Below are 115,981 nucleotides of genomic sequence, written 5' to 3'. Positions count from 1 at the left end.
TAAAAGTATTAGTTGAGACAAATCCAGGTGTATGCTATATTTAAAGTAAAAGTATTAGTTAAGACAAATCCAGGTCTATGCTATATTTAAAGTAAAAGTATTAGCTAAAACAATTCCAGGCCTACACTATAATTATAGTAAAATTATTAGTTGAGACAAATCCAGGTCTATGCTATATTTAAAGTAAAAGTTGAGACAAATCCAGGTCTATACTATAATTATAGTAAAAGTATTAGTTAACTTGAAGACAAATCCATAATTATAGTAAAAGTATTAGTTGACTCAAATCCAGGTCTGTATTATAATTATAGTAAAGTTTTTGTTAAGACAAATCCAGGTCTGTACTATAATTATAGTAAAAGGATTGGTTGAAACAAATCCAGGTCTATGTTAGTGCATATTAAAGTATATACGTAACATACAACCATGTATTTATTTATTAAAAATAAGTACAATTATCTACCTTTCATAACCTTTTAGATTTCATCACTTGAATATAAGATTTTATTGTCTATATACATACTTTTTGGATAAGGTGGATCTTTGTTGATTAGCTTTTTGTTTATGCCAAAGTATGTTTTTTTGTGTGTGTTTTAAACTCTTTAAAGGATACCTTTATATTGATATTATCTATTGCAATTCTACAGTTTACACTTGGACAGATTATTTAATTTTAAAAATTTGAACAGTTTGACGTGCCTAATAAGCTTTTTACATGCAAACTTATAATTCTCTTCATTGAATTTTAGCTTAGCAGGAAATATATATTGTCAATAAAACTGGAATCTCTCATTATCTATCTGAAATATTTTTTGGTTGACCATAGGCGCTTCCCATCTAATTTTGTAAATGACGAATAATAAGTCTAATATAATGTCTATAAATATACGTTTACCCTCTATACTATAATATTGATTTTATGGTCAAGAGGGTACAAGTCTATATATACAGATATGGACTTATCATTCGTCATTTATAAAATTAGATGGAGGGGGCGCCTATGGGGTTGATCAATGGTTATCGTAGCTAAAAACGTGTTTTTCTGAAGAATAAAAAATACTGTTCTATCATGGGGTGAAATTTCGATAAACCTTTAGTAATGAAATGCATTAAAGACACTCGGACAATTTTTACTTAAATTATATAGGAATTATTTTTAACTCCTTGAAACTTACTTTATCTTGTTGCCCCGTCCAAGTGATATTTTATCAACAGATGTGCTGAGGAAAACACATTATACATAGGTCTATCCCGATTTTTGTCAATATTCATTTGGAGTTCAAACAAAGATTTAAAAAGCAAATTGAGATAGTTCAAGACCTCATAAGTTAATAAAAATAAAATCTAGGCTTAAAATTGAAAAATGCCATCGAGACACATATAACGCCAGACGTCGAAAAAAACGGCAAAAATCCTTTGCAGTCAAGATAACTCGCCATATTATTCGGGCTTAATTGGAATAAAACGCACTGTTTCGTTTGCCTTCTGATAAAACGACTTTTTCATTAAGATTTTCATAGTATTTGATATAATCCTCTATGCAAACACGAGGTTTTAAAGTCTCTCCACTTCCATTGAAAAATTCAGGAATTCGATACATGTACCTTGCGTTTTAAGACACACCTTATGTGGGTTTTTTTTCTTATTCTAAAAATTCTTACACCTTTGTAAGAGGATCAATATCACTTTTTACTCTTCTTATATTTTGAATAATTAAGCGCACTTGACTTCATTAAATAAATACACCATATTGATTCTGCACACCTAATTAAAATAGAGTAAAGGTTTCAGCGTAAAAGTGAAAGTACGCGTAGTTGCTTTCAATCAGTAAGGACTGTTGTAATTTATGGTTGCATTGTTAACACAAGGAGAAGGGCATTTATGTGTCAATAAATACTTGATGACCATAAAACAGACCGGGAACAGATTGCTTTTTTCTATGGCTTTGAGTATTTCACAAACCCAGAATTCGAACGGACATAATACTTATAAATATGTGTGTAGATCTATCGGGGTGGCATATAATGGAGAGAGAGAGACCGAGAGAGAGAGAGAGAGAGAGAGAGAGATAGAGATTGTTTAAAAGTTATTTTGATTGTAAGCAGCATTAGACACATTCAATTTACCTCTTACATTCTACAAATTTTTCCAGTAATAAGTTTAGTTGTATTTCATACATAATAGCCAATAAATAGTATACGTACAAATATATCTCTCCTAAAAATAAATAAGTATCTCCACAAAGTCCTTGTGTCTTTGAAAACACGTTTTAAAGCTTCTATAATAGTAGGCATTTCGTTATAAGAAAGTTTGAGCACAATAAGTACAAATGTACCAGCATACTTACTCGGACAAGGCTAAATCCTTTGAAAAAATACTTTTAAAAGAAACCCACACAATTGCTAAGTCCTGTCCAACCTCGAGCAGTGGAATTCTTAGTTTTCACCTTTTCGCCGAAGTCTGTCGAAATCGGGGTGAATTTTTTATTTGTACCACGTAAGACAATGCGGTTTGGTCTGAGGTTGCCAGGGCACTGCAATTCAGGTAAACCCACAGCTAGCCGATCTTTTCGGGTCTTCCTAAATAAAATAATTGGTTGATATTTTTCAACAATTTAAAGGACTTTAATTTATTGAAGTTAAGTATTAGTACGACCTTCTGCCATCCATGAAAGTGTTGTGATTTTAAAAGCCAATGAATGACATTCCTTCCGAGTCAGTTTCACGTAACTTTTTTTAAAGATTACCCCTAAACACAAGTCTAGTCTATTGAATTCTTGATAGTTAATTCATTCTCATTTATATCTTTCATCTTTGTGTAGATAAAGAAGAAGAAGGTATCTACCCTTTGAGGAATCTACTGCAATTATAGTGTCTGGTTTAACAAATTGGTTGTCGCTTGAAATAACCAAAAACGAATCGAAAATTTACTCGCTCGAATTACTTTTATATAAATTAAAACGAATAAATTTTTTTTCAATTGTTGTGTTGAGAAATGACTGTTTTAAAAAAGGTTATCTCAACCAAACAATATTTTTTTTTACGGAAAAATATCAATCATGGTATGTTTGAGACAATAATTTACATATGATAAATATGGATGTATACTTACAATTACACCTGTTGGTCGAACAGTAAATCAAAGACTGCAGAATCTCAGGTGAAGTTTTGTGCAAGATCATGTATAACTCTAATCTCCTAAATTGCACAAAATTCATTTATCTCCTGACAATAAATATCTTTTTGACACCGTGTCTGTATCGATACCGTCTCCTGCTCGTTGGTATCGGGGGTTTTCTGCTATTTTTATGTCCGCTTCTTAATGCGTTCCACAACAACCGTACGCTAAATAGGATTTCGGCGAGATGCAGGGGGAAATATCGCTATGCAACAAAAACAGATAAATGTTTCCCGAAACAATCAATTGTTATGACCTCACTAAGAGGGTATTGTCTTTTATACTCATAGAAAATGGGCCATCGGTATTTGTCAGCGCAGCTAAATTTCCGTTAAAATCACAACCGATCGTTGTTTCGACTTTTACTAGGTCTACTACTATAAGCTTTTCATTATGAGGATGGGTTCGATGAAATCGTTACATACGAAGAACAATTATAGAAATGTTACGTTTTTGTTTGAGAACAAATGGGACAGAAATTCAATGTATAGATTGAGGTACAAGTATTCTCCAAATAGACACGGTCATCGATTGATGATTGTGTGACTCCATTCCTGTGTAAAGTAGGTAAATTTTGATTCTTTTAAAAAAAAAGATATTCTGAATTCTAAATGGGCTCCAACAAAACAATCGTGATTGACAATGTACGTCAAGTTTAGCAAAACTATGAAATACAGAAAAATGGGCATTGTTAGATGTCGACAAACACAAATACTGTATCAAAAGACACCAATAGACACCAATATCAAATTAAAGACACTAACACCAAATACGCCAATATCAAAAGACACTAACACCAAAATACGCCAATATCAAAAGACACTAACACCAAAATACACCAATATTAAAAGACACTAACACCAAATTATGCCAATATTAAAAGACACTAACACCAAAATACGCCAATATTAAAAGACACTAACACCAAAATACGCCAATATTAAAAGACACTAACACCAAATTACGCCAATATTAAAAGACACTAACACCAAAATACGCCAATATTAAAAGACACTAACACCAAAATACGCCAATATTAAAAGACACTATCAGCAAAACAAAAAACAAAAACACGGATATAAAAAATATCAACACACAAATATCAATATGGACACCAATATCAAAAGGATCACCTATATCTCTCCCCATATATTTTTACTTCGAAGAATAGAATGAAGTTATAAAAACGTTATGGACATTATTTTTGATTTTTTTTTTTTTTGGCACGTATCTTGAAATCTGATCTCATATACAGAAAATATGTTATTTGTTCATTTACATACTGAATGTAGATTGCGAAAATGAATTCGATAAGTTTAAATGTATGATGCGGGTACCGGTGTTATTTATGAATCGCTTATCGTAGATAGGAGTGTAGAACTTGAATGCTTGTAGATGCATGTGTGTAAGAGATACTAGTGTGACATTTCATCATTAGATCTACCTATACTGTGTCCTCGTTATTTTTTTTCTTGATTTTTCTATTCTGATTAGATCGATTTGTTTCAGTTTTGTGATATCGGGTATCGCCCCTTTCGAATACTATTCCTGATCATGCCACACGTCTGGTTGTTTAAAAAAGACTGAATAGCCAACAATTTCATATTGGAAAAATATCTAGAATAATGGAGGCTGGCTGGACAATAACAAAAATAATCATAGCCAGTGATCTACCCAAAACAGGGTTTATTTAGCTATAAACTATTTGTAAATAAAGAAGAAAATCCATTTTTTTTTACATGTACATGTACCTTTTCATGTACATGTAAGTTTTTTTTTCTATTTTTTTATACATAGAGCTCTTTTTCTAAAGGAGATCAATATAGTCTAAAATTGATCAAGACCATCGAGTCCTCTTAATTAAAAGGAATTAATAAGGAATCATTCTTTGGGTGTTATAATGTGACAAAATACGGTCGGGGCGTGATCAAATCCAATAAACCCCGAAAGGCTTTATGATTATTTTTATCACGCTCGACCGTACGTGTTCGATCAATAAATTTGGGAACCTTATGAATACCAATGACACTGATTCATTAACAAAATTGTCCATATTTGTTTAAAAAAATATTAGCTCGATTTATTTAACTCTGTACTCTTCCTAACTTTACCCTGTATTTGTATATTTGTAAAATAATATTTTTGTTTTTTGTACCTCATGTACCATTGATATGGTTTGAGCGAAATAAATATTCGGTTATAGAAATTAATTCAATGAATTATTCCTTGATACTTATATTTATATAATTTTCAGCAATTGATCTATTTAAAATAATTAAATTATTGAAACTTTTACGTTATTTTCATTTCGTGTAATTACATGCATGCAGCCCGCTTGCACTCAAACAGTATACCATTAGCGTCCATGATCAAATGTGTTCAACTATACGTTAAAAAATGGATTCGCATTGTTAATATTCTCATAGAAAAAAAAGTACTGGAAAGTGTAATTATTATTAATAACTATATTATTTAACTTTTATTTTAAGTTGTACACACCGGTATATATACAATTCATCTCCCCACTACTGCCCCGAAAAAGGTGTTATCTGTTTTGGTCAAATTCTTAGGGGGTGTAGATAGCTTTGAAATAAGAGAGAATTGAAAACAAGTACATAATACATATATATTTTATGTGTAAAAATTAAGTATTATTTTTTTTTATTAAATGTTCAATTAGCAGTTCATCGCGGTGGATATGAGATGTACGTGAGCATATCATCAAACAATGGTCAGCCATGACATATTTCCTGATGTTAATAAATAGTGCCCACTTCAGACGAACAGGAAAAGTCATGTTTTTGTATTGACATATAAATTCACGCACCCGAATACCTTTAACATACAAAATATTACTTAATATTATAATGTACACGATCAAATTATTTTTAATTCCAATGAATCAGTAGCAACCCCCTGCTGAGAAATTCAATTACGGAAGACTTGCTAATTTACAAGTCATTAATTTATGATGATGATTCTTATGATATTCTCTCTCTCTCTCTCTCTCTCTCTCTCTCTCTCTCTCTCTCTCTCTGTGAAAAGATATGCGCTGTGCGAGTAAAGAGAGGTAACTGTGCATCCTGTGATCATGATCGGCCTCAAACTATTAAATGTCTGCATGAAATGTCGATCGAGACAATTTTTTAGAAATTTTCAACGAAATTTCTCTCTCTCTCTCTCTCTCTCTCTCTCTCTCTCTCTCTCTCTCTCTCTCTCTCTCTCTCTCTCTCTCTCTCTCTCTCTCTCTCAGAGCTCTCTGTAAAGTAAAGTTAAAAAGTATATACCGAAGAAATTATTCGAAGAACAAGCTTTATGATTTGCGACATTAACACTCGTTAGTCTAACTAATAACTAATCAAGATACGATTTTATAACCTGTTTATGAAGGTTTTTACAATGTAACACAGTACCTATATTGTGCACTTTTATAGTTAACCCCCCGTGGATTTAGACAGCTTTCCACCAATTTTGAACATCATCGTCATTAATTTGGCTTCTCCCTGGTCGATAGACAACGTCCCTGCGGGGAGCGGATATCGGAGGTCTCCCTAATTTATAACTGTGTATCTACCGCGCTTCACTCTTTTACGAAACCCGTTGCTAAATTACACATTAAATTCGCGCCGCACTTCAGTTACTTTTGTCTCCAGAGTCGTTTGCTTTATGGCTCCGATTTCCTTTTTATTATGTGTAAATTTGATGGCTTTGGATTGGAGGATGTGCATTGAAGGCCAAGGGAAACATCTGAATGAAATTTCAGACGTGAAAAATTAAGCACCTTTCCGTAACAATTTTCCCCTTGAGAGAAAGAGAACTTGCCATTTTTCTTGTGACACTTCAAAGCGTAATTAAATTAATGCAGCTTTTGAGAGGAACCGTCATTTGCAGTATTTGTGTTAGTATATTGACATGCTAAATAAAGATACGGAGGGAAAAATAAACATCATGCCGCTCAGACAAAGGGACCAGAAGTTTTTATTTGCCCAGTATTGTAATGCCTTCCCATCCGTTTAATTCAACGGTTTTCTCATCACACAAAAATTACCGCTACCTGAGAAAAAATCCGATTTGCATAACAATAACCGTATCGACACTAACTGTCGATAGAGCGGTGTGTGCGCGTGCGCATTGGAGCTTATCTAAATGAAAGGCGCTTATTACAAACACAATAACAGTCCGTGGAAACGTGTTTACTGGAGTGTCCACAGCCACACCAACACGCCGACTGTTACCAATGCATAGCATGCCTCGGACATTCTTGCTCCGTCGAGAGGAAAACACAACAGAACGAGACGAAAATTGTCATCCAGAAGACAGACAGTGGTCTCTGACAAGCACAGCTCCAGCGGCAGGTGCTGCCAAAAATCCCACTAACAGTCGCAGAGTTCTGGGTGAGTACAGTTCATTTACTGTTAAAGATCAGTCGGTTCCGCAAAGAGAAAAAAGTAGCAATTACCCCCCCCCCCCTTCCCCTTCTTTTTCCAATCTTGTTCTTTTAATTTCTAATGTTTAAATGATTGTATCAGAATACATTATTTTCTGACGAAATGTTTCTGCTGGTACGGTTTTAATTAGCTTTAGCCGTTATCTTCGATAAGCGCTGGGTTGAGTTCATTATATGTTGCTTGTATTTGCTGGTAGCTGCACAAGTTGATGAGGGTTTGAACTGAGACAACGGGGTCAGAGTATGTGACTGGACAAACTTGTGCCAGTTTTTCTGGTTAAACACGTTTTCCCCGGGGGACCTGTGTTTACAAATCCTTATCGATATTTCGTCAAATTCCATTTTTTATCAATCAGCACAAAACACATGTCTTTTCCCGTACTAATGAAATTTGATTTTTCATATGGGCCTTGGGGGCTACATGCAAACTATTTTTTGATCAGTTAGTTTTAATTTCTCTTCTCTTTAATGAACTGACATGTTTATCTTGCATGACACTTTCATCTGATTGCATAAGTACAAATTTTGATTATCGTGATTCCAGAAATGTCAAAATAAAAAAAAAATTATGGCCGTAAAACATATCTAAAAATAATTTTTAAAAAGGTTTATAGTTCTAACTAAAAACCGCCGTTTCCCATACAATGATTACCTGTGTGTTATTCTGAAGACGTGAATTATTAATTTGATTTATCATTGTCATCAGCAGTCGAAAGCATCTGTCGTGCTATGGCGGTTTTCATCCTAATTAAGATCATCATTTACTGAATGAAACACGGAAACTTATCGATTGCCGTTGCATAGAATCTCTGGAAACATTTTCAAAATTATCCCCTAAAATCAATATCTTTTTTTCTTTCAGACGCGCGTGCTTTCCATTATATGAGCATGTTACCCGATCTTTTGGCTCTGTTAAATTATTAAGTAACGCTTATAATTTTTTAACTACGAGAATCTGATATTATCGACCAGGTATTCAAATTGCCACCCCCCCCCCCCCCCCCATTTTTTAAAAAAAACTTGACTACACGTTATCGAAATGGATGAACGGGGTCTAGAAAATATAAAAGGTGTCAAAATAAATCTACTTTGGCACAATATTGGATTAACAGATAGATATTAACTTAATCTCATGATAAGCAATTCAGTCGGTAAACAGACGGCATATATAGCGTGCGTGCATTCCGTAGAAACGTCTGCAGATAGGCCCCTAAGTCACCATTACTGAAACGATGGTGTTGAATCAGTTGATTATGGCGTATGATAAGACGAAGTCAAGACGACTTAATGGACAAACCCCGCAAATTAAGTCCCATAATATACTATCTTTATTTGGGCCCTTAATTGTGGCAACAGCCATGTTAAAGGAGATAGGTACAGGAGACAACAAACAAATATTGTGTTCCAACAACAAAAACCTTTGGTCCGGTGACATGTCTGTTTTGGTATCAATTAGTTCTGATATTATCTAATGGCGAACCATTTTTCCCGCTAACCACATGTGGATATCGAGAACTCACATTTTCCCCTTCTTTGAGATAGCATTCCCCCTAATGTCTATTTCACACGGTTGTGACAGCTAATAAGAAACGAAAATTACTTTCTTCATTTATTTTTTTTCTTCTCGAAACAGCTTAATCCAATTTTCTTTCACCTCGCGTTTCTTTTGACACCCTCCCTCTGCTTTTCATTTTCTAATGAAAGTAAAATGGGGTTCCATTTCTTCATTTAAGGTAACAGTTGTTCTTTTCAAGAAAAGAAGAGAGTTGTTGGGGTCGAGTTTTGCTCTGTCACCCCTCAATTCTTACAGGTAATTAGTATATCTGCCCATCGCGCTATTACGCCACACTATAACGAAAAGAAACTGCCGCCAACTATTTCCAACGGCTACCCTAAGGAAGCTCTGTTATTTTTCACAACTTTGTATTTTTGTTGGAAATGAAAAAATTGCGTAAGGTTCATTTAGCGGGTTCGATCAACTAGTGAAAGACAGCAGGCGTGGAGCGTGAATTATCTTTCAATATGGGGAATAAACGAAGTGTTAAAACGGGAGAAAAGATCAATAGAGAAAAAGGAAAAATAGAGACATTATTGATTCTTGCAAAAAGGCGCGAAAACGAAATAAAGATAAAAAATGTATGTTTATTTGTGTTCATTTCATGTATAAATATTGACCAAAGTAAAAAAGCACCATTAGTTTTTTTACACTTTGAAAAAATCGCACGGCTTTATGTGTATAATTAATCCGGATGCGATTCCTAGCACTTTCGTTGGTTACTTTCGTTATTCTAAAAAATCACCTTATCAAAGGAGTCTAAAAACAAGATTTCCTTTACGTGATAATGTAGACAACGAAATTGCTTTTAAAGTAATAAACGCACGCGCAGTGGAAATCTTATTTTACATTTTACAAGCCTCGTATGATGATTCTTAACATCGAAAAATCGGAATCGTTGGGGGGGGGGTGATAAAATTCCGGGTGTGTTGATTATTAAACAATAAATATTGAAACATATGCATGAATTAATCAGTATAACTGTGCATCTGTTTCCTCAGTTTATTGCGATCTTAAAACACACATGTGCATATATTGCTCTGATTAATTATTTAATCCGAAACGCTCTATTACTTTTCTGAGTTTTGTTGGATTTAACACAAAGAAAAAAAATATTGCAGTTTTTTTTATTAATCTTTACGGTCGGTGAACATCAATTTTCTCAATAGAGTTGTATTTTATTTGTAATTTAACTAGAGAGGAAATTAATGACTTTATTATACTCAATTTAATGTTGTAAAAACGTTAACGGTACCCAGAAATGATTGACAATCAGGTTTAACGGGTCTTATACCGGTCCCCATGTAACATCAAGACAAAAAGGGTCCCGCGACCGAACGAGCCCCCTGGCTATTATCTTTAACGATTTAATCTATCAATCTATTGTAAAACACATATCAAGCTAATGTAAACCAGTTCACAACTGTTTTTTTAAACAATGAGATTAATCGTATTTATTAGACGTCGTAAATAACGCAGCCCACACCTGAGCCTTAGCGCCCACCCCAGGGGGTTGATTACTGTATATACAAGTTTATGATGGCCTGGTCCTTTATCAGAGCGGGGTAGGGGTGGATGGTCAAGCATTTCAGTCAGACGCACGGGACTAGTCGGTCACAGGCCTAGAACAGCTTAATGTAAGTATAGAAGTACCGTCAGAAAAATGAAAAGTTATACTAAATAATTAATATTCCTTAATATAAGGACAGTATTCCTCTAAAAAAAATTCGCTTTTTTAAAGATAATTTCTTTTTAGCTTGAGTCTTTCATACGTTTTACAAACAAGATTTGTGTTTTTAAATGAAAGTTTTAACACCACTAATAGAGATGTTTCTAGATTTTATAAATTAATTTTACCTTGGACCTGACAGTTATAGATAGTTAGACACGACATGTGGTCACATTTAAATATTTTCTCATGATAATTTTAAGTAATTCTTCTTGAATTATATCATCATCACCACACAGCGCTCTTTATTCTTGGTTCTACTATATTTTATTTGCGATTGAAATACCAGTAAATTGAATTTTGGGGCTGCAAGTTAAAATTCAGGTCTTGTCTTTAAATATTTGTGGACCAATGAAATATTCAACAATTTGTGTATCCTAATCATTACTCGATCGCCAACAGTTTAAGGCATTTCCTTTCCGTTACCTTCCCATTGTTAAATGCTTTAATCAAGTATCTCGATGAATGAAAACACCCGAACCTGTTCACGCAAATTCGGGGTAGAATTAAAAACAGTTAATACACCTGCCCCCGCGCTCAGCTAATCAGAGCTTAGTAGGTCAACTTCTGCTCCTCTCCGGCCCTGTTTTTATTTCCCAACGTTATACCATCTGTACCCCCTCCAAATATGTATCGGAGCAACCTGACAATCAAGATTTAGATAGGCGTAAAACCATGTCGCCGGATTTTCTGGGTGAACGAGGGGTGAAGAACAATTCACACCTGTTACCGGACAGGTAACACTCAGTCAGGGCGAAAAATCGTCAGGTATTTTTCTTTGTATAAAAAAAAACCATTTTAGGAGTAAGGATCAGCTTAAAACTATTGAAAAAAGGTATTTCAGTTCTCCGTGTGAAATCATTGTCATTTCATATTATTTATCAGTTTTTAAACGTCCTGCATTTGTGTACACCAAATGCTATTTCACTTCTCGTACAGACTTATTAGTTGTAATAAAATACACGTATAATAAATAAGTTGCGTTTTCCGTAGCATTTTTTAAAAATATTTTTTTGTTTAAAACCCTCTTAATTAAATACCGTGCGTCGACTGCTTTTCAACATTTGAACTCAAACGTTGATTACTTATATCGGTAAACTTTATACATGTATAGCCTTTAATCTTTATGTCTTCTTTTTTATTTTTCAGGACATCAGCACTCTAGAGACAATCATTCTGTACACGAAATGAAACCTCTTCAGGAGAGAAAGACTTGCGCGGTGAATTCGTCAGTTGTCGGAGACTCCCAGCAATCTTCGTTGGAAATCCTGGCAACCGCTGCCGCCCAGTGTTCATTTAAGGCTTCTCCAGAAGCTCTTAAAAATATAATGAAGCCAACAGAGGATACCGGTTCTGAAAACGTGATCCCCAGTTACTTACAGCAAAAACTCCCCTCCTTTGCAACGTTGGCTTACAACATGGTTCGAAACATGCATGCAAAACCAATGTCTGCAAATGTTCGACAAGAGAAGAGACCTCACGGTGATGTACGATCCGGGTTCAAATCTACTTCGTTACAGTATAGACTGGCGACTGATCGTGGGAAACTAAGATCACCGAAGAAGTCTCCTAAAAAGAAATCCGCTGTGCACAACCAAATGCATGAAAAGGAAAACGTTTCAACGCCAGCTAATGATGAAAATAGACTTGGGCCGCTTTCTATTAAGTCTACATCAAGTACATCCTCTCCAGCAAAAAAGAACAGTATTTTTAGCGAAGCAGACAACTCAAGAGTCGGATCAGAAATTCTGAAGACAAAGCGCTCAAATGAAAACGTTATTGAGAAATCCACGGAGAACAAAAACTCCAAAAACAGTCCAAATAAAGAACTCAAAGAAGTCGTCGCAAAACCAAAGATATGGAATCCCATGTTTCACGAATACACGCCAAAAAAGCAAATTGCGACCGAAGAAGTTAAAATTAAGTCCGAACCCATTCATAGCAACGTATCCGGAAATACTCCAATCTCAGCGACAGTGCCGGTTCCTCAAAGAACACTTATAAAACACACAGTGGAATCGATGATCAAGAAAGAGGAGGTGTCTGTAGACAGTCCAAAGGTGTATATAGCGGAGGATGTGACAATCAAACGTCTGCTGCCCAAACACGAAGAGGAGCCGTCTGCTAAGAAAATCAAACTCGAAAATAACTCGATTCCCGTTCCACAAACAATTCCAACTTTAACCGAGATGAAAACTCCATCAAAATTTCCAAATATCAAACAAGACTTTTCTTTATATAATATCTCGATGACTCCAACGTCGCTATCACCATACTTACCACGCGGATTTGAACCCTCACCGAAAACTTACGCCAATGCACCACTGCGCCATCTTGTGCCACCAATGCAACATTGTACCTTCTCCCCCTTCAGTCCGTCGTTTGGAAGAGCAGACAACATTTTGACCCCCGAACTCTACAAGTCCCCCGTCCAGGTTCCACGTAAATCCCCCACACAATCTCATCTGGATACACCCCTGAAATCAGGCGCCATACCAGTACCTGTTCTTGCATCTCCATCGATGATCTCGCCTCATATTGCGCCAAAAACCACACTTAACGACGCAGTTGTCAGCGAAGATATCAAACCCCCCCTTCCAAGAGTACTTGCGCCAAAATTTGCAGAGAGCGAAAATCAACCTCTTTCAAAAGAAGTAAGTAATAAAAAATCACGATTTTAATCGATTCTTTATTTTTATTTGCAATTGAATGCCAATTTGAGAACCTCGAAATGCAAATAAATATTGTTTTAGTGAACTTATTTGAGTACCTCTAAACGCAAATTGATATTTTTATTTGAGTATCTCGAAGTGCAAATTTGAAAAAAATTGGCTAGATATATATACGACATTTTTATTGAGTGGTCAGTTTTAAAAAATGACGTTTTTGTTACAGTTGCAACAGTCTTCAATGGTAGAGCTGGTCAATGGCGGCTTTGGAATCAAAAACCCATCTTATCGCGCCCCAAAACCGTCCGACATCACGAATATACAGCAAGGTAAGACGGCAACAGGTTGTGTAAATGTAAACAAACCGTGAAAAGGGACATCCGTGATTCAAACACTCCACAAATAACAGATGTACATTTTCAGAAGCGTGACACAAACATTTGTTTGCCCAGTGCTCCATATTATTTAATAGAATCTTTTAAATCCTTTTCAATAAGGGCTCTCAATTATACCATCTGTTACTTTCCAAGCTTTGATTCAGGATTTAAATAAACTAAAAATTACCTGCGCAGACGGAGGCGGGGATTTTAAACTCATTGTAAATTTAAATGTAATTGAATTTTTCTTCTTCTTTTTTTGCCAGATTCTGAAACCGGAAAAGGGAAATACGCCTGCAAAATCTGTTCTAAAGAATTTGGCTTGCAGCGACTTTTAAACCGCCATCTGAAGTGTCACAGTGACGTCAAAAGATACCTTTGTACATTTTGCGGCAAAGGTTTTAACGACACCTTTGACTTGAAGCGTCACACAAGAATTCACACAGGTAATTAGGGCTATTTTTTGTAAATTTATTAGTATATACAGTAGAGACACTATTGAAAATTGTAAAATGGTGATGTTTTAATTAGTTAATTCAAGGCAGAGGTTATTAAGTCGATCATTTATTTAAAAAAACGTATAGGCGATATGACTTTATTATTAATATCGGTAGTGTAATTGTATGCAAAGGAAACCGCCAGCACTATAACTCTTTGGGAAATATTAGTATCATGATGATTTATTTTCCATTACCATTTTATGATAATTTTCCATACCAGTGAACTTTATGTTTAAATAGTAATTCTTACTTCAAATAGTGCCACCCAACTATGATGAAGTTGTGATATTTAAACTACAAGAGGTGCAATATTTTGCCAAAAAATAATATCAATAAATTTTCAGACATGTTTAGATATCAAGAATATTTGTAGATCAAAATAACCTTTCATAACACCTCATATTTCAAGATCTATATGGAATGATTTTTAAAAAAAGTATATGTAATCGAGCATTTCTTGCTTTGCAAGAACGTCATTATAATACGTTTTTTGTGACTTTTATAATCTTATTTTCCCATTTCTCTTTTTACAGGTGTGAAACCTTACGCGTGTAGCGAGTGCGACAGATCCTTTACACAAAGGTGTTCTCTTGAATCTCACTGTCGCAAAGTCCACAGCATGGACATCAGCTACGCTTACAAACAGCGCAGAAATAAGATTTACGTCTGCGAAGAGTGCGGCCATTCAACGGCTGACGCAAGCAAACACTTCCTGCATCTCCGAGAAAACCACCCAAACAACCCGGCGCTTATGAAGTGTCACGACAGACGACAGTTCAAATTTAATGGCGGGGAAACAACAACGCAACAAAATGTCCACCTGCCGCGGACGTGACAGGGAAAAAAAGACCTTTTATTGACATATGTTGTAACCTTACCCACACGCTTACCCAGTGAAAAACATTTTAATTTATATTGAATGTCATGATTGTCACTTTTCTTTTTTCTTTTGTCTAGTCATACGAGAGGGATTTGTACAGTTTTAGTTTGTACGGTGCTGATTGCATGGTAACGTGACTATAATGAGAGTAGTTGCTTGTTTCATGTTTTGTAGTCATTAAATTATTGAGAAAAATGAAAAAAAAATATGTAATTGTTTTGTGTCCCTAATTGGGTGCGGCTTTCTTTGTGGGTGTTGTTTGAAACAATGAATGTATGTTGGCCACAATTAGCACACTTAGCACGGGAAATACGACATTTAAGGTAGGTTGGCCTATATACAATACAATATACAATTCTTTGCTTTAAGTGCTGTGACCTTCTGGTAAGAGAAATAACTCAATTCGGGACAAAAAGCTACCACAAAATATTACCATGGCTACCAAATGTTGCTCTGTGAAAAGAGCAATGATATGGATTCCTCATAAGGTTCTCCTCACATGAGATATTAATGTTTGGCTTCACATCATATATTATGAATATGGATTTCCGAGTATATTTGATGAAACCAAAGTTTCTTACGTAAAATTGCATGATGTGAGAACTCCTTTCTTGAAATTTTTAAATGAAAAGGCGAGGTACACAAGTTATGAACAGGTATGCATTTTAACTATGATTAAATTATATCTATTTTGGAAAATTATTATCATTAAAATCAAAGAACGGTGCATACAAGGCTTGACAAATCCCGTGAATTTAAAATTTAAGGTCAGACGACACGTTCCTCGAGAATCTTTTTTGTATTTCCTCGTAATAAAGAGTTCCAATAAAAAATATCAATTTTATAATTATTTTAAAAATGATCAAAATTTGATTGGATGTGGTTATGTGTCTAAATGGCCGAATGGTTAGAATTGTGGCCGCTCACTGCCATAAGCGTTCTAGAGGTCGTGAGTTCAAAGCCCCGCCCCGGCCGAGATATTGTTCCAATATTATAGTGAATTTTGCTGTGTTGTATATGTATTTATTTTTATATCAGCAATTCAAGTGTATTTTCAAGAAGATTATATAGAAAATTGCATATTCTAGTATTTTGCAGAAATGCCTGGTAAGGTACCCTAATTTTTTGCAAGAAAGCTTGTCAAAATAGTAGTAAACCATCAACAAATTCCTGGAAAAAGTTATATAAAATTGAGGAACGTGTCATCTGACCTTAAGAACGACAAAAGTTTTATAAGGAACATCGGTACATCTTGCATTCATGTTTGCAATTACATTTTCTTGATTTTTTCAAAGGTATATCCGACAACACTATCCCATGTGAGCTCAAAATTTTTCATATTTTCAAATCAATTTCGGAATTGTGTCATGTTGTAAATTTTGAATTTACCGGATGGCAGTAAATACAAAATTTAAAACATGACAACTTGAACATTTTGTATTTACTGCCACCCGGTAAATTCAAAATTTACAACATGACAACTGTATCTTTTTTTAAATTGTTTTTATCTGGATGGAGTCTAGATTCATTCATTCATTCATTCATTCATTCATTCATTAAGATTGCAATTTTGCACTGTTAACGATGAGGATTAATGTAGAAATGGCCGTATTGCGGAAATTTGAATCCTTTAACTGTATTGTCAACAATACGAAAGAACTTAATTGATTTGCACCATGAAATTCACACTATAACACCTTCCAAAAAACATTCAAGTTCGTCTTCATTGCATTAACGGGGGGGGGGGTCTAACGTCTTTTACGTACACCCTGTTCTTTTGTGTATGATGATTTTATTACATGCAACATCAGTCAGATTACACAACATTTTATCATTAAAAAAGACGTTTGTAGAAGGAGAGGTTGCTTTATTTATTACAGGCGTAAATTTGCTTGATAAGAAAACACAGTTATATTCGTTTCATTTATAGCACTTAACGTCAGAAATTAATTTAATTATAAACATTGTTTTTCCATCTGCATAGCGATGCTATAAATCAAGTCAATGTTCGTAAAAGGAATACTTAATTAACCATTTGAAGAGAAGAGGCTTTGTTAAATAACAAATTGCATAAAAAATACAATGATAACGAAACCCTTGTTTGCAAAAAAAAATGTAGCTATAATGCCTTTATCAAAAGTGTAAGTGTTCACAATATTGCACTTAAAATTAAAAAAAATGAAAGTGGATTTCCTCCAATGAGAGGTCGGAATGGATTTTTTTGATAATTTTTTTCTATTTGGTGAAGATTCCTCTAAACCAGTCTCCAACCGTTCTACCGGCCTCCTCCACGTGTCCTCTGACCTCGGTAAGCAAGGGCGTCAGTCTCTCTGTGGCAAGGCTCCGGAATTCGGAAGCTCTGTTTCCGGTACAGCTCGCTGCAATCTGTCCGACTTCAAACAAAATCCTGCAAAAACCAAAATCACCGTTTCTTTACTCGTTTTTACATGTACATCCATTAGTATTTTTTATACCCATTCATCTTAATAATCATGAGCTGTACTGTAGTATTTGAGCTCTCTAATAAAAAGAATCAAGTTAATCTTGATTAATGTGAAGAATTTATAAAGAAGACTATTTCTTATTTTCTACCGAGTGATTTATAATACGGCAAAGAAGGAGGTAGTTTATATGAATGATCTATTAAGCAAAAGACAATGCATCAGCTTTGTTAGCTGACTGTATATTATAGTATTTACTGTATATAAGAATCGGGTCAGCTACAGGTACATACCTGTGAATTTCTGTGGGCTGTAAGAAGCTCTCAGCTTCATACACTCCCATCAGAGCATCCCTGTTGTCCCAGAAGATGTCACAGAAGCTGATGTTGGCGGCGTTGTGGAGGTAGCACGTGGACACGTGGTCCATCATGGTGGTCTTGACCATCCTACACCTGACGGTGGCCTGTGTGTAGAACTGCTTCAGTGTGGTGATAAGGCAGTTACCTGTTGCATTGATCCATCTTTTCCCCTACAAACAAATATCAAATTTGATGCTTTGACAATAAAATATAGAGAAGAGATTATAAACTGCATATTGTGGCATATATGTATCCCAGCATGACATGTTGTTTTGTTTTTTTAAATATTAATTTTACTCTTAATTTGTAAATGTCTTTTCTTATGAAGTAAAAACGATTATTTTATTATTTTTTTCCTTTATTTCTGCATGAACTTAGCAAAGAATCATGAGGTCATATTTCTGAATTTTTTGCAAGCAAATTGATGAGTTAAAATCTTAAACAACGATGCGTCTAATCTTAGTTTCGAGTAGCATAACCACTCTGTGAGAGAGAGAGAGAGAGAGAGAGAGAGAGAGAGAGAGAGAGAGAGATTAAAACAATGATCAAGTTTGCTGAACTATCTGCAATCTTAGAAACATTAATTGTTTCTGTTCAGGAAGTGATGCTCTTATCGCAACAACACAATAACAAGTGAAGTGCACTTCAAGTACATTAAGCCTCTTGTCCTTTTTCTGGTGTTTCTTGCTGCTGACCCAGAATTACATCACTCAGGCATGATCTTGAAACACTCTTCTTTGCATTCTGAACATAGTTTTTCTTACCACACAAGCAAATGACACCCCCCCCAAAAAAAAAAACCAAACTGAACTTAGATGCAGTTTCTTCTACCACTTTCATAACCCTTCGTACTTATAAAGGTTTCACTTCTGAACTTAACCCTTCGTATTTATAACTTCTGAGCAGTTTCTTCTACCACTCACAGTTATATTATACCCCTTCCTATATACACTGGTTACACTTACTAACTCATTGAACTGGTTGTAGTAGACAGGTTGATAGAATTTCTCACAGTCGTAGGTACTATAATGCTTGTTAAAACCACAGTTCCCGCAAGGATATCTCTGCTCAAAGCAGTCGTAGAAAGCACAGGAGCCTTCTGCCGCTTGCTGCATACACGTGGTGGATATATCTACAAAATTATTAATTCACATCATATTTATTTCTATAAAGTTTGTAATATATTTAATAATCAATCAAAATTTATTTTCAATATTTTTCGATCATATATTCATTAAGGGGTGCTGAGGTACATGTGCACTTTGTTTACATAAGTGTCGTCCTTTCTGAACTTTTTAATTAATTCTATGAAAATTAATGGAATTTGCATGATGACATATTTTAAACATAGCTAGATGCTTCATCGCAGAAAACGTTCCTGATTGTGGACATTCATGAATTTTGAGTTATGTGGCGCCGATGCAAAATATTTCTGTCAAAACTGGGGTTAAATTTTTTGTAGGGATATTAATTTATCATAGTTACAAAACTACCACCTCTTTGTCAAGATGTAAAATTTATCTCACCTTGCACCGGGTTGATAGGGTTCTTAGCTTCACTGCAGGAAGAGAAGAGATCCTTTACGAAGTCCACAACGAAAGCGTTTGACACGGTCACCAAGAGCAGGAACGCTGACAAGACTCCCAAATTCATGTTGACTGTTTATTGAGATCACACGTCCAGTTATAATGCCTCTTTACGACAAAATTTTGACAATATATAGAGAGGGGTCTGACGTCATTAAGGAAAGAACCTCTTGAGTCATCCATGCATATATATTCGGCACATGATGAAAGCAAGGAAGCCCACTTTCGATGTTGACAATTTTAATTAATGCCATGACTCATCTGTATATCAAAACATGTCAAGGGCCCACATAGTCGAATTTTAAGTGACTCTCTCCCCCGTATTGATGCCCTTCATATTCTAATTGCCCTTTCTCTATCACACGAACATTAGGTACATGTAGCATCTTACATAAAGTGAAATACACGTGCATTTCTAAATACATTGCAAGTTTTATAAATTTATATCTTTTGGAACTAAGGTGTCACAAATACCGTGCGTTCTAATGCAAAACCAAATGTACATGTGTCTATTTTAAAATTGCTTGAAGGTTATCAAATTAACCAGCAGATATATTTTAAAATTGTAGACATGGTTTTTTTTCGTTTAAGCTATTACCGTATTTAATAAGTACAAAATCTGATTTTAGATTAATATTTGAGCATTTTCCTATATCTGTACACAAAACTCTTTTTCTAAAGAAGATTAATATAATCGAGAAAATGGCGACGACCATTCAATCTTCTTAAAAGGGGAAGCCACACAGTTCCACTCTATAATATATGCGTGAAGCAAAGCTATACTCGTCGTCGGATACCCACGGGTGATCGCGTCTTTTACTTATCACGTGATAAGTAAAAGACGCGATCACCCGTGGTTATCCGACGATGAGCTATACTGTATTCTGGAAAAATTAAAACAATCAAACTGCTTGGGAGGGGGTGTTAATTTTTCATTTTCCAAAAAAAAAACAAAAACAAAAAACAAAATCAAAAACATCGCCATTTGATATATAGTTTCTGAGGTGTCTTGTAAAATTTTACCTCCCCCAGTTTTAGTACTTGTAAACGTTGTCCTTATTAAAAAAAACCTTTTGATTATTATAGTAACAATTTTGATTTCAACATATAAAATTCTATTAATGAATATTAACATTTTCAACTGGCTTTGTCTGTGATAACATTACGAATCAATTTTGAACCCTAAAACCCAATAACTTCATAAAACACGAGTGACACAAAATGGGCGTGTCTTATAGCATAACCGAAAAACGGAATTGGCTGCGCCGCGTAGTAATACATAGCATGTGCTACATAAGAAAATATTGGTATTAAAATAATGTTGTTTTAAAGTGTACAAATTGGAAATAATATAAATATAAGTAATATGGAATCATTCTTTGAATATTATGAGGTGAATAATTTCGGTCGGTCAAATCTATCATAAAGCCCTTCGGGCATTATTAGATTTGACCACGCCCCGACCGAAATTATCACCTCATAATACTTAAAGAATGATCCCTTATTCCTTAAATAAATGCCAGAATCCTCACATTTCTTCGAAAAAACTAGTTTACGTTGCGGGTTCACAGCCCGATTCATTAAAAAAATAAATGAATGCAGAGGTCTGAACTGTTTAACATTCATCTGCAGCAACTACTTGATATTAGAAACTATAGTATATGTCATTTTAAAAGGTTTGTTAATAAAAATTAGAATGTAAAATCTTGTCTGAAAATATTGTAAAATTTTCATCATTGCTGTAGCGTGCAAGAATATACGTTATGGAGATTATTTTATCCATATTATTCCTGGCCTAGCGATTTCCTCTTAATGTTGAACAACCCTCCGATAAGAGAGATAACTCGCAGTCGACTACCTTAATAATTTAATTTAATTAATAATTTAATTCACGCGTGTCTCAGAAATAAGATTTAAAAACTTGGCACAAGGTATAGCAAAGATTAATTAAGTGAATTGAACTCGTACAGAATCACTTAATGGAGAATGGGTGGGAGGGGTTAGATACTGAAAAAAAGTTGTCAAAGGACTTCTGGAAACATTGAAAAAAGAAGGGCTTTTGGATAACAGAATGCTTGGAACAAAAGGATACATGCATGTATTTAAGGAATAATGAATCATTCTTTGAGTATTATGAGGTAATAACTTCGTTCGTGGCGTGGTCAAATCTAATAAAGCCCGACGCGGCGCAGCCAATACCGTTTTTCGGTTATGCTATAAGACACACTCATTTTGTGTCGCTCATCTTTTATGACATTATTGGGTTTCTTCATGAGCATGTGCAGAAATTTTAATTTTTCTAAACAAGTTTAGCACCAGGATGAAAATTATCGCATACCGTCCGTATTAGTCTCAGAGCAAAATAAAAACAAACTAAAAAAAAAAAAAAAAACACGAGGCTTTAGTGATCTCTCACAGTCTTGTCATTGTAAATCTGTACAAATCCGGCACAGCTTGGATATTTTAAATCGGGCCTAGCGAGAATGGAAGCCTGTTGATTAATTAGCGTTGCACTGTTGGAGAGGTTTAATACGCAGTATACGACAAGAACTGCGTACTCTGATAATGGCATCTTTTTTTTTACGGTGCATTACGAATTGTGTCAATTCCTGTTACTTCACTTGGTCCTCTTCGTTTCTCGCAGCAACTAATTTTTTTAAATATACATATAAAAAATTGAATTATCATGGAGTCCCCCCCCCCAGTTTTTTGGGAGTATGTAAAAAATTGATATGAAAAGAAGGAAATTAGGATTGAAATTGAAGCTGAAATTGAAATACTACGCCAGCCCACTAATTAATCTAATAAAAAGACATTTGTCACTCTTTTCTGTTATTACACTTAATCATTTTGGGTAAAGTGTTGTCTCTAACGTTTTGAAGATAAACTACCTTTAAAAAAAGCAAAAAGAAAAGCCCTCTTTTACAATCTGTCGACCTGTCGATGGGTCTTGCATCATTTACATGTACTTCAATATCTAGAAATTTTTGCAGTGCAACTGAAAATTAAGCAATAGGTAAATTCTACCTGAATTAAAAAACAAAAAAGATTTAATATTCCTGTAGTACTAGCTTAATATACAAAGAGATTAACCGCATATCCAAAAACCATTACCCTTTGCAATCTATAACTCTTTTAGTTCCTGTTAAATGGAAAAACGCATGTGGAATTTTAAACTTTGAATCTAGAACTGCATCCTTTAAAATCGACATAAAACAGGTAAAAAAAACCCAACAGTAAATAGCTTTGAATGATATTCCACTTCTGCACAATCGGCCATTAATCCATTGCTACAGACAATGTGGCACAATGCCAAAACACTTAATACAATTTTCTGGTGATATTCATTGTTATATTTCATTTTAAGTGTGCATTTATGTAAAAAGTTTGTTACATTGTGTATTTCTGGATCAGACTGTCTTTACATGCATGTTTCACCTGCATGCATTTACTAACTTCATGTTTTCCAGCTAGCAGAAATAAGTCAGGTTGTCAAATCAACTTGTGAACAATATTTATTACAGTTTTACACCTATAACAATACTTCATGTATAATTATATATAATATATATTTATAACATTTGAATTTCAACAAAAACAAAAGCTCTGAAAACAAAATGAGCATCTTTAAGGCTTTTCATAGATCACAATTTGACATCAAAACACTTATGATATAATATGGCCCACCTTATATATACCGGTATAATTTTTCAATGTGTACATCTATCAAAAATTAATAAAATTTTCATAAAATTGGTATGTAAGTTTCATAAAATATCTCAATTCAACCCTTAGTAGTAATTTTGCCATAAAAGTTGATAAAAAAACAACAAACTTCTCAATTCATGAAATTGATTTGCTGACTAATATTCAATCTATCAAGATCATGTCAAAATTTTGAGTCATGTGGAACTGTTTTTTTTTTTTTTTACTTCACATATTTCTACACAACATACATAACACATGTAAACAACAAATATACTGTCATATATTTACAAATATGTTTGGAATGAACACTAGCAATTGCAACTGTACACCAAAAGGAGCATACAATGTACAGGTATTATTACATATCTTCGATAGCCAAGGGTTTCTTATCTGCAATGCTCCTCAACAACCGCTCGTGTCAATCAGAAACCCTTGCCTAGCGAAGATTGTACAGGTATAAACTTCAAGCTATTAATATCATGTAATTTCTTGCATACACACACAAGTTACAGATGATTTTTCCTGTCCAAATCATTAATGTGGTTACATAACTCATATGTCTTTTTCAAACCAATGTTTTCAATATGCATTAATAGTGAAAATAATGTTCCCACCACAAGAAATGTGCTTGACCTTTAGAATGTTGAACATTAATATCTGGAATATCATGACATGAATTTGTCGAAAGTAAATGGGACATCACAACCACATGAGTTGATTTTTCTTTTGTATTTAACCCTTGATATTTCAAATATCGATAAAAGGATTATATATCCAAGTTTTATCTTGGCCCCAGTTTAAAAAATGAAGAAAAAAATGATTTTTTAATGAAAATAATAAATGTGTTATAATTAATTGCACTTTGATTCACACCTGTTTATTGTTTAAATGTTTAGAAAAAAAACATGTATTCAGAGATGTTTTAAATGAAATTAAAAAAAAACCCACAAAAATACTTAATTTATAATCCTTCAACCAATGCTGAAATCTATAGATATCTATATTCATATGGAAAATTGAACCTTCATAAAATATTTGCATAAAATCTTCATTAGCCAATGGTTATAAATAACAAAAACTTATATAGGAATGATGTTATCAGCACTTAATGACTGAAACAAATTTTTCAAACTGTTCAATTTCTTTGCTTGAATTTTATTGTCTTTTGCATTTGTATGCTTTAAATCAAATGAAAATTTTATAACAATATAGTGATAACTTAATTTTGTGACTGAAGGAGGCAACCCCGATCAGAAAAACATGGCAGTGCTCAAAGGAAGATGTATTTCTATTTGTGTGTCTATACATGTAAAAACAAATATATTATTTATCATATTAGAACCATTTTAACAATAGCTTGGACTTTAAGTAGTTGTGTCAAACAGCCATGTGACGTAGGCCTGTCTATTTCATTGCTGGCCACTCAGCCATGGCTCTTTGAAATCAACAAGATTCGTCTGGCTTTTGAGGTATGACTATGCAATCTATGCATATTTCGCTTGAAACCGCGTCATTTATTACTTGATTTGACGCAAGGAATAGATAGCTGAAAGTCCAAGGTTTTGTTAAAATGAATCTATTATTTCTTTTGCCAGGAATGTATACGACTAGCTGACCAACAGGTGTGAATATACACGAACATATTACAAATACAGAAGCAATCAAATTTTGTAACTTATTCCCCCAACCGTAATTTTTTTCCTAAAATAAAATAAAAATCTTTGACAAGTTTTTCTTGCTCTGGCACAAATACAAGATATTTAAAAAATGTGCTCACAAACTTTGTGAAGAAAACCCAGAAGTATATGTAATAAAAGATGACGAAAACAATATGCCACTCCCTTGAAAGAAAATATAAAGATCGAGACATATACATGTATATTTCTATGTATATACACATTGGAGGAATAATGTACATTATGATAACTTGAGCCCCAGAAGGTCTAATATTATTAGCAAGTTCATTATCATAATGAAAATTAATATTGTTAAAACAATAGAATTTACTTTTTCTTATGGATTCCATAGACATAGTATTTTTTTTTTGTTATTGTAAAAAGTTTTTTTTTTTTCAAGAGACAGTAAAATCTATAAAATGACAAATCATACTCACTCACTGAGCTATACAGGGTTGGGAGGGGTTGGGGGGGGTTGGCGGTGTTTGAAATTCTACATTATCACATATATTAGACCTCCTACGACAGAAGCTGCCAGAAGCAAAGAGAGCAAAAGTTCACCGCCTGGAGTATTAACACCTGCAGCTGACATTGAATAATTCGATGATCAGGATAAGTTAGAAAAAGCGTAAAAGCTCATATCTCTCGGCAAAACATTTCACAAAATTTAGCAAGATATAATATAAAACCCTTGGTACTTAACGTAATATCCGATTCAAACATATCATGGATTGAAATCTTGATCTCTTGTTCTGCAGTAATCCAGATTAGTACCAGGTAAAATAATCATACACATTATCTAAATGCTCCATCAAATAATACCTCAAAAAGTGATAACTTAAGTAAATCAATATAGATGATGTTGATATGATACATATGTATTGCGCACATTAAACAAAAGAATACCAGCATTCAATGCATACTCCTACAAATAGTTTTATGTGATTCAAGTTTTTATGAGAAATGTTATACACCTTATATTAATATCAATAAAAATGTGACGAATATGTGACAAAAATACACTTTTTTGTTGGAATTAAATCCATAAAAAGCAATGTCATTTTCATAGGAACCATGTGACTTCCATCATATGTAGTCTGCTTTTTAGATACCGTAGCAGTTTCATAGATAATCTTGAAATTCTTTATACCTTTGAAAGAAAAAAAAGAATGATTCTGATGGCTCATCATTTGCCTACTTGCTCATACTGAGACAGCTTTTTCTGCAAATTGACATTTTCCTCCTTAATTTTGTTGACTTCATCTTTCAGAGCATTGTTTTCTTTCTCTAGGAATGCAGCTCTTAATGCGATTTGATTTTCTTTAATGCGACGGGCTTCTCGAGATCTCTTTGCTGCGATGTTGTTTTTAGTTCTCCTCATCCAATATCTTTCATCTTTACAAGCATCAGGCACAAAAACCTTTTTGCATGCAGAAAAATAATAGAGAAAACTATGAATTCTAATCTCTTTTTCCTCCAATGTTATTTGCCCATCAAAAACAATTTCAGCCATTACATAGATGTTAATACAGAAATTCTATACTCAAATTGACAATTTTTTCTTCAAGTACATTTAGTGAAGATTTATTAAGTCTGAAATAAAAGGATCAACAATGTATAATTTGCTATTTCAAACTCAATGTGAGCTAGGTGCAAGCCATAATAGTGATGGATATTTGTACAGTACAATAAACAATAAATCATTAACTCACCTTCCGAGATTTTCTGATAATTGGCTGGGGCTTTAGCTCTTCATCAGAAAATTTACATTTTCTAGGATCAAAGTTTTCTTGTCCTACAAAAGCCAAAATTGAACTCCTTTGATTAAGACATCATCAAAAAAAAAAGAAGTTGTCAAACAAAACAATTACATGTAATGGAATCAATCAATGATTCCAATGATTTAAATCAAAACAACAATAAAATGCCTTCGTAACAAAAACCTATCCTAACCAATAGTATATAATCCCTTCTCCGGATACCTTTTCCGACCAAATCATCTAAATATACTAGCTGATATTGCAAAAAATAATGTGAAGCTTTAGGTTCATAACGTCAGCTGAAATATTGAGAGCCATAGAGTACAAATGACAGCACAATCTGCTTCTTATCCCTCAGTTCAACTGCAATTTCAAATTTAATACCTAAGGTAAATGAGATTGAATTTTGATACAGTTTCAATCAAAAAAAGCATAAATGTCATCAATTTATAGATCTAATATAGAGATAAGACAAAGAGACTGAAACCATTCAATCTTCATTATCAGAAAAGAGATGTGAATTAGCTTTTGTAACAGGACGGAAGAAATAATGACGGACCAACCTGAGATTCATACCCAGGCCTTCTAAAACTCTAGTCAGGTGATCTTATCAAACTTAGCTATCTGGTGCCGGTACTGTAAATTCGTAATTAAATGTAAAGAATTAATATTCGCTTAAAATCGCAAGAAGCCCATCTAACATATTTCAAAATCCTGCTTTTAATTTTCGGACATATGTTAACAAAATGAAGTTATAATAAAATTGCAGCATTCGCAATTTTATGTTCTTGCGTTTTGATGGAAAACTGTTGCGGAATTAAGTACCCCTGTAAAATAAGGAATCTACAGTATCTGAACCTGATTGACCATCATATTCCTTCCCCTTAAATGCATGATCTTTGCCCTCAAAGATCCCCCCAGGCTCTTTCCTTTGGTAGGAGTTAACCTGTTGGTGCCAGGGTTTGGCACTGCACCAAATGTAACAGGATGGGAGAAATAATGATAGACCAGACAGGGATTCGAATCAGGATCCCCTGAATCTCTCAGTCAGGGGCTTTACCAATTGAGCTATACCTAGCGCTGCAGGTATTGAACTGTGAGTCTTGACTGTCATACTTTATAAAACATATGTTTAATAGATTCTTGACTTTATATTTTATATGTAATTATACATTGTACTGACCCTACTATATGGATCATTGCACTATATTAAGGTAGCCTTAGGCCACACAAATATAATTCCTTGTTCGTCAGACATCTAAAAAAAAAAATACGAGCGGGCGAGCGATTAAATCATAAAATCATAATTTCTTGTAGCCAAAATTTTTAGGCGAAAGATTTTTTTCTACTTGTTTCTGATTTATATATTAAAACTACATGTATTTAAAATGCAAAAAATAGAGCAGATCGAAATAGAACAGAAAACAGTGTTGAATTTCTAGGATGCGGGAAATTAATAAATTAAATATTATTTGTATAGTTCAATTTAAAACCCAGCGTGCTGGGTATGACGAACAAGAAATTATATTGATGTGGCCTTAGTAAATACATGAACATATACCATTCACAGCACTTGTTTATATAATGCATGAAGTACATCTTAGTATACTGCGCATCTTAAAATATTGTTTTCTAAAAACAAGGGGAAAAAACTAATGAAATGTTCTTAAACACAGCCCACTAGATTTCAGTAAGTCTGGTATTGATTGAAAGAATTGAAGCTAAGCTAAAGGGAAAAAAGAGCAAACACCAAATACCCAGTGTTCTTCTTTGGCTTCACATCGATCAGATAAATAATTTAATTAATGAGAGAATCACAATCAAAGCATGCAATGAATGCACAGATTTTCTAATCTCAAATCGGAGAAGGAAAAAAAAAGAGAGAGGTTTAGCTGCACGTAAACAGTTCTGTGATTAATTGAAGTGAAGATAATACAAGGAGTGGTTGGAATCCATGAATGAATCTACTCTACATGTTGCGTAATATCATCACTTATAATACATACACTCTCATATTTCACGCTATATATGTGGAAGATTTCATTTCATTCACCAAGCTTCTATAACTTTAAGGAGGATCATATATTTTGAATTACTGGTACAGGTATATTGAAAATATTTACACATTTTAAATTTGCTGATATATATATCAAAACTTATTAAATATAGTCTAAAACAAAATTCAATTATCTCTTCTTTTATAGTTTTATCAAAATTTAATAAATGTAATAATTGCATGCATATTGACTTCTTACATGTACAAGTAGTTACATGAAATAGCAATAATAATCTTTTTTTTAAGCTGCAGGTCTGTAGCAAGCTCCTCTAGTTGCAATAATGTAATTAGACTCTCTCCGAATCTTTTTATCCAATTTTTTCCTCCCCTCCCCCCCCCCCCCCCCCAAAAAAAAATGAACAACCTGCAGCTAAATAATTTTATGCCACATGAGATACAGAAAACATTACTTAACAATTTTGTTTCACCTTACGAAAGATTTAAATTTACCGGTACACAAACCCCAATTTTGTGTATCTAGAAACACAATTTCTCAATATATTGGAGATGGAGGGTTAAAATATTTGATATTTCCTGAAAAAAAATTTTCTTGCAAAAATATCAATTAAAGCCCATGAATGTGTGTGAAATATAATGGTAATCATTATGAATAAATCAATAATATTATGATCTATATCATAAATCAAGTTATCAAAATTCAACATCTTTATTAAGAGAATTAAAAATATATATATATCATATAGATGCCAACTTTGATATATCAGAAAGATAATCATACACACTGAGGTAACTTAAGTTCAGTGGTATTATACCATCAATTACATTAAGATTTTGATCCTTCAACATATCATATGCTCACATTAAGCCCATTATTCTTAAGTATTTTAAAAAGTCCCATTAAAAATGTTATCAGTAATATTACAGCAAGAAAATTTGAATTCTATCTTCATAATCAGACATTTTCCGTTAATTTGAACATTTAATGACTGATATAAAACAAAAAAAAAATTATTCTAATGAAGTTGTTTTAATAGGATTCATCTTTTCGTGAACGACAGTGACCCATTTATCAGATGATCACTTTCTACTGCATTTTCACGCTTTTTTGGTCCGAGAATAAAGTTACGTTATATGCCAATACAATAAAGTACATGTATATATTTATTCAAATTATCCATGTCTTGATGAAAAGAAGTGTTAATACCTACAGGTGCCAAATGTGTGACTTAAATTAACAGGGATAGTCATCAATTTTCAATGTTGCCATGGTAATATTGTTACCTGGAACTGATGCCAATGCCAAGTCACTGGGATTTAACTCGTACTCTCCATTGTGACAAGAACTGGGATGGTCCGGGCTACTTATGGGGGTTACTTGGCCGTTGGGGTGATGGGGGCTTGCCTGACTTATATCTCCCCTTCTAGCACTGTGTCTTGAGTCTGTAAAAGAGATTCAAGAATTTATATGGCACTCCCCCCTTTTCAATCCAATTAACACCATCTTGAATAAGACAGAAACTAGACTATGGATAATATTTTAGATTAATCATACTAGTGTCAGGACTTCATGCTTTACAGGGTAATCAAAACAAGAGGCCCAGGGGCCACATCGCTCACCTGAACAAAAATAGCCATAACTCTGATCAAATCAGCATTACAGTTTCAAAATCAAAATATCTTGACAACTAAGTAAACAAAACTTTTAAAAAAATCTGCCGATTTTTATCCACATATATTTATGGTAAATAAACTCCCGTCTTGTTGTTTTAGTATTTGTGAGAAGATTTTTCTCTATTCCTATATAAAAATCCCCCACCCTTTGTGGCCCCACTTTTCTACAGGGAATCATGGTTTGGTCAAACTTTAATCTGCAAAACCTGTGCTTTCACACAAGTTTTAGCTTTTATGGCTAAATGCTTTTCCAGAAGATTTTTAAAGATTCTTTTATCTATATCTTCAATGTAAAAACTTGATCCCCCCCCCCCTCAACTGTGGCCCAACTCTACCCCGGGGATCATGAGTTGAACAAATTCGAATCTACACTACCTAAGGATGCTTCCATACAAGTTCCAGTTTTTCTGGCATTAGGTTTTTTTAAGAAGATTTTTTTTAAAAAAATTCTAAATATTCCTATGTAAAAAATTGTTTCTCCCATTGTGGCCCCACCCTACCCAAGGGATCATGATTTGAACAAACTGGAATCTACACTACCTGAGGATGCTTCCATATAATTTAAAGCTTTTCAGGCCACCTTGTTTTTGAAAAGAAGATATTTTAAAAATACCAACAAATTTTCAACAAGTGTGACAGCAAACCTGGATTTCTTTTATGCAAACTGTACCCCTTATCCATGTCAACCCTGAATTGATAAACACTTGTACATATCCAGGGAAATAGAGTACCCTATATGCAATATTATGAAAGAAAATAACGAAATTTAATACCTGGTATTTTTTCATAAATTATCAAATATCAAAATCCAAGTAATATGCACATTGATGATATATGCTCAATTGATATGCAAAACAACAACTTCCTATCTTTATCCATACTATAAAGGTACCCTACATGCAATATTTTGCATGAAAATGACTCAGTTCAACAGCTGGTAATTAAATAAAAAATAATCAAAAATCAAAATCCAAGAAATATGCACTCTCTGATCTATGCTCATTTTATCTGCAAAACAAGGAGTTATCCATACAATAGGGGTACCCCTTATGCAATATTCTGTGAGAAAATGATTAAGTTTTACAGCTGGAATTTTTTTCATAAATTACCAAAAATCAAAATCCAAGTAGTATGCACATCTCTGGTATATGTCCAAGATCTGCAAGACAACATCTTTCTATCTTAAAAACTGTAGGAGGAGTTTCCCATACAATAGTGGTACCCTACATGCAATATTCTGCGAGAAAATGACTATTCACTAAGTTCAACAGCAGGTATTTCAATCAAAAATTATTAAAAATCAACATCCAAGTAATATGCACATCTCTCATATATGTACAATTGATCAACAAACTAAAACTACCTATTTTAAAAACTGAAGGAGGAGTTATGCAGCCGCTGCCGCCCCCCACCCCCAGCAAAATTCAAAATTATCTCCCCTTTAAAGAGGGTGTGGCCCTTTATTTGAACAAACTTGATTCCCTTTTATCCAGTGATGCCTTGTCTGAAGTTTGTTTGAAGTCGGCCTAGAGATTCTGGAGAAAAGGATGAAAATGTGAAAAGTTTTTAACAATGACAACGCCAACACACAAAGGACAAATCTTGATCGGAAAAGCTCACGGAGTCTTTCTCTCAGGTGAGCTAAAGAATAGTGGGGTTAATTCTTAATTCAAATAGCTAAGAGAGAGAGAGAGAGGGGAAAAAGAGAGAGAGATTCACATTTATTTACTCCAATTAATACAGATTTTGCTACAACACAATATGTTACACAGTAAACCCTATTAATGCTACAGTCATGCAACAAAATTGAGAAAAATATTGTACACTTAGGATAAACAAAATAAAAGGCTAACTGATCCTCTTACACTGAAAATCAGTGTCTTCTTGTCCTACTTTTTTTTTATTTCTTTTTTTTTTTTTTAGTTTTCCAAAGGTTTCTTTTCAGAATGATAGTGGTTGCTGTTAGAGAAAGATGTTAATACATGACCCAGTAAAAAATCAATAATTAAAGAAACTTGGATCTCCTGCACGCACACAAATGTCTATTCAAGGCACTCTGGCAATCCTAGCGTTAGGCTAAATCTTTGCTAAAGGTCTCACATCATTAATTTAAAAAAAAACTCATTAAATGTAGCTTTAAGTGTTAACACACATACATACATGATGTCTGAATGGATTAAGAACAGGATCTGATGAAAGGTTTTTAATTTGAATACAATGTAGAAAGAAAAGGGTAAAATTCAACTGAAATGCTTTACACAGTTTAGACTATGGGGAATTATAATAAATAACACCATAAACTAAAAGGTCTTTGATAAATATATTCGTATGAATTCATTGGCCTGAGAAAAAAAGAAGAGAAAATTCTAGAACTTTTGGTGACTGTATACATACACACAAGTTGTTTACATATTCATAATGAGAAATGATCATTATTTATTCAATAAGGTATAGATATGCCTGAATGAACAATGAATAATTTTTTCCGTGCATGGTTAATCATATTATAGATGTAACTACCTTAGTACTTAGCTAGGGTAATACTGGAGATAGAAATGAAAGCCTAGAGACCATAGGGCTCTAAAAGTAATGATAGTTTATGTGCATATGTGACACAATAAAGAATTTACAATGTTTATGGTATTTATGCAAACTAGTATACAGAGAGAGAGAGAGAGAGAGAGAGAGAGAGAGAGAGAGAGAGAGAGAGAGAGAGAGCGTGGCATTTAACATTCATGTTCAAGAAAAATATCAATATAAAAACCTACAATTGTCATCATGCAAGCATGTGTACAAAAGAGAGAGAGAGAGAGAGAGAGAGAGAGAGAGAGAGAGAGAGAGAGAGAGAGAGAGAGAGAGAGGCTGACACTCATATGCAAGCAAAGTATCAAAGGTAAAATTCTACAATACCTGCAATAATAGGTTGAGCTGAGGGATCATTACTGCTGCTCTGGTTTGTACTTTGAGATGACACTGAGGAGCCATTAGAGCTCTCTGTACATTTGTATGGGGAGGATGGACTCCTCAGACCCTCACTGCTGTAAAATGTTGGGGCACTGGTTTCATGAACATCTTCGTAAACCTGCCTTGGACTGTTGGGAGAAGTTCTCTTAGGGGGTAGTCCCGGGGATAAGGCTTGAGGGGTGGGTGGAGTTTGTAATTGGATGTAATTCTCAGAGGGGGGACCAGCTATTCAATACAAAAAAAAAAACACACATAAAAATTACTTTTCATAAAACATTCATTATCCATTTATCCATGCTTTATATAAGACAGTTCAACAAGGAGTTTTGTAATTTTTGCCACTAAGCTCTAAATTAACTGACATGAGAGATTAATCATTGTTATGTACATGTTTTGCTATTTATAATTGTTGACATGTTGAAAGTTGTACAATTTTTGTCCCCATTGATTACATAAACATATATAAAGCTTGAAATATTTTTTTACCTTACTGCTAAAACTTTAAAATTGAAACATTAATTAGTGAATAAAATGCTCCCAAAGTCATTTGCTCTAAGTCATGTTTGAGTTCATTTTTAAAATGACTAGTCATCAACATTTTCAAAAGTCAACAAATCAATGGTCTTAAAAGGGTGAATATTAATTGACCAAGCAAAAAAAAAAAGTTCATAGAAAATTCAAAAAGATTAAGTTAATGAATGCATAAAAAATAAATAATTTTACCTAGTTTTGGTTCCTGTGGACTTTGAGCACATTGATTATTGACAGTATTCAATTCTGATGAAGGAATTCCATTTTCAGAGAGAAATTCATCCAAGTCCATATACTGCAAACTGAACTCTCCATTTCCTTGTCCGTCAATCTGGTTGGCATTGTGCCAAAGATTGGTAGGACCAAGGAAGGCAGAGGGAATCCCATATCCAGATGAAACTCCAGTTTTCTTTGAATCCAAATCTGGAATTAAACGATTTAGGCTTTAAATTGCAAAATGGAGAAAAAAAATATTTCCTCGGAAATCAAAAATAAAGTATTAAATTATACATCTATTGAAATTGCGGCATTGTCATGCATATTTGGAAAAAAAGATATTTTTTATGCATAACTTTAATCATATTTCTACATTATGTACACATAGGTTGAGCCAGATATAGTATCCTACCAATCAACTTTTTTCATTGCTATTTTTTTTTTTTAAGTACAAAGTTTTTCCCCAGCAGTTTTATTATAATATGTGGGGAAAAATAATACATATTGTAGTGTAATGACCAACATTAATTCCTTGCATTTAATTTACAGTAATTAAAAATAATAATTGAAACTGCATTGTTTTATATTCATAATAATACTAATGTAACGTTTCAAATTTCAAATAAAACAAGAGAGGAAAAACAATATAAAAGACATCTGAGAGAGAGAGAGAGAGAGAGAGAGAGAGAGAGAGAGAGAGAGAGAGAGAGAGAGAGAGAGAGAAGAGAGATATGTTAACACGTAATTTTATGCTTTTAATACTCACGCCCGTTTAGGATCGGGGGATGTTGCAACTCCGGAATCTCCAATAGATTTTTCAGGGTATACCTTGAGTCCCCAAAAGTGTTATAGGCCATCTCGTGCACCTTTTAAAACACGGGAACAATATCAAAATACATCCGCGCTCATGAATGCTGCCTGACTTGCCATGAATCCTGCTTATCTGTGTCAATAGGTATAAAAATATCTACCAATCAGAGCTCTGCAATATACGTTTACCTTATAGTTTATTGATAAATGCCGAAAAATGTCACGTTGGGCCCAATGTGCGCTGTGTCTATGCCTTACAGTTTTTTTATGGCTGGCTTTTCTTTAATATGTCACACCCCTCCCCCCTCCTCCCTGGCTGCAGCAATTTTCTTTTGGCAATAACAAAACGCATGTTATCTATATACTATTTAAGTGCATATGTTCTAACTTCTATACATGTAGATTGATTGATATGCACGTGCACATGTCCTAGGTAGGGATGTATCCCACACTCGACACATCTCAAATGATATACACGACTGTCAACATGGCAAAATTTGGGATCTAACATTTGTGTCATTTAATTTTTGCCTGTACGTAAGCTTTTTAAAAGGTCCCTGAATTTAGCTGAGCTATATGAATGGCTTGAAGTTATTCAAATTTTAATATGTATTTGCCTCAATAATTTCATAAAATTAATGCAACTATCGATAGCATCAAAAGGGAGCATAGTAATGGCTTTCCTCAAATGACGTTTGCAGCCGCGGATTGACACAGGATCAACCTCCTATCTGGGAGGGGGGGGGGGGGGGGTCCATTATAAGCCGATCATTAAATTGTTTGCAAGGGGTTCCAAAGCCTTGCATATTTAGGTGTAGATCCGGTAAAATTAAAAGATTTTAAAGTCCGATGAGAAATCAATAGGTTCCTGATCCATAATTTTTGGTAATGTAATGTTGTAAATTCAAGAAATTTGAATTTACAGGGGTGGGGTCTGGACCCCCCCCCCCCCCATAGCATGGCATGTGCAACATATTCAATAAATTAATTACATTTTTTAAATACACTTCATGCTTCTTAAGTCATTTGATGAACTGTGTATCGTTTACAATAAAAAATATGCATTTACATTAATATAACACACCCGGTCAGTTCAACCTGTATAAGTCACTGTTAACACTAAACGATAGGGTTTTTTCTTTCTGTATTATCTAGGATCTGACATTTCTTAAATTAATAGGTCTACTTTAAAAAAAGCTAAACCTTGAATTTAGATGGTGAAAAAACTAGACCATTTTCTGCCTGCTCTTGATATATTGTTTGATTCAATGCAACGTTTATGCTAATTACATGTATCCATAACAGTAAAATGGCTTAGAACCACCCTTGTTACGGATCTTATACATGTACTTATCCATTTGGGTGGGTTTATTTTGCCATGTCCTATCGCGCGGTCGACCTATGTTCTTATCCACGCATGCGTTAAGAAGTGTTACAAAACGAATGATTAATGTGACATACCCTCATAAAATAAAAATAAAAATGATAATGATTTTTAAAAAATGAAACATCTGACAAAATCCGGTTCACTTTTTCCTTTTCATGTCGCTAAATTTGAAATTAAAACCAAATTTTAAAGGTGCTTTCCAAGTAATAAAAGTTTATTTGCAAAGAGAAGGAAGAAAACACAAAAATATTTTCCAAAAAATTGAAGGTAAACAAGGTTTACTCAGCTCCTAAAAATCTTAAAGTCAGATGTCGAATGAATTAAAACATTTAAAATTTTTTATAACTTTTGCAGTACGATTTAAAGAGGCCCAGCATCAGCATTTTTTTCATACGTATCAATCTTTAAAAAAAAAAACACAAAAAAAACTGAGGGGAAAGTATAATAGAACAACCTCTTCCCGAAAAAAAAAATCAGTGATAAATATAATAAACCCGCCCCTCCCCACTTTAAAAAAAAAAACCAGCCAAAAAAAAAATACAAAAAACAAACAAACAAACAAAAAAAAACCAAACAAACAAAAAACAAAACATTGATATCTTCGAGAAAATAATTTTTATGATGGGCCAATGTATAAATCTACACCACATTGTACCATTTATATTAGAAAACAAACACACGCTATCTATCTAACGCATGTACTTTAGTACATGCGTTAGATAGATAGCGTGTGTTTATTTATGTTCATGGAGAAATGTGTCATTAAGTCCAGTGATGAGCCTGTCGACGCCGGGTCAGAAATCTAAATGAAATGCTACTACTGACCGCGGTGCGTCAGATCATTATTATGCACTTGATCGCATTTACTTATTAGGAGGAGAATGTTGTAGCGCAGTGTCCTTGGGGTATAAGATGGGGGTGAGGGAAACACAGCTCTCCAGAAGCTGTCTTTCTGCCTCCTCTTTTATACAGGTAAGATAAATTATAACGCTGGCGCGCATTCTCTAAAGTAAAGTTAATAGATTCAGAGGGTTCAACTAATATTTTATTTTCAGAGATCGATTTTTGTAATAGATATTAATGTTGATAAATTTCATTGTAATTAATATTGATATTTATTGTATTAAGTTAATAAAAGAGTAGTCATTTGGAAGCTGTCTTTCTGCCTCCTCTTTTATACAGACTGGGACACGGGCTACTCCCCAGGTAGAGGAGGAGACATTCCGGAAACAGCTTGGCTAGGGCACCCGCCAAGTGTGGGGATGATGGAACACAGATCTCGAGGATCTAAATAAATCAAATATCATAACACTCCATAAAACCCCCTAGTGGACTTAAAAAAAGATAGTATTGGAGGCGTTATGATAACGTACTGAAATCTACACAATCCTGTTCTTAATCAGTTTTTGATCGGTCGAAACCTTCAGCACCCTAAGAAAAAAAATCACCTACCAAATTAAACAACTGTACTTTTTGTTATGTTGAAACGTATATTCAAGAAATGTTAATATTATACTTCATTATCAGACTATAGAATATATTATGATTGTGCAGGTGTTGTGTACATTTGCTTTGAATAGTTTTCAATGACAGTTTTGTAATGTTTACATTTATAATTTACAATTTACAGTGAAGAGATCGTTAGTTGCTCGAACTTGTTCGTAATCCTTTTGTATGTGTTGTATACAATAAAATATGATAATTCAAGAAAAATCACGGACCACACGAAATAAACATGATGATGTCAGACTCGAATTCCTACATAAGACAATTTGGCTATTTTTTTTTAATCTAACGTACTGGTGTACAATAATTTATAAAAACGCCGGGTATGTATTTTTCTGCAATGTCGCTACCTTCATACTGAGTAACCCACATGAATCACCAAAGAAAACATTTTATTGTTTGAAGAACCAAGTAAGCGTCAAACCCTTTTCACTTCATCAAATTTATACTAAATAATTAAGGCTATGAAAATATTTACTCTTGTGCATACACTAAAATATATAAACATGTACATGTATACAGCAAAATATTCATTTTATTAGTTTTCTTGTCTAAGTGTTAATTACGTCACGTAAATAATGTCATTTCATATCATTTTACTTAATACGAGAAATCAAAACAACAAATCTTTGTCGACTTATATTAATACAAATATTTATATAAACTGTTTATAACTTACGTGCATTTGATTTGTCTGCTGTTTCAAAATGACGAATATTCAGCTGTGATGCGTTTTATTTAAACCTGGAAAACGTAACCGTTACCATGGCATCATATTAACGCATCGAGTGACTTTTTATTGTTTATATTCGGAAAATAATACAAGTTCTGAAAAAAGACAATTTACTATGTCAGAACAAAATCATGTGACAAAATCAGCTTTTGTGCCCGTGATCACGATTTGCAATTATTGGTTGTTCATAATAAATGGCATTTAAAAATATAGTGGCAACAGTTATAATTATCATTCATATCGCAGTTATAAAATGTACAAATTAAACTGAATAGGAAAATTTTTCAATCCTTTTTTTAAAAAAGCGTTTTCTCTTCTACTTAATTTTCGTTTTTGTTTTAATCATTATTTCTTTTAGATTTTAATGAGCGGATCATTGCGATTTTCAAATATGAACACTTATGTCCGTTTATAGCGTTACAGTTTCCATCGTCGGATACCCACGGGTGATCGCGTCTTTTACTTATCACCCGGTGATAAGTAAAAGACGCGGTCACCCGGTGATAAGTAAAAGACGCGATCACCCGTGGGTATCCGACGATGTAGAGTTTCATGGATTAAACAAAAATGGGGGGGGGGGGGGTTAAATTAAAATTTATGATATATCCCTTGTTCAAAATTTTTTACAGACTAAATTAATAGAATACAGATGAAGTCTTATTTGATTAGGCCTAATAAGGTTTTACTCCGTGAACTTTTTTTGTGATCGCTTTTATTAAAACACAATTTCCAAATTTTATTGTTTAATGAAAATCCGTTGTTATAGTCACACAATAGAAAAAAAAACTCTTTGTTATCTTGAAAGCGTGAGATATTGTTTTAACAAATCGTAGTTCCATTGTTTGACTAACTGTCGACTTTTTTACAGATTCAGCCAGTTGGAGTATTTGACGTAACACAACGCATGCCGTTGTGTTGGAGATACTTTATGTAAGTAAGTAAGTAAGTAAGTAATTAAGTGATTAACATTTTTCATAGTGACGTGTACATAATTTTAAATGGAATATCAATAGTAATAAGCATAGATTTAACACCCGGCCCTTCGGGCCTATATGCCACTTGAAACACATTATGAATGAAAAAAAGAAAATAACAAAGCGTCAACAGGTAAACAAAGATATGATTGAAAATGAAATATACATACATGTATATAAGTATAAAGATTCCATTGAAACTCGTGAGGTTGCATCCCTTATTTTGATTTAAGAGTTAATACGATACAGTTATGTTAACTTTCTGAACAATAAATATTGTCTGCGTGTAAAAGATGAATACAATGTATTCAATGTATACAAGTATTTCGCAACCTGTCGAGGATAATTTGCAATAAATACGATTAGTGTATGTGCGCCAAAGAAATGGAAAGTCTACAGAAATGAGAGATTTTACAAATATTAAATTTCATCTAATTTAAATATGTGTTAAACATACATGTACGTCTCAACGCATACAAATGTCGGGAGATTACAATGGGAATTTCCCTTCTAAAATTGAAAAATTAATTTTTTTTTGCACTACATGTACTTACTTCTTTTTAATATCCGGAATTGCTGTCAACGCATACGATTTGTCCTCAAACTATTTCCCCCCGTTTTAGCCGTTTTAACCATGACAACTAAGCCACTTTGAAACAAACGGTATCTAACAGCCGCTATTTATTTAAAGCCATATATATATATATATATATATATATATATATATATATATATATATATATATATATATATATATATATATATATATATATATTTATATATATGCCGTATTTAACTCATTTGGAAAACAGACCCAAATTTTGTCAGAAAGATAAGCTGTTTAAAAGAAACCCTTTTTTGGTAATTATTGGTATTTTTAAAGTAATCGGGTTATTAATGTAAGAAGAAAGGAATATTTTCTCAGACATAATCATAAACAATTCACGTGTATGCGTAAAAAATGATTGGAATTTATCCTCTACATTTTCAATACTTTTAAATGCGTTATTCAAAATCAATCTGTAGACAGCAGTTTACAACTCTATTGTAGTAGTATGATGAAAAAATCCATTTCTTACTGAAGGTGCAGTCGATATTTATGTGGATAAAGTACATAATAGTAAAAATTCTCTCACCGGTATAGAATTTTCAAATTTTACAATATTTGACCAAAAAATGTTGATTTTTTTTTGGGGGGGGGGGGGGTAAGAATTATGATAATCCCAGCGGGATTCAAACTCATGACTTACAAATTCGTAGTTAACGCTCTAAGCATTGCGCTACGCTGCATGTAAGGTAACAATTTCGGGAAAGAACATTTATGAAAATATACTCAACTTAATTGTTTATAATATGGAGCTGCCCCATACCACCTTAGAATAACATCCATTAAGTACGACATATTTAGCTTATTAAGTAAGTAAGTAAGTAAGTAATTTATTTATTTATAGTGATATATGTGTGCATTTCCAAGTATAATATCAAAAAACAGTAAGCATAGATATGCCACTTTAAACATATTATTCACATAAAAAAGACAAGGAAATAACACAGCATCAAGCGGTAAACGAAGATATGATTTCAAATGGGATCTTCTAGACACATACATTCCTGGGGCTGGTAACATTAAGGGTACTTAAGTCTAAGACAGTGCTTAAGCAATTAACATAGTGCATGATGATTTAATGCAACTAAATTCTGATCATATGTCTGTCATGTTGACAAACTGGAAGCGCAGATTAAATTCACATTATAAGCAATAAATTACAGCCATAAATTTTACAACATTTGAAAATCTTTCGTCCTCGTTGCTAAAAGTCGGGAATGTCTTCAAACATTTCTTTAGAATTTTCAACTCAAACCTCAACCATGTCTCCTTACAATATTAATATGTATAACTAATTTTTTTTTTAATATATAAATCTTTTGGCTGATAAAAAAAAGAACAGAAAAGAAAAGATAAAGAAACAGGAAAAAGAAATTATTTCATTCCAAAAAACACAATTATTATTACAGATAAAAATTGACAATCGTTTCTATGGTAACCAGGTAAAAAGTAAGAATATTTGATAAAAAAAAGTTTGTTTTTTAAATACCGTAGTTGCAGCTGTTTATAACACATGTATACCGTTCTGTGTTGCCATTCGTGAAGAACTCCCCAAATGTTTTAGTTTAACAAATTAAGAAACTGAATTTTATTTTTGAAAAATGAATTTTTTTTTTTGAATGTCAATATATCTCAGGGACTTGACTATTCTAATTAAGGTACATGTATATAGAGGAATAAGGTAAGTTCATAATTTCTTTTGTTTTTAACCATAACAAAGGTTTCTTTTTTCAATTATATACCGGTATATTCCCTTGCACAGTCGATACTGAACAATGACTGTATAACAAAAATATATAAAAATTTAAAATTATTTTTGAAAAATATTAGGGCCTATGAATTTTCCATTCAAAGATTTCTTCGAATATCTAATTACTTACATTACACTTTTGGGGCACTTTAAATTTCATTGTAGATAGCTCAGTGTTGTGATCGCTTAAATTACAATATTAAGGTAGTAGACAAATTCTCTTTAATTTAATTTTTACTAAATATTTAGTATTTTGTTCTTGGGACATATACTTTAAAAAAATCTTATCTAACACTTTTTGACCTCATTCCTTCAAACCTACAACCTTAATATCATCTCTGCAGAGTGTAAAATGGAATTAATTTGCATTATCAAAATTTTAATTTTAAAAATATAACAAAGATTTGTACTGTTAGCTTAACGAAATTGAACTATATTTAAAATAGTAAATTACAGTACATTCTGATGTAACATAATTATAAGAGTAGTGCTTGTAAATTACCTTTTAATACGAAAATTTGCGGTGGTTTCTAAAATAAAATTGCATAATTCAAATTTTAAATTACCAAAGCCTCGTCATCAAAATGTATCAAAATAATTTGACCATAGGTTTTAGAAGAATTAAGGTTTTCAATATTTGACCGAGGTAAAAATTTGACCGTTTGATTTGATCTTGATATCCAATGTGCTTGAAGTCTGAGCACTAGTGATGATTAAGTAAAAATTTCGGGTCTTTGCCATTACAGAAAAGAAACATCAGTTTCACATTAGTACGCTACAGAAAGAAAAATAATACAAAGATCAATTATACAGCATTGTTCAAAATGTAGGTTTTGAAATATTTTAAAACTAAAATACGCGGTTTCTTGATTTTTCTGCCTAAAGTAAAAGTACGATTTACATTTTTTTTGCTCAAGGATAAAAAATGAACTTTTTCAGTGATTTGTGCTATTGTTATGTGTATTTGAGAAAACTAATTTCAAAGGCGTTTTTTAATACCTAAAATAGCAAATCTACATATGTAGGTATCTAGCACTACAGAGAATTGATTCTCTGAGCATTATGGGGTGATCAAATACAGTCGGGATGATCAAATTCAATTAAGCCCGAAGAACTTTATGATAGATTTGATCACGCCCAACCCACGGGCATCTGACGATATGTAATTTTCTCATAAAAAAAAATACTCCGCTTTCCTAATAATACAATAAGTGTATTATTACACTGTAGGAAAGCGGAGTATTTTTTTTATTATGAGAAAAATATATAACGCCAGATGCCCGTGGCTCGACCATATTTGATCACCTTATTATACATGCATGTAGAATTTAAGACATCGTACGATTTAAAAATAAGTGAGTCAGTAAGTAAGTAAATGATTTATTAAAATGGCGTGTTTTTAAACACTTGGCCCATCGAACCTATATGCCACTTTATAAACATGAATATACAAATAATAATAAGTTTTAATATACACATTGTTCTTTTTATATAAGATAGATTGTCTGCACATAAAAGCTGAACATAAGAATTTTGCAGTTTCTCTAGGAAAGTTGGATAAACAAAAAAATTGTCGTTGATGACATGTATTGGACTAAACGTTACGACATCGATTTGTGGTGACACTGAAAAATGTAAATATCTATAGATCAAAAGGAGCCACAATAGTTTTGCTGCCTTATATTATTTCCTTAGAAAAGAACTTATAGTACGTGTAGGGAATAAGGGTTATATTTTATTGTATTTTAATAAAGTAAATAACAGACCTTGGGAAAATACCAGTTTATGTGTGAACTACGTCTATATACAATGTATTTATAAGTGATCTTCTAAAGGAACATGAGAAGTGAAACTTCACTCTTGTTTCCTCAAGATGTGTGGAAAAATGAGCAATATGAATGTAACATTTAAAACTGAAGATCTAGTTCTTTTATATTAAATGTTGCCATGTTACATACTGGCTACGTTAAATGATTTTGGATATACAGACTGCATGCTTTCTAAAAAAATACAAAAAAAACAGGAAATGCTCAAGATAGACTGGACCGGAAGTTTTACATGTTTGAACCATATTCGAAGGATTTTGGTGATAAATATTAACAAAGGATGAACTTAACTCGTAATGCTCAATAAATGGTTTATGCGTGTCCATACATGAACATTCATATGTTGCTGGTGTTTATTTAATTCCTCGATTAAAATTAAAGGTGTACCTTTTGACTAGCAAACGGCATAATTTATACGAGTCTAAGAGACATTAGTTTGTTAGATGTCCAAAAATCATCATAAACTTTATTTTTTACAATAAAATTTATATCCAATAGTTTAATTGAAAGCGTACTCTTGAAAGTCATACAATAGCATGGTCCTTTGAATAATGAATATAATTTCATTTTATTAATAAAATGATTTCCATCATGCTTTGTCACGCAAGTTGAGAGGAGACGTCCAAACCTTGATACGCCTTATTTCGCAATTTCCTTATAAATCTATGCGACTTTAAACAAGTTGCTGTCCTTAAAAAAAGGACTACAAAACGTGGACCATTTGCATGCGTTTACAACGAAAACGTGAAAGCCTGTAGATTATCAGAGATTCCACCGACTCTAGCCCTCTGCTTTTAACATTGTATTACGTATACATGTATGTATAGCCCTGACTTTTTATCTCAGAATTTAAAGGATTCATACTTCTAAAATAATTTTGATCTATCTATGAATGAAGTTTGCATGTATAGTATCAGGCATTCGGTGAATTCTACTATTTGCGCACACATTACGATTCGCACTACTTTGTTAACTATGCAGTGACAGCTTTGTGTAAATTAAAAATTTCATATTTTGATGCATTTTTCTTGAGATTCAAACTTTTATAGTGACATAATTAAATGCTTAAAACAAATTAATCGGGAAGTTCTCTAGCCTCGACTACGTTAAGTTACATGTGTATTCGGAAAACAACAAAACATTGCAAATTATGCTATTTGATGCATGTTGTAGTTTCGGCATAACATTAACTTATTTCATAATACTGGTAGTTCATATCACATGCCAATCATTTTTTTAAAAGGAATACTTTGTTTCTGTACAGTGAGTGAGTGTTTACCGACAACTTTACAATTACAGCGCCTTTGAACTTATATGTGCATATGGCACGGAATTCCGATCCGATTCAGATAAACGTGTTAGCCTGGTTCCCTGAGCTACCCATTACGCACAGGAACCAGGCTAGCTCCTGCGCAGGCTGAATTTTTCCCATAGCATCCGGTTTAACCTCGCTTATATATTTTCTGCGTGGACCTCAGGGTCCACGCAATAAGCGAATTTACTCGCACGCAAATAAAAGTAGGTCTACATTGTCTTGTGTTTTAAATAGGTTTGACAAAATGTTTTATTATACTTTCATGTTAAATACTGAAATCTGATTGGTTTAGACGCAGATGGTAATCCGTTCTATTACCCTCAGCGTTAGCAACACACTTGGCAACGGGTAAGACAACGAATTGTTACATGGGCGTAAATTATGCGCGTACGGTTCGCCGTATAATTCACTTTATTTCTGTATAAAAAGCAGTAAAATTTTCTTTAAAATGAAGACATTCAGTATAATAAAATAAATAGTCCCTGTTTGGGAGGGTAACTGTTGAAATTGACACCCCTCGAAAACCATTGTCAACCTCCGCTTCGCGTCGGTTGACAATGGATTACTTGGGGTGTCAATTTCAACAGTTATCCTCCCAAACAGGCACTATTTATATAATGCTTTTCAATTGTTGAGGTTTCTGTCACATTAATTAAAATTTAAATTTAATGCCACCCAGTAAATTCAAAATTTACAAGAAAATATTTGTTGTGAAAATCATATCTGTTCACTATAAAAGCGAAATTTATAAGAAAGTACGAAGGGTTGATATTCTTTCCTGCAACTTCTCTGTTGAGTAAGTTTTGTTGAAATTTTTAATTTTGAAAAGTCAAAAGTTTGTCAAAATCAACCCATGAAAAAATACTGGTACATTTGATTGTCAAAATTAAGCCAACGGAAAACTATTGGTAAATATTTCCATGAAATATTTTTCAACATGAAATGAACATTCATTTTAAATGCTCATCTGTATATGACTGGGATAATTACATGTAATATACTGATCCTAATGTTGTAGGATAAATTCATTTTTAGATATCAAATACATCAGAATTCAGTAACCCTCTGAAACTGAACAAGTAAGCAGGAAGAAGGAAGTCTGTGTTATAATCTATTTACTACATAAAATATTGTAAAAAGCAATAATAAATTAAGTATTAATATACAAGATCTAACAGGTGAACTGTACAAACATAATACTGGCATGACAGTGAGATACAAACTATGTTATATACTTCATTCAAACAATGCAAAATTACTCAAAATTTGACAAAATCTTGTTAAATTGTTAAAGTACATTCATAATTTTATATCTATTGGAGAAGGGGAGGACAGAGAGAGAAAGGAGAAGAGAGAGTGAAGATAGAGGCTTTGGTAAATGAGAATCATATCTATTTATTTTCTGCTTACAATTTAAGACCACCCCCCCCCTTTCCCCTTTTTCTCTTAATTTTTTTTTTCAGTGCTGCATACTCATTTTTATATTTTGAATTGAAAAATTTAGAATTATAAACTCCGGAGTTTATTTAAAGCTATACAGATGTGCTTTTCGTTACATTCTGGACCTAATACCAAATATCATTAAGATTCAAGAAATATTCTCATTGTGAAATCACGTGTAAATGTACTGTAATGCGTAGACTGGTTATTAAAACTTTTCTTTGGTTTGGGATTGAATGATTGGTCATGTCCAGATACACAAATCTGTGCAATAAGCTAACACAAAGAATACTGTAGATTCCAAATTTAATGCGAGGAATTAATATCCGCGTTAAATCGCACGAAGCAAATCTTGAGGATTTTAAAATCTCACTTCTATTTTTCGGGCAGATGTAAACTATTTCAAATTAATAATAAAAAATTCGCTGTTCACGATCTTTTATACCACGATATGTTGCATAATGTTGAATTGCGGAATTAAGTACTCGCGTAAAATAAGGAATCTACAGTATTCAACCCAATATTACAATGAAGAACAATGAACACATTGTTACTTGAGTTAATGAAAAAAAAAAAGACATCTTTTCTAGATGTAAACACTTAAATCAACAACAGAATCAGTGTAAATCATCTAGCAATTGAGTGAAAATATCTAATTTGGTAAACAATATCTTTTTCTATATAAACTACCTTAATACTCCTATCAAAAAGGTTTTGGTAAATGTGAATATTTCTACATAATGTAAATTCTGCAAATCCAGGGGGGAAAAAAAAATATATATTCATATATGTACCGGAAAGTTTCAATATTGTTATTTATCAAAATATATTGTTTCTAAAAAACATTTAGAAATGATTCAGTTCTAGCAAGTGAAACTTTTCAGATTTACTTTGAATAGATGTACTATTTTATCTATTTTACAAGAAAATATATCCTTCCAAAGAGTAGTCTTTTTCGTTGTAAAATTGGAATTCAGACTGAAGTTAAAAAACCCAAAAGCAGAGCTTAAAATTCATGAGAGTAGGGGACATATTGTCTGTCAACAGTCATACAAAAACTCTCTATCAAATATCTTTTTAAAAAAAACAACAGTAGTAAATGAGTTTCTTATGTAAAATTGTTGTCTAAAACAAACAATGCAAGGCATGTGAATGATCTATTTTCTACCAGCTCACAAATATTAAATACTAAAGTAAAACTGATTTTTCTATAAAAACAAAAAAAACAACAACCTACACATAAAAAAGTTGAGCTCCAAGCAACAACTGTTGAAAGAAACACAGCAAAGATAACAATAGCTGCAAGCAAACTTGCCAGCTTTTAAATGCTTCTCTTTGTTAGAAATCATGCACATGGCGGACATGAAATCTAGAAAGACTAAAATTAAATGCAATAAGATGGTACATGTTCACTGATATATCAGTTAAACTCAATTACATAAAAATACTGAAACTAAACAAAATGGCATTTGTCAGCACTGCTGCAAATCAAACTAAAACTTGGAAGTCAATAATCAAAATTACAGGGATAAATAAATAAAAAAAAAAATAATTATTCTAGCAAAGTGCTGTCATTTGGAATGTTTAAACTTTTCAACTTTGCATAGAATTGCATACAAACACGTTAGGTTTACATGGATTTCAAATAAGCACCAAAATATGACTGTACTAGCTTTTTCAACAACTACTCCCAAGTCCTCAGTACTTGTCGGTCTTTCTTGTAGTTTTAATCGGGCTCAGTGACATATCAAGGTCGTCGTTGGAATCGAACAGCCTCTTCTTGGGTTCCGGTAAGAAAGAGTCTGAGCGCGATATGTCGCCTGTGGTGGATGTATTGGAGAGGTAGCTGTTGCCTTTGGCACTGGACTCTCGTATCGGATCCAGGGACTTGGAGACCTGGTATGAAGTGTAGGTGGATGTTGGGGGCAGCATGGAGGTGGATGATGATGATGGGGCTGTGGATAAATGAGATGATGAGGAGAAAGTAATGCTTGAGGTGACAGAGGTCTGGGATGATGTCATGTACGAAGAGGAATTGTATCTTCCCTTGTTTGGGTCATCCAGGGTCGAACCACCTGTCAATGATACAGAATTAGGTAAGCTTGCAGATACATAATTTGCTGCGGCATTTGTGTCATAGCTATGTAGATCTCTATCAAAGGCATGCACAGGTCTGTTATCGATATTGTAAGAAGCACCAGCAGTTGAATACTGATCATCGTAAGACGCGAACCTCTGACTGGTGGTATAAGATTCTGAATCTTTATTATTTAAAGGAAAATCGACACTGTTTGATCTAGTGTGAAGTCTGTTTGACAGTGGAAGATCAGAAATGTTTGACTTGTTTCTGGGATTAACCCCGATATCGAAATCAGTGTAAGAATAACTAGCCTTGACTGGCCCCCGTGCACTAACAATACTTGTGGAGTTAGTAAATTTGTTAGTAGAAACAGCATCCAGTGCATCTTGTCTGGGAACAAAAGAGCTGGTGTATTTGTTATTTTCCATAAAAGGCGGAGGGTGAGCGGTGGAAGATGGCTCTGATGGATATGAGGATGAGGAGACAGGATAGGATGGCGGTCTCTGTGCAGTGACTGTGCTTTCAGTGGTGAAAGTTTCAAAACTTGCAGATGGTGCATTACCCTTGGCCCGCTGATAGGAAGCAGAGTTGAGCGCAGAGACAGAGGTACCCATGTCTGACTGAGACCTAGTTCTTACGGGTTTTGGTGGCAGGGACGAGGCTAAAAACCGACTGGATCCAGACCCAGTGTCAGATGAAGAGGACAGACTGGACATACCTTGCCTTTCTCCTAGAGGCTTGTATTTACCAGAAGAATCCAAGCTGGATGAAAACCCTTGCAGACTTAACCTTGGTTTGTAGGTGCTGGTTGGAATGTCTTCTGCTGTTGCAAATTTACTTCCTTGTGTGGAAGATTTGGACGACATGAAAAGGTTGTCAACGGATGGACTGCGACTGAAACCGCTTTGAGACAATGGACGGAGAGTGGACAATTTGGTTGGTGTGGATATGTCATCAGAACTTCCCATTCTATTAGATGTCTGCGGAAGGGAATTTAAAGTCGATGAATAGGTACTAGAGCTATATCTGCTTGATAGGTCACTCTGAACACCAAATCGGTCATTATGGGATAAACTGTCTTTTGATGAGGAATACTGGTCAACGCCAAACTTGTCATTTTCTCCAGGAACTGTATATCTATCACTGACTGAGGACTTGTAGTCACTGGTCTTGGTATCCCAATCTGAGGTTTTCATAGAGTCTATAGCACTGGGCTTGTATGTAGATATACTGGAACCAGAGATGGTCGAGTATCCACCACCAGAAGCAACTGGCAAGTTGGACGGTTCTAAGGTTGATGTTGGAATGTCGGTGTAGGCAGATGAACTGCTGGAATATCTTGTAGAGGGAATCTCTGATCGCAGAGCACTGCTTCTAGGGACATAGTCTTCTGAGGAGGTGTAATACTTTGATGTATATTTGCTGTCGGATTGAGGTCTGCCCGGATCGGATGATTTGGTGTCAGGATACAATGGATCTGACCTGTAAGTGTCTTTCATCCTGTAATCATCCAAATATTCATCATCTTTGTAATTGTCCTTCCTGGAATTGGAGTATGTACTTGGTTGGGTTCCCAAGCTAACTTTCTTTTCAGCTCTGTTCAGTAGCTTCATGCAATCAGTAAAATCCGGGGTAATAGATATATCTAGATCATCCAGCTCGGACTGAATTGCTTCTGTATCATCCAACACATGGTCATAAAGGTCACTTTTCCTGGATTTGGCGGGATAATCCAAGTCAAAACTTTCACTCTTCTGTACGGGGTCAGTGTTGTACCTTCCAGATGTGTACCTGTAGTTGTGGTTGTCGTCTTTAGTGCTTTTAGAGTCCCTGGAATACTTGGATAAGTAAAAGTCATCTTCATCTTCCAGTCTTGTTACTGCTGTCTTCCCTCTTCTGCCATCTTGGTAACTGTCGTCCAGAGACTCAGGCTTTGAAAGACTCAGACTCTCGTCACCATTTGACATACTGGACTTCTTGCCATTCTTTAAAACACCTTTGATGGGGGATGGCGACCTTCCATTAGAACTGTTTCGGTTTCCTTTTAATGGGCTAGGCATCTCCAAGTCAAAAGACACAGTTTCGTTTTTCGGCAAATCAAAAGTGACCCTTTTAGAGTTTTTTCCAGCACCATTTTTTTCATTTCCCTTATAATCATGCAGATCAGAGGAGCTATAAAACTCACCATTCAAGTAATCTCTGTGACTAGATTTATACTCTCTGTCATCCGAGAACAGCTGTCGCTTTGAGGGAAGATCCGCATCCAAACCATGCTGGGAGGACAGTGGTTCCTCGAGGGACCGTTTACTAGACAAAGAAGAGGTCCTCAAGTTCAAGTCCTCGAGGCTGGATTTTCCGGATAGTGTGGAGTGTCTGGATTGGGAGGAGTAGTCGGATTTGGGTTTACTTCTGTAGGTGTCTAGCTCCTCATTCAGCTCCTCAATCAGTTTGTCACTCTTCTCCAGAGCCTTGTTTAGCTGGCCAACCTCTTTCTCGTAAGTCTGGATCTTTGCCTCTAGTGTTGCTACAGTATATCTGCCATACCTGTGAAATAAAATAACATCAAAATGTAAACGAGTGTGTTAATACAGGTATTCAATTATAATATAAGTGCTTTGCAGATGATAGATTTTTGCCCAGATAACTATTTGTATGAATAAATTTTAAAAAAGACATCACTGTAAGTACATGTATTGCAAAAGATATCAGTTTTCTTTCTACGCTAAGTAGACGATTAAATAAAAGAATTTAATTAAAGGAAAATTAATACTAAATTGCACTTTATATCTATCACACAATAATGTATACCCAGCAGAATCTAAGCAATACAATTATTTGCCTGTGATATGGAACACATTGTTAGATTACCTATGAGGAGATCTGTTCCCGATCTCTTGTCGCAGCTTCTGATTCTCCCTATTCAGATTTATGTTCTCATCTTTCAGTGAATTGTTTTCCTATTATAGAAAGAAAACAAACATTCATATTTCTACACGTAAAAAAACCCAACTTTAACAGCAATACATGGATTATTTTTTACACAAATAATTGATAAATATACTTATAAACTTTCTTCCCATTGAAAAAAAAATCTAATACCTGTTTAACTCTACTGAGCTCAGACTTGACTTTTTCATAGATTTTCTGTGCATCCTGCAGCTTCTTATTTAGGACTAGTACCCCGGAGCTGTCAGAATATCTGGACTCCTCTTTTGGTCCCAGTTGTTTCGTCCCACTGTTTTTCTGAACCTGCTGCTGCAACACTTCATTCTCTGTCCTGAGAAGCTGCACCTCTCCAGAGAGTCTTTCAAATTCCTCCTAAAATGTTGGATTTGGACATTCTTGTTGTGCTAATATATACATGTATGTTCATGCTGTTCATTATCTAATATGTATTGTAACACACACTCTGCCTTTTGTAATACAGTCAATACTTACCTCATATTCTTTGAAGAGGAGATCAAATCTTGCTTTTCTTAGCTCTGGATTACTCATTTTATCTTTTTCATCTGGACCATGGCTTAAACCACCTGTGGGATTTACAAATTATTTTTTTTTACTTAATAAAAAACTTTCAGTACAGATTAAATGTAACTACATAAACCAAAAAAATTACAATCAAATCAACTATTATTTCAAAATTGGAGATATGTGGATGTGAACTTGATATCATTTTGCTATATTTACATCTACCATGTATAATTTCCTCTTTTTCTTACGGAAAAATATAGTGAATTCATAGCTCTATAGAAACAGCAAACTGAAATTTACACGCCCCATTTATCGATTGGTCGAAATCTACAGCGGCTGAAAGTGACAGGACTGAAATTGAAACGCCCTGTTTACGATTGGTCTGACTCTACAGCGACCTAAGTAAACTCACGGACTGCACGAAATAATCATGATGATGCCAGACTCAAAGTCTAACAAGAGACGATTTGGCTGTTTCTTTTAGCTTACGTACTTACATGGTATGTACATTAACAGTAATTTAGTGAATTTTACTAACTTTTCATAATCAATTTATTAATTAGTTAAAGAGAGATGTTAATATAAAGAATAAAATGCTTTCCTTGATGATTCATGCGGGTTATGAAGGTAGCGATCATTGCAGGAAAAATTAACATAACCCGCGTTATAACCCGCTACTGCGGGTTATGTATTTTTCCTGCAATGTCGCTACCTTCATATCCCGAATGAATCACCAAAGAAAGCATTTTATTGTTTAAATAATGCAAGTACCTGCAATTTTTTTGACCGGATTTCCAGGAGTAATTGGTGTTCGACATGCAGGACACTGCTTATTTCTCTGTAACCACACATCCATACATCCAGAACAGAACACATGATTGTTTGGACATAACACTGGCTGTTTAACCTAAATATTAAAAACCTACCATATTAACACATTTTTTTTAGCTTAATTCTAACTATCTATCAATTTCCATTTTAAAAATATGATGATAATTTGAAATAATATGATAAAATGAAAGTCCTAAAACACTTCTAACATTATGCTACAGTATATATTGGCATATATCCAAGTGACAAAAAAGTTTTAAAAAAGTTAAAAATTACCATTCCATTATTTAGCTTGATAAGAATAATTGTTTGGTCTTGATTGCATTGAAATTTCAATTGAAATATTTTATATTCATACATTTAAAATTTTCATTTAAAAAAAAATAAAGAAAAATTATAATATGCAGATACTTCTCCGTCTGAGGCCAGTACATCGGTTTACCCAAACGGACTCAAAAGGAACACAAAAGGACCCAAAAGGAATTACTGGGAATGATTTTATAAAGATTTTATATTTATTTCAATAAAAATGTTGCAATTAAGATCTTTTTCTGTGTTTATTTTTCATTGATTTTTAAAATTCATTACAATTATTTTTGGTAATGTAATTAACTAATTACTAATTATATGTTTATCCAATCAAATGATCGTGCATAATTGGGTTGATTATATTTATGTGTATTCATATCTAACGTTATTACTGGCAATATTTATAAAATTTCATTATTAGGAGAATACTTATTCTATCTAAGTTATTTAGAACTTGTGTCTAATCCGTTTGATTTAATCAATAAAATATGTTCAATTCATTCAATTCTAATATTGGCATTTTGATTCCACTTATTTTTATTTTATTTTTTTCCTTTATTTTTCTCTACTATATTCTATTGTTACATTGTACCATCAATGTTTGTCAAATTGACTGTTAAAGGAGAGGGCTCAAATAGGCAGATTGCCTGCTGCCCAATCCTATTATGTGATATTTTTTTACATAATAAAATATTGTTTAAACCAATATTGGCATTGCTTAAAATTGATACATGTAGATAAAAAACTCAGATTATATAAAATGCATGATGAAATTATAATTATCATCGGCATGAATTTATAAAAGTCAGCCTATTTAACTTTATACACAACAATGAAATAGCTCATTAGATATTTAACAGTTCAAATTATCGACTCTGCATAACCCATTAATATCAATTATAATATAATGAGATAATTATATGGATAGCGGAGGGCAACCCAAACACGTGCCATTAATTCTTAAAACAACACGATGATTACCTTGTTGTTTTAATAATTCTAATATTAACAGCTGATTAGTGATATGGCTTCCCCAAATTATTTCAGTCAATTCAATTCGTAATTATTCTAGCATTCATTCATTTAACATTATCTGAATTGTACATAGATTAATGTGTTAATTAACTTAATTCTTAATTCTGTATCTCTTTATAGAGGAAATAAAAGATGAATGAAGATGAATGCTGTAGATCGGCTTTCTGAAGTAGTATAGGAACATATCTTAATTGTTTAGGATTTGGATTAAAATGATTGTTTAATTAATATTAAATGAACTGAACTGAAAAAAAATAATGAATTTTAAAATAAATCATGATGTAAAGAAATTCTAATTTAGCTTTTTCTTTAGTACGTATTGATAGTGAAGCAGATAGTGATATTCATCGCCAATTCAGTTGGCTTCACATACGTTACTACAACTACATACAAAAACAGGAAAATTATAAAGCTATGATTTCCATCTGGACTAAAAGTGGGTAGTGATGAAGAAAAAGCAATAAAAAAAGCTTGGAAAAACTGAGTCTGGGCCTTGGTAGGGCGTCGTTTAAAAACGATAAGAACAGTTTGATCCACATAAGAGTCTGTAGAATGAAATCAAATCAGAAATAATTTCGATGGCTTATAGATGTGCCTTGTAAATATGTTTAGTAGATTGAATTGTCATTTGAATTGTGTTCCTAGTATATTGTCTTGGTTCAAATTTGTATGCTTGGATAAACTGAGTCTGGGCCTTGGTAGCACGTCGTGTAAAAGCGACGAGAACAGTTTGGTCCACATGCAATATTGACCAAGTTCGATTTAACTTTTTATCAAGAAATTCACCTTTTTTTTTTTTTATGACATATAGGCGTACCTTGTAAATATGTTTTAGTGCTAACAGAATTGATGTTCATTACACTCAGCCGTTTATTTGTTTTGCATATAGGAACTTTTTAGTGCTTAATATTGCATATATACGATTGTGCATATTGGAGCTTGTTTTGTCTTGGCAAATAGGTGTGCTTTGTAAATACCTTTCAGTGCTCTTATAATTTATGTTCGTTTGACTTATTTGTTTGTTGGTTTTTTTTTAAAATTATTATCATTATTTTTTTTTGCATGTTGCAAGTGGTTTATGGTGCGTGAATGTATATGTTAGTGCTTGTTTTTACATAATTTCTATTGTACCTAAATTATTTATTTGCTATTCTTTTTTAAAAACCTTTCTTTTAAAATAATGATGTAAACTGTTTATTTTTTTAATAAGAAAAAAAAAGGTTTCTTTTTTACATTTAAAAAAATTAACTACCTCTGTAATGTATTTTTTTTATCTAACAGTTTTTAACAATTTGGAACTTTGGCTTTTTGTTTTTCCAAAAATACTAAATTTTGGCTCTTAAAATGGGTGGCCCCCATGTGGCAAGAGCTAGGCAACGTTATCAAATTAAGTATGTTTTAATGAATAAAACATGCTTAGATAGCGGCTATCTAACACCCTACACTTCAGAACAATTTTTTAAACAACTCTCCCCCAAATAGACAATATTTAATACATTTATATTGTAAATTATGGCATTTAATGAACATTAAAAGTTCCTTTTGGGTCCTTTTGTGTTCCCTTTGGGTCCTTTTGGGTAAATCGATGCACCCTCTGAGGCCTGTTCATGCAATGTTCACCAGAACAGGTGCTTGCACAAGCTTGCCAAAATATGTGCTATAGTTCATGGGAAATGTGGTTAGCTCTTGTGAGTGTCAACTCTGAGGAAATTGCCATAATTATATCATACATAATAAAAGAGGAAGAAAATATCTTACAGTAAAAACAGAAATGGAAAACAAAATGTTTTATGCTTGCTGTTAGAAATGTTTGAATCTTATTACTTTTACTAAAAAGGGTTTCTTTTAGATTAAAAGAAAAATAATAGACAAACAAAGTAACTCAATTAAATCAGAAGCCGATGTACAATTGACCAAAAAATGATGCCCGGTAAGGTATATATTCTATGTACTTGTTTGATAGGTAAGGGTATGTAGTTTTTAAAAATAGATTTTTTTCCCACCAAGTCACTATGGGGAAGTAACTCTAGCGCTGCAAATCACGCACGGTAAAATACTACTTTTCTTTGACGAAAACATGTGTAATCATTAATAATATTTACCAAATAAAAATTGCCAACATATTTTAATAAAAATAATGTTTTGAAATAAATTGTTTACCTTTATCAATATCTTTTTTTATTTTGAGATTTTTTTTTACAATTACCATGACGTCACGCGATCCCCCCCCCCACGTCAGCTGTCACATTCATAATCCAACGCATATTGCCATAACCTGGTAATATTTCTGTTTTCTTTTCCTTTACGATTAAAAACTGATAATTTTATAATTAAAAATCTAAATTGTTGAGGTTTTTTTCATTCAGCAAAGTGTTTGCACAAAAAATATTGTTACTAATACAACAAAGTCGTGAATTGTGGTTCACATGAGGTGTGTAAAGCGTTACGAATAAAGCGTGCGAGAACCGTGTGAAATGTTTTATTAGAATTCATTCAAAACCTTTAACTCGTAGAAAACAATATACATTGTATTATCTTTTACTCAAAGTTGTATTCTTTTTCAACAAAAAAAATTAAGTCAGTTTTAAAATGGACACTGCCGATAAAGTCTGACTACGATGTTTCCGTATCGGTACAATTGTGGAATGCACAATACATCAACATGCTTTACACAGTTATAACAAATATGAATCAACCATAAATGACACTGTGATGTTGTAATAAGCATGCATTTTTTACACGATAAGATTGTGTACAAATACCACACATAACATCGGACATGGGCTATCTGGCTGAACCTGTCAATCAAATTTTGAGTATTTGATTTCATTGGATGGTGACGCGCCTCTTTTATGTAAACAGCAAAATAAAACGAATTGACTTTAAAGCATACAGTCGGAATCAGTATCTATTAGTATTATTTGAATAATATAAAATCCAGCGATTTGAACAAGAGTGAAAAATGTACCGTTCATGCACATACATGTAATATGAAATGCGAGAGAAGAAAATTGTTTGGAATCCCGATAAAAAAAATTCAATCAACAATTAGAAATTCCATTATTTGACTCTTGTTAACTTGATTTACGGAAAATAACAAGGAGATGTTTAAACACAATAATTATAATAAACATATACAAGCATTTTAACCATGAAATCCGTATGCATGGTACTTATTAAAATAGTTAGTAGCAAATACGCCGTTATACAAATGTTAAGTCCGAAACACTCTGTATGTATCATGGAATTAGGTATACAAAAAATTGAACTAATTGAATAGGGCCATACAATTACCAGATTACCCTAAAGTTATGTACAGTCACAATATCTACGAAATCAATGATTAAAACGACCTACTCAGTATTTATCGACGAAATACGTGACTTGTGCACTGCAAACTTTATAAATTAGGGTTTTTGTCCTTCACGTTATTGGATGAGCGCCGCGGTAAAAAAATAAGGTCATGTAACGGCAAATGACGTAAAGCTGCTACAACGTCACAATCAGTGTAAGGGGGAAAAGTTAAAATAACTCGTTTTAAAATCAAGAAAAAAAAATATTGCCTGACTTTATGCATCAATTGTTTATTCTTTATTGTTTATTATGTTAGATAAAAAATATTGCGACTTTTTGAAAATTTTATTTCAAGCTCCGTAATCTACCGAGCTCATCTCGGGAAATCTCGAGCTCTCAGGCTCAATTGTACATCGGATACCTTAATTTCTATAAATAAAAGAAAATTACAAAGAAAACGAGACTGGTCTTTTCTTGTGCAATGCTCAGAGGTAAACAGGTAAAGTTAAATAACACAATATAAAAATATCCAAAAAAATAAAGAACAACGATCAATACAAAACAAAATTGTAAGTATACAAATAGCTAGGCCTAGCGAAAAAATGCAACAAAATTACAATAAAAAAGAGTGGCCAGAAGCATGGGAAAAAACCGAGTCCTTAGAAACCAATGAAGTAAAATAAAGCTGAATCCACCTAAACATTATTCGTAAGATGTGTATTAGAAATAGCAATAGAAATGTTAATTTGCAATGTACAATACCTTCCCCAAGCATATTTGACAGGAAATGGGCAAAGTAAATGCTATTGTTTGGTACTTGTCCTGTCTTGCTTTCACGTCCGCCGCCATCTTTTAAAAATATAGGCGGAAATAGCGGATTAATACTGTATTCGCTTTTTAATTATAAAAAGTGTATTTTATCGCTGTATAATACTTGAAATATATTAACATTTATTATTAAACAAAAAGGGGTCAATACTTAAAATTGTGGAAGCTATTTAAATCATTCTCATTTTTCCTTTAGCGCAGGTGGATAAAAGCAGTTGTTGGGATAAGTTCCGGTAAAGCAATGATAATTGTTGCACAATTTATTCGAACTAATTGGTTTCTCTGTGGCATCTTGATTGTGATTTGTTTTGCAAGCATTGCGCCAAGTATTGGAGCTAGAGGAGGTCGTAAATCTATTTACAATTCAAAACAGTTAATTTCCAGCAATATAACGAAATAACACGTTGTATTTGGCCACGGCATAGACACATGCCAACATGGCCAGGGACAGTCTCTGATTTGACATGTAAACAAATTAAACCTGTTACGTAATGAATTATCACCTTTGTCTCCCATGCTAAATTACAATTAAAATTATTATAAAACATGTTAGGTCAGCGTAAGTCGATCCCACCTATCCAATAAAATGCCATGTTCTTTTTCAGTTTATTTAAGACACAATTTACGCAGGTGTTTAGCGGAAATGATGTTATTTATGTCTCTGTGTTTAAATATTAATTTTCATGGATAATAAGTTACACAATACTCAATATCCCAGGTGCTTGGGTTGCACAATATAAATATATGTGTGATACTCATCATATTAATATTTCAACATCCATGAAAATACCCAAATACCAGCGCAATATCTAAAAAAAAAATTCCAAAATTAATTGAAAAGCATGATCAAAATGAAGAGATATTGTTACATGCATGACTCTATAATTATGATTTTTATATTTGTAAAGGAATCCTGAGACCAGAAATAACAGTCAAGTTTTTCGCTGTAGCCATCATATTTTTTAACAGTGGAATTTCACTTCGAAGTGAGGTATATATAGATACATTTTCCAAGTCAATTTAATTTTCAACATCTAAAGTCTTATTTATAAGGAGAGTTATATCTTTCATCTAATTACACATCACCTTTACATATTTACAATTATCAGATGTAGTTATATTAATCATTATATTTCAAACAACAATTAAAAACGGTTGCTTAGAAATATGATATTAATGCACAGTCATGACAGTCCCTGTCAAGATGTACAGAGCTATACCCTTTATTTGCAGTATAGTCATCTGTACAGACAAGCTAGTAACTATATATAATGTACATGTACTGCATTAATTATTAAGTTCATTTCTGTTGTAGGATCTAAGGAGAGCTCTGGTGCAGTTCAAAGTGCACTTCTTTATACAAGGATGGACATTCATTGTCTTTCCCTCACTGATATATCTTCTTGTATCATTGATGAATGATGGGCCATTTGACAAACTCCTCCTACAAGGGTAAATATATATTACAAAGAAAATCAACTAAGAGGTATCATACACGCATTGTGTACTATTGTCATCTGCATTCATTTTTTTAAGACAGCTGGTAAACAGGTATTTAGGATCTACATGAGGGGGGGGGGGGGGGGTCAAAACACTGAATTCTATGCATTTTCTCATTCACCGTAATCTTATTCTATCTATTAACAGATATTTCAAGTAACCACACATGCATATATAGTTTTAATTAGCAGTGTGCAATGGTACATGCATTGACAATGAAAAATGAAAGCATCCATATATAAGTCTGGAATGATGTTTTTGTGAATCTTTCATATTATGTCATGAACAGCCTTTTCAATAGAGAGAGGTTGGGCAATAGCAGTGGTGGGTTTGTGTCACTGAACTCTGGTTGACTTTTCAGACTGTTGGTATTGGGATGCATGCCTCCTCCAGTGTCATCAGCCGTCATATTAACAAAAACAGTGTCTGGGAATGAGGTAAAAAGGATAGTTGTTCTCTTAAATTTGCTTTGTCATTTAAGTGATAATTGATAAAGGTACGGTGAAATTGAAATAAGATCAATTTAAAGACCTACGTGTAAAAATGAACAAATACATGCAGTTGCTTATGGCAACACCCATTATAACCTCAAATCTACAGTACAGTACAGAAAGGTAATTGTAATGTTCTATCATGAACCTCCTCACATATCTATTTTAGGCTGCAGCAATATTTAACTCTGCTGTGGGAAGCTTTTTGGTGAGTATTGTAGGGAAAATTAAAAATGGTAGAAACAAGTTAAAGAATCAAATTTATAAGAATACGAACATAAATACACATGTACACTTCATTATTTTATGAATTTGTAGAAACAAACAATAAAATTTACTCTTACTGACAAATGATCATGCCACATACAGCTTTTCCGAAATCATTTATAAATCCAAAGACTACTGTAAACGTTATATTTTGCATGTACAATATTTGGCAGAAAATTATATTTCAACAAGTCAGCATGGATTTGATTTGGAGTATTTCTAAATGTGTCTATTTTGATACTTATAGGAATGGCATATAGCGATGTATTTATTTAGCAGAAGCGGCTTTCTGCGAAAAATGCTAAAACAAATACACAGCCAAATGTAATACGTTTACAGTATATTTGTCATGATTTTACTCTTACTTATGACTTTATGTATAACTAATTTATTATACATGTAAATTGTGCCAGTTTGGTGTCTAAATCCCAGTACATTATGATTTAAGCAGTTTCCTTTTACATGTATTCACATTTAAATACATGTATTATTTTGTAGGGAATATTCATCACACCATCCTTGATATTGTTGATTGTAAGTAATCTAATTTTATATAACAAGTAGTTCACTGACAAAGGATGGGTATTTGACTTGTCTAAATACTGTGAAAAAAAACATGATCATTCATATAAGTTTAAAGCTGTGCAATGTTTCTTTGCAATTATTTGTACATAAGCACACATACCTAAACAGTTTCCCCAAGGCCAGTGAGTATTACCGTAATTGGGTTGACAAAGCATCATAGATCATATATTAAATTACCATTTAACAGCCGAGATGTTATAATAATAAAAAATACATTCTCTAAATTAATAATAGTTAATAATAATTAATACTAGACCTATTTTTGTCTCCAACAAAAAGGAAGGGCTTTTCGACAGCCCTTAAAACCCCTTAATTAAATTTATCATATTTTCTCTCAGAATCTGTATATTAAAAATTAGGAAAATATCATGAGCATATACCCACACGTTAACATTTAAGAAATTAAATGCCCAAAGAAAGACAACTTCAGAATTTTTTATCCAACTATATCGTTTGTTTCCTGAAATAAAAGTTCTAAAAATTCATATATAAGAAAGTACTCATTTAAGATTCAAGAGTTTTGGTATGCCAAAAGCTCTAATGCTAATCATTCATTGAGCAAAGCGAGATAACTCTTGAATTTTAATTTTTTGGAATGTGATAAAGTTATCATTTTCAGACCCTTAAAACCCCTATAAGGAGTCAAATAGTGCCCCCTCGGACCATTTTTTTTAAATTGTACTCTTTATTCCAAACTATAAACCGAAAAGATTTTGAAAATCGGATAAACAATAAAAAAGTTACAGCTAAAGGGCCGTTTTTGATATTGACCCCTTTAGATCCCTTATCTTTTAGAACTTTTTTCCCAGGACCTTTTCCGGTCTGCACATTAGGTCCCTTATTGCAAATACAAAATATAAAAATATTTGCTTGAAAACTGTTTGAGAAAACGTTACATGCGTGAATTCAATTTAACATAGAAACTCCCATAGACAATTTTCATCGGCTCATAAAACCGGAAGTACTCAATACTATTCAATGAAACTTTGAATATATCTTAATTACATCCATATAAACAATATATATCCGTCTAAGAACATTCCTGAGCTTTTCTGAGTTTTTTATTTTTTCATCCCCCCTTTTCTCAAGTTTGAGACCTAAAATCTCAAAACTGATAAGAGATAGAAACTCGCCGGCGCTTCATTTTTTAAACAACTCGATATGGTTGATCTAACTCTAAAATTACAACGAATTTCCTTTAAAAATAAAAACAATATATTGATTCATTTAATTTCTACTATTTTGCTTGTGTAAACCGGAAGTACCGTAACCAGAAATCCAAAACCTTACATACTGGTGACATTTAAAAATGCTATAAGACTATTGTATAGTTATTTCTAAAATCCTTTTCGTTTTCAAAAAATCGCTGACGGAAAATCTGTCGAGAAAAAGAATAATAATAATAACTAGAGCAAAGCTCGTTGCAAAGCAACGAGTGGGTCTTCCGTTAATGTCGGAAGTAAAGCTGGAAGTTCCTGTAAGAAGCAATGCTCTTAAACCAATAACAAGGGTAACGATAATAAAAATATGAAAAAAAATCGAATTATTCCTGGTACGACATAACAAAATCCGAATGATTTTAAGTACGAATTAACAAAAACCTTCCTGTTTTCAAGAACGATTTAACCAAAAAATCCGAATGTGTTCAAGTACGACTTAACAATTATTTTTGGTACGAGTTAATTTTACTTTGAACATAACGCTATTTTGTTAACCAAGAACGTGGAATCAAAATTTCCGGAAAACTCAATTTTTAAATCCCAATATTATTGTAATGCATCGTCCGATTTTAAAACGGATTTTAGTTTAAAATTAAGCATAAAAAAACTTCGTTGTTGCTTTATGATTAATATCAAATTATTGGTGAGAAAAGAGTTATTATAAAAAGACTTAATAGCCTTTCAATCCCCTAATTTGAGGGGTCAGCCCCTTTTTCTTGGTATCAAATAAAAGGTCTCGCTAATTTAAACATATTTTGTTCTACAAGTGTTCTCAAATTGTAAAACTTTATCGAGATATCTAAACAACTGTGTTTTAGGGGCTGATCTTTTAACCCCTTATCGGGGCCACTAACAACAACATTTTTGGTATCATTTTGTTAAGAACATTATTTTGAACAACTTTTGTTCTACAGTGCTATTCAAAATATTTCTCCTTTTTCTGATATTAATGATCAAATTTTTCAACTTCTGGCCCCTTGAAACCCCAAATTACGTAACATATGACTAAGGTATTGTACTGTATAGATAAACAGCTGTACAATGAGCATTTTTGCTTCTATAATTAATAACAAAATATTGTTCAGTAAAGATTTATTGTAAGAATACTTTAGAGCCATCTTGGCCCCTAATTTGAGGGGCCAGCCTCTTTTTCTTGATATCAAATTAAAGGTCTTGCAAATATAAACATATTTTGTTCAACAAGTGTTTAGGAATTGTTAACCTTTCTCAAGATATCTGTATAAATATGTTTTAGGGGCCGACCCTTAAACTCCATTCCGGGGCCACCAACAACAAAATTTTAGTATTTGTATTGTTGAGAACATTATTTTAAACAACTTTTGTTCTACAGTGCTATTCAAAATATTTCTCCTTTTTCTGATATTAATGATCAAATTTTTCAACTTCTGGCCCCTTGAAACCCCCAATTACGTAACATATGACTAAGGTATTGTACTGAATAGATAAACAGCTGTACAGTGAACATTTTTGCTTCTATAATTAATAACAAAATATTGTTCAGTAAAAAGTTATTGTAAGAATACTTTAGAGCCATCTTGGCCCCTAATTTGAGGGGCCAGCCCCTTTTTCCTAATATCAAATTAAAGGTCTTGCAAAATTAAACAACTTTTGCAGTATATGTTTTAACAAAATATTTATACATCAAAAGATATCATAGAAAATGTGCGAAAATTTCGTGAAAAAATTTGGTGCTAATTTTCAGGTTCAGGCGAGCTTTGAGGCCTTCAGCAATTTTCACAATTGGAAGCATGGGGGTACATCTACATACATTCATCTACAATCCCTGAAAATTTCAAGCTTCTATCTTGATTAGTTTTGGAGAAGATGCGTGGACAAAATGACCCTTAAAAATTTACAAAATCGTCAATATCTGAAAGCGGAAGTGACGTCATCATTTGAAAATTTAATAATATGTAGCACCGATCATGCTTTATCAGTCCTGAAAATTTTGTGCATATCGATTGTGCAGTTTTTGAGAAATAGCGCTCCAAAAAAGTCAGAAAAAGAAAAAAAAGAATAACTAGAGCAAAGCTCGTTGCAAAGCAACGAGTAGGGTCTTCCGTTAATGTCGGAAGTAAAGCTGGAAGTTCCTGTAAGAAGCAGAGCTCTTAAACCAATAACAAGAGTAACTTAAATATAAAAATCGAATTATTCCTGGTACGACTTAACAAAATACGAATGATTTTTAGTACGACTTAACAAACACCTTTCCGATTTCAAGAACGACTTAACAAAAAAAATCCGAATGTGTTGAAGTACGACATAACAATTATTGTTGGTACGAGTTAATTTTACTTTAAACATAACGCTATTTTTTAAACCAAGGACGCGGAATCAAAATTTCCGGAAAAAAAATAATTTTTAAACCCCGATATCTCTGTAATGCATCGTCCGATTTTAAAACGGGTTTCGGTTTTAAATTAAGCTTAATAAAAGCTTCTTTGCTGCTTGATGATTATTATCAAATTATTGGTCAGAAAAGAGTTATTATGAAAAGACTTAGTAGCCCTTCTGGCCCCTAATTTGAGGGGTCAGCCCCTTTTTCTTGATATCAAATAAAAGGTCTCGCTAATATAAACATATTTTGTTCTACAAGTGTTCATGAATTGTAAACCGTTCTCGAGATATCTGTACAAATGCATTTTAGGGGCCGACCCTTTAACCCCTTACCGGGGCCACTTACAACAAAATTTTTGGTATCATATTGTTAAGAACATTATTTTGAAGAACTTTTGTTCTACATTGCTTTTTAAAATAGTTCTCCTTTTTCAGATATTAATGGTCAAAGTTTTGAACTTCTGGCCCCTTGACACCCCTAATTACGTAATATATGACTTAAGTATGGCACTGTATAGATAAACAGCTGTACAATGAACATTTTTGCTTCTATAATTGATAACAAATTATTGTTCACTAAAAAGTTATTGCAAATAGACTTTAGAGCCCTCTTGGCCCCTAATTTGAGGGGCCAGCCCCTTTTTCTTGATATCAAATAAAAGCCCGTGCAAATTGAAACAGCTTTTACATTACATGTTTTAACAAAATATTTATACGTCAAAAGATATCACGGAAAATGTGCGAAAATTTTGTGAAAAAAATATGGTGCTAATTTTCAGGTTCAGGCGAGCTTCAAGGCCTTGCGCATTTTTCGCAATTGGAAGCATGGAGGGAAATCTACAGACATTCATCTACAATCCCTGCAAATTTCAAGCTTTTATCATGATTAGTTTCAGAGGAGATGCGTGGACAAAATGACCCTTAAAAATTTACAATATCGTCCATATCTGAAACCGGAAGTGACGTAATCATTTGAAATTTTAATAATCAGTAGCGACATTGATGCTTTATAACTCCTAAAAATTTGGTGTAAATCGGTTGAATAGTTTCTGAGAAATAACGCTCCAAAAAAGTCAGAAAAAGAAAAAAAAGTATAACTAGACACGATCTCGTTGCGAGCAACGAGGAGGTCTTCCGTCCGATTTTTAGAATAAGGAATGACCTTACTCTTGATCTTCGTCAACGAAACTTATCCGGTAAAGGAGGCGGAATCTATGAGTGTAATGGGTGAAAGACTATCTATCCCTTTGGTGTCCCTTATTTGAAGGATCAGCTCATTTTCATTCATTTTAATTAAAAGGTATTTTTGTGTACCGCTAATAAGTGTTTAGAAATTGGTTACCGTTTTTTAGATATCTGGGAAAAATCGTTCTGATATCCGGTCCTAAAACTCTTTCTAGGGTCCAGATAACAAACAAAATATGGTTGTACATTGTTAAGCACATTATTTTGAGCATCTTTTGTTAAATACTGCTTTCCGGAATTTTCCTCTATATAGAGATATTGAAGATCAAAGTGTTGAACTTCTGGCCCCTTAAAATCCCTAATTACATAACATAGGAGTAAATGATTACCATGTATAGGTAAATAACCTTAGAATGAACATAATTGGCTCTACAACGTATCACAAAATATTTCACGGTAAACAGTTATCATTAAAAGACTTTAGAGCCCCCTCAGCCCCTTATTTGAAGGGCCAGCCCCATTTTCTTGATTTCATAAGAATGTTCTTGTCAATTAAAACACATTTTGTTCAACAAGTGTTTACAGATTTTGTACCGTTCTCGAGATATCTTGAGAGGGTCGTTTCAGGGGCCGACCCTGCAACTCCTTTTAGGGACATCATAACAAAGAAATTATGGTTGCAGATTGTTAAGCTCAATGTTTTGAGCATCTTTTGCTCAATATTGCTTTTCAAAATTTTCCTCAATTTGAGATATTAAGCATCAAATTTTTGGACTTCTGGCCCCTTAAATCCCCTAATTATGTAACATAGGAGTAAATGATTGCCATGTGTAGGTGAATAACGTTAGAATGAACATAATTGCTTCTATAACGTATCACAAAATATTTCACGGTAAAAAGTTATCATTAAAAGACTTTAGAGCCCCCTCAGCCCCTTATTTGAAGGGCCAGCCCCTTTTTCATGATTTCAAATAAAAGCTCTAATCAATTCAAACACATTTTGTTCAACAAGTGTTTACAAATTTTGTACCGTTCTCGAGATATCTTGAGAGGGTCGTTTTAGGGGCCGACCCTGCAACTCCTTTTAGGGACTGCATAACAAAGAAATTATGGTTGCAAATTGTTAAGCTCAATATTTTGAGCATCTTTTGTTCTATATTGCTTTTCAAAATTTTCCTCCATTTTGAGATATTGAGCATCAAATTTTTGGACTTCTTGCCCCTTAAAATCCCTAATTACGTAACATAGGAGTAAATTATTGCCATGTATAAGTGGATAACGTTATAATGAACACAACTGCTTCTATAACGTATCACAAAATATTTCACATTGAAAAGTTATCATTTAAAGACTTTAGAGCCCCCTCAGCCCCTTATTTGAAGGGATAGGCCCTTTTTCCTGATCTCACATAAAAGCTTTTGGCTTTATAAAGATTTTTTGTTCTACATGTTATAACAAAATATTATCGAGGAAAAAGATATTGAAAGAAAACCACGAAAAATCAAGACGCTTTTTTAACTGTAATTTTCGAGCTCGGGCGAGCTTCGGCGCTTTTGGTCACAGGAAAATATATATACCACATGTCAGATCTACAACCTTTTGTCTACAATCCCTGAAATTTTGAACTCAATATCTCAAAGCGTTTAGGAGTTTACCCCTGGACAAGCCGACCCTCTGAAAATCGTCAAATTGTAAATAACTCAAAACCGGAAGTGACGTCATCATTAAAAAAAATTTCCAATAAGGTTCAGATCATTAGCTATCAGACCTGAAAGTTTCATGTAAATCGGTCGAGTAGTTTTAGAGAAATCGCGTACACAAAATTGGTTGGAAAAAAAAAGAAAAATAATAATAATAGGGAAAAAGAAACCGAACGAAAACAATAAGGTCTTCCGTTGGAAAACGGAAGACCTTAATAATAAAGAAAAAGAAACCGTAGAATAACAAAAGGGTTTTCCGTTGAAAACGGAAAACCCTAATAAAGAAAAAGAAACCGTAGAATAACAAGAGGGTCTTCCGTTGGAAACGGAAGACCCTAACTAGACCTATTTTTGTCTCCAACAAAAAGGAAGGGCTTTTCGACAGCCCTTAAAACCCCTTAATTAAATTTATCGTATTTTCTCTCATAGAATCTGTATATTAAAAATTAGTAAAATATCATGAGCATATACCCACACGTTAACATTTAAGAAATTAAATGCCCAAAGAAAGACAACTTCAGAATTTTTTATCCAACTATATCGTTTGTTTCCTGAAATAAAAGTTCTAAAAATTCATATATAAGAAAGTACTCATTTAAGATTCAAGAGATTTGGTATGCCAAAAGGTCTAATGCTAATCATTCATTGAGCAAAGCGAGATAACTCTTGAAATTTAATTTTTTTGAAATGTGATAAAATTATCATTTTCAGGCCTTTAAAACCCCTAAAAGGAGTCAAAAAGTGGCCCATTGGACCATGATTTTTAAATTTAACTCTTTATTCTAAACTTATAACTGAAAAGAGTTTGAAAATTGGATAAGTAATAAAAAAATTATAGCTAAAGAGCTGTTTTTAATACTGACCCCTTCAGGTCCCTTATTTTTTGGAATTTTTTTCCTCAGACCTTTTCTAGTCTGCGCATTTAGTCCCTCGTAACAAGTACAAAATATAAAAATATTTGCTTAAAAACTGTTTGAGAAAACGTTACATGCGTTAATTCAATTTAACATAGAAACTCCCTTAGACAATTTTCATCGGTCCATAAAAACGGAAGTACTCGATACCATCCAATGAAACTTTGAATATATCTTAATTACGTTTATTTAAACAATATCTATCCTAATCATTTATTGAGCAAAGAGAGATAACTCTTGAAATTGAATTGTGATAAAGTTATCAGTTTCAGACCCGTAAAACCCCTATAAGGAGTCAAAAAGTGCCCCCTTGGACCATATTTTTTAAATTGTACTCTTTATTCTGAACTATAAACAGAAAAGATTTTGAAAATCGGATAAACAAGGAAAAAGTTATAGCTAAAGGACCGTTTTTTATATTGACCAATTCAGATCCCTTATTTTTTAGAATTTTTTTCCCAGGACCTTTTCAGGTCTTCGCATTAGGTCCCTAATTGCAAATACAAAATATAAAAATATTTTCTTGAAAACTGTTTGAGAAAACGTTACATGCGTGAATTTAATTTAACATAGAAACTCCCATAGACAATTTTCATCGGCTCATAAAACCGGAAGTACTCAATACTATTCAATGAAACTTGGAATATATCTTAATTACATGTATTTGAACAATATCTATCCGTCTTAGGACATTCCTAAGCTTTTCTGAGTTTTTTATTTTTTCATCCCCCCTTTTCTCAAGTTTGAGGCCTAAAATCTCAAAACTGATAAGAGATAGAAACTCGCCGCCGCTTTACTTTTTAAACAACTCGACATGGTTGATCTAACTCTAAAATTACAACGAATTTCCTTTAAAAATAAAAACAATATATTGATTCATTTAATTTCTACTATTTTGCTTGTGTGAACCGGAAGTACCGGAACCGGAAGTCCAAAACCTTACATACTGGTGACATTTAAAAATGCTATAAGACTATTCCATAGTTATTTCTGAAATCCTTTCCGTTTTCAAAAAATCGCTGACGGAAATTCTGTCGAGAAAAAGAAAAATAATAACTAGACCTATTTTTGTCTCCAACAAAAAGGAAGGGCTTTTCGACAGCCCTTAAAACCCATTATTTAAATTTATCATATTTTCTCTCAGAATCTGTATATTCAAAATTAGGAAAATATCATGAGCATATACCCACACGTTAAAATTTAAGAAATTAAATGCCCTAAGAAAGACAACTTCAGAATTTTTTATCCAACTGTATCGTTTATTTCCTGAAATAAAAGTTCTAAAAATTCATATATAAGAAAGTACTCATTTAAGATTCAAGAGTTTTGTTATGCCGAAAGCTTTAATGCTAACCAGTCATTGAGCAAAGCGAGATAACTCTTGAATTTTAATTTTTTTGAAATGTGATAAGAACACTGTGCCGGATAATTATGCCAGTGCCAAGGTGGCATTTTTGCACCCGCTTAAGCTGCATATATCGAAAAATTCAAATATGCCACATGATAGACCATTGCTTCAGGAGTCTAAAACAACCTTTGTTATCAGTGTATCTCACCTGTCAGGTAAGATATTTACCTTTCAAAAATAAATTCCTATAGGAAAATAATTTTTCCCATAGGAAAATCAATATTCCTATAGGTAATTTGAAATTTCCTATCGGAATACAAGAACTTCCTATAGGAATTTCAATTCCGATAGGATTTGATAAAATCCGATAGGAAAACTTAATATCCTATAGGAAAACTACATGTCTGAATCAAATTCCTACAGGAATTACCATTCTCCAATAGGAAATATAATTCCTACAGGACTTTTAAAAAATCCTATAGGATTGTCAATATTTCCTGTAGGAGAGTCAATTCTCCTATGGGAGTTATCAATTTCCGATGGGATATTGATTTTTAAAGGTAAATATCTCACCTGTCAGGTGAAACACACTAAAAACAAAAGTGGTTATATACTCTCTAGACAATGGTCTATCATTTGGTATACTTGGATTTTTTCGAAACTGCATCTTAAGCGGGTGCAAAAATGCCACCTTGGCACTGGCATAATTATCCGGCACAGTGTTTAAAGTTATCATTTTTAGGCCCTTAAAACCCCTATAAAGAGTCAAAAAGTGGCCCTTTGGACCATGATTTTTAAATTGTACTCTTTATTCTAAACTAATAACTCAAAAGAGTTTGAATATCGGATGAGTAATAAAAAAGTTATAGCTAAAGGGCTGTTTTTAATACTGACCCCTGCAGGTCCCTTATTTTTCGGAATTTTTTTCCTCAGAACTTTTCCGGTCTGCACATTTAGTCCCTCATTACAAGGACAAAATATAAAAATATTTGCTTATAAACTATTAGAGAAAACGTTACATGCGTGAATTCAATTTAACATAGAAACTCCCATAGACAATTTTCATCGGCTCATAAAACCGGAAGTACTCAATACTATTCAACGAAACTTGGAATATATCTTAATTACGTCTATTTAAACAATATCTATCCTAATCATTTATTGAGCAAAGCGAGATAACTCTTAAAATTGAATTGTGATGAAGTTATCATTTTCAGACCCATAAAACCCCTACAAGGAGTCAAAAAGTCCCCCCTCGGACCATATTTTTTATATTTTACTCTTTATTTTGAACTATAAACCGAAAAGATTTTGAAAATCAGATAAACAATAAAAAAGTTACAGCTAAAAAGCCGTTTTCAATATTGACCACTTCAGGTCCCTTATTTTTCGGAATTTTTTTCCCAGGACCTTTTCCGGTCTGCGCATTAGGTCCCTTATTGCAAATACATAATATAAAAATATTTGCTTGAAAACTGTTTGAGAAAACGTTACATGCGTGAATTCAATTTAACATAGAAACTCCCTTAGACAATTTTCATCGGCTCATAAAACCGGAAGTATTCAATACTATTCAATGAAACTTGGAATATATCTTAATTACCTCTATTTGAACAATATATATCCGTCTTAGAACATTCCTAAGCTTTTCTGAGTTTTTTATTTTTTCATCCCCCCTTTTCTCAAGTTGGAGGCCTAAAATCTCAAAACTGATAAGAGATAGAAACTCGCCGCCGCTTTACTTTTTAAACAACTCGACATGGTTGATCTAACTGTAAAATTACAACGAATTTCCTTTAAAAATAAAAACAATATATTAATTCATTTAATTTCTAGTATTTTGCTTGTGTAAACCGGAAGTACCGGAACCGGAAATCCAAAACCTTACATACTGGTGACATTTAAAAATGCTATAAGACTATTGCATAGTTATTTCTAAAATCCTTTCCGTTTTCAAAAAATCGCTGACGGAAAATCTGTCGAGAAAAAGAAAAATAATAATAACTAGACCTATTTTTGTCTCCAACAAAAAGGAAGGGCTTTTCGACAGCCCTTAAAACCCCTTAATTAAATTTATCATATTTTCTCTCAGAATCTGTATATTAAAAATTAGGAAAATATCATGAGCATAAACCCACACGTTAGCATTTCAGAAATTAAATGCCCAAAGAAAGACAACTTCAGAATTTTTTATCCAACTATATCGTTTGTTTCCTGAAATAAAAGTTCTAAAAATTCATATATAAGAAAGTACTCATTTAAGATTCGAGAGTTTTGGTATGCCAAAAGCTCTAATGCTAATCATTCATTGAGCAAAGCGAGATAACTCTTGAATTTTAATTTTTTGGAATGTGATAAAGTTATCATTTTCAGACCCTTAAAACCCCTATAAGGAGTCAAAAAGTGCCCCCTCGGACCATATTTTTTAAATTGTACTCTTTATTCCAAACTATAAACCGAAAAGATTTTGAAAATCGGATAAACAATAAAAAAGTTACAGCTAAAGGGCCGTTTTTGATATTGACCCCTTTAGATCCCTTATCTTTTAGAACTTTTTTCCCAGGACCTTTTCCGGTCTGTGCATTAGGTCCCTTATTGCAAATACAAAATATCAAAATATTTGCTTGAAAACTGTTTGAGAAAACGTTACATGCGTGAATTCAATTTAACATAGAAACTCCCATAGACAATTTTCATCGGCTCATAAAACCGGAAGTACTCAAAACTATTCAATGAAACTTGGAATATACCTTAATTACATCTATTTGAACAATATCTATCCGTCTTAGAACATTTCTAAGCTTTTCTGAGTTTTTTATTTTTTCATCCCCTCTTTTCTCAAGTTTGAGGCCTAAAATCTCAAAAATGATAAGAGATAGAAACTCGCCGCCGCTTTACTTTTTAAACAACTCGACATGGTTGATCTAACTCTAAAATTACAACGAATTTCCTTTAAAAATAAAAACAATATATTGATTCATTTAATTTCTACTATTTTGCTTGTGTAAACCGGAAGTACCGGAACCGGAAGTTCAAAACCTTACATACTGGTGACATTTAAAAATGCTATAAGACTATCGTATAGTTATTTCTGAAATCCTTTCCGTTTTAAAAAAATCGATGACGTAAATTCTGTCGAGAAAAAGAATAATAATAATAATAATAATAATAATAATAAAACATCAGAATAACAATAGGTCTTTTCGACCGAAAGTCGAAAAGCCCTAATAAAACAGAACAAAAACAATAGGTCTTTTCGACCGAAAGTCGAAAAGCCCTAATAACTAGAACTTTTTTTTGTCTTCAACAAAAAGTAAGGGCTTTTCGACAGCCCTAGTTTCCTTTTTTTTATTTAAAGTGTCAAAAAAAAATACATCTCTAATCTATTTCCAAATTTTCTGAACACCGTGGTATAACCAGTTGCTTAAATAAGAATTCATTTCAAGAAATCATTTCAAAGTAAGTATTCATTCCTTGGACGCAAAACTTGGTATGCGGAGAGTATTTGTGCTCTACATTCTTAGAGCAAAGCGAGATAACTCTTCCAAAAAAAAATTTTGAAATTTAAACAAGTTATGATCTTTAGGCCCTTCAAACCCCTATAAGGAGTCAAAAAGTGGCCCCTCGGACCATAAATTTTAAATTGTACTCTTTAATCTGAACTATTAACCGAAAAGATTTTGAAAATCGGATGAAAAATAAAAAAGATACAGCTAAAGGGCTGTTTTCAATTTTGACCCCTCTAGATCCCTTATTTTTCAAAATTTTAATCCCAAAACCTTTTCCGGTCTCCGTATTTGGTCCTTCATTATAAAAATTAATTATGAAAATAATTACTTGAAAACTCTTTGAGAAAACGTGGCACGCGTGAATTCAGTTTAACATTAAAACACCCATAGACGATTTTTAATCAACTTATAAAACCGGGAGTTCTCAATGGTTTCAAACGAAGCTTTAAATATATGATAATTATGACAGTTTTAACATTTCCCATTCCTCATTTAACAAATTTGGTGGTTATTTCAATTTTTACTTTTTTCATCCCCCCTTTTTTCATAGTTTGAAGTCTAATATCTCGAAAACAGCAAGAGATAGAAAAAAGTTGTTGCTTACAATTTTGTATATCAAACTATGAAGTATCTAAATCCAAAATTTCATAGTTTATAATAAAAAAAATAAAATAGATACAAAGGTCCTTTTAATATTTTGTTTTTTACATGTGTAAACCGGAAGTATATAGACCGGAAGTCCAAAAAGGGACATACGGGAGAACTAAACAATTGCTAAAAGAATCTAATATTAAATTTTTATTTTTCGGTTCCGTTTTCAAAAAATCCATGACGAAACTTTGTCGAGAAGAATAATAATAATAAAACAGAACGAAAACAATAGGTCTTTTCGACCGAAAGTCGAAAAGCCCTAATAAAACAGAACAAAAACAATAGGTCTTTTCGACCGAAAGTCGAAAAGCCCTAACTAGACCTATTTTTGTCTCCAACAAAAAGGAAGGGCTTTTCGACAGCCCTTAAAACCCCTTAATTAAATTTATCGTATTTTCTCTCATTGAATCTGTATATAAAAAATTAGGAAGATATCATGAGCATATACCCACACGTTAACATTTAAGAAATTAAATGCCCAAAGAAAGACAACTTCAGAATTTTTTATCCAACTATATCGTTTGTTTCCTGAAATAAAAGTTCTAAAAATTCATATATAAGAAAGTACTCATTTAAGATTCAAGAGATTTGGTATGCCAAAAGCTCTAATGCTAATCATTCATTGAGCAAAGCGAGATAACTCTTGAAATTTAATTTTTTTGAAATGTGATAAAGTTGTCATTTTCAGGCCCTTAAAACCCCTATAAGGAGTCAAAAAGTACCCCCTCGGACCATATTTTTTAAATTGTACTCTTTATTGTGAACTATAAACCGAAAAGATTTTGAAAATCAGATAAACAATAAAAAAGTTACAGCTAAAGGACCGTTTTTAATATTGACCCCTTCAGATCCCTTATTTTTTCGAATTTTTTTCCCAGAACCTTTTCCGATCTGCGCATTAGGTCCTTTATTGCAAATACAAAATATAAAAATATTTGCTTAAAAACTGTTTGAGAAAACGTTACATGCGTGAATTCAATTTAACATAGAAACTCCCATAGACAATTTTCATCGGCTCATAAAACCGGAAGTACTCAATACTATTCAATGAAACTTGGAATATATCTTAATTACATCTATCTAAACAATATATATCCGTCTTAGAACATACCTAAGCTTTTCTGAGTTTTTTATTTTTTCATCCCCCCTTTTCTCAAGTTTGAGGCCTAAAATCTCAAAACTGATAAGAGATAGAAACTCGCCGCCGCTTTACTTTTTAAACAACTCGACATGGTTGATCTAACTCTAAAATTACAACGAATTTCCTTTAAAAATAAAAACAATATATTGATTCATTTAATTTCTACTATTTTGCTTGTGTGAACCGGAAGTACCGGAACCGGAAGTCCAAAACCTTACATACTGGTGACATTTAAAAATGCTATAAGACTATTGTATAGTTATTTCTGAAATCCTTTCCGTTTTCAAAAAATCGCTGACGGAAATTCTGTCGAGAAAAAGAATAATAATAACTAGACCTATTTTTGTCTCCAACAAAAAGGAAAGGCTTTTCGACAGCCCTTAAAACCCCTTATTCAAATTTATCATATTTTCTCTCAGAATCTGTATATTAAAAATTAGGAAAGTATCATGAGCATAGACCCACACCTTAACATTTAAGAAATTAAATGCCCAAAGAAAGACAACTTCAGAATTTTTTATCCAGCTATATCGTTTGTTACCTGAAATAAAAGTTCTAAAAATTCATATATAAGAAAGTACTCATTTAAGATTCAAGAGTTTTGGTATGCCAAAAGCTCTAATGCTAATCATTCATTGAGCAAAGCGAGATAACTCTTGAATTTTAATTTTTTTTAAATGTGATAAAGTTATCATTTTCAGGCCCTTAAAACCCCTATAAGGAGTCAAAAGGTGGCCCTTTGGACCATGATTTTTAAATTGTACTCTTTATTCTAAACTAATATCTGAAAAGAGTTTGAAAATCGGATGAGTAATAAAAAAGTTATAACTAAAGGGCTGTTTTTAATACTGACCCCTTCAAGTCCCTTATTTTTCGGATTTTTTTTCCTTATACCTTTTCAGGTCTGCGCATTTAGTACCTCATTACAAGTACAAAATATAAAAATATTCGCTTAAAAACTGTTTGAGAAAACGTTACATGCGTGAATTCAATTTAACATAGAAACTCCCATAGACAATTTTCATCGGCTCATAAAACCGGAAGTACTCGACACTATTCAACGAAACTTGGAATATATCTTAATTACGTCTATTAACACAATATCTATCCTAATCATTTATTGAGCAAATAGAGACAACTCTTGAAATTGATTTGTGATAAAGTTATCATTTTCAGACCCTTAAAACCCCTATAAGGAGTCAAAAAGTGCCCCCTCGGACCATATTTTTTAAATTGTACTCTTTATTCTGAACTATAAACCGAAAAGATTTTGAAAATCGGATAAACAATAAAAAAGTTACAGCTAAAGAGCTGTTTTTAATACTGACCCCTTCAGATCCTTTATTTTTCGGAATTTTTTTCCCAAGACCTTTTCCGGTCTGCGCATTAGGTCCCTTATTGCAAATACAAAATATAAAAATATTTGCTTGAAAACTGTTTGAGAAAACGTTACATGCGTGAATTTAATTTAACATAGAAACTCCCATAGACAATTTTCATCGGCTCATAAAACCGGAAGTACTCAATACTTTTCAATGAAACTTGGAATATATCTTAATTACATCTATTTAAACAATATATATCCGTCTTACAACATTCCTGAGCTTTTCTGAGTTTTTTATTTTTTCATCCCCCCTTTTCTCAAGTTTGAGGCCTGAAATCTCAAAACTGATAAGTGATAGAAACTTGCCGCCGGTTTACTTTTTAAACAACTCGACATGGTTGATCTAACTCTAAAATTACAACGAATTTCCTTTAAAAATAAAAACAATATATTGATTCATTTCATTTCTACTATTTTGCTGGTGTGAACCGGAAGTACCGGAACCGGAAATCCAAAACCTGACATACTGGTGACATATAAAAATGCTATAAGACTATTGCATAGTTATTTCTGAAATCCTTTCCGTTTTCAAAAAATCGCTGACGGAAAATCTGTCGAGAAAAAGAAAAATAATAATAACTAGAACTTTTTTTGTCTTCAACAAAAAGTAAGGGCTTTTCGACAGCCCCAGTTTCCCTTTTTTATTTAAAGTGTCAAAAAAAATATCTCTAGTCTATTTCCAAATTTTCTAAACGCCTCGGTATAACCAGTTGCTTAAATGGGAATTTATGAGTACTGCAGTGTGAAAAGAAAGATAACTCCAGAATTTAACAAGTAGCTACACCTGTAATTTTCAGAAGAATATTTTCAAAAAATCATTCCAAAGTAAGTATTCATTCCTTGGACGCAAAACTTGGTATGCTAAGAGTATATGTGCTCCTCATTCTTAGAGCAAAGCGAGATAACTCTTCCAAGAAATAATTTTGAAATTTAAACAAGTTGTGATCTTTAGGCCCTTCAAACCCCCATAAGGAGTCAAAAACTGGCCCCTCGGACCATAATTTTTAAATTGTTCTCTTTATTCTGAACTATTAACCTAAAGGAGTTTGAAAATCGGATGAATAATAAAAAAGATACAGCTAAAGGGCTGTTTTTAATACTGACCCCTACAGATCCCATATTTTTCAAAAGTTCTTTTCCAGGACCTTTTCCGGTCTGCGCATTAGGTCCCTTATTTTAAATACTAAATATGAAAATATTTGCTTGAAAACTGTTTGAAAAAACGTTACACGCGTGAATTCAATTTAACATAGAAACTCCCATAGACAATTTTCATCGGCTCATAAAACCGGAAGTACTCAATACTATTCAATGAAACTTGGAATATATCTTAATTACATCTATTTAAACAATATGTATCCGTCTTAGAATATTCCTAAGCTTTTCTGAGTTTTTTATTTTTTCATCCCCCCTTTTCTCAAGTTTGAGGCCTAAAATCTCAAAACTGATAAGAGATAGAAACTCGCCGCCGGTTTACTTTTTAAACAACTCGACATGGTTGATCTAACTGTAAAATTACAACGAATTTCCTTTAAAAATAAAAACAATATATTGATTCATTTAATTTCTACTATTTTGCTTGTGTAAACCGTAAGTACCGGAACCGGAAATCCAAAACCTTACATGCTGGTGACATTTAAAAATGCTATAAGACTATTGTATACTTATTTCTGAAGTCCTTTCCGTTTTCAAAAAATCGATGACGGAAAATCTGTCGAGAAAAAGAATAATAATAATAATAATAATAAAACATCAGAATAACAATAGGTCTTTTGGACCGAAAGTCGAAAAGCCCTAATAACTAGACACTTGTTGCAAAAGCAACAAAAAGGTCTTCCGTTTTGATAAACATGTATCAATTTAACTGTAAGACATTGCTTCTCTCACACATAAAAAAAAAGTGGATATGATAATTATTGTGAATGATATATCCAGACGTTACTTACATGTAAAACAACGAGAATGAAAAAGAAATCAATTTTTGAAGTACTTTCTGGGACGACCGGAAGTAGCGCCAAACTAAACAAAAATGTTCACCATTTGTACAATCATAAGTCAATCTTTCCTTAAGGTTTGGTTGTTTACGTCTCTGCCAAATCTTAGATCTCTTTGAAACAATAGTTTTGTCTCGGGACCGGAAACGGACGAACGGAAGTAATTAAAAAAAAACAAAAGCTGGTATTTCTCTCACATTTGCTTAGCGTACATCACTGTTTATCAGGCTAGATAAAACACCCAAGAAAGTCAGTTAAACTTGTTAAAAACATGATTTGTTTGTATTATCATCTATCATCCATGAACAGTGCTTTGATCACTTATAGTTTCTGAGAACTCGTTTGTACAAAATGTGTTTCAAAAAAGCTACCTGAGATATTTGAGATATCTCACCGGAAGTAGAATTTTTTAGTTGATATAACATTGCATTGATAACCTATGTATAGATTTATACTTATTTATCTATTCAATGGCAAAAGAATTAAATGCGTAAAAGTAGTTTTTTTTCAAGTGAATCCGGTGACGACCGGAAGTTACGCCGAACAAAACAGAATAGTGTAAACACATGTACATACATAGGTCTATCACCCCAAAAAGTGTCATTGTTCAAGACGTCACCGTTTATGAGATCTCGTCGAAATAAGGTTTTTTGTCTCGGGACAGGAAACGGACAAACGGAAGTGCTCAATGTAAATTGTATTTAATATTTCTTGTATACTTGCCTTTTGTACATTTTTCTTAATCTATCTTACTCAAAATATCGAAGAAAACAGTTAAACTGATGAACAGGTCGATTTGTTTGAACTTGTCCTGTGTGGACCGGAAGTGACGGAAGACAAAATAAAACCGGTTAAACACATCTTCAATCAAATATCTATCATCCAGAAAAGTTTCGTGTCTTGATCACATAAAGTTTCTAAGATCTCGCGGGTACAAAATGTGTTTTAAAAAAGCTGCCTGAGATAATTGAGATATCTCACCGGAAGTAGAATTTTTTTGCTGATTTGACATCGCGTAGATAACATTTGCATAGATTTATACTTATATATTTATTCTATGGAAAAGAAATTAAAAACGTAAAAATAATATTTTTTGAAGTACTTCCGGTGACGACCGGAAGTTACGACGAACAAAACAAAACAGTTTAAACACATCTACAGCTATAGGTATATCATCCCAAAAAATTTTGGATGTTCAAGTCTTTACCATTTTCGAGTTCTCGAGGTGACAAGCTTTTCGTTGCGGGACAGGAAACGGACAAACGGAAATGAGTTAAGAAAAAACACAAATCACAAACTTCTAGATCTTTTTCATTTCAGTCATCACTAAAAATTTTAGGAAAATCTATCCAGACATCTCTGAGATATTCACGATACAAAAAGGGGAAAAAAATAATAATAATAATAATAAGAAAGAAAGAAAGAAAAAACCTAACAATCACTATAAGGTCTTCCGTTGGAAACGGAAGACCTTAATAACTAGACCTATTTTTGTCTCCAACAAAAAGGAAGGGCTTTTCGACAGCCCTTAAAACCCATTATTTAAAATTATCATATTTTCTCTCAGAATCTGTATATTCAAAATTAGGAAAATATCATGAGCATATACCCACACGTTAAAATTTAAGAAATTAAATGCCCAAAGAAAGACAACTTCAGAATTTTTTTATCCAACTGTATCGTTTGTTTCCTGAAATAAAAGTTCTAAAAATTCATATATAAGAAAGTACTCATTTAAGATTCAAGAGTTTTGTTATGCCAAAAGCTTTAATGCTAACCAGTCATTGAGCAAAGCGAGATAACTCTTGAATTTTAATTTTTTTGAAATGTGATAAAGTTATCATTTTTAGGCCCTTAAAACCCCTATAAAGAGTCAAAAAGTGATCCTTTGGACCATGATTTTTAAATTGTACTCTTTATTCTAAACTAATAACTCAAAAGAGTTTGAATATTGGATGAGTAATAAAAAAGTTATAGCTAAAGGGCTGTTTTTAATACTGACCCCTGTAGGTCCCTTATTTTTCGGATTTTTTTTCCTCACAACTTTTCCGGTCTGCACATTTGGTCCCTCATTACAAGGACAAAATATAAAAATATTTGCTTAAAAACTATTAGAGAAAACGTTACATTCGTGAATTCAATTAAACATAGAAACTCCCATAGACAATTTTCATCGGCTCATAAAACCGGAAGTACTCAATACTATTCAATGAATCTTGGAATATATCTTAATTACGTCTATTTAAACAATATCTATCCTAATCATTTATTGAGCAAAGCGAGATAACTCTTAAAATTGAATTGTGATGAAGTTATCATTTTCAGACCCTTAAAACCCCTACAAGGAGTCAAAAAGTGCCCCCTCGGACCATATTTTTTATATTTTACTCTTTATTCTGAACTATAAACCGAACAGATTTTGAAAATCAGATAAACAATAAAAAAGTTACAGCTAAAGAGCCGTTTTCAATATTGACCCCTTCAGGTCCTTTATTTTTCGGAATTTTTTTCCCAGGACCTTTTCCAGTCTGCGCATTAGGTCCCTAATTGCAAATACAAAATATAAAAATATTTGCTTGAAAACTGTTTGAGAAAACGTTACATGCGTGAATTCAATTTAACATAGAAACTCCCATAGACAATTTTCATCGGCTCATAAAACCGGAAGTATTCAATACTTTTCAATGAAACTTGGAATATATCTTAATTACCTCTATTTGAACAATATATATCCGTCTTAGAACATTCCTAAGCTTTTCTGAGTTTTTTATTTTTTCATCCCCCCTTTTCTCAAGTTGGAGGCCTAAAATCTCAAAACTGATAAGAGATAGAAACTCGCCGCCGGTTTACTTTTTAAACAACTCGACATGGTTGATCTAACTCTAAAATTACAACGAATTTCCTTTAAAAATAAAAACAATATATTAATTCATTTAATTTCTAGTATTTTGCTTGTGTAAACCGGAAGTACCGGAACCGGAAATCCAAAACCTTACATACTGGTGACATTCAAAAATGCTATAAGACTATTGCATAGTTATTTCTGAAATCCTTTCAGTTTTCAAAAAATCGCTGACGGAAAATCTGTCGAGAAAAAGAAAAATAATAATAATAAAACAGAACAAAAACAATAGGTCTTTTCGACCGAAAGTCGAAAAGCCCTAATAATAAAACATCAGAATAACAATAGGTCTTTTCGACCGAAAGTCGAAAAGCCCTAATAATAAAACATCAGAATAACAATAGGTCTTTTCGACCGAAAGTCGAAAAGCCCTAAATAGTTAATGCAATACCTGACATTGTATAAAATTGATCTATGTAGGTCGGGTCAGCGGTGGATGTCCCGGTGACCTCCATCTTCCTACAGCTGTCCCTGACCGTGGTTCTACCCCTCTGTCTGGGTCAGGCCATTAGGAGACGACACAGAATGTGGCTAGAGAGAAACCCTATTCCATTTGGGACCATAGGCAGGTATCAAGATTACTACGATAAAATATAGAATTTTGCATTTCAATAACTTGTTTTACCTCATATGGATATGGCTTTAATTCAATACATGTTGTTTTTTTTAGCATCACTGCATGCTTTAATTAATGCACATAATTGCAAAACTGAAGAAAATTGTGCACGTCATACCCATTTACTATTAGAAAACACAATATCAATACATGTATTCCTTTGTGTGCAATGTCATTGATGTGCTGCAATATACATACCGTGGATTCCTAATTAAATGCAATTGATTAATTGCTAGAAATACTTACTGCAGATTTAACATCTTGGCACAGTTGCGATCTACATGATATCTTAACAAAAGTTAAATGCGCTTCTTTTTTTTTTTTTGAAATCGCCGAGTTTAGTACTTTGGGAAAACAAGTCAATATTAAAAGGGGAATAACTCAATTTTAGTGTATATGAATCTTGCAATAGAAATAAATAAAAAAAAATAAAAATATCTGCCTGTCTCATTACACATATTACAGTATTTAAAGAAAAAAATCTTGAGAAAAATACGTTATTCTGCCTACAGTCCAGGGTAAATCCCCCCCCCAGTCAAATTTTAAATTTGCCTTCATTGGGTGTAGACCACTGTTATTTCTCTCTAGTCTCTTTGAGTAAATTTTGTCAAGGCAAAATGAATCAAATACAAGACTTAGGTATACTGTTTCATTAAAAAATAGCTATTTAAAGGTTAAGACTCTTTTCTGTGTATAAGGGTGAAGAATGAATGAGATGAATATATTTCAGTGCCATTCTGTTACTGATCATCTACACAACGTTCTGTGATACCTTCCTACAGACCGACACACACCTGGACTTTCTCAGCTTGATCTCCATTGTCTTCCTGAGTGAGTACCTGAAACTTGTTCCTCCAACAATAAAATATAAGCACCAAAATCTGATGCAATTTTATAAGTATATACAGCAGTAAGGCAGTTTTAATTTGACTCGGTTGTTTGATTTAATTTAAGATTGCATTCAAATGATTTACCGGCATGGGTTTTTTTTTTTTACCAAAATGCATGTTTTTTTAGTTTTTTTTTGAAAATATCCGTAAGAGAAAGTAACAGTATTAATCTTTGATAAATATGTTCCAGTTGTCATTCTGCAGTGTGCATTACTGGGATTGATTTTCTTCATCACAACACAGCCCTGGCTGGACTTTCATCCAACAGATACCACCGCCATGATGTTCTGCAGCTCTCATAAATCACTAACTCTAGGTAAAATAATGTTATTATTTACAGACATAGACATTTGTCAACATTTATGCATCAATTTTTATAAATTGTTCCCCCCTCAATATGGCAAGTTTGACAGTTTTCAATTAATGTTTCTGAACTTCGATCATCTTTTGTGAATGAAATGTTACAACAGCCTACCCATTGAAATTGAATTGAAATTAATTTTTTCATCCCTATTTGATATACATGTACTGTTAATATATGGTTAATCAGCATACGCATTAGCATTAGTTTAAAATATTAATTTGATAAAAAAAAATTTATACAGTAGGTATTGGAGTCATATGATCACATGTATAATTTTTGACAGGCATACCCATTATAAAGATTGTGTTCAGTGGTGACCCAGGTCTCTCTGTTATAACTGTCCCTCTGCTGGTGTACCACCCCACACAGATCCTGCTGGGAGGGATCATGGTCCCCCTACTGAAGGAGTGGATGTACTCTGTGGGTAGAAATAGGTATGGTTGATATTTCCAAAATATTTCCAATTTCATGTAGATGTACAGTACCCGCAACGTTATTTTTTACAAGATAAATGATAGGATAGGATTCACGCACGATGGGATAGCATTAACGCACGATAGAACAGTATACACGCACGAAAGGATAGGATTAACGCACGATAGAACAGTATACACGCACGATATGATAGGATTGATATACGATAGGAAAGGATAAACGATGTTCATGATAAACGTATGATTGCTTTAAACGATATTTACGAACAAAATGATAATGGCAGAATTTGAGAGAGAAAACGTACAAATAAAGATTTACGTGGAATTTCTTTTTAGTAACAATTGCCGAGTTGTTAATCATCGCTGCATCATTTATATTGTATAAAAATTACCAATTATTTTTTTTCAACTAGAATTATGAGCTTTAATGATCAATAAATTGTTTGTTTTGTAAAAATTGTTTTCATTACCGAACACGCTTGCCGATCGCCGCGAATATTTCAGCCCGAGATTAAATCACTCGGAAAATAGCGGGTTTAATTATATAAATCCAACTCTTGTATAAAGTAAATATAAAATTTATCATAAGTACATTTCTTTCTTTATAAGAAAATGATGCATTAAAAACGAATTATTACAGTCAAGTTAAATAAATATTTACGCAGATACACATTCTGCGTACAATGTGTTAACATTGTTTTCATCACGACACACTCTAGCTGATTACCGATTTCAGCCAGAAATCAAATATCACACGGAAAATAACGGGTTCACAATACTACTCGGGTTTTAATTAAATATAAATTATATCATAAATAGTTTTTTTTCTGTAAAATAAGATGCATCAAAATTAAATTCCATAAAAGTTAATGTTTACGCAGTTATACACTCTGCGTACGATTTAATAAATTCGATATACATGTAAATATGTTACCTTGTTCCTTAGAACTTCGTTTTTCATTTTCAATGTTAACAGATATGATTTACATTTAATATTGGTTAATTTTGATCTAAAAAAAATTAAAAATTAGTATCCTTACGGAATGTTGGATAGGATTTTACAATTCTTGTTCGATAAATATTCGTATACGGCGCACCGAACAAGTTGCAACTTAGTAATAAATTTACTTGCTTATGAAAAGGCACAAAACGATTAACACGATAGGATAAACGGAAGAATTGTTGAAATTAATCGATAAACCTGATAGGATTAACGCACGATAGGATAGCATTAATGCACGATAGAACAGTATACACGCACGATAGGATAGAATTAACGCACGATAGAACAATATACACGCACGATACGATAGGATTGATACACGATACGATAGGATAGGATTGTAAATAATAACGTTGCGGGTACTGTATGAAGCCTCAAAAAGACTCTAATTCACAAGAGTTTTTGTTTATAAGTAGAGCTAGCTATTAAAGTGTTTGTCTACTCTCATTCATTAAATAAATCGGGTTTTTTTTTTCAGGTATACTATGGCCAAGCACGTGTAGGATAAAAAACCCAAGGGAGAGCTGTGCTTTTCCTGCAGTACTAAGACATTTTTCTTTTACCTCAATCTGCAATAAATATACACTGTTATTTATTTTGCTATCAAATATTTCTTACAGTTGTTGAATATTTGTTATATTTATAATAAAATACAAGCAAGCTACAGTAAAATTTGTATTTATTTTGCTGTAAAATCACTGTCAATTCAGTGCGCGGGGGTGTTAAGGAAGCATATGGAATCTGAGTTACATGTAATTCCGTGAAATCACAAATCTTAGTTATTATGTACTTATTCAAATATCTAAGCAACGAAACGTAGATCAAAAACAAATAAAAAATACTGTAGACACTTTTTTTTCCAGAAATAAGTTTGTATTACGTAGATTTACACATTGATGACGTCATGACTAAAAGTTGAATGCCGTGTGAAGCATTGTAAACATATTCAAAATATAACTAATCTAAGAACTCTAATAAAGTATTGTGGTGGGATTTATTGAGAATTGAGCATCAAAATACTGCGGGATATGTAAGTTTTATCAATCATTCGCTAAAAGGTATGTAAATTTGCTTTTCTTTCCCGGCCAGGCTTTCCTCTGTCGTTGTTTACGATATAAAAATCCGACTAGAACAACACTACCCCGTATATATTGAACTTGACATTTTATACGTATCGTCAGTTTGATCAATGCATAAATTGAAAAGTGCTGCTAGAATCCCATGTTGTGTGTTGTTTTGATGCAATTTGCCGTTTTCCGTGCAAACTATATTAAAGTTGGGAAGGTTTTACGAGAACCGGATGAATAACTTTTTGATAAGGAAAAACATAGGATTCTAGCAGCGGTTTTGATTAAACTGAGATGTTTTGCTTTCATTTGGTATGTTTCTTTTATTTTGGAAACCGCGGGGTAGTGTTGTTCTATCTCATTTTATGTTAAGGAATATACGTAATCTATTTATAGTTGCCACGTGATAATGCACCAGTGTGGCAGTAATGTACTACCCGATTTTACTGCACTGACATCTATTTAAAAGGACAATACTAAGTTTTTGATCTTATTCAATATAATTATTTAATTGTACGATTTTGAATATAACAGTCAAAATAAGACGGTAAATTGTCCATATGCTTCCTTAACAACCCCGCGTGACGTTTGGTTATATATTATAATGAAGTACTACCGGTAGTAGCTACAAGAAAAAGACAATCTTTCACTCTAATCAACTTATAGTTCACAAAGTCACCTGAGTACCATAGTCCATAATAATGTTCACTATGTAGCCATATTTGTTACTCCCCCCTACCCAAATAAAAAACCTAAACCTTTGCCTCATTGGCAGTGAATTTCACTACTAAAAAAGAAGAAATTGTGAAAATAATAGCAATGTATTTAGTTTATCTCCAACAGTCAAGTACAGAAGAAAAGATTTAAAATTTTAATGTTTTTCACTCTATGGCCCTACCAAAAGGACCTTGACCCCTGATCCAGGGGCCATGAATTTCACAATGTAGCCTAGGTAGAGGGCTCCATACCCATGTACATAGTTTTCCTCAAATATAATTGAGAGTAGAGAAGATGATTTTTGAAGATTTGATACATTTTCTCTTTACGGCCAAATTGGCTCTACCGATAGGGCCTGAACCCCTGACGTAGGGGCTATGAATTTCACAAATTTGGTAGAGGGCTTCATTGACATCATAACCATGCATTATTTGTTTTTCAAATATATACAGGAATAGATAGAATATTTTCTATGATTTAATACTTTCACTATATGGCAATATTGGTCCAACTCGGTGCCTGAACTTCTGACACATGAATTTCACAATTTTGATAGAGGGATTCATGGACATCATTACCATGCATTTAGTTTTTATTAGCTCACCTGAGCCAAAGGCTCAAGTGAGCTTTTCTGCTTACAATTTGTCCGTTGTCTGTCGTCGTTGTTGTAAACTTTTCACATTTTCATCTTCTTCTCAAGAACCACTGGGCAGATTTCAACCAAATTTGGCACAAAGCACCACTAGGTGAAGGGGATTCAAGTTTCTTCAAATGAAGTGCCACGCCCTCTTTAAAGGGGAGATAATTGAGAATTATTGAAAATTTGTTGGTATTTTTCATAAATCTTCTCAAAAACTATTCGGCCTGAAAAGCTTAAACTTGTGTGGAGGCATCATCAGGTAGTGTAGATTCAAGTTTGTTCAAATCATGGTCCCCAGGGGTAGGGTGGGGCCACAAGAGGGGGATCAAGTTTTACATAGGAATATATAGAGAAAATCTTTAAAAATCTTCTTCTCAAAAACTATCAAGCCAGAAAAGCTCAAATTAAAATGGGAGCATCCTCAGGTAGTGTAGATTCAAGTTTAATCAAATCATGGTCCCCGGGAGTAGGATTGGGCCACAATTTGGGGATCAAGTTTTACATACATTGTAGGAATATATAGAGAAAATCTTTAAAAATCTTCTTCTCAAAAACTATTAGGCCAGAAAAGCCCAAATTAAAATGAATGTATCCTCAGGTAGTGTAGATTCAAGTTTGTTCAAATCATGGTCCCGGGAGTAGGGTTGGGCCACAATTTGGGGATCAAGTTTTACATACATTGTAGGAATATATAGAGAAAATCTTTAAAAATCTTCTTCTCAAAAACTATAAGGCCAGAAAAGCCCAAATTAAAATGAACGTATCCTCAGGTAGTGTAGATTCAAGTTTGTTCAAATCATGGTCCCCGGGGGTAGGGTGGGGCCACAATTGGGGGATCAAGTTTTACATAGGTATATATAGAGAAATTCTTTAAAAATCTTCTTCTCAAAAACTATTAGGCCAGGAAAGCTCAAATTTGAGTGGAAGCATCCTCAGATAGTGTAGATTCAAGTTTGTTCAAATCAGGGTCCCTGGGGGTAGGGTGGGGCCACAAGAGGGGGATCAAGTTTTACATAAATATATAGAGAAAATCTTTAAATTCTTCTTCTCAAAAACTGTTAGGCCAGAAAAGCTCAAATTAAAATGGATGCATCCTCAGGAAGTGTAGATTCAAGTTTGTTCAAATCATAGTCTCTGGGGGTAGGGTGGGGCCACAATTTGGGAATCATTTTTTACATAGGAATATATAGAGAAAATCTTTAAAAAACTTCTTCTCAAAAACTATTAGGCCAGGAAAGCTCAAATTTGAGTGGAAGCATCCTCAGATAGTGTAGATTCAAGTTTGTTCAAATCATGGTCCCCAGGGGTAGGGTGGGGCCATAATAGGGGGATCATGTTTTACATAGGAATATATAGAGAAAATCTTTAAAAATCTTCTTCTCAAAAACTATAAGGGCAGAAAAGCTCAAATTAAAATGGATGCATCTTCAGGTAGTGTAGATTCAAGTTTGTTCAAATCATGATCCCCGGGGGTAGGGTGGGGCCACAAGAGGGGGATCAAGTTTTACATTGGAATTTATAGAGAAAATCTTTAAAACTCTTCTTCTCAAAAACTATTCGGCCAGAAAAGCTCAAATTAAAATGGAAGTTTCCACAGGTAGTGTAGATTCAAGTTTGTTCAAATCATAGTCTCTGGGGGTAGGGTGGGGCCACAATTTGGGAATCATTTTTTACATAGGAATATATAGAGAAAATCTTTAAAAAACTTCTTCTCAAAAACTATCAGGCCAGAAAAGCTCAAATTAAAATGGGAGCATCCTCAGGTAGTGTAGATTCAAGTTTAATCAAATCATGGTCCCCGGAAGTAGGGTGGGGCCACAATTGTGGGATAAATTTTTATATAGGAATATATAGAGAAAATCTTTTAAAAAATTTCTTTTAAAAACTATTAGGCCAAGAAAGCTCAAATTGGCGTGTAACCATCCTCAGATAATGTAGATTCAAGTTTGTTTAAATCATGGTCCCTGGGGGTAGGGTGGGGCCACAATGGGGGATAAACTTTTATATATAGAGAATTTTTTTAAAAGTCTTCTTCTCAAAACTATTAGGCCAGGAAAGCCCAAATTTGAGTGGAAGCATCCCCAGATCATATAGATTCAAGTTTGTTTAAATAATAGTCCAGCGGTAGGGTGAGGCCACAATTGGGGATGAATTTTTACTTAATAGGAATATATAGAGAAAATCTTTAAACATCTTCTTTTTAGAGACTATTTGGCCAGAAAAGCTTAAACTTGTGTAGAGGCATCCTCGGGTAGTGTAAATTCAAGTTTGCAAAATCACAGTTCCTTGTGGTAGGGCGGGACCATGATGGTGGTTTGAATTTTTACATTGGAATATATAGAGAAAATCTTTAAAAATATTCTGGGAAAGTTTTCGGTCCAAAACTCAGTACTTAGTGTGAAAGCACAGGTTATGCAGATTTAAGTTTGATGAAACCATGATTCCCTAGAGAAAAATGGGGCCAGGAAATGGGGGGGGGGGGGGGTATGTAGGAATAGAGAAAAATCTTCTTACAGATACAACAACAAAAGGGGCTTGGTATTTACCAAAAATTAGGGGGTGGATAAAAATTGGCAGATTTTCAATTTTTTTTTAGCAAGATCTACGTACTGTACTTAGTTGTCAAGATATTTTGATACTGTAATGCTAATTTGATCAGAATTAAGGCAATTGTTGCTCAGGTGAGCGATGTGGCCCCTGGGCCTCTTGTTCACATGTCTGGGAGTAGAGAAGATTTTTGAAAATTTGGCTTATATTTTGCCCCGCCCCTGAGCCCTGGGGTGGTGAATTTCAAAATTTAGATCCTCTTATCATAGAGATGCTTCATTTCAAAAATGGAAACAACTTGCCTTGTAGCTTTCAAGACATTAAAATGTAACAAGTGAAAAGCTGTCAATGTGACAGCAAACCAGGTTTTCATTTATGTGAACTGTATCCATAATCCATGTCAACCCTGACCTGTGAAATGGAGTACCCTTTTTGCAATATTTTGCCAAAAAATGACTAAGTTCAAAAATTTTTTCATAAATTTTCGGAAATCAAAATCCTAGCAATATGCACACCTCTGATATAAGTACAATTGATTTGCAAAAGAACAACTTCTTATCTTGAAAACTGTAGGAGGAGTTATCCATACAATGAGTGTACCCTATATGCAATGTTTTGCAAAAAAATGACTAAGTTCAAAAGCTGGTATTTTTTTCATACATTATCGGAAATCAAAATCCTAGCAATATGCACACCTCTGATATAAGTACAATTGATCTGCAAAAGAACAACTTCCTATCTTGAGAACTGTAGGAGGAGTTATCCGTACAATGAGGGTACCCTATATATATGCAATATTTTTCCAAAAATTGACCAAGTTCAAAAGCTTTTTTCCGTTGAAAAACCCGGTTAAAAATTGTTAATGCAAAACGATGGCTGAGACCGATAGCAATAGGTCACCTGAGTGACTCAGGTGATCTAAAAATCAATTTTCTTGATAAACTCTTACCTGTGCCAGGTTACCAGTACCTTTCCTGTGGCAGGATTAGCTATTTATATGTATTTATATGTATCTTGCAAAAACTTTTGCTGCTGAACCTGTACGTATATATTGTATACATGGAGCCTTGGTGTGACAGGGATGATGTCAATTCAACAGATTCATATCAACACTCCATTATTCAAATAAAAGTCATTCGATGTTGGCCTGCATTCCATGAAGGCAAACATAAAATGAGGATCATGTACCAGTACACGTTTCTATATTACGTAACATAAGCATCTTTTCGAAAAATTTTGTGGTGGTTTTTATACCACATCTTTTGTTTTCTATTTATTCTCAAGATTTTTGTAACATTGCATCATATTCAATCACACCATATCTTTTTTTTTCTTTCTTCTCATGTTTCATTTTTTCTTTTTCATGTGTTCTTTTTTTTTCTTCCTTTTCATCATATCATTTCTTCACAACATAAACATTTTCAATTACAAATAATTAACATAGCAAATTCATAATCAGAATAAGGATGCTTAAAAAAACATAAAAAAAACCCAATTCATATACAATGATTATTGCTTTTGGAATCTTAACATCTTTACACAATTCTTTTCAGAAAGATTAAAAATTACATTATTTTATGATAAATATCTTGAATTTCGAACACCACAACTCTGATTTCACAATATCAATTTGTTAGTAAAACTGTCGGTCTGAATCTAGGATACAATGAACAAATGTACATGTAACTCACAAATCTTAAGAGTCAAAAACACTGCACACAGATTTATCTCAACATGCAGCCTAAGCTATTCAACAAAACCACATTAATGATAAAATGCAAAACTTGCTTCTGAATAAGATCATTCCACAGCTGACTAGATATCTGTATGCTGAACAACAAAAGTTTTTTTTCATTGATTATACAATGTAAATATGATAAAAAATAGTGATATAAATGTCGAATGTTCGGTGATTCTGGTAGTTCCTCCTCCTCCTCCTCCTCAGTGTCACCTCCTCCACGACCGACTCTCCTCATCTTCCTCATCCTCATCATCACCGGCCAGCAGCGCCTCTTCATCCAGATCATCTTCAACATGACCCTGAAAATTACAGTCACCGATGAGTTGTCTACATAATACAGTACATGTATTTTACAAACCCACATTACTGATTCAGTAATTAAACCATCTAAGCTTTAAGGTCATTTTTCCTGCAAAAGATCAAACAATATGCTAGATACAGATGCCATTGCATATAAAGAAGTACAATTACATAAGTTTAGGAATTATACAGATGAGAAGTTTATTAGTTGGACCAGTAATCAGACCAGTAATCGAAATGTGTGTTCTTTCCAAGTCCCTCTGTGTGTAACTTACTTCTACCTCGGGGTCGGCTGCTTCCTCATCCTGGAAGTTGCTATCGTCAGTTTGCCCTGGTTTAACCTTCGCTCCTGTATACCAGTTCATGATGAGTTTTTTGCCCATGTAAGTTTCGCAATGCCTTAAAGCCTGCTCACAGAGTATTAAAAAAAATATAACACTTGGATTAGCATAATAGCCCATTGCAATACACAAAATTGTAGAGAATTAACTTGTTTTAGTCAGTAAATCTATTTCATTTCAGTTTCTTACTAAATGAATAAACTAGTAATTCAGACCTTCTCTGCATTATCTCTGGATTTAAATGACACTACAGCACTTTTATCCTCATCCTCAAAATCTATTTTTTCAACACTGCAAAATTTCTGTGAAAAAAAATCTGAAAGACTTAGTATGTGTCCAAATAAATATTAAACATTGTTATCATTACCAGTACTTTTTTTTCTTTTACCATGTCTATGGCACACAAAGCTGAAAAACGTTTTATTTTAATGACATGTAAATTACATCTGCAGTGTAAGAGAAATAACTCTTGAAAGAAGAATTAAAAAAAAAAAAATGATGCATGGTTCAAAATGAAATCTTATTCAATGTGTCTTGATTATTATAATTTCAAAGATTTATAATCAAAATTTCTATAGAAAATATTACACCCATTACTGTTTCACACTCGACATGTACATACTGAGAAATGCTGGTTGAGTTGTTCTCGTTCCTCCCAATCAAACCCAGTCACCTCCAGCTGCTTAGGTCGCTTATCCAACTTCCTGCTTCCTGGATTGTGAGCATGGGTGGGCTTTCCTCTCCCCCTTAATTCAGCCGCCACCCAGGTATTGGCTTCCCTAGGTCTGGGGGCTGCCCTGCCCCTCCCCCTTCCCCTGCCGAGCAATCCCATAGCTGCTGCCTATAGAAAACCAAAAACAACCAAGTGTTCACTCTTCATTTGATTTGATGTAACCTACCGACCTTTGGAATTTTGGATAAACAATTAAATCTTGAAAGTTTTCACAGCTAAACCTGTCTTGTTTTTGTCATTAGATTTACAGACTAAAGTTAATTTTTGTGGACACAGTGACACACAGACCTGTTTTGTGAGTTCACTAAGCTTCAGTTTGAGAGCAGTCGTGTCCTCTCCAGAGTGCTCCTTGTTAAAGAGTTCCAGCTCTGTGTCCAAGATCTCTTTCCTAGCCTGCTGACACATCAAAAATCACTATCAATTCCATTACAATAAGAGACACATATACAAATATTTTTTCATCAAATTATCAACAGAAATGGAAAGTTCCAATAAGTAATTTCACCTACTCATATTTGGAGCAGATTATGTATCTAAAGAACTTACCTCCTCAGGGGTGGTGACACTCTTGGCCACTCCTTGGGGTGTAGGCTTGCTGGGGGGCATCAATTCCGACTTGATCTTTTCTACTGATTTTGCCAGTACATCAATTGTCTACAACATCAAAGTACATGTATAAATGTAAATTTTGTACATTTCAAACAAATGTTTCATCTAAATTAGAGACATTGACTTAAACTTTCATCACCTTCATAATCTTTGTTTTTTCTTCAGGACTCTTTGTCTTTTCTAGTTTTGATATTAGCATCTGAAACAGAAACAAATGTAAATAATATTATTCAGTATATCAGATCTTTCACCAGGACACTTTGGCTCTATTTATTTACTTTCTACAATAAATTCATAAGCACTGACCTACATTTATATACTGTATGTACTGGTAAGCATTAAACCCAAACATACCATGTAGGCCTCAGGGCTCGACATTAACTTTTTTCCCTACTTGTCCATTCAGATAAGTGACCAAGACATTTACTTGTCCGAACTTAAACTTCACTTGTCCAAAAAATTTTCAATATTAAAGATTAAATATTGTCAACTTGAGAACTACAGTTCTGTATTACCAAAAAAATTCTAGCTATAATTAATAACCTGATTTTTTAAATGGAAACTTAAGGTATCTTTCCTAAATGTATTTTTTCCATAAAACATTAAACATGATTTGTCAGCTGTAGCTTTGTCATGGCAAATTACAAGACATTTTAGATTTAGCACCAGGTTTTAAAATACATATAACTGTTATATTGATTTCTCATCTGTTTTTGTTTAAACTGAACATGGAAAGTCATCATAGTCTATCAATGATGAACGAACCCTAAAATAAACTAGAAAACTGACCAGTCAGGAAGGGCCCCGCTATGACAATTAAAATACAGAAGTGAAAAAAACGTTGAATTCCATCCTCTTTATATTAACAATGATGAAAAATAAATGCCCGGCATAAGATGTAAAGAACTGCAATATATAGGATCTCATGATTTGTAGTTGGATATGATTTTTATCCAACAATTAAAGTGTTAAACTGAGGGGTAAAAATATAAGGGTGCAGCTTATGGAATGAGAGTTTAATTTGATTACATTTAAAAAAAAAAAAAAATGAAAATTATAAGTAACAACTGTATTTTTAAAATTTCAAGATAATTCCTGAATGTCCAAAAACGTTAACTCTAAATAGTAACCTTGTATCTGCATAAAACAGAGATAACCTCATGTCTTATAAAAAAAAAAACTAATTAAATGTGTATTTAAAAAAGATTTAAACAGGTGTTTTATAAAATACAAGCCTTCAGTGAATGCAAATACATTGTATCACCCAGGGTTGACCTCAACTTCAAAACAAACATCAGTTGCAGACAAAGGTGTTCATTAATCTTCATATGACAGATAGAGATAATCCTCTAAATTTTCTGCAGCAGGCAAGATAATTAATCCCAGGGGGTTAATTGTTCTGCTCTCTCATCCTTTTCTTCTAAATTTACAATAAGATTTGTTTTTTCAGAAATGACAGAATGGGGTTATTATCTGATTACCTGTTAAAATTAACAGCATTAATGCAGAAAAAAATAAAATAAATTTTAATTAAAAAATGAAATAGTGAAAAAGGATATCTTAATATATATCTTGATTTTAAAATTCAATAAAATTATCATAAATCATTGTGTACGGTATTCTAACCAAAATAAAGTATGAATATTATATTTTAAATCCATTTTTTCAAAGAATGTACACAATACTACACATCATTCAAAATTGACCTTAACTTCAAAACAAAGTTCATTTGCAGACACAGGCAGTGCAGTAATTAATCTTAATGTGACAGATAAAGATAAAGCTTAGGATTTTCTTCCTGTGGAAGGTTAATTAATCCCAAAGGACAAATATTGCACAGCCTTCCTAGTATACAATGGTAACATTCTCAGCAGTTATCTCTCTTTGCCCATTCATTCTTATGCATAGTTAAGGAATCTACCCCACCACCCCAGCTCCAAACCAGAAGACATAGAGAACCAAACTTAGCATCAAAATATGTATTTCTGCCTACTGAACTACCATACCAAATTTGAACTTGATTGGGCAACCATAAAAAAAGTTATTAGAAAAAAACAGAAAATTTGTGGACGGAAGAGTGACAGACGGACGGACAGAAGGACGGACGGACAGAGTGATTACTATAGGGCACCCGCAAATCCTTGCGGGGCCCTAATTACATTTCTTTCCATAATCCTTTATTTTGCTACCTTTTGTTCCTTTCTTTTTTCTAAACATGTGTTTGGTACTTTGTAAGAACTAAGATCCACACCTTTACAGTTCAGTTTGAAATTAGAGAACTTCAATCCCGATCAAGAGTAACTCAATATGCAATTTGATGTCGGGATCGAAATTCAAAATAACTAATCGATAAACTTATAACGAGACTGCGGATAAACTTATCACTAAACTTCCTTTTCTTATTTAAATGTTGGAGACTTCTTTACATAAAAATGCACTTGTCCAGTCGGACAAGTGGCCAGCAACATTCACTTGTCCGTGTATTTTTTGAACTTATACCGGACAAGCGGACAAGCGTTAATGTCGAGCCCTGGGCCTACATTATGTATGATGATGTTTCACATGCATTTCATTTACATATACAAGCATCTTTGAATTAAAAAAAATGATTACAAATTAAATTCATTTACATGCAAGTATTGAGTTTAAGGTAATGGTCCATACCCCACTAGATAAATAAAATGCGTACAGAATTTTTTCATATTTTTCAAACATGTATCTGAGGATATGTTCTCATCAAATTTTATCCTGTTGGGTGGTCCATCGGTATTATAAAAGCTAGGGTCGTTGCTAAAAATAGAACCGATTGCGGAAAATGGCGCTTTTTCATACATAAAGAATATAAGCCTAAGCCTGAAATAAGAATTTCACAAAATAATTTTTTGACTTATATCCTATGTAAAATAAAGGAATTATTATTTCAAAACAAAAATTTTTATGTTACACTTGCTTATTTATCAAAAATAGATAAATCTGCATACAAATGAGATAAAATGAAATAAATTTTCAAAGAGAATTTAAGCTCTTATAATTTTATTTACGTACAGAATTCTCTAAAATTTTGATATTATTTACACATTAACGCCCTTAATCAATTGGAAATAAAATTACCCAAGGGATCGGCCTTTTCAGGATCACAATGGGCGTATTTTGGGTAAAAATCATTAAAATATATATTTTGAAAAAAGATCCGTAAAATTAAATTATGCATAGGTTTATTATTTCATCACACTAAAAAAAAATGTTTAGATTATTGTTAAATAGAAAACATGATTTAAACAAACTGTTGATCAATCTGTATCATCTAGTCCGCAAAAGATTGTATCTTTGGATATCGGTTAAGTATTATGGATCGAGATCGGTATTTAGAAATTGCAGTCCCACGCTTGGATAATGCTAACTACCTGATATATGCCTGTAAGACAAAACCTCTATTCAACTTTTTTTTACTGGTTTTAAAGACTGTTCTTAAAATGAAATAACTTTTCTTAAGGGTATGATTTTAATTCTGAAAACATTTTTTGTGGGAAAATATATCTATGCTCGTTGCTAAGCGAATATAGAATATAGATGAAATAAGTCAAATTATTTCCCCTTGTGTATTTATCTCCCTTATGCACTGGAATATAGATCTCGGTCAGGATGTTTATGCATCTTCAGGGATTAACGTTCAAAGAATTGGATTAAGTTCAACCTTGTAATGAATTGATGTTTATGCAGGACAAAAGTAAGCGGTATGTATTTTCAAAACGAGTACTCAATCGACACAACCCAGTCAATTTCTCATTTCGCTGAGTAATAGGCTATTTGATTGCAGTTTTCAGGATTTTTAATAGATTTGTTTTGAATTAATTTCTAGGTCAGCTTGATTTTTTTGTTTTGAAACACATGTACACCTTTTAGCGTTAGGTCTCGATTAGATCGGGCACGGAAAAGACGTAATAACGCGTGAATTACGTCAGACGTTGTTTTGTGACGTATGGATCATTACCTTAAAAATAACAAATTTTTTACATGCATGTTTTAATGATTGAACTAAAAGTTCTTTCTAATAACATGAAATTCTGAGTACCGGGTACTTGTGTATCAACTCGTTGTCATATAATATTTTGATACCACAGAACATTGAACATGGGTATAAAATATAGCATAGTACATGTATTTTAAACCTCAAAATATTGCATAATATTTTAACCTGGAATCAACAACTAAACCCCTGACAAATATTGAACAGCTGTGAAATAGTGAGCCCCCATTTATTTCAATCAGAGGGATTACACGGACACTGACCTTCTGCTGCTCCACCTGCTTCAGCAGAAGTTCGTGCTTCTGCTTCTGTAACTCTGCCTTCTTCTTCATCATCTCCTTCTTCTTCTCCTCCTGTCTTTTGATGGCCTCTATCTTGGAGACGAAGGATGCTGATCCCACAGCTGTAGGGCTGGTGATGGCCACTTTGGCTTTAATGGCTTCCGGGTTATACACTGTTTTAGTGATGTTGCCCACCGATGAGGTGTAAATCACAGTCTGAAAAAACAAAGAAAGATGTGGTATTGCATCTAAAGACACTCACCAGTCTAAAATAACCAAAAAACATGTGTTATTCCATGTATAGACACTCTACTGGTTTTGTATCTTCATTGCCGTAATGAAATGCTACCCATCTGTTTATATTACTTCCCAATGAGTGGAACAAACCACCATATTCACACATGCTTGTATATTTTACAGTGCCTACAACCAAAGACTCGTTATATTGAGGAATTTTGTTTTCCAGTAATATTGTACAGAATGAATACCTTCTCAGCTGGCACGGGCTGCTCCACAGTTTTGGGCTTCATGTTGTTGAGGGACAGTTTGCTGGGGTGGGGGATGATTGGGGGTCCTAACCTCTCCTTCACTGACCGCTGATCCTGTTGCTGATCATCCGCTCCCTCAGATTTCTCCTGAAAAACATATTCAAAGTACACAAATAAGATAAAGCCACAAAGCTTACAATGTAATAAAATGTAGAAACCCAATTTGGTGAAGACCTACCCGATTTTTATCTTTATTTTTGTGCCAGAATACTTTGACAAATCTGTTGTTGAAGAGAGGCTCAGTGCTTCTGTAGCAAGCTAAAGCTTCCTGGTTGGTGCCAAATGTCACCAAAGCCGCCTCAGGGTCATTCTCAAAATTCACCTGTCAACAATATTTGCTGTGATATAGTATTTTTATACATGTACATTAAATAAAAACCCAAGTATATGTACATTTTTATATTACCTTTACATAATTTTTCTTATCTCAAAATTTACTGATAAATGTATAGCAATTACATGTATTTTTTAAGTTCATGTACTTAAAAAAAAAATTCATCATGCACATTGATTTTAGAAATTCATTTACAACAATCATTTAAAAAGTAAGAACCTACAATAATTTTCTAGAATTGAATTGGAAATAACACACTTTCTTAAATAACTTTGTTTCTTCTTTGGCTTCAATGTTCAACATACCTGGATGTTAGTTAAGTTTCCAAATTTGCTGAAATGCTGATTGATGGCCATGATATTGTTGAACTCTTTGGGTATTTTCCTAACTTCCAGACTCAGATTATCTGTATCTGGTGGTCTGTAGCCTACAAGGTACAACTTCTGATAAGACAAATATAATTATTCACTCCTTAATCATAAGTCATTTCTTGTTCCATCTTTTTGAAAACAACATATGTACATTTTCCAGGGTCTTTGTCTGTGATTACAAACTGAATTAAATTTGTGACCTACAGTTCAATTCATTTCATTAATGATGCAAATGCCATACTGTTGTGGCACAAGCAGGCTTTGCATATAACTTTACAATATGATAATAATGTAAAAATGTCAATAAATTAATTATCATCCAATTGCTAAAAAACATTTAAATAACTGAAAATGAATCATCTTTTGCATATTATGAGGTGCTTTACTGGATTTGACCATTCCTTGCCTATAATGATCACCTCAGAACACTCAAAGAATGGTTCTTTATTCCCTATAAGTATATACTGTGGTTTCATCAATATTCGTCGAATACCAATTTTCGTGGATTTCGTTGTTTAGTTGATCCACGAAATTAAATGTTCATCGAAGTGCAATTTCTACTGACATTTTGTATTGATGGAGTCATTAGCCACGAATTTACCTATCCTTGAAACTGTGATTTTTACTTCATCCACGAAAATTGATACCCTTGAATATTAATGAAACCACAGTACACAGAAAACTGCATGTACCTCCCACTCTGCTGAAGTCGAATGGTTTTTTTGGCGCTGAGGGTCTGTAGTTGTTTTGGTGGTAGGGGTTGATGTATCCTCGATGACCCTGCCCGGGCCCACTGTTATAGGAGCGCTTTGGGGGGATGACCGTCCTCTCCGGCTTGCCCTCCGTGTTAGAATTGGACAATGTGTTCTCAGGCCTGGGCTCACTGGACTCTGTACCAGGAGGTACTATGGAACGTTCATCTGGAGAAAACAAATGATTTAAATTTTTTTTCTTAACATATGCTCTTTAAAAATTAATATTTGCACAATGTTTTGTGCTTTGGCACTACGTTTCATGCTTTGCATCTGAAGAAAAAAAGCATTTTCTAAATTAATGCAGGAATAAGAATATGCATATTATAATAATTATGTCATGTGGTTTAATTGTATGAAGTTTGGTAAAGAAGTCAAAAAGGCATAAAATGTATATGATTATTAAAAAAAAAAACCCATTTCAATATATCGATATCACACACTAACCTTTGTCATCTTTTACAGTTACACTGATGAGGTGCTCCCTGTTTCTGACTTGGACAGTAGGATTTTGTGGGGGAGGAAATGGTGGAAAATTGCCACCCGGTTGTGTCCCTTGAGGCTGGGAGGGGGGCGGTCCATGCCAAAACGGTTGTCTTGGGGGACCTGTCATCCCTGGAGCTTCTGGGTTGTATGGCTCAAAATGATCTACAAAATATCAAAAGATTTCATATGCCAGGAGTAGGATGTACAATCTCTTCAAATGTTGAACCCATGTTCTGTCAATTCATTCCAAGAAAGTGGCTCTCTGCATTGTTGTGTTTTAATAACCAACCTACACAATTTCTCTTAAAATTTGCATTTTCATTAACTCATTGTCTAATTGATGCCTGAATATCTTTGTCACAAAATGACAAACTTATTCGTATCAATGGATTAAACAGGTATGTACCTGTACATGCTGGTTAATGTCAAATTTCAAGTTTTATACTTGCACATGTATAAGATAGAAATTTGAACTAACCTGGGCGGGGAGGCAGTGGGAGAGGTCCTAGAGCAGGAGGTGGGGGTCTGGGCACAAACCCTGGCCCTGGCCCTGGCATCCTTTGGGCACCATTAGCAGGGATCACTGGGGGTCCTGCAAAACATAAAATGGTTTCAGATGTGAATTATACAGTGCCAAAATTTCATCCTTTCTATTAAAATTTTACTTGCAAATTATTTCAACTTAAAAGGCAGTGTACCTGGTACATAAGGTGGAGGAGGGATGCTAACATCTTCTACAATGACAGGATCCAGGCCGTGATCAAATGGACACAGATCACCTCTCATACAAAACCCCTTCTCTTTAATGAACAAGAAGAAATAATGAACATAATTTTTTATAACTATTCATTTTGACCACTATTTACTTTTGAAATGATCAAGTCGGCCTTACTTGTAACAGTCAAATATCCAAAAGTAAAATTCTTACCGTCATAATCTTTACACCTCTGTCTGGATGGAGCAGGTAATGCAGGCAGACCCTGGGGGTGAGATTCAGAGGAGTACACACCCTCTCCTCTGGGGATAGAGTACATGGCACTTCCTACCGTAGGAATGGCAGACGTAGAGTCATACTTTCCGTTGTCCAAAGTGGGAGTGGAACCACGGCTATCTGGCTGTTGTCTGTTATAAACTAATGAAAAATCAAATATAACAGTAAACAATACAACTTCTGGTTTTCTTTGTATCACCAAATCAAACTCTGAAATGAATAAGACAATTTTTTTGCCTGATATACTGTCATAAAAACTAAAAATAAACAATCAATACATATCTTGCTCCCAATTTTCTTTAAATCTCACCTTTCCTCTCCCTAGATCTTGATCTCGACCTTGATTTGCTCCATGACCTTGGTCTAGATCTGGATCGAGACCTACTATATGACCTTGAACGTCCTCTGTCCCTCGGACTTCTTGAACGACCTCTAGTTCGACGAGGACTTCTAGGGCTAAATGACCTTGACCTTCGCCTGAAAGTTCTCCTCTCAACAGACGTCCTTCTATCATCGTGTCTTCTTCTTCTGTCGTCACTACAAAAGAAGGACTTGTAATATCAGAATAAGTCAACTTGTACGCTAACACCAATGCATGACCAGCATTGTGATGATGTTAACAGTCAAATTATTTAGTTATTAACTGAAATAAATTAGAGTGTATGAGTTCACTTACATAAAGCTGGCACTTTACCATAATTACGACACTACAGTTGAAGAACTTATTAGCAGAAGCAAACTCGTAAGCTTACACCAATGTGTTTACCACTGTTAAGGATAGCATTGTAAATGACTGTCACAGAAGAAGATGATTAGTAACTAATCATGTATGATTTAGAGCCAATGTCTTCTCCAAAACAAAGCTGGGACAATTATTTGGACTTACTAGTCACGCCTCCTGTCCCTGGGGCTGGGACTCCGTGACCCGTGCCTCCTGTCCCTGGGGCTGGGACTCCGTGACCCGTGCCTCCTGTCTTCCTTTTTCACCTCTCTGCCTTTCTCACTGGCACTCTAAAGTCAAATCAGTAGAAAATCATCAGTAGATTAGTTGCTTACCATTATACAAAAGAGACCTGCATAAACACTTATTCAGTGACGGTTAGTTTTAACTCATGCATTCTCTAATTATAAATGAATTTTCTTTGCTCAATGTGTAAGAAAGAATCTTGTATCTAGAACTACAGCATGATAGAATAGACCAATCCACACTTTACAAAAGTTGTGTCCCTTGGCCGCATCTTTGGAAAAAAAAACCCCATGGATTTCTCATTCTAGCCTTTGTAGTTAAGTAGTGTGTAACTTTGTCAAATGACATTAAAAATCTGATGTGTATTTTGATTGCCCCAAGATGGGACAACCCACACATTTTGGTTGCATAAAAAGGGAAAAGTTGAGTTTTTCCCTTCTGGTTGACCCCGCAAAGGGAAATAACTTTTGCAAAGTGTGGATTGGACTATACTGTATTATATACATTCTGTACTACGAGTACCAGGTACACTTTATTTCATGTAAATTTGTAGCTTATTCATTTATAAAATAAAATTTCTATCTACCTATAAATAAGAAAGCATGCTAATGTTTACCCTGGGTTTCTTGGAGTCGGAGGAGTCCTTACGCCTGTCTGATTTGACTGCAAGGACAGTGTCTGATTTCACTTCCTGGACGGGGACTGATTTTGTTGACGAGTCTGATGCATGTTTCAAGTACTCTTTTGAATTTAAAGCTTCAAATAACTGGTCTACAAAGTCTTTTGTTTCTAAAATAAATGAAATAATTTTTATGAATCAGGTTCTATTCAACATATCATGTTACATGTATTCAAAAAAATTTATTTTAAGAAATTCCATTAGTTTATAAATTGAGGCTATATGTATGTTATCCATTATGCATAATATAAATTTCCTTAAAAGGACTATGTGCGGTATGGTCTAATATCTGCCCCCCAATTTTAACCAGTTTTTAAATAGTGTCGTATAAAAATCAAATCTTCATAAATCATTGTACAGTGGACGTCTATCACTTTAGTCTTGATTTTAACCACCATTGCTCATTGGCTATTTATCTATGACGTCAACTTTATGGCTTTATTCCCGCAGATTTGCAAAGGGATGAAAATTTTCTCATTTTTGCTTTATATTTTGCATTCAGAAGTATAGAGCGCAGGTCTGCTCAAGTAAGATTTTAACATATGTTTTTCTTCAGATAATTATACACATCATACTAAAAAATGGTACTTGAGCAAGCCTGCACTCAATGTTTCCCAGTCGCAAAATCATCCGAAAACACCCACATTTTGTCTCAAAAACATCAATTCATCAAAATTAGGCAATTTTCATGACGTCATTTCTACACAATGACGTCACTGTGGTGATAACCTTTGGCACCCTTATTTTTAATATGATTCTAACTATCTTCACCCTTATTTTTAAAGCGCTTAATGAAACTTAAATTTTGGGGGCAAAAAATGCATAAAACCGCACATAGCCCTTTACTGTAAATTGTTTATCAGAGTTGCAAATGTCAAAGGCATTATGCACTACACTAGTGCAGCATATTAAATATCATCCAAATTTATTTACTTACTTGTTTGAAGGAACACTTCCAGTTGATCTATACACACTTCCTTCAAGTCTTTGTCAACTTTATCTTTTTTCACTAATGCCACAACATATTTAGCTAGAGAGGCAGGATCAGCATCGCTTCTGCAAAATACAATCCAGTAATTTCCTAAAGTGTTCTAGTTCAGATCAAACCTACAAATGTTTACATGAATATATCCTTATATATATATATACACATTTTCAAGTATGGAATTTTAATACTTATGCTACTTTCCCCCCTCTTCTAAAAGTGTTTTGATGGGAGAGCCTTGAACAGAAAAAGGATGTTTTGTTGTTGTTGTCTTATTCAATTAGTTTTTAATGCCCTACAATATTATCTTTGTGCATCAAGATTCTAGAGTGTTTCAAGGCAGATGCAACACATCAGGAATGCATTCAATTCAATAAATATGACACTAGTAAAATAACTCCCCTACCATACGCTATACAAGATCCAACAATATCCAGGACGATTGATCTTTCAATAAACCAATAAAATCATCTCTGCCAAAATCTTGGCTGGTAGTTAAGTTTGAATGTGTGTTTCTTTATCACTAATGAACCTAAATGCTTGAGAGGTCTCTCTTATAGTAAACAAAGTCAAGGCCGTGTGTATGTTTTGTGTTTTTGTTGTTTGCATATTTCATGAAAGAGCTAGTAGCCGATTAAGACTAACTCAACTTGGTATAAAATACACGTGTGAGCATCAGATCTGTAGGAGACAATGCTATCACAGTTTTTTAATATTTGTTTATAGAAGCTTGAATCTGATTGGCTAACATTTTTATCCTTACCTGTATTAATACTTGTAAGGTCACTCCGAGTTGACCTGAGTACAGGATGTGAGATCTTGTATGGTGTATTGTAAAGGATTTTACAAGTCAATGAATTGCATTTGTTTCTAATACCGGTAGTTGCAATGTAGCAGAAATGAGCATAGCTTTTATCATATGAAGATTCTAAACAGCTACACAATTTTAATCATAATGAGCTAAATTTCTAGACATGAATTACAAAGAATAGGATTGTCCCTGTATCAAGCCAAGCTGAATCTCTACTCTAACATTGCCACTACATCATTTTAAGTGTTGATATTATGAGGTTTCAATGCACAGACAAAAAATTGCAAGTAGAGTGTGGAAGATATCACTGAAATGCAAAGTAACAAGAATAGATATATCAAAGATATTCAACTTTTAAATTACTTGGAATTTTTTTCAGCTGATCTTAAGTTAAAATTTACACTGAACTAGTGTATATAGTTCTTCATGTCCTTAACAAATACTGTCATCTGCAAACGGTGCACACACTTGTGCTTGCAAGACATATGAAACTCTGCATAAATGGTTTATCTAAATAATATATTCAATCATTTTCCCTTCTTCATCTATAAGTCTATTAACCTGTACCTCTGGTGTATAACCGAAATTTATTTGCCCCAAAATACCTGATCAGAAGTGAAAGAGGGCGCTTGATTTGATACAAAAAAAAAACAATTCGAAACTAGGAAAATGGAGGGGGTGTTGAAATTTATCTACGTCATTCATCCTTCATATTTTAGGAAGTTTGATACCACAGTTTAAAAGGACAAAGAAACACAACTGAAACAAAAAATAAGACATTTGAATTCCGACAACAATAGTTGCATGAACGAACTGCATACTGATTCGTTACCGGGAAAACGACTGTATTTAAAAAGCTGTATTTGTATTTGATTCTTTCAGAGATTTGTCATGATACATTATAAGATTAAATTCAAATCGATGCATACTCATTTGCAGTAGTGATATAATACGTCCATGGTAGTGGTAAACAATATGATCATGATGATACAGAGGAAATTCGATCCACCAAAGTATTGCATCGCAATATCTAATCCTGATTGTAATTTTTCAAGGAATCAAAATTATAAACATGAGTTTTTCTTCATAAATACTGTAAATAATGCAGAATGTTTATTAATACTGAACGTTCTACATTCGCTGAACATTTTGAACAGACGGTACACTTACATTGGGCAAAGGGTCTTTGTCAGCCATGTTTTCAACGCTTCAACATTTTCTATCAACATCATTTAAAGGTTTGATGTCAGATATATTGACCCAATAACTAGATCTGCATCAAATTCCCTTCTTTAAAACAAATTCAAATCTTTTTACTTCTCTCGTGCCACTTTCCGTTTACCGATACCTAAAATGGCGGTGGCGATCTCGGACGATCACGTTAATCGCGAGAACATCCCCTTCTCTCTCTCTCTCTCTCTCTCTCTCTCGTTTTACTTAAAGTCCGCGTAAAAAATAAAATAAAATAAAATGAAAAATAAAAAAAAATAAAATGAAAATAAAATGAAAATAAAATAAAATAAAAACTACATCTCTTCATATCAAATAAAAAATTCTAAATTACCTCCATTCTACAACGATTAATAATTGCTATAGTCTAGACGGGTGGAAAACAAACAATATCATGATTACAGGTTAGTGCTAGTTATGACGAAAAGTAGTACCATGTACATAATTCAAAATATTCTGATTTACAAGATACCCTTGCTTGTGCTAAGAAAACACGTTTTCTCTCAACAGTAATAAAGTGTTAATCAACTGAAGAAATAACAGTTTCTTTTCTGACACAATCAACTGCACCAGTGCCATGTGAATCAAGAACTTGAGCATGGAAAGAACGCAGAACCACCCCACCCACTTTGTGAGGAAAATGGAGAGGGTTGTTTAAATTAATTTTGTATGTGTAGAGGGATGATATGTGATGTTATATTAGTATATGCTTCTGATAGCAAAATCATGGTCACGCTTACATGTACCTGCAAAGATATTTAGTGGATTTTTGCTCAACAGTTGCAATGATTCAACCCTCTATATCCAAAATTGTTCTGAAATGTTTAATTTTGAAATTCCAACTTCGGATTGCAAAAAATATCCAAATACCTTTTAAACGGTGCGCACAAACTACATGTAATCTCTTCAGCTGAAAATATTACACAAAAAATAGTACATGTAACAAGTTCCTTTTTAATATGAAACTAATATCAAGTCCTAATAGTAATATTTGTAATGAAATTGACACAATACACCACAGATATTATCTATGCAGCGCTAGCAGCATTCAAGTATTTTGGAAAGACTCAATGTATTGGTGGCAACAACATACATTGTACATGTGTAGATATTGTTAAAGCCCCCGTAAAAAATAAAATAAAAGATGCAATATTGAAAAAAAATTAAATAGCCTTCAGCTAAACCATACCCCAAAAAGAGACACAAAAATAGTGGCAATTATTATATTATATTGCCGAAAATTTTGCCTAAAACACCCCCATCCCCCTTAATGGCAAACTAAAATATCTCCCAGACACTCCTCCTCCCGAGAAAAAAATCTGGATCACTACATCTCTTCATATCAAATAAAAAATTCTAAATTACCTCCATTCTACAACGATTAATAATTGCTACAGTCTAGACGGGTGGAAAACAAACAATATCATGATTACAGGTTAGTGCTAGTTATGATGAAAAGTAGTTCCATGTACATAATTCAAAATATTCTGATTTACAAGATACCCTTGCTTGTGCTAAGAAAACACGTTTTCTCTCATCAGTAATAGAGTGTTAATTCTGACACAATCAACTGCATCAGTGCCATGTGAATCAAGAACTTGAACATGGAAAGAACGCAGAACCACCCCACCGACCCTCATCAATTGTGAGGAAAATTGAGAGGGTTGATAAATTCTGTATGTTTAGAGGGAGGATATGTGATGTTATATTAATATATGTATTTGCTTCTTATAGCAAAATCATTGTCACGCTTACTTGCAAAGATATTTAATGGATTTCGCTCAACAGTTGCAGGATTCAGCATTTTGTATCCAAAATTGTTCTGAAATTTTTAATTTTGAAATCCTAACTTCTGATTGCAAAAAAAAAAAATCCAAATTACCTTTTCAACGGTGCGCACAAACTACATGTAATCTCTTCAGCTGAAAATATTACACAAAAAATAGTACATGAAACAAGTTCCTTTATATCAAGTCCTAATAGTAATATTTGAAATGAAATTGATATAATACCACATATATTATCTATGCAGCGCTAGCAGCTTTCAAGTATTTTGGAAAAATCGATGTATTGGTGGCAACAACATACATCGTATACGTGTAGATATTGTTAAAGCCCCCGTAAAAAATAAAATAAAATAAAAGATGCAATATTGAAAAAAAATTAAATAGCCTTCAGCTAAACCATAACCCCCAAAAGACCCCATAAATAGTGGCAATTATTATATTATATTGCCGAAAATTTTGCCTCGAACACCACCCCCACCCCCATCCCCCTGAATGACAAACTAAAATATCTCCCAGACACTCCTCCTCCAGGGGAAAAATCTGGATAACTGCATATCTTCATATCAAATAAAAATTTCTAAATTACCTCCATTCTACAACGAGTAATAATTGCTACAGTCTAGAGGGGTGGAAAACAAACAATATCATGTTTACAGGTTAGTGCTAGTTATGACGAAAAGTAGTTCCATGCACATAATTCAAAATATTCTGATTTACAATATACCCTTGCTCGTGCTAAGAAAACACGTTTTCTCTCAACAGTAATAGAGTGTTAATTCTGACACAATCAACCGCATCAGTGCCATGTGAATCAAGAACTTGAACATGGAAAGAACGCAGAACCACCCCACCGACCCTCAATTGTGAGGAAAATTGAGAGGGTTGATAAATTCTGTATGTTTAGAGGGAGGATATGTGATGTTATATTAGTATATCCTTTTTATAGCAAAATCATGGTCACGCTTACTTATAAAGATATTTAATGGATTTCGCTCAACAGTTGCAGGATTCAGCATTTTGTATCCAAAATTGTTCTGAAATTTTTAATTTTGAAATCCTAACTTCTGATTGCAAAAAAAAAAAAATATCCAAATTACCTTTTCAAAGGTGCGCACAAACTACATGTAATCTCTTCAGCTGAAAATATTACACAAAAATAGTACATGTAACAAGTTCCTTTATATCAAGTCCTAATAGTAATTGACACAATACACCACAGATATTATCTATGCAGTGCTAGCAGCATTCAGACTCAATATATTGGTGGCAACAACATACATTAGATGTGTAGATATTGTTAAAGCCCCCGTAAAAAATAAAATAAAATAAAAGATGCAATATTGAAAAAAAAATTAAATAGCATTCGGCTAAACCATACCCCCCAAAAAGACCCCAAAAATAGTGGCAATTATTATATTATATTGCCGAAAGTTTTAATTCAATCCAGGGGTTGGTTAACTGTATTTAACAGTCGATAAACCTAGTTTACAAACTGTGAAACTGTTTTAGTTTAGCTCATTTTTGTGAATTTGGCGTGCCATATAGATAGACCATTATGGTTACATTCCTACGCGATTTAAAGATTTGAAGAATATTGGGCGCCATCACTTTACATATTAAATTAATTAAACTTCTTAAATTTATTTAAAGATATAAAAATGGTGCACAACATCTCCGCAAATTGAATTTAATTCCACTTTAGATTAGAGATAACCCTTACTTTAACTACATGTTTAATATTTGACTATCATTATATATTAGCTTGTATTAAAGTTTACTATCACAATCGAACTCACAACCAGAGGTTATTTGCAGAACCGCTGCGCAGAATTTTGGAACATATCAAACTTTTTATATGCAATATATAATTTTAAGATTAAACTTCTCAAAGTGTTTTCCAGAACATGGAAATGAAAGAAGATGGGAGAATAATGTGTGTAAAATGAGTACATTCTGACGGATAAGATTAATTTAATTCATTTTTTTTTAAAATTTAAACATATTTTATTGAGTAATCAAATGAATTAGGCAACAGGCAAAGCCTATATAAACCCTCTCCAAAATACAAAGTCAAGAAGTGGTGTTATAAAATAATCACAGAATATAGTATATAGTATATAGTATAGTTTACCAGTTTACAGAGTGATATATTATTGATATTTTTTGTATACAAAACAAAGGATAATTGGATAATAAATAATAAGCTTGACTTTTGTCATATGATTATAAATTGTAAGTCAATTTGTTGTTTAGCATATACATGAACACATTCATTCCTACATTTATAAACCCATCTCCTCATTCATTCATACCGACAGACATAGTATAAAGTTATCTGACGGATAAGATACTAAAAAATAAAAATATCAACAAACCTGGTAATTCTTTTGTAAAAATTGTTTATAGATGCATATATACCAAAACATGGATTTTTATCTTTTGAAATACTTTTAGTATTCAATAATTAAGATATTAATTTGAACCGGTGTGTACCTACCAACATTTCCAAAAGTACCATTTTTATAACTTCATTGCATTTTATTGAGTGTGTCTGTTCTCCATATTGATGAAGGTTTAATGGGAAAAGAACCATTTTCAATCAACCAAAACTTGGTGTATTGACTTACTACACATTAGAAATATACCATCTTGTATCCCAACGCTTGAATGTTTCAGGAAAATAATACATGTCCATAAATTGTGGCCAATGTCGCATATAGCATTAAAATTAAAAAAAAAAATGTTGTGACTAAAACGGCTTAGTGGTTAGAACACCAGAATATAACGTTATAGAACTTGGCATTTTAGGTTGAGGGATATATTCAACCAAAACTTATGGCATTTAAAAAAAAATCTTTGTATTCATAGTCCATGGTAAGAAATTGTACTTTTGCAAAATTGTACGTTTTTTTAAAAATTAGATTTTATGTAAAAACCGATGAACAATTGCGCTATCTTATCCCCCGCATCATTTAATGTACAATGCACATACAGATGCAACTGGCAATCTCATTGCATAGGCGTCGGGACCGGGGGGCTAGGGGGTTAGCCCCCCCCCCCCCCCACTTTTTTTTTTGCAAAGTTAGACCTAACCATTAGGCACATAGCATAATAGGGGCTTCAATTGATCTGAAATTGACATTGAAAACATATTGGAATATTGAAAAAGTTTGAGTTAAAGGTATACTCGCCCCCCCCCCCCCCCCCCCCCCCCCCCACGGATTAGGATTTTCATGGTTTGGGGAATTGGGTTTTGTCAATATTTCTGAGGATTAGTCTAGCCCCCACGTTCAATTTGCTTCCACGCCACTGCATTGGATGAATGGGGATAATTGCAAATAAAGTGTGAACAATATCCTCTTTCGTGAGAATGCAAATATCATGCATGTTTACAATAATTTACATGTATCTTCTTTCCGAGGTCAAGGTTCATTATGGCTACACGTACTTTTGTTTAACTTTTGAATTCATAGAGGCGGGGGAACGGGTATTTCCATGTACAAAATGAATTATAGACATTATAAAGTAATCTTGCGCAGCGATCCCACACACATGTATTCCCAGATGGTGCAAATACAATATGTTTTCTTCTCTCTCTTATACACCTTATTATGTTATCCCTTGCGTCTTTGTGGGTTAGATGTCTCCGGCATCTGCTAAGTGTTTATCATACATTCTTCATTAATATTGATTTTACTCTTGAACTGAATTGGCAGGTTTAACGAAAGAGCCAATAATAAGAAAGTCAAAGTGTCACGTGGCACTACGTCAACTTGAAACTCTTGTCATTTACACCGCGATCCTTTTGAAGTGAAGTAATGGTAAAACTTCACAATGGCCGAAAATACAAGTTTACTGTCGACCACTGTCTACAATTTCTCCTCCGTGAACATCTCGCGCCATGTCACCATTCCGGAACCCCCTCGGTATATCATCATCTTGGCCAGCGTCATGTATTCCTTGATTTTCATCGCCGGAGTCATCGCCAACCTCTCTGTCGTCATTGTCGTCGGTGCTGCAAAGCGCGTCAGGTCCCGGATGAGCTTCTTGTTTGCCAACCTGAGCCTGGCCGACCTTCTGGTCCTCATCGTCTGCATGCCTTCAGCAGCCATCGACCTCTTTGCCAAAGAAGTTTGGTACCTTGGCGAGTTTATGTGTGAGTACATTTGCACTATAGTTATATATTAATACAATGGAGAGAGAGATAGAGATAGAGATAGAGATAGAAAGAGAGATAGAGAAAAAGAGAGAGAATGCTACATGTTTCAAGGATTTGCATTTTGCTATGGTTATAAGCTTTGATAGAAGAAGAGTTCTTGAAATTGACGATGTTTTCTCCACAAAAAACCCCAAAACCAAAAAAATAACAAAAAAAACTAAATACAATAAAATAAAAAATAAAATCAAAACAATTAAATCTAAAAACACCTAAATTCATATCAATTTGGCAAAGTAAAACAATTACCGGTATATACTTTGAAGTCAGTCTGTTTTGCCCTTTTTTGTACTACCCTCTTAATCAAAATTGTTTTTGCCACAATATTTTGCTCTCTTTGACTCGAATCAGGTATGGATGATGAAACTGTTAGACAAAGGCATATCAAAACACGCGATTTTACAAAACAATGTACGAAGAAGCAAATTCATTAACACACTGTTGCTTACTGAATTTCGATTTAAACAAAACCAAATTGAATACAAAATCAGTGCTCGATTTTAATTGATAATACCTGGGATATTATCAGGTAACATACGTGTTGAATATGGAATACATACTCTTAAATTATATAAACACATTCAGCCTTTGACCAAATTTTTGATCGAATTAAGGATAGGAGTTAAAATTAAAAAGTCACTGGTGAACCAGGCAGATAACTGTGACAGGTCTCACTCTGTGTATGACATTTGTTTATTACATTATCGACAGTTGGAGACAGCGCGTGTCTTTCGTAAACACAAATAGAGACTCCACTTTATTCGGTCTCTTCATCACCTCTCACCACTCAATTATAAACTGTTTTTCAAAGTTGATTCAGCACAATACCAACATCTTCATCGGATAGGTACGAAAGCTGTCAAATTTTACGCTCTGTAGCAGTTTCAAACTTTCTTGTAAAGTACGAGAGAAATTTTTCATTTTTCTTAGAAAATGTTTGGTTTTTATTGTTGAATTGTTTTATATTTTCCCATCGATGTTAATATTTTTATTTTTAAAAAAAATTAATCCCTTAAAACATGAACGACAAGTGTTAATTGATTCTGACATTAGATGGAGTGTGGATGAGAAAGAAATACTTGGGTTTTGCTACTGTACCATAGGTGGACATAGATTCGTTGAATATAAATGTATTATATAATCGGTACCGTTACATGCACTCATTCTAATAACAATTCTGGCTTTAGGTGTCTGTTCGTAGAAAATTTGAATATATTTCATTCTGTAAAAAATCTGCGATAGATTAAGTGCATGTCTTTGTTTTCTAATTGCAGGTAAATGCGTTCCATTTGTTGAGAACTTAGTGTCACTGGCTTCTGTCCTAACAATCCTGGTTATTACGTACGACCGATACCGAGGGGTCTGCCACCCCCTCTCCGTACGATCCTTCTGGACCAAGCTCAGGGTACCGACAATAATCTTCATAGTCTGGCTACTGGCGGGGCTGGCTAGTTTACCCGTCATCTTCATCGCCATTTACCGTGACTCCAACTTCTTCGACGGAACGCCCATCAAAGTCTGCAGAATGCCCATAAACAGCACCTGGAAGATCGCGTACATCTTGGGCATCTTCGTGGTATTCTTTATCGTTATTTTAGCGATCCTGAGCGTGTTGATCTTCCGTATGTGCAAGAAACTCCTGTGGCATGCCCAGTTCCTGGAAGACCGGGCGGAACAAGATTCCGAGAAAACGGTGACCGGAAGACGTAGAATCGTCTTCATGCTGATCATCGTCATCGTCACCTTTTTCCTCTGTCTGCTTCCTCAGCGAATCGTTGGCATCTGGATCATCTTTGCAGACCACGGCGCTCTTTACGCTTTGGGACTGGAGGGCTACCTTAACTTGATTACGTTTCCAAGAGTATTGATGTACATCAGCAGCGCTACTAATCCCATCATTTACAACATCATGTCGACCAAGTTCAAGTCAGCCTTAAAAGACACAGTTTGCCACTGCAACAGAGTCGGTATGTGTTGTCTAGACACGGTGCCTAGACTGAGGGCCCGGACAAGCAGCTTTCACCTGTCCAGACTGTCTCTGAGCTCCAAAAGCACTCACTTCCAGCAGCAGTGGTCGCCCCGTTCTCGTCACTCCACCGGCGAATCATCTCACAATGAAACAAAGTTTATGTTAAAGAAGGAAAAATCTATCGAAAGTGTAATGTGACTTTACCATTTTTTTCTGCATGGTGTGTTTATTTTGTTTTTGCATGCAAACTAATATTGTACAGAAATGAACATCATGGGCGATGTGACTTACTTTTGGATGTAACTGTATCGTTTTTGGTGTATATTTGATGGCATAAAACAAAATTCAAAATAAATAAAAAAAAAAAATCGTAAAAAAGTTTTCCGACGGGTTGCTTTTAGAAAGACTTAATCATGTTATCAAACCCTCAACAGTTTAAAGTATTCAACAGAATGCAATTTTCCCACTATAACTTCACGCTTCATCTTTATTCTTCGATTTGAAAGGACACGCAATGCAACCGTATACTAGTATATTTTCCACCTACGTGTTGAACCACAAACATTTATAATGTACGTAGCCTAGGTGTACTTTGATTACAGAATTCAAAAACAACATTAACATAAAGAGGAAAAACAAAGCCAGCTATGACTGGATCGTCATAACGTGAGAATTAAGTAATAACATTTATTTATAGTTATGAAACAATTTAAATTAGCATCCTGTTTTTAAGCACAGTCTCTGTTTCCTGGTTGCTAACACTTAAGGTCGGAAAGAGGTGGGGGGGGGGGGGGTAATGAGAAAGACATAAAAACTGAGGAAAAAGACAGACTGTTCTTCAACACATTCTGTATGGGTGTTTGATTAATACTTGTACAATTTAAACACATATTTAGGCAAATATTGTTTGATTAGCTATATTAATACTTTTTGTAAATTTTAAAAATCAAAAGCACACTTTTGGAAAATATTTTCATGGAATGTTTGGCAATATCAGGCTGAAACAGCTAGATACCCTACATTTTAATTATAGAATGTATTTATGATATGAATTATCATAAACAATGATTTCCGCCTTTCAATCAGCTCATTTCAGTAATGAAAAATTCGTGCAATCATAGATGCACATGCATATTGTCCCGGAACTGTTTTCAGGAATCGGTGTAGTTTGAACAAACAATCATGTATAAATACACCCCCCCCCCCCACACACACACACTGAACGTTTCGTTTTGATTACCGTTTGACAGTAACTGTATTTTTCGCTTGTCTTCTTGAATGAATGAAAGAGGCCTGTATAAACAGTTTATACATTTCCAGTAGCATTCAGATGTTACTGAATGAGGTTTGTATACATGTAGAACCATTTTAATAAGAGCTTGGACTTTTGGTAGTTGTGTCAATCGGCAATGTGACGTAGGCCTGTCTATTTCATTGCTGGCCACTCAGCAATGGCTGTTTGAAATCAACAAGATTGGTCTGGCTTTTGAGCGAAGGCTACGCAATCGGCGTATATTTCGCTTGAAACCAGCGTCATTTTAACTTGTTTTGACGCAAGAAATAAATATTTACATCCTACTTAAAGTCCACGACCTTGGTAAAATGGTTCTATATACATGTAGTTAGTCATCATATCGGAGGTTGTTTCAAGAACGGTTACTCGCTATTTCAGAAACATGGAGAATTGATGTATCCAAAAATAAACCAACAGGCACGACATGAATTGGCGACTATTTGATAATTAGATAAATGTAATGTAATTGACTGCCAGTGGTGTAAAATATTGTCATCTGCATTTTAATATTGGTCTTAATCACGTCAACTCTCTTGGCCGTATTCTGTAATACTATACGTCATTGGGAATCTATCAATATATGTACTCTGCTTTCATTTACCAGAGGCCAATTACATACCAATATCTGAAGTTTTAATGTTTC

General features: G+C 33.5%; 7 protein-coding genes across 12 annotated transcripts; 3 read left to right on the top strand and 4 right to left on the bottom strand.

The window, feature by feature from the left end:
- Positions 1–6,859: 6,859 nt before the first annotated feature.
- LOC128157022 (PR domain zinc finger protein 2-like) lies at positions 6,860–15,533 on the top strand. 2 transcript variants are annotated; one of them, XM_052819371.1, is made up of 5 exons: positions 6,860–7,571; positions 12,058–13,562; positions 13,804–13,906; positions 14,221–14,400; positions 14,988–15,533. In XM_052819371.1, exons 1-5 carry the CDS (start codon positions 7,415–7,417, stop codon positions 15,287–15,289), a joined length of 2,247 nt encoding a protein of 748 aa, XP_052675331.1. In that variant the 5' UTR covers positions 6,860–7,414; the 3' UTR covers positions 15,290–15,533. The 2 variants fall into 2 exon arrangements, with proteins under 2 accessions (XP_052675331.1, XP_052675332.1); XM_052819372.1 differs by lacking the exon at positions 6,860–7,571 and adding an exon at positions 10,153–10,816.
- Positions 15,534–17,180: 1,647 nt separating this feature from the next.
- LOC128155173 (uncharacterized) lies at positions 17,181–19,839 on the bottom strand. Its single transcript, XM_052816755.1, has 4 exons — positions 19,661–19,839; positions 19,100–19,266; positions 18,069–18,304; positions 17,181–17,741 (listed from the first exon to the last, which is right to left on the bottom strand). The coding sequence occupies exons 1-4, from the start codon at positions 19,785–19,787 to the stop codon at positions 17,570–17,572; spliced, it is 702 nt and encodes a 233-aa protein (XP_052672715.1). The 5' UTR covers positions 19,788–19,839; the 3' UTR covers positions 17,181–17,569.
- A 3,378-nt stretch (positions 19,840–23,217) lies between these two features.
- On the bottom strand, positions 23,218–38,664 carry LOC128155699 (thyrotroph embryonic factor-like). 2 transcript variants are annotated; one of them, XM_052817536.1, is made up of 7 exons: positions 38,646–38,664; positions 35,030–35,129; positions 34,240–34,470; positions 33,463–33,741; positions 30,163–30,321; positions 26,817–26,899; positions 23,218–26,524 (listed from the first exon to the last, which is right to left on the bottom strand). In XM_052817536.1, the coding sequence occupies exons 1-7, from the start codon at positions 38,649–38,651 to the stop codon at positions 26,291–26,293; spliced, it is 1,092 nt and encodes a 363-aa protein (XP_052673496.1). In that variant the 5' UTR covers positions 38,652–38,664; the 3' UTR covers positions 23,218–26,290. The 2 variants fall into 2 exon arrangements, with proteins under 2 accessions (XP_052673496.1, XP_052673497.1); XM_052817537.1 differs by lacking the exon at positions 30,163–30,321.
- Positions 38,665–46,269: 7,605 nt separating this feature from the next.
- Positions 46,270–58,546, bottom strand: LOC128191770 (ORC ubiquitin ligase 1-like). 3 transcript variants are annotated; one of them, XM_052864051.1, is made up of 7 exons: positions 58,394–58,532; positions 52,934–53,069; positions 52,130–52,221; positions 51,791–52,009; positions 51,560–51,648; positions 49,254–51,235; positions 46,270–48,686 (listed from the first exon to the last, which is right to left on the bottom strand). In XM_052864051.1, the coding sequence occupies exons 1-7, from the start codon at positions 58,478–58,480 to the stop codon at positions 48,310–48,312; spliced, it is 2,982 nt and encodes a 993-aa protein (XP_052720011.1). In that variant the 5' UTR covers positions 58,481–58,532; the 3' UTR covers positions 46,270–48,309. The 3 variants fall into 3 exon arrangements, with proteins under 3 accessions (XP_052720011.1, XP_052720010.1, XP_052720012.1); XM_052864052.1 differs by having other exon boundaries at positions 48,491–48,686; positions 49,003–51,235; positions 58,394–58,546; XM_052864050.1 differs by having other exon boundaries at positions 46,270–51,235; positions 58,394–58,533.
- A 102-nt stretch (positions 58,547–58,648) lies between these two features.
- Positions 58,649–85,603, top strand: LOC128191772 (sodium/bile acid cotransporter 7-like). 2 transcript variants are annotated; one of them, XM_052864055.1, is made up of 11 exons: positions 58,650–58,803; positions 59,368–59,450; positions 59,775–59,911; positions 60,321–60,396; positions 60,620–60,658; positions 61,216–61,251; positions 82,029–82,177; positions 82,955–83,055; positions 83,305–83,430; positions 83,762–83,912; positions 85,394–85,603. In XM_052864055.1, exons 1-11 carry the CDS (start codon positions 58,701–58,703, stop codon positions 85,416–85,418), a joined length of 1,026 nt encoding a protein of 341 aa, XP_052720015.1. In that variant the 5' UTR covers positions 58,650–58,700; the 3' UTR covers positions 85,419–85,603. The 2 variants fall into 2 exon arrangements, with proteins under 2 accessions (XP_052720016.1, XP_052720015.1); XM_052864056.1 differs by lacking the exon at positions 85,394–85,603 and having other exon boundaries at positions 58,649–58,803; positions 83,319–83,430; positions 83,762–83,901.
- A 5,517-nt stretch (positions 85,604–91,120) lies between these two features.
- LOC128191771 (RNA-binding protein 26-like) lies at positions 91,121–106,200 on the bottom strand. Its single transcript, XM_052864054.1, has 21 exons — positions 106,013–106,200; positions 103,984–104,102; positions 102,984–103,156; positions 102,287–102,411; positions 101,711–101,937; positions 101,338–101,541; positions 101,108–101,209; positions 100,888–101,001; positions 100,371–100,571; positions 99,864–100,091; positions 99,106–99,227; positions 98,645–98,788; positions 98,407–98,553; positions 97,901–98,134; positions 93,750–93,809; positions 93,548–93,655; positions 93,290–93,394; positions 92,891–93,109; positions 92,484–92,570; positions 92,203–92,334; positions 91,121–91,926 (listed from the first exon to the last, which is right to left on the bottom strand). Exons 1-21 carry the CDS (start codon positions 106,072–106,074, stop codon positions 91,834–91,836), a joined length of 3,006 nt encoding a protein of 1,001 aa, XP_052720014.1. The 5' UTR covers positions 106,075–106,200; the 3' UTR covers positions 91,121–91,833.
- A 5,460-nt stretch (positions 106,201–111,660) lies between these two features.
- On the top strand, positions 111,661–114,434 carry LOC128156287 (QRFP-like peptide receptor). The gene is made up of 2 exons (XM_052818358.1): positions 111,661–112,015; positions 113,350–114,434. The coding sequence occupies exons 1-2, from the start codon at positions 111,694–111,696 to the stop codon at positions 114,240–114,242; spliced, it is 1,215 nt and encodes a 404-aa protein (XP_052674318.1). The 5' UTR covers positions 111,661–111,693; the 3' UTR covers positions 114,243–114,434.
- Positions 114,435–115,981: the final 1,547 nt, after the last annotated feature.

Source organism: Crassostrea angulata, chromosome 7 (genome assembly GCF_025612915.1).
Source record: "Crassostrea angulata isolate pt1a10 chromosome 7, ASM2561291v2, whole genome shotgun sequence".
Taxonomy (NCBI): domain Eukaryota; kingdom Metazoa; phylum Mollusca; class Bivalvia; order Ostreida; family Ostreidae; genus Magallana; species Magallana angulata.
This window is presented reverse-complemented; position numbering and strand designations above follow the sequence as displayed.

Excerpts from the sequence above, each read along its gene's own strand:
- LOC128157022 (XM_052819371.1), top strand. The coding sequence starts at position 7,415 with ATGCATAGCATGCCTCGGACATTCTTGCTCCGTCGAGAGGAAAACACA. Across the intron at positions 7,572-12,057 it reads TAACAGTCGCAGAGTTCTGG|GACATCAGCACTCTAGAGAC; the intron begins GTGAGTACAGTT and ends TTTATTTTTCAG. Across the intron at positions 14,401-14,987 it reads TCACACAAGAATTCACACAG|GTGTGAAACCTTACGCGTGT; the intron begins GTAATTAGGGCT and ends CTCTTTTTACAG.
- LOC128155173 (XM_052816755.1), bottom strand. The coding sequence starts at position 19,787 with ATGAATTTGGGAGTCTTGTCAGCGTTCCTGCTCTTGGTGACCGTGTCA. Across the intron at positions 19,267-19,660 it reads CCCTATCAACCCGGTGCAAG|ATATATCCACCACGTGTATG; the intron begins GTGAGATAAATT and ends ATAATTTTGTAG. Across the intron at positions 17,742-18,068 it reads CAGCCCACAGAAATTCACAG|GATTTTGTTTGAAGTCGGAC; the intron begins GTATGTACCTGT and ends TGGTTTTTGCAG.
- LOC128155699 (XM_052817536.1), bottom strand. Across the intron at positions 33,742-34,239 it reads TCCACAGGAACCAAAACTAG|CTGGTCCCCCCTCTGAGAAT; the intron begins GTAAAATTATTT and ends TGTATTGAATAG. Across the intron at positions 26,900-30,162 it reads GGCATTGGCATCAGTTCCAG|GACAAGAAAACTTTGATCCT; the intron begins GTAACAATATTA and ends TGGCTTTTGTAG.
- LOC128191770 (XM_052864050.1), bottom strand. The coding sequence starts at position 58,480 with ATGGCGGCGGACGTGAAAGCAAGACAGGACAAGTACCAAACAATAGCA. Across the intron at positions 52,222-52,933 it reads TCCGGTCAAAAAAATTGCAG|GTGGTTTAAGCCATGGTCCA; the intron begins GTACTTGCATTA and ends TAAATCCCACAG. Across the intron at positions 51,649-51,790 it reads AGCTCAGTAGAGTTAAACAG|GAAAACAATTCACTGAAAGA; the intron begins GTATTAGATTTT and ends TTTCTATAATAG.
- LOC128191772 (XM_052864055.1), top strand. The coding sequence starts at position 58,701 with ATGATAATTGTTGCACAATTTATTCGAACTAATTGGTTTCTCTGTGGC. Across the intron at positions 59,912-60,320 it reads GACAAACTCCTCCTACAAGG|ACTGTTGGTATTGGGATGCA; the intron begins GTAAATATATAT and ends TTGACTTTTCAG. Across the intron at positions 83,913-85,393 it reads TACTCTGTGGGTAGAAATAG|GTATACTATGGCCAAGCACG; the intron begins GTATGGTTGATA and ends TTTTTTTTTCAG.
- LOC128191771 (XM_052864054.1), bottom strand. The coding sequence starts at position 106,074 with ATGATGTTGATAGAAAATGTTGAAGCGTTGAAAACATGGCTGACAAAG. Across the intron at positions 101,938-102,286 it reads AGGGACAGGAGGCGTGACTA|TGACGACAGAAGAAGAAGAC; the intron begins GTAAGTCCAAAT and ends CTTCTTTTGTAG. Across the intron at positions 93,656-93,749 it reads AAAAAACAAAGATTATGAAG|ACAATTGATGTACTGGCAAA; the intron begins GTGATGAAAGTT and ends TTGATGTTGTAG.
- LOC128156287 (XM_052818358.1), top strand. The coding sequence starts at position 111,694 with ATGGCCGAAAATACAAGTTTACTGTCGACCACTGTCTACAATTTCTCC. Across the intron at positions 112,016-113,349 it reads GTACCTTGGCGAGTTTATGT|GTAAATGCGTTCCATTTGTT; the intron begins GTGAGTACATTT and ends TTCTAATTGCAG.